Below are 110,267 nucleotides of genomic sequence, written 5' to 3'. Positions count from 1 at the left end.
TATTTAAGGCGGTTTACATAGGCAGGCTAATTTAAATCCCCGTAGGGATTTTTACAATTGAAAGAAGGCTCTATCTTTCAAGAGCTACAACAATTCAGATGTTTCTTTCTGATCTGGCCTCCATTCTCCCACGCTCAGAGCAGATGGAATAACTCGGCTCAGCTTGTCAGCTGCTTCAAGGTTGCAAGGTGCTGGTGGCCTCGAACTGGTGACCTTCGGATGTTATCTTCAGGCAAACGGAGGCTCAACCCTCTAGACCAGACCTCCTGCCCACTACATATCACTACATATCACTACAATGCTATCAGTTTCCAAATGAATATGAATGATAGGAAAATAAATATGGTCTCGCATTTCAAAATGCAGTTTTATGGTGCAATCCTAACCTGCGCTGAAACAGAAAGGCCAACTGGCCTGCACTGTATCCAGCACAGGTTTGGTGCAGGCTGGGTTGTATCTTGAAGTAAGAGGAATCATTTCCCCTTACCCCGAGCAACTTCCCAGGCAGCCCTCTGGGGCTACTTGGATCTGCTCTACCCAAATAGGTGGTGCAGATTTGAGCAAGCTGTGTAATGCCAGGCTGCTCAGGAGTGGGTTTAGGATCAGGCCCAAGTGCCTGTTAGTGGTCCCAACCCCTTGCCTGGGCTTAGTGTGCCCACCAACCCTCCCATCACCTGCCCACCCCCTTCCATGGAACGCCCCCCCCCAAACTCCTGTGCCGGCAGTATGCCACCGGCACAAACTTACCCCATCCTGGAGTGGCTCTGGCACAGCCAGGTCAGCACATGTCTGTGTGCCAGCCCTGCCTATTCCTCAGTCGGCACAAATTGCTTTACGGTACATTTGCAACAGCTGGAGGGACTTTTGCCAGCTCCGGAAGGGAGGTTAGGATTGTGCTGACCATGAACAAAGAGACATGAATTGAGACATACATAGTGTACGACATACATAGTGTATCAGAGAACTCTAAGCACATACAATGAAGTCTAGCTATTCTCAGAATTGCTGTTCTGGAATCCAGTATAGAAGCCAATGGAAGGACTTCTCCTGATTAAAGTAAGGGGTGCAGGATTCAACCCAAATTGAAACTGCAGTGGGGCAACATCCTCCTACCCACACTGTGATCTCATCCTGTTTCCACCTCCTGGTGTACCATTTACACACACACACACACACACACACACACACACACACACACACAAACCAGGGTCATAACATAATGTCTAGTTCAATCCTAACAGAAGCACGATCAATCAAAAGAATCAATTTCATCTGAGTTCCTTAGTGGAAAGGCATGATACAAATATTATAAAAATCTTTGTTTGGCATTTCTGTTACAGAATCTTCCCTGAACAAAACCTTGGGCAGCTACGAATGAGGTGGCAAATATCTAGTTTTATAGATATGATTACAGTAGGACAAAAAAGACAATGAAAACACAAGGACTCAAAACGATGTCTGTAGCACTCTGGTTCAAAAGTGTTGTGTTGTTGTTCTTCTTCTCCCTTGGATTATTTCTGGCAGAATCCTTATCTTGCAAGATATCCATTCCTTTGTTAAAGGCAGCCTTCTTTTGCAACAAGGATTGGCCTGGGACTCAGCTATATTCTGCTGCTAATTTTAAAGGCAAGACTGTTCAGTGGAACAGCTGCCCACCACTGAGAATATGCAGACAGAATCGTACTGGAAGACTTCACTTTGTTCATAGTGTTGTTTGGCTGATTTTCAGAATTTCCCATCCTATGCTGTTCTGTGAAGAGTCCAGCTATGCATTCCTCCACCCAACCAATTTCTCCACACTCTGAGATTATAAAAAATCCTTTCAGACCATCCTGCATCTTTTGTTGTTGTTGTTGTTGAGCTGATGGGCACCTTTACCTTCAACCTCCTTCATTTACAACAGAAATATAATTTTATGTTCCACATAGTTTCTTGCCTATTTATGAAGTCCACTTGTCTACAGTATGTATATATGTCATGAGTTAGCTACAATGATGACTATGGTAGAGAAATCCAACATGATGGATTCCATGCTTATAACTCTCAGCCACATTTTCCCACTAAAGACATTTTTGTTGAGATTGTGAATATTTAGTCAGATATAGAGTAAATTAATGTTAAGCTATGAAACATTGTATACTAAAAAGCATAGTCACTGTCCAAAACATATTCGTTGGTTTGGGCATCTGGCAATTCTAAATATTATATTCTATATTACATTACAATAAGATATTACAATTCTAAATATTACCATTCTAAATATATTTCATGGGCTCTTTGTTTTTGGGGGGATTTAATTATAAAATAGAGAGGATGGTAAATTAGACAGAAATGTACCAAATTACGTGTGATACTGTTCTGCTTGGAACAAAAATCATATTCTGCAACACTATGCTAAATCTGCTGGCTTTCTTCAGAAAGAAAAGTGGAACAAAAATACTGCAATAAATAAATAAATAAATAAATAAATAAATAAATAAATAAAGAGAAATATCACTAGGAGAACTCATTTTCCTGCTGCTCTTTCATTCCCTAGAGGGATAAACTAAGCTACAATATGTAGTTATTGTTTTTTTTTAATTAAAAGCTTACATTTGGTGGAGTTCTATGTTAATTTCCCTGTTTCTCTGAGGGAAGTGGGGTGAGCTTATAAGAATGGTCAGCTATGAAAGCACTACGAGAAATTCTATAAATTTTGTTGACATGTCCTTATAATAGAAACCAGGTGCCAATGAACGGAATGGGGTTTGAAGTGCAAGTAAAGATGTCTTATTCTGTGGTCCTTTGAAGCGCTCAGGGCCATCCATGTGGTACACCTGTTTCCCCTGTATTCCATAAGGTAGATTCAACTGAGAGACAAAGTGTCTGCTCAAGAACATCCAATGAGCTGCTGGATGGAGCAAAAAATTAAACCCAGTTCAGATCCAACCTCCTAGCCACGACATTGGTGTTTAGTTAAGATATTGCCAGATATTTTCTAGGACAAAGGATCTCTCTTTTTTGAGCAAGTTTGTTCCTGTTCCAGAATAAACTCATTTGCATAACCAGCTGTTCTTTTTAAATAGAATCAGAAATTGGGATGCAAATGTAAGAGTTTGAGCATATATTGTACAAGGTGTTTTTTTCCTATCATCTTCAGATTCATCAGTTGAAGTTCCAATGTCTGTCTTGAGCTTCACCCAGAAGTCATTATCTTTCATAGTTAAAATCGTGTTCAAGGTCTTGATCTTTTGTTTTGGTTTTATAGGAGAACTATGAGAACATCACTGTATAGTTTCACCTCCTTATGTTAGCTCATAAGGGAATGACAGCCTCATTCTTTTCGGCTGTTACAGAGGAAGAACATCACAACACATGTAAGAGGTTTCAGTACTCGGATATTAATTTCAGACGACGTGTGCTACTAACATATGTATCTCAAGGCTCAGTCTTGATGTTGTCTTAATCAGAGTTCTCACAGCAAACATGGAAATATAGAGAAGTTGCTAGAAAGGACTGTGGCATTTCAAGCTTGCCTTCAGCACCCAACACTCAGATACACTGGATCATTTCTGTAAAAGCTGTTTGCAGAATCTCCATGTTACCTGAACTATAACAAAATAAAAACCATTTGTGCACAATGAAGAAGCTATTGGAGTCGACTGATCTGTCTAACTGTTGCCCTTTCGTTATTGCTTATGTAAAATTGCATATTGCTTCAGTTAGGATTGCCAGGTTTCAAACCTGGAAGATACTGAAACATTTTTATGCCCACTGTGCAATTGGACAGAGGGCAGCTATGGCTTCCCCTGCTTATTCTCTCACTTCCGTGCTTTGGTGAGCAGGACTTCAGCTTGACTTCAGTCTTGCCTGAGGCTATTGGCTACTGAGAACAGCCCCAACTCTCTTTGGGGAAGAGCACATGCTGCATTTCTAGGAAAACTATACCATGCATGTGCAGCCCAGACATAGATTTACACTTCTGGCTGCCAGTTTGACAGATACGATCCAGTTTCTCCAGGCTTCGTCTTCTTTTTCTTAAACTGACAAGATTAACCCATTTTTGCCCGACCTGCAGGTGTACACATTTGGTCCCTGTTGCCTATATTCAATGTCTGGCAGAAATGGCTTAGGGCCCATCCTATCCAACTTTCCAGCACCAGTGCAGCAGCAGTGCAGCACTGACATAAGGGAACAAAAGTTCCCATACCTTGAGGAGGCCTCTGTGACTGCCTCCCCACTACAGGATGCAGTGTGCGCCCTATTGGGACAGCTGCACTGGCACTGGAAAATTGGCCCTTAATCTCAGGCCATTTGGGAGCTGCTGCTATTCTCTACCCAGTACTAGATCCCCCTCCAGGGTTGGCAGTCTTGTGACAAAAAGAGGTTCAGCCTCAGAAATCATGAGTTTTTGGATGCATCTGATGCAGCAACCCTACCATTGGTAAAGGCAAGGCCTTGTTAAGCATTTGAGAATGAATGCATTACTCATCCTTTCTTGTTTCATCACAGATGTCCAATTTATTTTATCAGATATCTGGAATTCCAATCCTAGCTCAAGGAGATTTTGCAAATCCCTCATCTCCTCAGTTCTGTGTCCTATGAAGTAGTTTCATTGTAGCTTATTGGATAGAAACTTGAAGTACATAAAGTACTCCCATCTGAGGGCATTCACTAGTTTCCACCACCTCCTTTGCTTGGGAAGGAAGATTCTTTGTTCATGTAACTGAGACTAGCCATACCAATAGAGCCTTTGCTTATACATTTTCTGCCTAACCATTAAGCAGGCAGCTTGGTTTAGGCAAATGCACCTCCCGTCTGTCCAGCATGCTTCTGCTGCGTCAGAAATCCTGGTACACCCAGGAGATCTCCCACAACTATGTTGTGGACATTTGCATTACTTCTCGGTATTTCTGAAACACTGTCGCCTCCTCCAGCCCAGGTCTGGTTTGAACATCCACTGAAGTTGCTGAAAAGGCTGTTTAGATCGGGCACCTCCATCAAAGGGACTTTCTGGTGTGCAACAAGTAGGATGAAATGTGGCGGAAACAGAGTTGCCGCTAGCATCTGCTCATTTGAGATTGAAATGTCAGCAATTCTGCTGCCTGGCAATCTCCGTGTCTTGAAATCTACTTAATTGATTAAACATCATTTTAATTTAACTGTTACATCCCTCAACTCTTTCAAATCCTGATTGGCTAGTAGTGAGGAAGCAGCAGCAGCAGCTGTGGCTTTAATTGCAAGTGCACATCAAAGCTTTTTTGTTTCCTTCACCCAAAAAGTTTTGTCAGCTGCTGCTGCTTCAGCCACCCAGATACCTTTTGAATTGGCTCCTGCCCAAGTGTTACACTCTGCCAATGTCATAATTATTACTTGGAGAGTCTTATTTGTTTCAGTTGCTCAGTAATGTGCTGGTGTGGGCTGGTGCATTTGCTGGGTGTGCGACTTTGTGAATGCACTGGGGTACTTCTGAGAACCTGCAGCTGTCATCCAGAATTGCTCCTTGGAGCTTACTGGTGCCCTTCTTGCGCTTGGCAGCTACTTGAGGAGTTAAATCAGGAGAATGACAAAGACAGAAATAGAATGGAAAGCAGCTGTGCATTTGGCTGGGTTTGGGTTTTGGATGTAAATCAAGACGTTGTTTATTCATTCCCCTTTCACAAACTCTTTCTCAGAGAGAGAGAGAGAGAGAGAGAGAGAGAGAGAGAGAGAGAGAGAGAGAGAGAGAGAGAGAGAGAGAGAGATCTAGCATATAATAATTCTAATTAATACAACGTTCCCTACCTGTATTGCTACCTGTATTACAAAAGCTGGGGGAAAACTTCAACCGTTTGTCACTTTAACTCCAGAAATTGAGGGAAAAGGAAGAAAGAAAAGTGATGAGAAATGCCATGAAAGAATGAAGTAGAGAAATGAGGTTAAGAGACTGAAGGCCTGTCAGTTTTTCATCATCTTGGGGTCGTTCTTAACACACCTCTTGCTCCTCCCCCTTATATTCAGACCTTGATCAAATTATTGTCATTGTACATTATTTGAAAAAGTGCCTAGTCTCCCACTTGGGGGCAATGTAATCAAGCATGATCAAGAAGGAGCAGAAGGAACCAGGAAGCCAGTGGGTCTTTTTTTTTTTTGACAAAAGTAATGCACTCTAAGTGAAGATGCCTGTATGTATGACCCCCCCCCCATTTTTTGTGCATATTTTTCCTTACTATTGGACACTTCTAATCCCCAGAAGCGACTGTGTTGGTTCAGCCACTTAAAAGCCGTTCAGTCAGCTTCCTACAGTAGCCTTTACCCTTTGTTTAAAATACCATTCTCAGACAGCCATGTGCTTGTGTGGTTTGGGAGTACTTCTTCATGTCTGGGGTACCTAAGCCTCCTATTATGACACTGAGAGCAGTTGTGTCGGGCCAGTGCAGGCTTCAGCAAGTCTCCGAAGGGCCAGAGGCTCATTGCAGACTGGGAGCTATCTGCGGGCCAGATTGGGAGCCACTGAGGGCCGCAAATGGCCCCCGGGCCGGGGTTTGGGCACCCCTGGTCTAGATAAAGGGGTGGGATGGAGTGGCTAGGTGGATTCCACTCCTCCAATCAGGCAATTCTATGACATTGTCAAGCCTAGTTTAGTTAAGTTCAAGCAGAGGGATACTCATGTGTGATTCTGCCAGATCTGTATACCTGTATACAGGTATTATACAGGTAATAATATTATTATTATACAGGTAATTATACCTGTAATATAATTATACAGGTAATAATACCTGTATTAAATACCTGTATCTGTTGGCTCTCAGGAGGCACACCTCTTTACTCTCCAATAAGTGCAAGGACTTAAGTGGGATTCATGAGATAATGTAAAAAGCTAGCAATAGAGACTGTATTTCTAGCTAGATGCATCTAGAGAGATGATTTTGTTTTATTTTCTTTTTCCACTCCAAGCCAGCTACAGGCTTCTCAGGTTCCACTACATTGGGAGAGTTGTGTGCTTTGCTCTTGAACAGTTTCCTGGCTTTCTCTTGCTGGGGTTAGTGGTTATTATATCCATTTGATCTCTGTGTCTATCCAGCTGGCATTTTCCAGAGTCCAGCAGCAGCCCTCCCCAGCCCTGCGCCTGGGGCAAAGGTCCCTGCCAGTGCCCCCCGTGGGCTTCCACCGCTCCCCCCCCCATGCACAGAAATCCAACAACCCTACTCACCTGAGGCTCACGGAGCCTCATGCGACCTCCACCTGCATCAGAAAAACCTCTGTGAGGTTCCCCAATGCTTTAAACTGTGCTTCTGGAAAACCGGAAGGATAGTTTCTGCCCCCGTCCGGAGCCTCAGAGAGGTTTCCACAGGGTCCTGGTGCCTTGCCCACAGTGATTGCTGGTGTGGCATCATCTATATTCATCTCTCTCTCTCTCTCTCTCTCTCTCTCTCTGCTTTGACTATTGCCTAGGGCTTCTGTGAAGATAGATAAAGGAGATGAGGACTCAAGTCCTGTATGCTGCCCTTCTTGGAAGAAGTGCCCATTTTGTGACGCATGAAACGAACTGTTCATGCCAACTAAAGAAATGATATTTCCAGAGTAGCCCCAATTGCTGGTATGACATCATCTATGTCCACTATCCCTTTCTATATTGTGTCTGGCAATCAACAATACAAAAATTCACCTTTGCAGGGTGCTACACCTTGTCGTCTCAGGAGACTACAAACTCTCTGCTGCTTTGTGGGCATTCTGGTCCTTCGTTAAAGTATGTGCGATGGAAGAAAGCTGCAGTGGGAAACTATTTACCCACACTTGTTTTGTTTTACATAAGTGTTTGTTCTTAGTTGTGTTGGTGCCAGCTTCTGTCAGTTCCACGATACCGCGGCTTCTGCAGATCTCACTGAGTGGAAAAAGCTAGTCGGTGCCAAGGTACTCATCAGAGCCTCGATAACAGGATGGCATTGTGCAATAACGGTTAAAGGATCAGAGACCCAAAGGCATGAGAAGCCAAAAAGGCATTTCAGGCAACTCTCAGGTCACCATCTGTCCTAGCGCCTTTCTAGTGATTATTTGGTGCAATACATCATACTGCATTTTCCCGATCCGCTACTAAAAGTAATTTTGCCCTCAAAAGCCACTGCATTTTCTCTCCCATCTCGGTATCCTTTGCGTGCTCAGTGTTTTGGAAATATTGAGAACAATGTGGGATTTTCTCACATAACTCTAATCAGTGTTCAACGTCTGGACAGCTAGTATCCATCTCAGACTCCCTCTTGCAACATGAGAGCTGCCTTCAAGAGCCAGTGGACGAAAGGGATGAGCAAGTGAGCAGACATGTTTCCTTTCCTGACCAGTGGCAGCCAATCCATGTGTGCTGCTACAGTGTCATTCTGTCCCTTCTTTCCTTCCAGGTCCGTTGGAAGAAGAGGAAGGGCAGAGAGTGCATTGGGAGCTGAATGACTTTACAAAGGAGACTGTATTGGAAGGTATTGATCCAAGACTTATTGGTGCTTGTGGCAATGTGCAAATGCTGCCTCCCCACCTCATGATGTAACAGACCCCTTTTCTCCCAGCCCCTGTATTAGACCATCTCCTGATGCTCTAATCCAGGGGTGTCCAAACATTTTGGCAGGAGGGCCACATCATCTCTCTGACACCGTGTCAGTGGCCAGGAAAAAAAAATTAATTTACAATTTAAAATTTGAATAAATTTACAACTTATATGAATAAATGAAGGTTGCAGTAGCTCAAGGCCTATAAAAGGCCTTGCAGAAAGCCAGGCCAGCCTTTCCTTCGCTGCCACTGCTGCATCACAGATGTGAAACAGCAAGTAGTGGAGAGAGCCCTTGTCCCATAGCTCAGGTGAGAAGTCAAACAGTCGATCTCTTGCTGACAGCAGTTACGTCATGCCAGCAGGGCTCCGACAAATCTCTGGAGGGTCAGAGGCTCATTGGAGACTGGGGCTCCCCGAGGGCCTGATTGAGAGCCCCCGAGGGCCACAAGTGGCCCCCAGGCCGGGGTTTGGGCACCCCTTCTCTAGTCCATTACTCTCTTCCACACTTCCTCTTCTGCTCTATTCCCTCTTCTTTTTCCAGTACAGGGACTGTGGAGGAGGAGGCGCACTGAAGATGAGTGGGTGGATGGAAGTGATGCCAGCCAGTCAATCTGCTGCCTGAGGTGGCAGCCTCAATTGGTCTCATGGATGAGCTGACCCTGAATGTTCAGCCTGTAAAATAGAGCCTTCAGTATATATGTCCTGGTCCAATTGATTCCATCTCCTGTGCACCTTTCCACTCTAAGGTTGCAATCTTTTTTCTGGCCTTTATCTTGTTTAAATAGCTGCATGACAAGGCAGATACTCAATAGGCACAGTTCCCTCTAGGCCCACATCTCCAAGTGGGCCTAGAGGGAAACATTGCACATGTTTAATTTCTGCTTCTCCTGCAAACACTTAAAATACGAGAACCCTGCCAGATAAAGATGGAACCCTGGTCATACAAACTGGTGGTAGTCTTGCCCCAACAGATAAGCTGTGCTCCAGGAACTAAATTCTTGGACCCAGCTTTTCCACCTGTTTCTTATCTAGCTAAGCCTCATCTCAGCAATATGATCTCAGACAGTTCCTTGCAAGTAGAGTAGGCAAAATTTTCTCTTCTTCCCATCAGGTTCTATCCAAAGTAAATTGCTCATGACAAACAGTGAAGGCCTATGCATGTTTACTTAGAAGTAAGCTCAGTTAAATTCAACAGGATTTACTCCTAGGTAAGTATGTATAGAATTGCAGAATTAATCCCATTGAATTAAGCAAGTCACGACTTCAATTAAATATGACTTGTGTCATGGATGTAAGTAGTGTTTCTTTGGACTTTCTCTGAACTTTCTTTCTCTCTAACTTTCTTTAGAAATACCCATAATATATCATTTAGGTCTTTGTTTTGGTTTGATGAATCATATTATAATAGGTCCAAATTGCAACTAAATCCTCTTGGTAATATAACAATGATTTATCTGAACACTGGTCCATTAATCTTAGGGTAAGCTTTTCATGAGCTGGAGTAACCCTTTTTGGTCAAGGAATGGGCATTTAGAATACTTTCCTGTTGGCTAAACTTCAGATCTGTCCAACAAGGAGCTGTTCCAGGGTTGACTTCAATTTAATGCTGTCGTTTTAGGAATTCCTAAATTACTATTTGGGAGGTGTGTCTGTCAGAATTGTCATGAAATGGTTATTCAAAATAGGACAGCTCCCCCCCCCCCCCGTGTGTTCACATCTTGGTTGTTATCTTGCTGTGCTATTACTGGAAGTATATAGTACCAATTAGCATTGGATCATCCACTATTGGCCCCATTTTGGGAATATGTTGGTGTGTTGACAGATCAGTATTCTTAGCTCAAGGGTTGGTATCAGAATTAATCAGATCAGGCATTGGGTGATGGCACACATTATCCAACTCAGTCAGGTCAACCCCTGAACACTCAGTACTGGTAACAGTGGTAGCACAACTAAAGAGTGGGAAAGGGCACCATGGCTTTGCCCCAAGGCCTGAAGAAATCTGGTACCAGAACTGCTTGACCCCATAAAATTCCTCCTACTTTGGACTTTATATCATATGGCTTTGTCATCTTTTTTCAGGAGATGAATAAAGGAAATGTGTGATCACATATAAGCTATTCTGATGTTTACATAATAGAGACCTTGTATTCTCAGTATTATTATAAATGAAAGGAATGCCCCTGGCTTCAGATGAGCAGTCCATCCAAAGGTTAGTCCAACATTTAAGGAAGAAGCTTTTTCCCTTAAGTGTCCAAGTTAGCTAGTCCTTTCGGTTATGTTTCTTTTCTATAATCTTTTCCCATTTTTCTGTGTAACTATGGTATTTTTATTACACTCGACCAATTGGAAATCCATCATTTGTACAAGCAAGTTAGAAGGCTAAAACTCCCTAATGTTGCACACTTTAACAGACAAAGGATAAGTGCATTTGTCACTTTCTTGTTTCCCTCAAATTTATATTTGGAAAAATACTGATAAATGACTATCTAGCAAACTGGTTAAAACTTGAACATATGGAGCTATGCTGCACTGAATCAGACCAGTGGTCTATCTAGTGTTGATCAGAGAATTAGCAGGTCAGTGTTATCTACGTGAGCCAGCAGTAGCTTTCCAGGGCCTTAGGCCTGGGTGTTTCCCAGCCCTACCTGAAGATGCCAGGAACTGAATGTGGCACGTTTTACATGCAAAAGTGATATACTCTTATCACCAAACTACAGTCTTTCCCCAATGAATGGCTACCATGCCCTGTTAATCTCTTCTTCACATGTTGCACATTCAGCTGGAGTTGTAAGATATGGAGTTTTTAGATACAGTTCTAATCTTCCAGCAAATGTGAGGGCAGAAACAGTCCGTGATTGCTAATTTGGTTTTGTCAATTAATCAGGAAGAGGAAAATGTAAAATGGTGCATTGCAGCACTAGGAAAGTAATCCAAAGGCCCAGCCCAAGACAAGCAGGCATCTAAAATGGCTCCAAATTCTTACACACACACACACACACACACACACCTCCTCTACAGCCACTAGTTCTGCCAAACTCATCAGGTGAGGAGCATAGCCTCTCCAAGAAGAGGATGGCACAGTAGCTGAGTGAATTGTCCTGGGACAGTGGCAGGCTAGAAGAGCTGATGAGCAGATGGGGAAGGCACCTCCCTCCCTCCCTCCCTCGCTCCCCCAGTCCACTGCTTGAAGCAGCCACTTCACCCGGCCTCAAAGGTGGGCCATCCCTGCTCCCCTTTGCCTTTGATTGAATTCTATAATTAAAGACAGCTGTTTCCATCTGACTAGAGGTTTTTATACTTGGATCAGAAAAATTATGTGTTGAATTCTTACTGCTTCATGATTTATTTTTCATCTGCTTTTTGTCAAAAACCTACAGCTAAAATATATTCTTTTTTTAGACCTGAAATGAGACGCCAAATGGCAGAATGACATGTTTCTTATGCAAGCCAAGTAAACACCATGCGTACCCAATAGATAAATATTTGGCTGACAGGTAACTTCACTGACAGCCTCAAAGGCTGACGTGCCTGAAAACTCAGTGGATCCAGCTGATGGCTTTTAGAATCACAGATTATTAATCATAGATTTGAGTCAAAGATAGGCATTAGAAATGTCCAGATAATGGACTACAGAGAGATTAGTGCAGATGCTTTTGTCCCACTGTTGTGGTTTCAAAGTGATATAAAGAATGTGCATCGTTATTCCTTGGCAACAAGTATGACCTTGATTAATACTTCTGAGACAGGTTTGCAAACATTCTCAGAAATCTCAGGGCTTTTTATTATTCTGATCAGACCAGCCATTTACGACTCTGATTTGGTGGATGTGAAAAAAATCAATATATCCACAAGGTGATCCTTGAAAATTGCTTCCACTCTGCTGAATCTTAAATGAAAGAACTGCAAATGAGTTCCCAATCTGCTTTGGATTTCACAGCCTACCTTCTTAAAATGAAATCTGACATATATTCACATTAAAATGGCACTTTCTTAGCCAAACTTGTACACTGAAAGTCACATTTGCTGCCAGCAGTGGCAGGAATGTAAATACGTAGGCAGCCTGATCCTCCGCTATCCTAGTGACAGTGCTGTGTGTCACAAATATGCATTTATGGATGGATGGAGGGCGGAAAGAGGACAAAACAGGGGGTGGGACAGGCCTGGGAGGAGGCCACTTCCACTGAATCCTATCCCCCACGTCAGGCTCAGAAGCCCAACGTGGTGCTTCTCCAGTCTACACCAGCAAAATAGACTTGAGAAGCCCCATTGAACAGGCTAGGAGTGGTTCTTAAACTTTTAGCACTGGGACCCACTTTTTAAAGTGTGAATCTGTCAGGACCGACCAGAAGTGATGTCATGACCAGAAGTGAGATCATCAAGCAGGAAAATTTTTAACAATCCTAGGCTACAAGTCTACCCACACTTATCCAGGAGTAAGTCCCATTTGCTATCATTGTTAAAAGCATATATATAGTAGGCTGTTCAAAGTACAGATCTGTAATATTTTTCCAAATGCAGTCACATACTATGGTAGCATCAAGTCAAACATATAAAAATAAAATATTGAAATGAATGGAGACCCACCTGAAATTGGCTCGCAACCCACCTAGTGGGTCCAGACCCACAGTTTGAGAAACACTGGGCTACAGCTTTACTCAGGTTAAGGAGCCCTCTAGCCTGCTCAAATCCAGCACAGGATATAGTAGCAACCATTTAGCACTGCTGTGCTGCATAGGATTCAGCCCTAAGTCACTACAGCTATGAAGATGGGTCATTCCCAGTGACAGAGCAGAATATCCTAGCTTCAATCCTTACCATCTCCAGATAAGGCAAAGAAAGACTTCTGAAACCTAAGAGAGCTACTGCCCATCAATGTGTAGACCAGGGGTGGCCAACCTTTCAACCCTATAGCTCCTGGACCTCTAACAATTGATGCAGGAAGAGGGAATTTCAGCAGGTGCAGCTTGTTATCTGAGAAAGCCCTGAAGTTGGAAGGTTGGCCACTCCTGCTGTAGACAAACTGAATTAGATGATCTAATGGTCTGACTCCTAGAAGGCAGCACCAGTTCTGAGGTGTATATCATAATTAATCCCTCTGTGGCTAAGGGCTAAGCTAGGAATGTCAAACTCATTTCATACAGTGGGCCATATAGCATTTATGACACCTTCTGATGGCTGGAAGTGATGTCATTAGACAGGAAGTGATGTCATTAAACAGGTCATAACCAGAAATAATCACTTTTTCACTTAGGAACAGATGAACTGCAAATGCTTGAAGAGAAAATATGCAAATCTTGATCATATTTAAAGATATAGTAGAGCCCAATTATCATGTGGGCCGTCCTATCAGCAGTAACAGCTCAGCGCTGCTCAGCAGCCGAGAGCCCGAGGACTAGATAAAAAGCTTCCACAGGCTGCATCTGGCCCCCAGGCCTTACGTTTGACACCCCTGGGCTAGTCTATACAAACAGCTCATATGATCAATTTGTTCCAGGACTGTACTTTACATGGCAGGGATGTTGTGTTACATACCTGAATGTTTTCTTGTACAAGAAATTCCTGCACATAGAAAACTAGTGTGCCAAGGAAATTAGGCTAGAGGTTGCCCCCCTGCTGACTTGCTAGTCTTCTATGCACATGTAGCTTGTGTGTTTAAGGGAGCATTAAATCATGTAATTGCCAACCTCTGAAGGATTATCATTCAAGAGCAGCATTACAGTGTGATCTGCTGTTTATACAGACTGACTTGAAGCCAAGCTGTTCCCATAAATGCAGAAGAATAAAAATGTGCCCCTTTTGTAAACTGAGAGTTACCCATTAAAGGAGGCTGAGACGGAAAAATAAAATTCTTCTGCTTTGTATATTCCTAATTGCAGGACGTTATTGACAAAGTCACTAGAGTAACTAGATTTAAAAAAAATAAAATTTATAAACAATAAATGTATCACTGTTAGGATAAGTGATAACATTTTTGCTTTCTGACAATACAAGCATCATTTGACAGTATTGATTTCCAGATAGTTCAACGTTACTTTGCTATAGTTGCAACCTTACCTGGGAGAAAGTCCCATTGAAGTCAATGAGATTTATGCCTCAGGTGGCAGGTATAGGGTTGCCAATCTTTGACTCTTTAGTATATTACAACATAATGATACACTGATTTCAAAGAATAGAAGATCAAAAACACATAAACAACATCATTCCTTTTTTGTGCTGTTAAAATAATTTCTAAGAGTAAAATGCCTACTTCCTATACAAATGCATTGTTTGTTGTGAAGCCTCATTTGTGCGAAAGGCATTTCCTGATAATTTTATTCCTGTTGGGCATTTTGCTTGTTTTTCTGTGATCAGGAAACTGCACTGGACAAAGCATCTACATAACACAATAGCAAAAGTAGGACCCTCTTATGAATACTCTAAGTGGTTTTCCATGTCTGCTTTGCAGAGGCAGTTCAGCAATCTAAGCAACCATTTCCACAATCCCATAAATCACTTTGCTTTTGAGGTTCCAGTTTTATAAACATAAATAATGTCATCCTGAGTTTAGGATCATAACAGCATTTTTTCCACCAGAATGTTGCCAAGTTAAAGAAATGCTATTAACCATGAAAACTGTATAAGATGAAAAGCTGCAGTCAGCACACAAGAAAGAGTGGCAGGAATGCAAGTGTAGGATAGGAACCAGCATACACGGGCTCTGTTCTTGCAGAATGCAATGCCTAAACCTAAATTTGATCCAATATCTAATGACAAGGAGGGAACCCTAATTATAAACTACATCTCACTTTTGGAGGATAGATATTCTCTATTGTCACCTGGCTCTAATCAAGACAGAATTAACTGGCTAAAATTACACATGTATGATGCAAGTTCCTGCCACTCATTACAAGAGCTTTCCAAGATTCTTGTGTGTCTAGACAACTCTTTTTCTGGGTAGCATCTCTCACCTGAAACTCAAAAAGGAGCACCACTAATTCAGGGTTCTTTTATCATCCAGTAAAGTAAGAAAAAAGTATACCTCCTATTCAAGTTTTCAATCCAAATAGATGAAGACCCAGTGCCTGTTACTGAGGCTGGCAAATTGTCACTTTCAACAGTGTGATATTTATCAATTTACATAGTGTGATTGGTGCACAAAATATTTTACAAAGAGTGAAAAGACAGGTCCATGCACCCTGAAGGCTTATCATCTAGATACTTACTCAAGGAAGAAAACAAAGGGAGGGAAAGACTACAGGCACAGCAGGAAATGTACAGATTGTACATGTACATGTACTTAAGCTTAGCATCCCCATTATGAGTTGAGATGGCATAAAGATGATCAGAGATTAAGGCAGATGTCCCCAAACTTATTGTGGCCATGGCACCCTTCTTTTGTTGTAGCCTCTTTTTCTTGGCTCTCCTGGGTGCCACCACAATGCAGGATGGTGGCACCCAGGAGAGCTGGGAAGATGGGCACTGCTATCCTGGATTGTGCAAGATCTTGCACGATTCTCCTGTGATCCAAGATGGCAATGCCTGGAAGAGCTAGGAAGGCCACTGGGGACATCCCATGGTGCCCCTTTGAGGCGCCCCTAAGGGTGCTGTGGCACACAATTTGGGAACCACTGGATTAAGGCCTTGAACTAAGTAATTAATGTAAAAATTAAATAACAGTCAACAAAACCTTTATTAGGCATAAACATTTGATAGGTGAGAAATCATTTAATTAAAAAAAAAAAGTTGCCAGGTCCCCATGGCATATGCCTGAGATTCCTTAAAATTCTCAAATGTTCAAATGCTGCATGCCACTAACAAAAATATGTAAGGTTACTAAGGCCCAAATCCTAACCAACTTTCCAGCACAGGCACAGCTGTGCCAATGGGACATGTGCTGCATCCTGCAGTTGAGTGGCATGCTCAGAGGCCTCCTCAAAGTAAGGGAATGCTTGTTCCCTTACCTCGGAGCTGCACTGCCCTCATGTCAGTGCTGGAAAGTGGGTTAGGATTGCGCCCTAAGCCTTCTTACCAGAAGATTGGAACAATGGCCACAAAAACATCATTTTTAAAAAAGTAATCTGGAGAGCTATGAAAGTACAGATCTGTTAGCCCAGTGGTTCCCAAACTGCGGATCAGGACCCAGCTGTGAATCTCAACCTGATTTTTAGTGGGTCAAAAAAAGGGTGATGCGAAGATAACTAATTGCGTCAAGCCCTGAAGATATTCAGAAATCAGAAACTGTAGCTGCTAACTGCCCTACAAGGAGCTGAGCTCCTGCAGTTTGCAAACATGTATAACCATAGGGAGATAAATGTTTGAATGTCTTTCTTTCTGGCTATTATTACTTATAAATAAAATATTTCTTTCTAGATCTCCTTTTTGAAAAGTCTGGTAAACCTATGCTGGTTCTGTTAGAGTGCCTTTTTAAAAAGTGTGTCCTGGTACTAACAAGTTTGGGGAAACACTGTGTTAGCCTAATGCTTTCATAAGAAAATCCCTGAATTAAAATAAACTTGTCATTGGTACATAGCTTAAAAGGATTATTAAATCCTTTAAATAAGGTTTTAAGCATTAAACAAATAACAGTGTTGCTGGGGAAGAATCAGCATGACACCAATAAAAGTAAGTCTTGTCTCATCAACCTTTCAGATTTTTTTTGGAAGTGTCAACAAACATTCCGATAAAGTTGATCCAGTCGACATTATATACTTGGTCTTCCAAAAAGTCCCTCACCAATGTCTTTTGAGTAAACTTAGTAGTTATGGGATACAAGATCCTCTTATGGATAAGTAAATTGAGGAGGGCAACATCACAAATCAAAACAGCAACAGAATCCAGTGGATGGAGTCAAATTAATTAAGAGGAATCAAATAACAATGTGTTTCAAACATGCACTCTTTGTCAGGACACAGAAAATATTAACTACAAGTGGAGTCTATTATGTGTGTGAGTTCCGTTCCATAACCCGCCACAATTAAGAAAAAACACATTGTGCTAAATTGCATAGAGTTACACAAATACGCCTGACACTTCTGGATGGAAGGAAACTAAGGCAGCTGTTCTCAATCGACTCCCCCTCCGCCTCTGCCACTTTGTACTCAGCCCTCGCTGTTGCCAGCTGTCCCTGCTTCTTTCACAGGTGGGATGCTGCGCTTTTAAGAGTCCAGTCCTATGCATTTCTACTTAGAAGTAAGCCCCATTGTAGTCAATGGGGCTTACTCCCAGGAAAGTGTGGATCGGATTGCAGCCTAAATCTCCTGCTTTCGCTTGCTGGGAAGACTTGCTTGCTGGGCTGTTTTGTTTCCATAGGCTGGAGCAAGGAGAGCCTGCACCATCTCAGTCTGAAGGGGGGGGAATTGGGAAACACTTCCTGGGTTTTTTAAAGCAACCCCTCTGTTACTACCACACCTGCCCCTGTGAGTGAGTGAGTGAGTGAGTGAGTGAGAGTGTGAGTGAGTGAGCTCCACCTTGCTGCACATGTTCTGGCTACAGAGATTTTCCGCCCCCCCCCTTCCCCTCCTCAACCTCTGCTGCCTCAGGGACTCCAAGAGTGTTACTGTTCCTTCAAAAGGGGAACCTCTTCCATGGCTCCAGGGCTATTTCCCTGCCTGTTTGAGGTGGAGCCTTTTTGCATTGTTTTGGGCTGCCTTGAAATGGAGTGCAGGGCAAAGGTGTGTTCGACTTTGAATTCCCCCCACCCGATTCGCATTGAGACAAATAGGCAGATAAAAAATCCGTGGATATCACCTGTAGTGATAACTTTTCCAAAACGGAGCCAAGCTTGCTCTTGTCCAAGAGCAAGCTAAGTCACTGGTCAGTGATGGGCTGGGGCCCTTGGAAGACCATGAGCCCCTGGTACATGCTCAAACAAGTCTGTCCTCACAAGCTGACCCTGATCCTCATGCTCAGTGACGGTCTTACTTCAAACAGCATCAACTGTCTGTATGGTGTTTTACATAGAATGAGAAAGGCATCTCTTCCTTGTGCAGAAATTTGCTTTAAAGAAATAAAATAAAGCTTTGCTTTATTGATGGGCAGCATGACCATGTTAATATAAAATGAAGACCATATCGGAATACAGTTAAATTCATGAAAAGTACAATTGGGTCCTCTGAGCTACTCATATACTTTTTGTTAGGTAGAGACTCACCAGTGTATGATCAGAGCTCAGAGTTGAAACAAAACTGTAGCATCCCTTCAAGAATAAAGGGCAGAAAGAAGCTGATACAGCAGCTTTGGGATGTATTTAGTGCATCTTTATTAATTATTACAGATCCTTCGTGCAAAATTTAAATGTAAATGCTTTTAGATAGTTTATTCAAAATATATATCTTTCTTTTATAAAAGCAAGATAAAAAGATTTTCAATATGTATTGTTTTAAATAGGCTTCTGGAGGCCCTACTTATGTAGACTCTGTATTTTAGTTAAGTTAGCATTCAGGTGTCACCATGATCTGATCACTCTGGTCGTGGCACCACAATGTGGTACAATATAGGGTCATGCAGCGCATTTAGGAATCTTTTGGGAGGCTGTACCCTAGACAGTATTGCCCTACAGTCATATGAAATTGCTCATGAAAAACATTTCAGGAAAATTGCCCATACAAATTAATACAAATTAATTCTTTTCTGTTTAGGCATTCTTCCAGGTTGCTGGATAACAAGGACGGTGTCCCTGACTTCAAATTCAACGTCATATATTTGGATGCTGGGTAACCAGCATTGGGAAAACCACAAAATCTACAGCATGAAACACACCCACTAAGACCTTAATGCCGTTCTTCAGCTGAAGAGACCCAAACAGATCTTGCAGTATACTAGAGTTTGGTCACAACTCATAGATCTCTAGGAGGGAGGTTACTTGCTGTAATTTGGCAATCCACTACAAATTCCTAATGAAGAAATCTTAATGTTTTTTCTTGGCATTTTATGAGACTTACACTTTAGGAGAATCTTCTACCAATTTCAATGGCACTGGAACATTTCTTAAAATAATTCTATAAATGACTTTTGCAATTAGAACATTTGGAACACCCATAAGGCACCACTACTTCTTCATGAAAAGATGGCTCCTTGATACTGTATAGGATAGAAAAATTCAAATAGAAAATAGGTATACAGTTGTTGTAGAACAACGTCCACTACTCTCCCTACTTCCAGCCTGCAGCTTCCATCTTCCAATCTCTGAAATGCCTCTCCATTTCATTTCTGGATTTCCAGTTACCTATGTTTACAGTAGGGATAATTTTCTGAGGCTTCAGCCACTGGACAAATCGTTTCATTTCAAGGAAGCTGCTGTGCTCACTGTAAGGGATTCCTGCAAATGAAACAACACAGAAGGAATTAGCCAATGTACTTTGTTGGCAACTTGTGAAAAATACTGTTGGAAGCAACAAAGATGACTTGAAATTAACATTTTAATTAGTGATTTGATCTTCATGCTTGGCATCACACTAAAATCCTGAGATAATTATGTAGCCCTGATCTTCACTGTCACTCATCAGTTCATCTCTGAAGATGTGAAATGCTCTAAGAAACCAAGCCAGAGGAGTATTTTCTCCAATAAGAAGTTTAACCCTATCAGTAGAAGTCTAGGAAAAGAATACAGTGGTACCTGGCTTCTTTTAATGTTTTTCTAACATTCTGCAGGTGATTTGGGACTCCCAAATCACTCTCAAATTGGGAGTGATGCACGCAACAAACTACAGGTGCAGCCTATTTATCCACAGATTTTTTTATCTGCAGATTTGTCTCAAAGAGAATGGGGTGGGGGAACAGAAAGTCACACACACCTTTGCCTCCTTTGCCCTGCACTGGCATCTGGCTCCATTTCCAGGCAGCCCAAACACTGCAAAAAGGCTCTGCCTCAAACAGGCAGGGAAATAGCCCTGGAGCCCTGGAAGAGGTTCCCCTTGCAAAGGAACAGTAACACTCCTGGAGCCCCTGAGCCAGCAAAGAGGCTGAAGAGGGGAAGGGGGAGCTGAAAATCTCTGTAGCCAAAACACATGCAGCAAGGTGGAGCACTCACTCACTCACTGGCAGGTGTGGTAGCAACAGAGAGGACTGCTTTAAAAAACCCAGGGAGTGTTTGCCAAATTCCCCTCCCCCAATGAGATGGTGCAGGCAATCACCGACACATGCGACACCCCCCCCCCATGGTGCAGGCAATCACAAGCAAGCCTTCCCACCAAGCAAAGCTTGAGATATAGCCTACAATCCTCGCCACACTTTCCTGGGAGTAAGCCCCATTGACTGGAATGGGGCTAACTTCTGAGTAGAAATGCATAGGGTTGGACTCTTAAAAGATCAGCATCCCATGTGAAAGAAGCTGGGCAGCTGGCAACAGTACACTGCTGAGTACAGAGGGGAGGGGATTGATAACAGCTTCCTTAGTTTCCTTCCATCCGGAAGTGTCAGACTGCAGTGTATTTGCATAACTCTATGGAATTTAGCACAGCACATTTTTTGTTAATCGTGCCAAGTCACGGAACTAACGAGGATAAATAAGCTCCACCTGTATGTTGTGAAGGTTTTCAGGGAACTATCAACCAAGATTTCAATATCGCAAGCAAATGCAAAACCAGAAGAAATAAAATACTTATGACTTAAAGCTGCCTAGCTGCTTTGCATGATATATAGTTTACTCGTAGTCTGGAGATGTAAAAGGCATCATGAAACATTTCAGTAGATTTGAAATGCAAAATTCACCTTTCAAATCATGTTGTGCTGTTCCTGTTGGGTCATATTTAGTTGTACATCTAACAATCTGTTCTTTAAAAAAAACTATTACAGCAGCAGTTTTCAAATTCTTGTGTAGAGTTTGAGCCACTCTAAGGGGGATGGTGGCAACATGAGCAAAACGATCACGCCGTTAGCGTGGACTCAGGGGCTTGGTTTTTACTTACCCGTTTGCTGTGGCGATCAGAGAATCCCATGGAACCCTCTGCAGGGCTCTCTGCACTTCAAAACACTGAAGAAATGCTATTGTGACGCACTTCTGGTTTTGCAATCGCAACCCAGAAGTGAGTTGTGATTGCATTTCTTCAATGTTTTGAGACATCTGCAGGGTAGCCCTGCAGAGGGCTCTGTGGAGCTCCCCACACCCCTTGGATGCCGCAGCAAATGGGGATAAATAAAAACCAAGCCCCTGCGTCCCCACTGGCACTGTGAATGTCCTGATTACATCACCGTCACCCCCCCCGCCCCTTAAAATGAGCAAAGGCAGGGCTTCTCAGGCTGGGGCATTTGCGATACCCCAAACTCTGTATGACAGGTATCTTTTCCTTAAAAACACACAAAACAAAAAGTGCTATTTCATAAATGCTACTGAATGCACTGTTACAGGGCTGGTATGCGATTCTATTATTATATTATACTTAATATTATAAATTCCATGGGAAAACCATCTGGTCCTAGATAGTGCGCAAGCAGTGTTTGATTTATATGGGGGCTGAGTTCCCAGAAATCTGCAGGTATATTGAAAGCGCCTTAATTAAAACATTTTTCCCCATAGGAAACAATGGGATTACATGGGTGAGGTTAGGGGAAAGGGCATTTATCAGTCACGCTGACAAAAGGTGACTTCTGCCTGCCCAAGATGGCATGGGGGAGAGTTGAGGAGGGAGGTGAGTGGGGGTGGCTAGGGATGTTTATGGCTGAGAAAGCAAGGAGAAAAACAAAGATGCAAGCCAGGCTCCCACAGACAAGCAATGGAGGCTTTCTGACCCACCCAGTAGAAAAATCCTCTTCCTGAAAAAACCCTCACTTGCTGCTTCCTACTGTTCCTGTTGCAAGAGGCAACCACATTGCTGAGGGTGATTGTTTCTTCCCTTGGACCAGGTGACAGACCTGCTTAGAAGTCTCCCTTTGCTGTCTTCCCTGGCACTTACCTCTAAGCACTGGCATGCACTCCAGCCCTTGCCACCAAGCAGAAAGAATTTTAGAAGACAAGCACCTTTTGCAAACACGTTTTCTTTGTCTATTATCCTCAGACTTTAGAGGAGACTCCTCCTCCACCCCCACCCCCCAGCTGCCAGGATAAACAGCTTTGCTTGTTACAATTAATTAGCAGCTAATTCACTACATTATTCTAAACACTGCCAGTGTAAATTAGACTTATGGTCTTAATTTGCCATTCACACTTTTTTGAAAACATACAAATTAAGACTGTATAAATTGAGAGCTACTATTATATTAACTAGCAAAAAGTTTTGTACCCAGCTGTTTTAGCCGGCAAGCAGGCATCAATACAGTCAGAAAACGAGGTGCAAAAAAGATATCCAAAGAGAATTAAACATATTGAGCAGCTCGAAACTGCATGTACCATATATGGTGAGCTTTCCTTTCGTCTGAGGTTGGATATCACTCAATGAGAGACATCTATCTGAATAAGTCCACCCAGTGGGTTTAAAAGCCAAAATTTGATCAAAATTGTCAGAGAATTTGTTCAAGTGGTTCTGCAAACCCTGTTGATAGGAAATAACAGGTGGTTATTAAAAATTTCTCTCACTCACACACACATCTGACAAACAGCTAATAGACCTTCAATAAAAGTGACACATGCTAAATGATGGCAAAGTGCTCTGTGGATTCAAGTGATCATTTTTTTTTCTGAGAAAAATGGCAGCTGTCACAGTATTTTTATAAGCTCCCCCAGCTGTCAACACAGAAGCTGGTAGCTTAGCTAGCAAGTATAGCCAGTATTCCTCTTAATTGAGAATATTTGCTTTATTCCCTTAATTTGCATACTGAATGACAGAACTGGGGATTTCCAAGTGCAGGATTCAGAATTATGTTTTCTGGTGGCAGAGCAGAGGGAGAAAATCCAACTATGCACAGCCAGAGTAACAATGGATGCTTTCCACTAGTGCTACTTTTAACCACTAAATGGACTGCAATGGTACTGATTGTATCGCTTCAATTATTATATGGTTAGCTGCCTTGTGCATGGTAAATATAAGGAGAAAGGCAGGATATAAATGTTTTAAAAATAAATAAAAAGGATGACAGTCTCTAAAGGAGTTTTGGCAGACTTTCTTTTTCTCTGTGACACCCAGCGGAACAGCAGTGCCAAAATGATGAGGCCTGTATCCTGTGGGCACAGGGACGCTGCCAGAAGTCTCTTCAGAGAAAGGGGACTTTCATCCCCTTCGTCTGAGTAAGGGTGCAGGCCCTGCAATGGGATCTCTCAAGACTGTTTGCCGGCACACACTCAAGAACCTCCAGCTCTTTTGCGGGTGCAGACTCAAGAATCTCCATGTCGGGCTTTGCAGTCCGACACAGAGGATAAGATTGGGTGGAGGAGGTCCCTGAGAGGCTGGTTCCTCCCTCACCCTGCCCCGCTTCAGAATGCCTCTTCCCACCCCGAAAGTCCACACTGCCACTCAACATTCTCACTCACCTCTGGGCAGCCAACTCCTCTACCCAACTCTGGGCCCAGCACTAACTGGCACTGGTCCAGTGCGGGTGCTCCCTCCTCTCATGGTGCCGTAAATGTGCTTTATTTAGGTTCATAAAGCACATTTATGGCACCTGGCGCTCGTGCTCAGCACCAACACAATGATCCTTTAGGACTGGGTCCTAAGAAGCCTAGTGAGGAATTGTCCTTCCTGAACAATAAAATGTTCAGGAAACATTAATAAAATGTTTAGGTTCTAGGGAGTCAGCCATCCCCAGTTCTAAACCCTTCAGCAGTTTATAGCACAGTTCAAACTGTGCTATATTCCCCAGTATTTTCCATGGTGGAAATAACATGCAACATTTTGTTGCAAGCCCCATGTGTATTTATATAAATTTATAGAGACTATGTAGTTAAAGGCTGATATCTTTCTCATGATAGGTTCTCCACGTAATCCTGGTTGTTCTAGGCTTAAAATTCAATTGAAAAGCAAACAAAAATGAATTAGTATCACAACATCTTGGCTAACAGGAGAGATAATACAAGTTGTGTTTTTTTTTGAAGTGACTTCAAAAAAGATCCACAAGGCTTTGAAGAAATGCTATCTTGTCTTGTTCTATGAAGTTGCATTAAAGAGAGATTACACACCCTGGGAATTATATTGCAGGCTACTAATTTTTAATTTTGTCTTGTGCTGAAAAGATTGGTAGTTATTTAAAAAGCATTAGCTAACTGTGATGTTAGAAGGAATAGTTAAAGGAATTATGATGTCAGTGATGTCATAAAGGAATTATGAAGTCAAAATTATTGGGAAGAGTCAATGTAAGAATAGCTAGATAAATCCAGGCATCAACGGTTAATGTACCTTAAAATTAATTTGCATCATGGGCAGAAGGTGAATCAAAGTATGATTCCAGTCCAAGGTGATGAGTGAATTTACAGTTGCTGATTCCAAGCACTGCAGTGTTTTGTATTTGTCTTGGGACATGCTTACTTTGGAACCTAAAACTTCAGCAATAGCTGCAAAATTAATAGGAAAAAGGATTAAGACATGACAAAGATGGAAATAGGCAAAGAAAATAAAACATCATTTTTATCTGTTTAAGTGCTTATTGTCCTAGAGACATTTCTAATATCTTGCCTCAAGTCACTTTCACTCTACCTGTGACCAGCTAAAATCTGGATAAACATCAACGAATCTGTGCTTTAGGTAAAATCTGATTTCTCAAAACTGCTATACGGGAAGCATCAAAATTGCTTCATTACCTTTAAAGGTTTCTCTAAGTAAGAAAATAACTAGAATGGTAATAAGTTCCTATTCAAGAAAAAGAAATGAATATTACATTTAGAAGCTGGCAGCTTGTACATTTTTCTTTTAGATGGAGAACAACCTTTTCATTATGACTATGAAAGAGACAAGCAGTAGCATAAGAACATAAGAACAGCCCCACTGGATCAGGCCATAGGCCCATCTAGTCCAGCTTCCTGTATCTCAAAGCGTTAGAATGAGTACACTTACCTCCTCCTCCTGCTCCTCCTCCTCTCCTTCTCCAAAACTCAGAGGTCTCCTTGCCTTGTTTAATAGCACTAACTATTCCTTTTTTTAAAACCCACATCTATGCGCCCGATTAAAAACATTCTACTAATACAAATGGAGAATTCAGTAACACAGTATTTTAAGGAAAGGTTTCAATTGAGGCAGAAAGCTGCTGAAAAATTCACTTAGGTACATTAAATAATTTTCAAGAGTTGATGTGCATGCTTCAACCATTTCCAACTTGGCATAAAAATAAATTACATTGCATTCAGAAACCTAATGACATACCAAGAAGCTGAGGTTAGGAGTTTAAGAAATGCATTACATTTACAAGACTATTAATACCACTAGAGTGTTTTAAAATTGAAGCATTACTAAAAAGGGGCAACTATCAGCAATGACTTCATGTCACATGCTGGGTCATCTCTATGCGCTATGCCAAGATGGATAATGTACTTTGGTTTTATACTTTTACAGAAATACTGTAATCCTAAAATTTAAAAAGCAACTTTTTAAAAGTAGAAATTTCAGTACTAATTATTTTGAACACGATCCTCCAAGACATGCAAAATGAAAATGCTATTAAATCAAGCATTCATGGTTCTTGCCAAAAGGATCTCCAAACATACCTAGAAATACTTTTTCTTTTCCAATAGAATATGTGCCACAAACCACCAAAGTTCGTGGGTTTAAAGTCACCATCTCAAAAGCAGTATTGACAGCAAACTGAATAACTTCTTGCTGGGGAGGAAAAGTGTATTCAGGACTGCAATATCTAAGGAATGGAAGACATATTAAGGTATCAGTTCTGACAGAAAAGAGGAGATCTACTGCTTTATCCAACAGCCTATACTATATTTCCATACAACAACAGAAGAAAAAGTAGGGATCTAATAATACAAAGCTTTGTGATAAACATACACAATTGTGCAACAAAGCATCAGTTTAGATCAGTGGCGTCACTAGGGTTCACGTCACCTGGTGTGGGATGCTAGCGTGTCGCCCCCGCCCCCCATGCAGTGGGCGGGGCAACACCCCAGGAGGTGGGCATGGTGATGTACCATCACTCCACCTCCACTGGTTTTTTGGCTGCACTTTTTGATAGAACAAAGATAGAAAACATTCTGCATGAAATTACATTGATTGATATATAACATGATGGTATTATTCACCCAAACTGTGATTTTGGTCACTAGTGGTGTCACCCCCTCCCCAGGGTGTCAACTTACTAACACCTTATTGCAGCAGTTCTCAAACTTTTAGCACTGGGACCCACTTTTTAGAATGACAATCTGTCCAAGACTCACCAGTAGTGATGTCATGGTGGAAGTGACATCATCAGGCAAATTAAAATAAATAAGTATAAATAATTAAAGTAAAACAAATAATTAAATAAGCAGAAGCCAGACCTGGTCCACCAAGTGAATTTCCTCTGTAGCCTGTCTGTAATAACACCCCCCCCCCTTCCAAAATCAGTAAGGTTTTCAGCCCTACCCAGTGCCCAGTTCAATTTAAGAACTTCTGTTTAAACCAGATCACTGTCAGGATCCACCTGGCTTTGCAAGTCTCAGACCTTATCAGCTGAAGCCTCTGTTTTGATCCTTTTTAGTAGGGTGGGGAGAGGTGCATAGGATCAGGACCATTCTGGTAGCCTTGCACTCTCCGTCACCTGATCTTCCACACCAGTTAAGGCACATTTGCTTATTCGCGAGTAAATGCGACCACGAGGCTTAGTTTTGCTTTCCATTGGGCTCAATACATTCATCTGCTTGGAGGGAGGGACTTCCTTCTCATGGGGGCTGCATTCATTGGATCAGGACCATTCTGGTGTCATTGGATTCCTCTCATCCTGCCCTTTCCGAGGGACTAAGGCATGTTCACCCACTCGCGAGTAAATGCACAATACGGCTCACTTTCACTTTCCATAGGGATCCATGCATTGTTAGTTGTCCAGTTTTTTGACCATAACTTTTGATAGGAAACTCTGGCTTTTTGCGTTGCATTCAGCTCAAAATCCATATCCGACGGTATATAATATGACGGGGTTACTCCTAACCACCGCGAATTTAGCATGTCACCCCCCCAGTGTGCGTCACCCAGTGCGGCCCGCACCCCCCCCCCAGCGACGCCACTGGTTTAGATATAACTAGTAATGGCATAAAGTGCAACTGGTGTATTTGCATCAGTTGCTAGCATGTGACTCCTAAATTCAATCTCCTGATTTTAGAAATGGGCTATGTCAGAATGCCAATGCAAGGGAGGGCACCAGGATGAGGTCTCTTGTTATCTGGTGTGCTCCCTGGGGCATTTGGTGGGCCGCTGTGAGATACAGGAAGCTGGACTAGATGGGCCTATGGCCTGATCCAGTAGGGCTGTTCTTATGTTGGGCTTTCCCCTTAATAATTGTACTTTCTAATGGCTTTTGATAAGTGACATACTAGTCAAAAAGGCAGAGAGCATACATGTTTACCTTCATTATGAGTTTCATACACTGAATATACAGCTTTTTATGCAATTTCAATTTTTTAAAATTATCTCTTTACATAAATTACTTTTGTTGAATACATTTATTTTGTGTGTTTCACTTCTGATAGGGAAGCAGCCAAGATGTCTTACAATAAGTTATAGGCAGCTTACAATAACAGAAAAGCAGCCCAACAAAACACAACCCAGGGCCAAGGAGCGCCCACCCATTTTCCCCAACAAGGGTGGAGATGAGAGAGGGCAGCAGGGCAGTGGAGCCAGCAGCACATTCCAGGCACGCAAAGTGACAAGGTTCCTCATGTGACTCCCCCCCCCAAGTGTTATTTTACACACACATGGCCATAACTGGAGGGGGGAACCACACCGGTGGCATTTCCCCAGGTCCTAAACCCTTCTAGAGGTGGCCCCAAGTAGAAATGCAGATTGACTGGTTGCCTCTGGCAGGGAAAAAAGAAAAAAAATGGGACAACAGCAGACCAGCTATTCACTTGACCAATTCTCTCACTGTTATCTAGCTGGTCAGCTCCGCTCCATTTGCCAATGCATTCACATGGGTCACATGCTGCAGGATGGGACTCAACATGGTCCCAGCTCTTGACAAGTTAAAGACCACTGGTCTAAACTAAGCACATAATTTTTCAGACCACGGATATGATAATTTTAATAAACGAAAACAACTTACGTTGTATCCAGGTAGAGCGTATGAATTTTCTGACCAGTTAGAAATGGGTAGCGCTCCATAGAAGGATCTGCCCTGAAATCTCCTGTGTGTAATACAACAGTTCCATTTGGAAGGAAGAAAAGGATCATTGCAGCACCAGGACAACTGCCAGAAGTAAAGGGAAAAGAGCAGATGATATTTTGATTTGGGATCCACTCCATTTCAAATTTGAACCTTGGGTTTTTTGGCAACAAGTCTTCAAATAACTACATTATTAACTATTAAAAATTGACCTTAGCTCTGTAAAGAATACGTACTGATTAGCACCGAGCAACACCACTTTGATGCCATTTACTGTGCATTCTGTATCCATTGGCAGGACATGGATGTACTGTTCTTGCACCCGAAGTTTGCTCTTTACCAGGTTTCCAGTTATCTGAACAACAAAAATTTTTTAGCATCAATATACTCCTGTTTTCTGTTACTTGTAACTCATTTGTAGCAGATGCCAATGCAGCTAGACAAAGGAACTACCTATAGTTTGATGAAAAAATATGTTTCTCCTGTGAGCTCACAACAGATTTTCTATATCACATATCTATTAGTAATTAGTATTTTTAAAAAATCTGTTCACATCACAGTATGGATTATATTAACAGCGAATGTTTCAGAAACACTATTTTCAGAATTCAGTTGGAGCAGAAAACCACAAGTCGATTACAGTTTTCTTACAGAAATAATGTAAGACCAATGCAATCCTATTATGCAACTGTTGTGTGTCTTTCACAATGCAGCGGCCAACCACCAGACAATTATAAACTTTTATGTTCTTTCCTATACCAGATTTCAATCCAATGAACTAGTTATATGGTCATCTCTTTGTAGTCCTGAAGTAACTCTGAGCATTGCCATCTAACAGTCTACCCATCTATAAATGGAAACCTGTTCTAGTTGGTTAGGCTGGTTACATTACTCAGTCACAGCAAAACTGATACGCTTTAATCAAGCCAGCATGATGGAAGAAGTTACTTGTGATGGGATCACTGTAATAATTTTTTTGTGGTAGTATCTTCCAGTTTAATGATATGCACAGTCCAACACAATATAGCCCACAATATTGCATTATCAGTAAGTAAGTTTGCTGTTATTACTCATTTAAACCTCCAGCTTGTTCAAACTGTAGGACAAGAAAGCCATGTCAAGCCACTGTAGCTTCTACTTTCAGGTCAGCTTTGTGAAAGTGTAAGCATCCTGGGTTAATTTAAAATCTCCCAATATAGCAATCCACGGGTAGCTAAGGAAATGGACATAGAAGAGCAAAAGAGCTCTGGAGTTACCACTCCTAAGTCTTCATTCACTCTGTTCAATTACTAATGACTTATAGCACCCTCAGAGTTGAGGAAGACCTTTGCAGAGAAAGAAGGGCTCAAGTTTGCTGAACACCAATAAATAGCAAGCACCTTACTACACTAAGGTACTAACCACTGTTTCCTCTAAGTTTTCGAGTGACCACAAACCTCTGCACAACATGGAGCTTGGCAACCTGGAAGTTCAGCATTGACATGATGACATAATGATCAAACGTCCAGAGGCAGTGTCGTGAGTCGCAATGCTGTACAAGCACAGACTCCTTATGGTATTTGTCACCAGTACTAACAGCACAATCCTATCCATGCCTGTTCAGAATTAAATGCCATTGAGTTCAGGGGGCTTGCGCCCTGCTGCTCATAGGATGGCTGAAGTATGCATCTCTATTTCCTGTGGCTCATCTGGCTTAAGTGAATATCCCTTTTCAGTTAGGCACATTATTAGCTTGCTACACTAAAGTCTTTTTTCTGCCTAAGGAATTAGAATTGGACCCTCACTATATTATACGTTATACTTTGTATAATAGGCTTCAACCTATTATACACAGCAGACCGATAACATTGACCCATTAATTACATTTCAAGTAAAATCACAAAAGACATACCTTATTGCAGTATAATGGGAATGTAAATTTTTTTGTTAGGCCACCGTAGTGATCCGAATGGAAATGTGTAAGGAAATAAGCGGTGCATCCTTCAATTTCTCCATATTGGAATGCATCCACCACAAATCCTGTTCCTGTAACAAAGTTTTACAAAAGGAGCAAGTCAGCTAGCGTGCATGGAAATTGTCAAGGTTAACTGCTACCGCTAGCAAGCTGTTAAATAGATGCAAATTAAGGAAAGGTTAATCGATATGGCTTTACGCTATATTTTTGAAAACTAGGCCAAACTAAACAACATGCCATGTTAAACTGCGGTAGCAAGTATAATCTGTACCATCTCAACAACAGCAACATTTGTGCATGTTCTCTTGCTGTTACCATTCTGTTCTTATTTTTCACACTTTCCAATGAGCCTTCGTCTTTTTTCTTGCCAGTATCTCACAAAATAACATAATTCCATAGTTTGAAAAAGCTTGAAGTGTTTTATGCAAATGAAACATTTATTCAAATGACATAAATTAACTCATAAGAACATAACAACAGCCCCACTGGATCAGGCCATAGGCCCATCTAGTCCAGCTTCCTGTATCTCACAGCAGCCCACCAAATGCCCCAGGGAGCACACCAGATAATAAGAGACCTAATCCTGGTGCCCTCCCTTGCATTTGGCTAGGGATGCAACTCAATGGGATTTTATGCACAGAAGCTTAAATTCTTAGAGCACAGGGTTAAATTCTATGGAAGCTCTTGATAGCAGATAGAAGCAGAAGAAACTGTGCAAAGACAAGGGCACAGCGTTAAAGATTCTTGACAGACAAGTTTCCAATTCTGCATCAAGACATGTTTATATATCTCAGTATGAAATACAGTGAAGAGTTTCAAGTATATGATTTTGTAAGCATGATTTTCTACATTAGTTGTACGTTTTGCACTAGCATAATACAGTATTTTAAAAGCACAATCACATGATGTCTACTCAGAAGTAAGCCCCACTGCATTCAGTTGGACATGCTCCTAGGTAAGCGTGTATAAGACTGCAACCTAAGAGCCCAATCCTGAGCTTGGTGCTCCGGCTTTCTGCCGGAGCGCACTGTCGCAAACGTGCTGTAAGGCACATCTGCTAAGCTTACCGCCAGGCCAGCACCCATGCTAGCCCAGCGCTGGCCGGTGCTGGGCGGGCGCCTGTCCTCTGCTGCTCGGCACTCTCACAGACTGCCGAGCTGCAGCACAGTAAGCAGGGGTGGGGAGAGGGCGGGGAGGAGGTGTTCCGGGGAGGGGGGAGGCAGGCGGAGGGGGGAAAGGGGGTGGGGAGGAAGCGTGACGGGGCTGTGGGGGCAGAGAAAGGGTGGGTAGATGTGCTGAGGGAGGGAGGGATGCAGGTCCTGTGGAGCTCCACTCCACCAGATCCAAGGCATTCATGTGGGGCTTGGTAAAGTGAATAGCCCCATTGCGAGGCTGCTTCCCTTACCTGGGAGAAGCAGACAAAAGTTCCCTTCTCCCAAGGTGCTGCCTGTGGTGGGAGCCATTCTTGGTGCCCCTGCAGCCACGTGCCCCAGGTAGCTCAGGATTGGGCTGTAAGACCCTTAAGGCTTCAACCTTAAGTACATTTATTTAGGACTAAGAACCACTGAATCAGTAAAGGAGCAGAGGCTGAACTGGAGTTTCACAAATTCGTAAGAAAATGTATTCCAAATGAAGTACATTGAATGTTCAGTTTCATATGTAGAAACTGTGCAGCTACTTGAAAAAGTGCAGTGTGGCTCTTTAAATATTGCAGAGCTTATAGCACCATTCTAAGCATACTTATTAAGTAACCACCTCTCACTGAATATAATGGGATTACTCCCGAGCACACCTGTTTAGGCTTGCAGTCTTAACAGGTTTCAGATATAGGAGCATAGTGCTAATACTAATCTTTAATAGTATTCATCTTCTTAAAACCTTTTAAGAGTTTTTTTTTCTTTTCAGAAGAATCTTACCCTTTCAGAAAATGAAAAACATTATTCCATTACTATAGTATAGTTTTATTGTTCTGCATAAAACTAGATTTATATTGGGTCCTCACAACCATTTTCCCCCCTCAAATGCTCTTATGTCTATATATATTCTAAACAGCAATTTTCATCCTTTTTCACCTCATGGCACACTGTTAAGGAGCTAAAATTGTCAAGGCACACCACCAGTTTTTTGACCATTGACAAGGCACACCACACTGCTGGCCAGGGGTTCACATCCCCAATAGCCCTACTATTAAATAGCCTTCCCCCAAACTCCTGCAGCACACCTGTGAACTATTCATGGGACACCAATGGGGCACAGTACAGTGGTTGAAAATAGCTGTTTTAGTGGATGCAAAAGGCTTTCATCCTGCAACTAATTAAGCCACAGATTAGGTGGAAAGAAAGACTTCCAATAATATAAAAAGTGAAATGTCATTGCTATACTCAAGGACAAAAACTTAGCAAGGTAACAGATGCAGTACTACCTATCCTCAATAGTTCTAGGGTAAAATAATTCAAGTACACTACCTGGTATCTTCTTATAGAAAGGACACTGTTTTTTTCTTGTTTCTTCCTCAGCAGTTGATAACTTCCTAAATTTCTTCACCCATCTTCTCTGTCCACCAGATGTTGGATTTGCAGGAATGTCATTTTTGCTTGAACTTTCTGTGACCACATTCAACTCTCCCACTGATTCTTCAGTTTTCCTCTTTTGAGACCTGGGCCTCTTCCCTGCAGCAGCCAGTGGGCTCAAAGTTTGTGTTTTCTCACAAAAATTTTTCTTTTGGTCATTCTCCATTTTTGCTTTCGGATGTAGCCCAAAGAAAACACCAATATCCATTTGTTTTAGTTCTTTGGCAGGAGTGGTTTGGACCTTAACTTTTGCAGGAGAAACACATGGCAATGTTTTTGAGACTGGGTTAGGAAAAACAGGCATAGCTGTGGTATGACAAAGCTCTCCTTTTTCTATTTCTGAATACAAATTATCATCAGCTGACCTATTTTCACATATGCTAGAGATAGTTCCAGGTTCACTATTTAAGATTGGAGGGGCCTCCTTTACAGCATCACTTTGGGTAGCCAGAAAAGGCTTAATACCTTCTTCCTCAAATTCTGAAGGAAATAACATGTTCTGAAGAGCAAAATCTCCAGAGAACCAATTATAATCCTCAGATTTGCCCCACCCACATTCACCTACATTAATGGCAGCAGAACTCAGTTTAAATGACTCAAGTACCTCCTTGGTTCTTCTATAATCAACAGGCAGAGAAAGAGCACCTGCAGAATGTTTCAGCTGAGGACTGTTTGCTGAGGTGGGAACTCTGCTGAGCATGCCTCCCTGGGAAAAAGTTTTAGAAACTCCGTTTGCACTTTGTATCATATTTAATTTTTCATTGTTTGCGATACAACGTTGTCCCTCAATGCTAGTCTTGTCAGATTCTTTCAGGTGAGAGCCACCAACCAGTTTATTAATCATACTGCATCTAACACTTCCTCCTTTGTCTTCCAGATTTATTACATCAAACAGTCTTTTTCTAAAATGTTCTATTTTTGCTGGTCCTGGTTTTTCTTCTTCTTTTTCTTCTTCTTCTGTAGTTTCCTCCTCTTCTGTGCTAAGGGGAGAATAAGAAATGTCACAGTCTTTAAAGTCAGCTTCTGAGATGGGCCTCTTTAGTGAATGTGCCCCATGCTGATTATCTAGATTCTCATCACTTTTGGTTTCTTGAGGCAGAGGAATGAGATGCTCAATTTGCTTTGTACCTTCTATAGATTGTATTCCATGTTGCTGAAACTCTTGAATGTTTTCCAAGGAAGAAGCCTTTATATTGGTTACAGCCAAAGGAATTGTAGCCATGGGGTACTGTTCTGCTAATGGAAGATGATACTTGGAAGGTTTTCCCATACTCTGGGAGTTGTTCAAATCCTGTAGTGTGCATTCTTTGAACTTAGTGTAGCTGATAGATGTAGTAGCATCGGGACCAAAGACACTGTTCTTCTCACTAGATGATGAGAAATCGGTGAGATATTCCCCTGCTCTGCTTGCAGCAAGCAGGAAATGACTGTAACGTTTGTAATGAGATGGAATTGATGAAGTACACAGAAGACCATCAGGGCATTCTAACAAAAGAAACAAAAGTGTTAGTAACAGAGAAAAACAAATTTCAAATGTGTACAAAAGGTTTACCAAAAAGTTTACTTACAGCCCAATCCTACGCATGTCTGCCCAGAAGTAAGTCCCATTATAGTCAACAGGGCTTACTCCCAGGCAAGTGTGGATAGAACTGCAGCCTTAAACAATCCCCATCATCTCCCTGCACTTATAATGTAATCAAATGTTTTCAGGATTGAAGCTTCTGTCTGATCACTGGTTCAGAGATTGCACAGAACTATTCTAGAAAATTTGACACAGTTTTACTTTATGAAGTAATCTCACCTCTCCAGGTGCAATTCCAGTGTTAATCAGACCTAGGTTTAGAGACTGTGTATTTGAACAGCTATTTGTATGTAGGTTCGCTTCTTTTATTTTTATTACTTTTTATTAAAACAATACTGAAAAAGATAACAAATACAATAGATAACAAAGAAAAGTATCTACAGATCCCTACAAAACACAAACAAAAAATATAAAAATGAAAGAGTGGAGCAGTATATCCTAAATACAAAACATTCCTTTCATATGCTTCATAACATCAAATATCAGACAAGAATCTTCAACTGTTCTTTCCAGCATATTAAATGACAGCTTAAACTTTCTATTCATATCATTTCTCTTAATCCCTTCTCAATATTTTAAGTTAAATTCACTTATCTTCTCAAATCCACAAATCATTACATCACTTTTTTCTTTCATATGCAGAAAGTCAATGCTTCTAATTCTTCATAAAAGTATTAACTGGCTTCTCTTTAACGAAAATGGTAAGTTTATCCATTTCTGCTAAGTCCAGAATCTTTATCCACCATTCTTCCACCAAAGGAATTTCTGTGGTCTTCCAAGACTGTGTGTACAATAATCTAACCACACAAGTCATGTACAAAAATAAAGTTTCCAAATCTTTTTCCATATAGTCATTGATAAAAAAAAACCCCAGCAAAAACACTTCAGGTTTCATTTGAAAATTACCTTCAGAATCAACTCTATTTGTGCATGTATCTGTATCAATACTTTTTTGCCTTAGCATATGTCTACTGCATGGTTAAAAGAACCCCCCCCCCTTTTTTTTTTTACATTTCCAGCATCTATTTGACATGTTTTCATACATTTTTGCTAACTTACTCGAGGTTTTATACTGTACAATGTATATCTCATTTTATAAAAGTTTTCTTTAAGATTCACATTCAATTTAAATTTCAGTCTTTAAGTACATATTTTTTCCAGTGTTCCATTAGAACAGGGGTCTCCAAACCCGGCCCAGGCACCAGATGCGGCCCGCAGCAAGCCTCTTTCCAGCCCGCGGCCAACCTCTTGTCCCCTGAAAGCCTCTGGCCCACTCAACTGAACATGACCAGAACTATGCTCTGATTGTGTCTAGAGAGTGTTCTGAGAGCCAGAGAGGTTGAATGAATTAGCCCATTCATTCATTTATTGACTCATCTAAGTTCTATCTCTAATTTATTTATTTAAATTTCATATTTAAATTATTTTCCGGCCCTCCACACCACACCAGATATTTGATGCGGCCCTCTAGCCAAAAAGTTTGGAGACCCCTGCATTAGAATATCATGCCCCAGTTATATTTTTTTTAACACATTCTCTCCCCTCTACACTTTTTAACAGCAGACTCACATAAATTTTGGAAGTCAATGTTTTCCTAGCATAGAGATAAATGATGGGAAAAGCTCTCTCTGTATGCTGTTAAAAGCACAGGAGCACAAGCAATAAACAAAGAAGAAGAAGCTGGTAACCACTTAATAAACCTTCCCCCCCACCCTGATGATTGTACCTTTTTCAGCAGGCTTGGAACCATCCAAACATTCAGTAACATGCCATCGAGGTGTCTCAACCAGCAGCAAAGAGAACGGCATTTGACAACTTGGGCAGTAGCCTTCATAAAGTGGCCGTGCATTTTGAGGACATAGCTTCTTGTTGTTTTTCTTTTGTTCTGTTAAAGTTGATGATATGCTTTCTTGGAACTGTGCAACATGGTTTTCATCAACAGAAACACTGCAGTGCGGATTTGGTGTTTTGGTACCTTTTTGCCTTGGCTTCTGCTTCTTAGGTGTCTTTTTTTCTTCAGATGTTTTTCTATTATTCCTGTTGCCAAGACTTTGTGACCTGCCATTTCTATCATTTGTCTTCTGTAGCTTTGCAGAGATCACTTCTGAATTTTGGCTCACTGATTGTGTCTTCTTAATACCTTTGTACTCCCAAACGTCGTCCTCCTCTTCAGACATGGCAACCCAACAGTACACCTTCACTGTCTTTAGATTTAACAGGATTTCACTGTTCTAAGATGTATGTACTGTTTTCTTCTAATACATTGGCTTTTATTTCCTTGATCTATATGAGAAAACCAAGCAAATGCCATTGCCAAATGAGGCTGGGGCATAAACAAATTTTCTAAGCACAAGTATAACCTTAATAGTCAAATATTTGTTTCATAAAAAGCTCTGCTTTTTTTTTTTTTTAGTACTATGAATTACATTTAAAAACCAACTTAAATTCACTTAGAATATAGACACTTTCTGAATCTTCTGCTTTGTCCACGAACTCCATTTTCAAAGTTTTAGCTTCTGGAACTTTGGTTAGAAGGAGTCACAACTGCTGTACTGGCATCCTTGTTTGCCTCATAAATCCTGAAACAGACAACAGAAAAGTAGTAGTAGTAGTAGTAGTAGTAGTAGTAGTAGTAGTAACTTTATTGTCATTGTGCTACAGCACAACAAAATTTATGCACCTTTGAGATACAAGCATAAATATGTACTACAATTCCAACAATCACACTCTACACACTCACCCACACATTCTATACAACATGCATCATAATATAAAACAGTATAACAGACCATAATGCCCAGGAGCATAGTAACAACTATATCGCCTTATTCAACGTAATTATGGCTGTGGAATAAAAACTGTTCAGGAATCGTGTAGTGCTGCTCTAATAGTTCTGTATCTTCTACCGGAAGGCAACAGTTCAACAAACTTATGAGCCGGATGGAAGGGGTCTCTCAGAATACTATGTGACTTCTGCAGACAGCGAGATGTATAGATGTCTCCCAAAGCTGGTAGATGAAGGTTGATGATGTGCTGTGCGATCTTAATTCTTTGCAGAGCTTTTTTGTCCCCTGCAGAGCAATTTCCGTACCACACCAAGATATCATAAGTTAGGACACTCTCAATGGTGCAAGGATAGTAAGACACAAGCAGCTGCTGTGACAAATTTAACCTCCCAAGCTTCCTCAGAAAATATAACTGCTTTTGTGCCTTTTTAATCAACATGCTGGTGTTAATAGTCCATGAGAAGTCCTCTGTGATGTAAATACCTAGGAATTTGTACATCCCTCTTTTTCCAGAAGTCAATTATAAGTTCTTTAGTTTTTTGAGGTTAAGTGAGAGATTATTTTCTTTGCACCACAATAATAACTCCTGTACCTCCTTCCTATAAGCAGACTTATCATTCCCGCTAACAAGCCCCACTACTGTAGTATCGTCTGCAAATTTTATAATTTCATTGGTGTTATGTGATGGGGTACAATCATGTGTATACAGGGAATAGAGGAAGGGGCTCAGCACACACCCTTGGGGAGCTCCTGTATTTAATATCAGAGTGGAAGAATGATAAGAGCCCATTCTAACTGACTGTGGCCTATTTGTCAAAAAGTCCATTATCCACAGACAAATGTCTTGCTGTATGCCCAAACTAGTCATTTTAAAAAACAGCCTGCTAGGTAAAATGGTGTTAAAAGCAGAACTATAATCCACAAATAACAGCCGTACATATGTACCCCGTTGTTCCAAATGACGCAGGACTGTATGTAAAACAATAGAGATGGCATCATCAGTCGACCTATTACTCCTGCATGCAAATTGACACAGATCCAAGGTGGGTGGAAGACCAGACTTAATATGTTTCAACACCAGCCTCTCAAAACACTTCATAATTACCGAAGTTAGAGCCACAGGTCGATAATCATTGAGAGAAGCAACTACTGTCTGCTTGGGAACTGGCACTATAACAGATGTCTTCAAGCAAGTAGGGACAGAGCACTCTGACAGAGATAAATTGAAAATATATGTAAAAACTTCAGTCAGCTCTGCAGCGCAGTCTTTAAGGACCCGTCCTGGAATTCCATCTGGGCCAGCTGCTTTCTGGATGTTAATATTCTGTAAAACCCGTCTCACATCATCAGGCTGCAGGACAAGTGACTGACCATCAGTGGTTGCAGCTGGAATGTTGGTGGCTGCTATCTCCTCCTCAAACCGGCCAAAAAACTGATTAAGCTGCTCTGCCATGGAATCACTACTGCTGGGCAGACTATTTTTATAATTCTGCCCAGTAAGTTGTCGCAGTACAACTTACTATTGAGTACAAACTATTGAGGAGATAGTAACATGAATTGCAAACATTATCTGTAGCGGGGTGGTAGTATACAGTACATACTTTTCATGCAGAAGGACTTGGGTTCAATCCCTGGTATCACCAGGTTGGGTAGAGAAAAATTCCTGTCTTAAACTTTGGAGAGCGACTGCCAGTCAATGCAGACAATGTTGAGCAGGCATGTCAATGGTCTGACAGTATAAGGCAGCTTCCAACATTTAAACACAACAAAAACAAATGCCCAATGTAGACATAATGCTAAACTATGGTTTAACATTACAAAAATTAGAAGGAAGATTAAAAAATTTAGTGTGCATGTTGAAACAACTCGCAGGTGTAATGCTACAATCCTTACAGACAATCCTAAACCGTTAGCTGGGATTAAACCCCAGTTTATTTTTGAGTAAACACACATTGGATTCCACTGTAAAAATACTATGTTTTGGCATCAATATTAATTAGTACTAATTGCAAGTATCTCCTATTCAGGTGGGCTTCCTTCCAAATAAGCATGTTTAAGATTGGGGATATAAATTTCCCTGAATTTTGAATAATCCCACAGTGTGTAAATTCCATTTTGACAGTGTCCATTGTGACACTACAAAGCACTGAAGTAAACTAGTTTATGAAGAATATATAGGGCACAACCCTAACCCCTTATGTCAGTGCTTTCCAGCACTAACATAAGGACAATGCAGCTCCGAGGTAAGGGAACAAACATTCCCTTACTTTGAGGAGGCCTCTGTGAGTGACACCTAACTGCAGGTTGCAGCACATTCCCATTGGCACTGCTATGCCAGTCCTGGAAAGCATTGACATTAGGAGTTAGGATTGCACCCATATTTATACAATGTGCATCAGCCAGAGATCCCTTTTAAAAAAACAAACGCTCAAAGCAAAATGCTTCCATTTTATACATTTTATTAAGCATCAATGTGTTTAAATTCTGTAAGATTCCAGTATGTCCTTTTTGTATGTCCATCGTCATGTCCATTTTCATCCTTAAGAACATCTCTGCAGATTCTGCATAAAACAAGAAATATGACAATTCTATGCATACTTCTTCAGAAATAAATACCACTGTGTTTAAAGGGGCTTACTCCTGATGAAGAATGCATAGGATTGCAGCCCAAATGTGCCTTCCAGAGTAGACTGGTGAAAGCCAATTTTATGCACTTACAGTACTAGGCATTAAGTCATAGAATCATAGAAGGGGACTAATAGGTCATCTGTAGCAGGAAATCCTCCTAGAGTAGTGGTTCCCAGTCTGGGGTACATGTACCGTTGGGGGTACTTACCAGGACCTTTAGAGGTACTTGAAAAAGAATTGAATAATGGCAGATAAAGGCAGGTCTGTATTAGAGTATCTTGTGGGGCTGGCATTAGAATGCCTTGAGGGGCTAATATGAGGGGTACAATTTATAAAAATGGGCTGCCAAGGGGTACACAAGTAAAAAAATGTGGGGAACCACCGTCTTAGAGCATCTACAACAGGTCTTCGTTGAGCTTCTGCTTGAAGATCTCCAGTGAAGGGGAGTCCACCACCTCCCTTGGCACTGCCAAACCACCCTTCCCACCAGGATTTTTTTCCTGATGTCCAATGGGAATCCCTTTATTGCAGTTTGTATCTGTTGGATCTACTTTCAACGGCACTTGAGAACAAATCTGTCCCTTCTTCCATATTTATTTTTCATATTTTTATACCGCCTTCCTCCAAAGAGCTCAGGGCAGTGTGCACAGCTGCTCCCCTCCTTTTGTCCTCATAACAACCCTGTGAAGTAGGTGAGGTTGAGAGAAAGTCAGCCTTCCACATATCCCTTCTCAGCCTTCTTTTCTCCAGGCTGAACATAGCAAGTTCCCTCAACCTTTCTTTGTAGGGCTTGTCAGGGCCTAGGAGAGGGGGGTAAAGGGGGTAATTTGTACCTGGCCCCAGGGTCAGAAAGGGGGCCCAGGAGCCAAAGGAGGAGGCCTAGAAAGTTCCTGGGGTCTGACATTTTCCGATCTCACCTGAACTCGCTGCCAGCGCATAATGCTGGGGCACAACCAGGTGCATGCACAGTTAACTGCTGCTGCAAGCCATATACACCAGGCCCAGGAAAGCATCCATGATCCTCCTTAACACAGTGTCAAATTTGGGAGGAAACTGGCCTGCTACAGTGGCTCTTTGGCTTGTGGATTCCATAACCATGAAGGACTGTATACAAGCTCAGGGACCCAGCTGTGGAGCTACAGCTGCTGCAGAAGCTCATTTTGATCCATTCTAGTGTGAGCCTAAATATGATGATGCTAATTTTCTGCAATTTATTTTCTATATTTCAAAAATTTTAGAGACACTTAGGAGTGTGTTTGGTTCTTCATATTACTTTATCTAGCTTCCAATGCCACACGGTCGGGCAGATCTGGGCTCTGCATCAAGAAGCCTAGTAGACCTGAGCTCCAGAGACTATTGTGGCTGTCAGCACCCCCTGCCCTACTTTTCCCACAATTTTGCCTGCCCCACTGCCCCCCTTGCCCTTTGGGAAGGGGCCCAGAAGAAACTTTCTGCCCCCTGCTAAAATTCTCATAGGCTTTGGGGCTTGTCCTCCAGCCCTCTAAAGATCCTTGTGGCTCTCCTCTGAACCTGCTCCAAAGTCCATTTGTGTTGAGTGAGACTTACCCCTGGGTAAGTGGGTTGCAGCCCCCTGGGTAAGTCAGAGGTGCAAGCCTGAATGGTCAATTACTCCTGTGTTTCCAGAAGGGAAGGGAAGCTTGCACAGCAAAGGTCAAGCTCTGTTGTTCATCAAACCATCCTCAGAAAGCAGCAGACTCCCCCTTGGCATCTGCACTACATAATAAGGAAGTTGCATGGCAATGAATAGCCTCTCAGTTCAGAACAGGAGACAGCAGCCCTCAGTGCACTGCCTCTCAGTGCAATGCAATGAGAAGACAGCCCAGAGCCCCTTCTCCCCCTTCCCACTCACATGACTTGACAGCAGCAGCAGCAGCAGCAGCAGCAGCCCTTTCAAAGCATCCATTCCCTCCTTCCCAGCTTCCACCTTCCCCACCTATCACTCCAGTGGCTATGGCACTTTCGCCACTCCGTGCTTCAGCCTCTAAAAAAAATTAGAGACACCATCATCACGTTCTGGGCGATGATCAACGCAGCGTTCTGCCTCCCTCCATTCGTTTTACCCAGTATAATAATTTCATTGTCATCGATCGAATCTGCGGAATCGAAATCACAGGCTATTTTTTTGAAATATTTGTCGAATGTGCTGTTCCGAAAAAACACACACAAGAAAACACACAGGAAAAAAATAAAAACTGTTCCGTTTTGGAACCCCGGAACTGTGTCATGAAGCGAACTGAATTCGTTTTGCACGGAGGAGGAGTGTGTGAATTTAAACTCCGGCGGGCGTTTGGTCGTGTCGAATGTGCCGAAGGCGAAACGGCGTTCGGTTAAACGGAAAGAGCGCGCGCTGGCGCCCCCCCCCGAGGAGGCAGGCAAGATGGCGGCGGGCGGCGGCTTAGCCGGCCTACTGCCCGCCCAGACCCAGCTGGAGGACGCGCTGGAGGACGCGCTGACGCCGCAGCAGAAGGAGAACCTGGTCTACCAGTACCTGCGGAAGGTGGACGCCTGGGGGCGGGCCCTGCAGGTCCCCGAGTTCGGAGCGGGTGAGCTGAGCTCTCCAGGCGCTTCCTCCCCTCTGGCTGTTGAGGAGGCTGCAGTGCCCCCCAGAAGGAGGCTCATTGGACTCAGTGGCACTACTTCTGAGTAGGCAGGCAGAGGCTGGCCCTGTGGCCTGCCCTCTTCAAAGGGCGCTGCACCCTTGGCAGTGGAGGGCAAGAGTCAGTTTCTTGCCTAGAGCAGTGTTTCACATACTGTGGGTCGGGACCCATCTAGTGGGTCCCGACCCACTGTTGGAGAAATGCTGCTCTAGGCAACAAACTGGCTCTTTCCCTCCACTGACAAGGATACTACTATGTATATGCTTTCAACAATGACAGTCAATGGGACTTACTCCTGGGTAGGATTGCAGCCTAGGATTGTTAAACATTTTCCTGCTTGATGACATCACTTCCAGTCATGACATCACTTCCAATGGGTCCTGACAGATTCTCATTATAAAAACTGAGGCCAGCAGCTTTCCTCGTTTTTCATATCTAGAAAGAACTTTTGCCTTGGCTTTCAGATAGTATAAAGCAGTGCTTCAGAAGCTAAGAAAAGCCCCACTGGATCAGGCCAAAGGCCCATCTCGTCCAGCTTCCTGCATCTCGCACTGGCTCATCAGATGTCTCAGGAATCACCAGAGACCTGGATCCTGGTGCCCTCCCTTGCATCTGGCCTTCTGAGGTAGCCTGCTTCTAACACCAGGAGGTTGCACATACACATCACAGCTTGTAACCTATAATTGACTTTTCTTCTAAAAACCTGTTCAATCCACATTAAAGGCATCTAGGCTGTATGCCACTACCACATTTACTCAATTTACTGCACAATCTTATGCATATTTACTCAGAAGTAGGTCCCACTGTATTCAATAGAACTTACTCCCAGGAACATGTGTATAAGAACATAAGAACTTTGCTGGATCAGGCCAAAAGGCCATAAAATCCAGCTTCCTGCATCTCACAGAGGCCCACCAGATACCTCAGGGAGCACACAAAACACTCCTTTGCAACTGGCACTCTGAAGTAGCCTACCTCTAAAAGCAGGAGCTTGCACATAGTTATCATAACTTTTAGGCCATGATAGACTTTTCCTCCAGAAATTTGTCCAATCCCCTCTTAAAGGCATCTAGGCAAGATACCACTTCCTGTGGCAAGGAGTTCCACAGACTAATTACATACTGGGTAAAAAAATATTTTCTTTTGTTTGTCCTAACACTCCCAGCACTCAATTCTGAGGTAGCCTACTTCTAAAATTAGGAGGTTGCACTCACATCATGGCTTGTAACCCGTGATGGACTTTTCCTCCAGAAAACTGTCCAATCCCCTTTTAAAGGCAACCAGGTCAGATGCCATCGCCACATCCTGTGGCAAGGAGTTCTACAGACTGATTACATGCTGGGTTAAGAAATATTTTATTTTGTCTGTCTTAACTCTCCCAACACTCAATTTTAGTGGATGTCCCCTGGTTCTGGTGTGTGTGAGAGGGAAAAAAAAATCCCCCTATCCCAGGGCTTTTCAAACTGGGGCATCGGGATGCCCCAGCCTGTGGGCCCTGGCCTCTGCCCCCTTAAGGGGCAGGGCAGCCTGGAGGCAGGGAAGAGGCAGTGGTGTGATCCCCAGTATCACTCTGCCCAGGGGAGCTGCAGGGGGTTGGATGCACTTACCCAAGCCTCCTGCAGCCTCCCAGGGATGCGGATAGCCTGGCGCAACTTTCTGCAGGGCTCCCCGCAGCAGTGAAAGTAAAAGCGGAGCAATCGCCCTCTGCTAAAGCGGAAGTGGAGCACAATTGCTCTGCTTTCACTGCTGCAGGGAGCCCTGCAGAAGGTCACACCGGGCTCCCCGCACTCTCGGAAGGCTGCAGGAGGCTTGGGTAAGTGTGCCCAAGCTCCTGTAGCCCCCTGAGCGGTGCGATCCTGGGGATTGTGCTGCTGTCTTCCCCCCCTCCACCACCCCTGCAAGCACTTACAGTGGCTCAAACTCCCCACAAGAGTTTGAAAACCACTACCCTATCCTCTTTATCTCCTGCAAAATTTCCCAAACTTTTTAGCACTGGGACCCACTTTTTAAAACAATCTATTGCAACCCACTAAACACAAAAAAGAGGGATATTTTAGTTAATAATAAATAATTGGGGTCCTATGCTCCCAAGGCCAATAGAGATCTTACATAGTGTGTGCGTGTGAGCACTTGCTAGACCAGCCATTTTCAACCACTGTACCATGGCACACTGGTGTGCCGTGAGTGGTTCACAGGTGTGCCACAGGAGTTTGAGGGAAGGTCATTTATTAATATGGCCAATGGGAGATGTGAGCCCCTACTGGCAGCATGGTGTGCCTTGTCAATTGTCAAAAACCTGGTGGTGTGCCTTGACCATTTTAGTGCCTTGTCAGTGTGCTGTGAGATAAAAATGACTGAAAATCACTGTGCTAGACACTCCTAGAAATGGAGTTCAAGGGCTGTTCCCCCAGACCTTCACAGTCATTCCAGGGTACCCAGAAACCTGAGAGCAAGATATGCAGTTAGGACTTCCAGGCTAGACAAAAGGCTGAAACTGGATTCACTTTTCACAACCCACCGAAACTCAGCTCATGACCCACTGGTGGGTCCTGACCCACAGTTTGGGAAACACTGTTATAGAGGGTAGTATTTGTTTCAGTAATAGGATTGAGCTGTAAGCTGCAGTTAGAAGCTCGTGTGCCTGAACATGAAATACAGTATGTTGGATTTCTAGACTTACCTTAGGTTGTCTACAGTGTTCCTTACACCTCGGTTTCTTGAAGGTAATTTACTTATTACTCATATTTCAGATCTACAGTGGCTTAATACTGAAAGTCCTCTCTCTCTGTACAAAGACCTTTGTGGAAAAGTGGTGGTGCTGGATTTCTTCACGTACTGCTGCATCAATTGTATCCACCTGCTCCCTGATCTCCATGAATTAGAAGAAAAATACTTGGCTAAAGGTATCAACCAGTCCATTCATTTGCTCAGGACACAATTTTCTGAAGTTATCACAGATAGAATGACTGGGTCACTGAATCATAAAAAATTTGGAAAACATCTCTGAGTGTTTCAGAAATATGTATATACTCCTGGAAAGGATTGTGCGTCAATGCCAGTGACTTTCTATATTTAGGAAAGGTATTAAGGGTCCAGAATCTGCAGTAATTCAAGAGCTCACTTGGAGTATTTGTGCATGTATTGTATGTAGATATGATAGGAAGATACAAAGATCAGTCTATGCTTTAGACTTAAACTGGCCATGTGTAATACATGCCCTTGAAGCCTGTCAGCACCTTGAGGATTTGTGGTAATGAGAATTTCAGATTTTATTTTATAAAGAAGAAACAAGATAAATTCCAAACCTTCCTGACAGTAGGTGCTAAAGGATAACATTTATTCTTTACAAAAATCTGAAATGCAGTATATTTATTTGTTTTCCTATATGGCAAATGAAGCATTTGACCTGGAAAAAAATCATAGTTGGCAACCTTCAGTCTCGAAAGACTATGGTATCGCGCTCTGAAAGGTGGTTCTGGAACAGTGTCTAGTGTGGCTGAAAAGGCCGATTCGGGAGTGACAATCCCTTCCACACTGGGAGCAAGTGCAGTCTGTCCCTGGCCTGTCTCCCTGGCTATGGGCCTTCCTTCTTTGCCTCTTAGCCTCAGACTGTTGGCCAAGTGTCTCTTCAAACTGGGAAAGGCCATGTTGCACAGCCTGCCTCCAAGCAGGCCGCTCAGAGGCCAGGGTTTTCCACTTGTTGCAGTGCACTCCTAAGGCCTTCAGATCCCTCTTGCAGATGTCCTTGTATCGCAGCTGTGGTCTACCTGTAGGGCGCTTTCCTTGCACGAGTTCTCCATGGAGGAGATCCTTTGGGATCCGGCCATCATCCATTCTCACGACATGACCGAGCCAACGCAGGCGTCTCTGTTTCAGTAGTGCATACATGCTAGGGATTCCAGCACGTTCCAGGACTGTGTTGTTTGGAACTTTGTCCTGCCAGGTGATGCCGAGAATACGTCGGAGGCAGCGCATGTGGAAAGCATTCAGTTTCCTCTCCTGTTGTGAGTGAAGAGTCCATGACTTGCTGCAGTACAGAAGTGTACTCAGGACGCAAGCTCTGTAGACCTGGATCTTGGTATGTTCCGTCAGCTTCTTGTTGGACCAGACTCTCTTTGTGAGTCTGGAAAACATGGTAGCTGCTTTACCGATGCTTTACCGACGAAAAAAATCATAAGTATGGGCAATTACAGGGCAACAAGAGAATAGGGAAGAGCCAGCAATCAGCAGTCCACACCCAGTTTAGGGTGAATAGGAGGGTGACACCTCTCTGTGTTGTAGTTGTAAACTGCTTGCATTGGCAGGGACTTGGGCTGTTGATCTTGTTAGGTCTTTTCCATCTCTATGATTCTATGTGTGTCGTCCTTTACCCCTCCCCGGCCATGATACCATTAAAAATTTTACAATATAATTAAAGTAAATAAAAATAAATCTTTTAAAAACTCGCAAAGTGATGTGACTGAAGGAGAAAGGAGTAGTAAATAGTAGAAATAGTAAGATTAGCACTGGTGATATTAGTATAGTAGGGACCCATGATACTCTTGTAGTCTCATTCCATCACAGCCATGATACGTGCGCTAGGTAATATATATACTGAATGTACCACAACAAAATACTTTGAAAGAAGGAAAATATGGCAGTCCTGCCTTGAGAAAGAACATTTAGTTTTCTTACAGCAAATAACTGCACGTTATTGGCCAATATTTCAGCATTTTAAAAAATGCTTTGAAAGAACTTTCAGAGCACTGTGTTAGTGCAGTTTGAAGCATCATATATATTTAGTAGGCATCCACTGAAAATTTTAGAAATACGGATTTGTCGTCGTCATCTCCCATATCCACAGAGGATCTGTTCCAGGCTCCCGCCCCTGCAGATATGGAAATGGCAGATATGGGGAAACGCTTTAATTCTAATACTTTGTTTCCTTCGTTAAGAACATAAGAACAGCCCCACTGGATCAGGCCATAGGCCCATCTAGTCCAGCTTCCTGTATCTCACAGCAACCCACCAAATGCCCCAGGGAGCACACCAGATAGCAAGAGACCTGCATCCTGCTACCCTCCCTTGCATCTGGCATTCTGACATAGCCCATTTCTAAAATCAGGAGGTTGCACATACACATCATGGCTTGTAACCCATAATGGATTTTTCCTCCAGAAATTGGTCCAATCCCCTTTTAAAGGCATCTAGGCCAGATGCCATCACCACATCCTGTGGCAAGGAGTTCCACAAACCAACCACACGCTGAGTAAAGAAATATTTTGTCTGTCCCAACTCTCCCAACTCTCAATTTGAGTGGATGTCCCCTGGTTCTGGTGTTATGTGAGAGTGTAAAGAGCATCTCTCTAACCACTCTATCCTTCCCATGCATAATTTTGTGTGTCTCAATCATGTCCCCCCTCTGGCACCTCTTTTTTAGGCTGTAGAGGCCCAAACGCTATAGCCTTTCCTCATAAGGAAGGTGCCCCAGCCCAGTAATCATTTTAGGATGCAATCCTAACCCTTTATGTCAGTGCTGGAAAGCACTGGCATAGCAATTACAATGGGATGCGTGCTGCATCCTGCAGTTGGGTGTCACTCACGAAGCCCTCCTCAAAGTGAGGGAATGTTTGTTCCCTTACCTCAGAGCTGCATTGCCCTTATGTCAGTGCTGGAAAGCACTGACATAAGGGGTTAGGATTGCGCCCTTAGTCGCTCTCTTTTGCACCTTTTCCATTTCCACTATGTCCTTTTTGAGATGTGGTGACCAGAACTGGACGCAGTACACCAGGTGTGGCCTTACCATTAATTTGTACAACGGCATTATAATATTAGCTGTTTTGTTCTCAATACCTTTTCTAATGATCCCAAGCATAGAATTAACAAGCAGTCATGTTTCTTGCTTTTACAGACGCTTTAAAGAGGAATGTGACAAGCAGGCAGGTGTTCTCTTTCTTTGAATATTTTTGAATCCTAGTGTTTGAAGTTTGTTTTGTGTTTCCCTGCTTTTTTGAAGAGATCTCTCATCAACTTAATGGTTTGCCTTAAGTCTCCAGCCAAACTCCATAGAACTCAGCTCGGGAGATAGGAAAAGATCCACTTGGCATTAAGCCTTCTCTCTCTTTCTGTTTCTGTTTCCACATGCAATCCATTAGTAATGCAGGTTGATATTTGTCCCTCTCTCACTATTTATCCACCTTGCCAGTATATGTACAAAACTCTGTTTTAAACATATATACTTCCAGCTTAAATCTGTCTTTCAACCAGTTTAGATGGGAGTGTTTCCTCATGGCCCCCTTTCGTATACTGACCCTAACCAATCCATCAAGCCCTTAAAAAAAAAATAGAAGCTACCGAACCCTTTGATTTTATTTTTAGGTCAACTCCAATTTAGCAGTATTGACGCATTGCTTAGAAATGTTGTATGGTGGGAGAAGGTAAGTCCACTGCAGACAAAGAAATGCTGGTTGTCTTATTAGAATGTTTATCCCACGTTTCAAAAATCCCTTCTTTATTATTTCAAGTCCAGCTGTGTCTAAATCTGGAGACCCTACTTTGTCTTCAAAGTCAATGTCACTGAATTCCTCTCTCTATTTGAATGTTGCCTGTGAGATCTTTATTTTATACAGTTCAGTCACCCTTTCTTTAAAAGTTACAATGCTATTTATATAGTGTTCCTACCTAAACATATTTTACTTTATTTGGTAAGTAAATACTACTTAAATTAGAAGGTATTAAATTTTCAGATTGGTTAGGAGTGAGGGGTGCTATAGTGCAAATTTCTGCGTATTTACTTAGGAGTAAGTCCCACAGACTTCAGTGGGACTTACTCCCAGGTAAATATGCACAGGTTTGCAACCATAGTGTATGTTTGTGACTACAGTAGCATGTGGAAATGAGAAATACAGGGTGACCCCCAAAAAAACAGAACCCATAAAAATTTTATTAAATCCTACAAAGGTTCAGATTCTTTAATATACAACAATCCTTGGTTGACCAAGACATATTGGGGAAGATTATTGTTCCAATATTTCATGCACAAAGTTGACTTGTATAACCTGAAAGAAAAAAGAAGAAAAAAAATTAACAGTTTTATTCAAAGATTTGTGGGTTCTGTTTTTTTTTGGGTCACCCTGTACAACTGAAAACTCATGGCTCAAGAACATCTAGAAACTGCAGTTGACCACAGCTGCTCCTTGCACCTAGTTACTAGGTGTCTTCAGACATGGATGTTCTCTCCATGTGCTGCAGTATTCATACTGTGTGTGCAAGTGGCAGCTTATTGAAAAACTCAAGGCAGTTTAAAAACCTGTGTGTGGGAAGGGCTATTGAAATTATATATCTATCATCTTCTGCAGTTTCTTGGATCCAGAATTGTTCCTGTTAACTGAATAGAATGCTAGAATCTTATTTATGGTAATGTTCTGTTCACAGTGCACAACAGAAGGGTAGGGAAAATTCCTATGATATATGCCTGAGGTACTGGAATTATGATAAAATAATTTTTTAAAAAGTTATCGGAAAACTAAATTTTTATTTATTTATTTACAAGAGCAAATCAATTTAATCCATGATACTTCTGGTTATTTAGAAGGACCATTTTCATTACACCATTTATTCACTGAACCATTCGCACCATTATTTACTGAACTGATTGTAAGGCAAGTTTACTACAATGTTTGTGGTTTTCACAATGATACTGATGTTGGCTATGCAATTTTCCCTCTGCAGTAAACCAATCTGGCTAAAAACAGTCTGTGTTTTTGTGTGATAGAAACAAAATTTTAGTTTTGGGGGGGACGGGGTTGGGGGGACCTGATAGTCTAGAACAGGAATGTCAAACTGATTTCATACAGCGAGCCAGAGTTAGCATTCATGGCACCTCCGAGAACTGGAAGTGATATCATTAAGCAAGATGTTATGTCATTAAGCAGGTGGTGATCAGAAAAGGCATTTTTTCACACTTAGGAACTCATTAGCTGCAAATGACAGAAGAGAAAATATGCAAAAATTGATAATATTTTCAAGATACAAGAGACCCAGTTACCATGCGGGGTGTTCTTTCAGTAGTATTGCTTCTGCTGACCAGTGTTGCTTCTAATTTTTCCTTAGCAAGCAGAGCAGTTAACAACCAGAGCATTCATAACACTGCCGGCTTGAAATGGGCAATAGACAGTCTGACTTAACTATAATGGTCAAGTCATTCACATCCTCACTTGACCAGCACTCACCCTCTAAGGCTGCCTCCTTCAGTCATTATACCCTGGCTCTAACTTACTGACTGACTTAGAGGCATCACTTCTATCGGTGATCTGCATTAATGTCTGGCTACTAGGCATCACTTCTGTCAGTTGATCCTATCAGTTGACCCTGTCAGTTCCTTTTACAACTGCATGCTGCCTAGGAGTCACTTTGCAGTTCAGTTATCACAAACCCAATTATCATGTGAGCCGGATAAGGAACTTCTGCAGACCTGGTCAGGTGTGTGAACCTTATGTTTGACACCTCTGGTCTAGAGGCAGTGTTCGAACCAGGGCATTCATGGATCTGTTCTAGAACCTGGCTTTAATGTCAGAGCTCATTTAACCTGTAAAAAAATAAGGCATTAGGTTACATCCAGAATAATGCTTTCATGAATGCTAGTACACTGAGAATGGCAGGCATGTTCTGAATACTTTTCCCTCACCACAACCAAGTAACCACAACCAAGCCACAACCACAACCAAGCATTTGGAATTAAGAGTAGCGAATAAATCTTCCTGAAAGCTTGAATTGTAGCGCTCCTCTTTTTCTTTTCAATTGAGCAGCGTGCGTAGCAAGATGAAAAAGAAGGAAGTGTGAGTTGGACATGCTGCTTAAATCTCCATCCTCATCTTTTCCAAATACCTTCAGTTAATCCTTCTAGTTAAGTCTCCTCCTTGTTTATGTTTGTGTTGCTCTTATCACAGTCCTATGAATGTTTCCTCAGTAGTTAGTCCCATTGTGTTCATTGAGGCTTCCTTGCAAGAAAGTATTCATAGGATTTTGGCCTAAATGTGTCACTAGAATGTTGCATGGGTTAACTATAGGGATTATCTAAATACACTTGGAGCAAGTATGCACCCTTAAGAGTCATTCAGGATTTGAAATGACTGGAAAAATTCCATAGACTGGAATATCTATGGACATATTTGATAATTATCTGGTTAACAATATTTTCAATGGAGAAAGAGAGAAGTTATTCTCCCCCTCTCATAATATTAGAACCTGAGGAGCAGCCAATTAAACTGATTGGCAGAAAATTTAGGATAGACAAAAGGAAGTACTTCAATAATTTAAAGGATTTGCTGCCAGAAGTTATGATGAGTTGTGGTCACTAGTCTAGATGGCTTCAAAAGGAGATTAGACAACTTCATAGTAGATTGGTCTATCAAATGTTATATTAGAAATGCTATGTTTGAAAATATATCATTTTAAAGAAAACCATAGGTGATTTTTTCTTCCATTTTAAGGCCTGATCCTGCAATTGTCAACCAAATACAATGCAACTTTATGTCAGTCAGATAGTTTTCCACGGAAAACTATCATGTAGCAGCATTTTTTTTAAGTTTGAGAGGTTAACTTTTAATCAGAGGTAAGGGGGTCAATGCCATTCTGTAGATGCAAATCCTTATTGATTTCATAACCATTAAGCAATTATTGCTTAATGCAACCTCTATATAGTTGGCTATTTGACTGTATAATTATTTTCCATTAGTTTTTCCTAGGGCTTCCTGTAATGTTGCTATAAAAGTACCAATCTTAGTGGCTAATAATGCAATACTGTACTGGAAACAAATCTACCTCTGAATCTTTTGGCCTTTACTTATGGAAAATAGATCTGAAAATGTGGGTATGCCAATGGAAAAAACCCAAGTCATCGTCCATATTAATATGTGTTTATTTTGGGGCACCATGGATTTTGAGGTTTTTAATAATAAATCATTTGCATTTTGAAGTTAGGAATTGTAGATACTAACAGTCTTGTAACCATAAATAGTAATTGCCTAAAGAAATGAGTAGTGCTTTCCATTAAGAATAAAGAAGCACTATTTTTTATCACACATCTACCATATATGGGTATTGTTACTTTTATTACTTTCAAGAAAAAAACTGGCCCTCAAGAGCTACAGGCCATTTGCAAAATCGTCACAACTGAGGGAGAATCTTTGTATAAGGGCAACACTTCTTTATGTATGGAAGGACAACAGGGTAGATGTCTTACAGTGGAATCCTAGTTATGTCTACTCAGAAGTAAGTCCTGCTGAATTTAATGAAACTTACAGGTAAATGTGTACTGGAATGTAGCCTTAGTGGTTGAAAATCCAAGAAAAAAAGACCAATTAAATCAAATTTCCCGTAGTGTAATTCATATATTACCTCAACAAACATTCTTGCTAACTATTTGTTGGAATAATATGCAAAATCCATGTACTTTTTACACTATAGTGTTATAGCTGCTTAGAAACAATGGAGCTACTGCAAAATTAATGGGTTTCTGTTTAGCTCCCTCTGTACACAGGCAAGGATACTAAGCAAGCAATTCATGTGGCAACCATGTTCCGAAGAACCATGTTAACTCTCCAGAGCTCACAGAGGTTTTTGATTTCTTCCCCCATGCCTTCCCAAGTAGTAGCCTCCTACGCCACCTAGCAAATGTCTTTTGAAAGTGAGGATAATTTTTAAAACTGTTTTGTATATTTCTGGATTTATATCCTGACTTTTAGAATTCTAGTCTTAAAAGTCAGCTAATAATTTTACTGTATTATTATTTTAATTATCATAAAAGTAGAAGCTGCAGTAACATAAGCACAAAAAGTCGCTAAAATAACCCAAATCCCTCATAGACATCAATCAATTATTAAAAGAGATATAAAGGTCTTTAAAGACTAATTCAAAGCAGAAATGGTGGGGGGAGGCATCTTAGGGATGCTTTAGGGACAGAGCTTTGCAACTGCAGTGCTGTCACTGATAAGGCTTTGTCTCTAGTATCAATCAGTTTTTTGTCATGGGAATCAAATGTTTATAAAAATAAAAAATCCCCCTGAACCACACATAAGCACATGTCAGCCTCAACAGGTCTTTGGATCTTGACTTAAAGGTGACACTGCATATTATGATTTGTTTAATCAGTTTTTTCTTTGTATTTTTAAACCAAACAAACCTGATGATGTTTTTTAAATATTCAGAGAGGTTCAGCTGGGGTTCCATTCCCAGAGCCCCCATGGATAACCGAACACTTGAGTCAGGACTCCAGATGTGACCAGAAGCATCCTACGGTTGTGTCTAGGACAGTGGTTCCCAACTTTTAGGAGCCCAAGGACCACTGAGACAAAAATTGGAATTGGCGTGAACCACATGTTACCAGAGCCTCAGAAGAATGTTATCAGAACATACAACATTTCTTTTGGGCTCCTTCTCAAAGGGGGAGTGGTGGGCAGAAAAGGGTTTGAGAGGGGGCAAAACAGGGCAAGGGGAGGGTGGCAACAGCAGGAAAAAGTCTTTGGAGCCCAGGTCTACCTTGCTTCCCAATGTGGAGCCCAGGTCTACCTGCCCACACAGCATCAGCAGCTAGATACAGTAATACAGAAAACCAAACACTCCTAAATCTTTTTTAAATATAGAAAATCATTGCAGAAAATTAGATCATCATATTTAGGCTGACACTGGAATGGAAACTGTCCTGGGTATACCCAAATATACTTCTGCAGCAGCTGTAGTCCCTCAGCTGTGTTGTTGATACATGCTTTCATGGTAAGCACCTCTGCAAGCCAACGAGCTACTGTAGCAGGCCAGTTTCCTCCCAGATTTGACAGTGTTCAGGAGTGTCAGGTATGCATTCCTTGACCCAGCACGTACGGCTTGCAGCAGCCATATCCGCTGTACACACAGCATCCCATGTGGGCAGCAGGTCTGAGTGATATTGAAAAATGTAAGATCCCAGGAAATTTCTGGGGGCCCTCCTTTGGTTCCCTTTTTGACCCTGGGATCTTACAAATTACTTCCTGTACCCCCTTCTCGTGTACCCTGCTTGCAACCATCACTCTTGACACAGAAAATATAATTGAATTTGTAATAATTGGAGAAGATTCATTAGAGATTTATTATTTATAGTGAAGATTTGTGGTTTACTGCTTCTGTTGTTTTGTTTAGCTCAGAATGCCAGATGCAAGGGATGGCACCGGGATGTGGGTCTCTTGTTGTCTTGTGTGCTCCCCATCATGCAAATGACTTATCTGTGTCTGATTGCAGCCCTTCTGTTACTATCTCCTTTGTATCTGTGGTATCTACAAATGATAACGGGAAGCAGGAAGGGCTAACATTAAGCGGGTTAGAGGACTGAAAATAATGCAATTCTAGCGGAATTTGTGAATCATGGATAAGTGAAACCATGGATATGGGATGATGGATACAGGGGGATGCATTTAGTTTAGGGGAGTTCTTCCTTTTTGTCTCCCTGAAGGAATACACAAGACAGCTCATAGCAAATTAAAATAAATCAGAACAAAATTAAATAAATAATTTAAAATTTAAAAAAACAGGCAAATAAGACAAACTCAGGATACAACTTATTTATTTATGTGTGTACCCTACACAGCATAGCTCAGGACAGTCCAACTTTGCTCAACTGGGGGGGGGCACACGACCCCCTAGTTCCCCCACAAACTGTTTATTCATCTCCTTCCTTACTGCTGCCCTCTTGTCTCACCCTGCCCTCTCTCTTCCCCATTTCCTCTACCTTGTTCAGTCCTCTTTGGGTTAGTAGCCCAGCCTCCTCCCAGCTGAGCACTTATCAGCTCTGATCCCTGCTACAGCTGTGGTGCTGTTAGGGTCCTTAGAGTCAGTGGTGTCCAGTGATGATGTCATTGCTGGGCATTAATGTGCTTGGCCGGCAGCTGATGCATTGCCCTCAAATTCCTGTAGCAGAGCCAGCCTTTGTGGTTGACACATGGCTAAGGAAGTAATCAATGAATGCAGACTGAATTGAGTGTGGCAAAGCAGCACAGGTCCTGTTCCCATAGAGATGGAAGATCTACAGAAAATTGCATGCATTACTGGTTAATTTTATGCAATATTTATTCATATTTTAAACATTCCAGTATAGAATGTTAGTTTGGTCTTATTTCTATGCTGTATTTTATTGGTAAGGTTTCAGTGGAATATTAATATTCATGCATTTTATTTAAAAGTAATTAAATCAAAGAAGTTTAGAACTGCAAGCTTGACTCCCAGGTTACCTGGAAAGTTATGTTCTCTGTTTAGGCAGTGACATGCCCACAATCAAACTGGGGACAATTTTGTGATGTTCTTCTATAGATTTATAGATTTGTATCCCACCCTTCAGTGTAAATATTTCCAGGGCAGTTTAAACTATTAATACTTCCTTTGTTCGCAGGGGCCAAAAGAAAAACCTATATAATAGGTTTTCAGGTACCTGATGTTAGCAGTACTATCGATTAAGATAGGTCCTCCATCCTGAGTGTATTAAACTATGACATATCTTCATCCTCAAAAGGTTGTATCTTTGTGCAGCAAACTCCCGTACAGGACACAAAAAATAACAGTAGAAACTCTTTCTTTAGAGGAGCAGGGTGACTTATCAGGGTGAAGACTTATTTACGCCTTCCCAACAACACTAAAGCTGAATTTTGTAAACAGTGAAGAAAAGGCAAAGTAATATAAAGCATTATATTTCATGTTAAGGTAGAAGAAAATTTTGGTTACAAAGGAAAAATAATGTGGCTGTAGCCTACAATTTTGATTCTCTTCTTAATTTTAACACTTTACTGGCTTGCTAAATCAGACAAAGTTTCAGGATCTACAACTCTCGACTTCTGCCCTGAACTTTCAACTGTTGTGTTGCAATTCCTTTTACCTGTTCGATCAAATAGTATGTACCCTTTCCTTCTTCTCTCCCATAGAGATACATGTGTTGCATAACTGCCCCCTTTTCTCAATCCATCACAATACACCCCATAGGATTTTTAAAATTGTATTTTCCATAACTGATAGTAGCGTAATACTTTGTCTAGCACTTTTGAATTATTTTGAAGCACGTTGCATAAATTACCTTGTTTTCATCTTTACAATAACTCAGTAAAAGCAAGTACTATTATCCTCATATTGTAGTTAGGGAGCTAAAACTGTGAGGGGCTGGCTTACCTAAGACCATTAAGTGAGCTCATTGGCAGAGATGCAGTTTGAACTGGGGAAAGCCTGTTTTTTTATCCAGTCACTACACAAGCTCTCTACATTGCAATGTAAAGGATAAGTATAGATAAGTACTGTAATAATCAGTGCATTTACATAAAGCTTCAAAATATCCCTTAGGATAAGGGGAAGAGTTGCAGCTCACTTGTTTTGCATGTAGGAGGTCTCTGGTTCAATCCATGGCATCTCCAGTTAAGACAGAGAAACATAACTGTTTGAAACCCAGAGAGCTGCTGTCAGTCTGTGTGACTCAGTATAAGGCAGCCTTCTGTGTTCTTTATTTTCAGTTGTTCCTCTCTTGGACTCATTACATGGTCAAAAACTCTTCTAGAATGTGTCAGTATGATCAGATGAAATCCAAATTGCTTATCATTCTAAGACAGGGGTGTCCAAACATTTTGGCAGGAGGGCCACATCATCTCTCTGACACTGTGTCAGGGGCCGGGAAAGAAAGAATTAATTTACAATTTAAAATTTGAATAAATTTACATAAATGAATATATTAGAGATGGAACTTATATGAATGAATGAAAGTCTTGGAATAGCTCAAGGTCTATAAAAGACCTTGCACAAAGCAAGGCCATCCTTTCCTTCACTAGCACTGCTGCATCACAGACATGAAACAGCAAGTAGTGGAGGGAGCCCTCATCCCACAGCTCAGATGAGAGGTCGAGCAGTTATCCTCATGCTGAGAGCAGTTGCCAATATTGGGCCAGCGCAGGCTCTAGCAAGTCTCTGGAGGACCAGAGACTCATTGAAGACTGGGGCTCCCCAAGGGCCTGATTGGGAGCCTCCGAGGGCCGCAAATGGGCCCCGGGCCAGGGTTTGGGCACTCCTGTTCTAAGAAGCAAAGAAAGATCCCATCCTTAGATCACCAAGCCTGTATCATATTTTGTATCACTCTTAACAATCCTGTTACTCCACAAAATATAGCATCTTCCAGATTTCCCAGCAACAACGGAAAGACTTCAGTCGAGGTGAAGCACATTAACACCAACTTAGCAATTCCTTGTACAAAGTGAGATCACCCCTAGTGGTCTGAGGAGCTCTCATTCACCCATCATTACCTTTATTAATTAGTATCTGTTCCCAAGGCCTATAAAAAACATGAAGTGAACCTCATCTGCATTTTATGCAAGCCTCTTTTTTGCCTACAGTTAGTGATCAGTGTTTCTATTTTTAATCTCTGCTTTTCAGATGGTCTTCTTGTTGTGGGTGTCCACTCAGCAAAATTTCCAAACGAAAAGGTTCTGGATAACATCAAAAGTGCTGTTCTAAGATACAACATCACCCATCCTGTGGTAAACGATGCTGACGCAACTCTCTGGCATGAGCTAGAAGTGTCATGCTGGCCAACATTGGTCATTGTTGGACCCCGTGGGAATATGCTGTTTTCTCTGGTTGGCGAAGGACACAAGGATAAATTATTTCTTTTGACATCCATAGCTCTAAAGTATTACAGGGAACAAGGACAGATCAACACTAATAACATTAGAACTCAGCTTTATAGAGATTCCTTGTTCCCTTCTCCTTTGTTGTTTCCTGGCAAAGTCACAGTGGACAGTTCTGGGGACAGATTGGTAATTGCAGACACTGGACATCACAGAATATTGGTTGTCAAGAAAAATGGTCAGATCCTACACACTATTGGAGGTAAGTATAACCACAGTGCGTTTTAGTGTGAGGCTCTTGTGGAAGAGTTTAAATTCTGATTTAAGTTTGCAGTTTCTGGTATTCTGACATGTGCAGTGCTAGAAACTAATTTGTGTACTTGGAGAATGCTCACTTTGCTTATTTTTTAAGTTCATATCATAGGTGTATTTCATCATATCATAGATATATTTCATAGCCAGTGAGTATGAACAGGCCATGGAAAGGAAAGTATGACGACCTGCAGATTCAGTAATGAAGATAAAGAGGTTTCTTCTAAATCTAGTATTGCCTAAACTACCTATCTTTAATGTCAAGATATCTTTTACACAATTAGGTATCCAATAATCATTGATTCAGAAATGCACTATGTTAAACACTATTTCTTTTTGCAATCTGTGACTAATGACATGCTAGAAAATTTGGTTTTGTGATTTGTACTAAAAACTTATAATATTTCAATAGAAGAAGGCCATTTGGCAAAAATGTGTATAGATTTTGAATATTCTTAGGAACGAAAACCATTTAAATTCTTCTAAAGAGAATTTTTTTTTAAAGAAATCGAAAATATATTGAAAACAAAACAATGTTAAAAATCGCGAAGGATCACCTGCTACTGAATGAAAGTACCTATCCATTAAGATCTATGGAGGCTTTGTGTACTGCCACCCAAGAAGGCAAAACAGGTGTGCTCATGGGAAAAGGCCTTCTCTGTGGAGCGATCCTGTGCTTGGATCACTGTATTGCAAGAGGTGCAGGAATCTTCCACTCTCTCCATCTTTTGAAGGCTGTTAGAAACCTACTTGTTCCTCCAGATTTTTGAATTATGATTATTATTAATAACTGCTTCTCTTGGTTACTGTATGAATTGACTACACCATATTATGTTATTTCAATATTATATAAATTAAATGGTAAGCTTATTTCTATTTAAAATCTGTAGCCCACACAAGTTGTTCCTTTGCTTGAGCTCTTATAAAAGGGTCAAAGATTACTGATCAACTCTTTTAAAGCATTATGTCTATTGATATAAACTCTTATTCCTCTAATTGTTTTGTTTTATGTCTGTTAAGGACCAAACTGTGGAAGAAAAGATGGAACATTTTCAGAAGCTTCATTTAATTCTCCACAGGGGGTGGCTATAAAGAATAATATTATTTATGTAGCAGATACTGAAAACCATCTGATCAGGAAGGTAAACTTTCCTAATTAAAAACATTAAAGGGTAATGATCAAATTCTTCTTCCAGTTACGCTAGAAACAGAACTATCTGTTTCTAACAGAACTGTGAAAACAGTCATCAAGGACTATGTAGTGTAACTGAAAGAAGAAAATTGCCTAATATTTATAACTATATTTTTTAAGTATTTGGAACAGTCTTCTTTTTCTCCTCATATATGCTTTTAAGGCAAGCAGTTTGATTCAACAGTTTAACGCTTTCCTAAAGAGAAAGGAATGTAATAATAATGTTGTGTGCTGATTTCCTTGTTCCATTTTTAAATCTAAAATAATGATATTTTGGCTCTAGAGAGCCATGTGTTTTGTCTTCCTCCCCTTCCCCCAAAACATCTAAGAATATAAGCTAGATTACGTCCCTAACGGAGATCGCTGTAGGATCAACACAGAATCCAATGTTTGTCCAGAGATTTTTCTGTTAGTAGAAGTCATAGCTAATCGGTCTAAGCATAGAATCATATGGCTAGAATGGAACTAATGAACAATAAACTTCTTGAATGACAAATCCAGCATTTATTCAATATAGGCACCTCTCATTTTGTGTGGGGTTACATTTTTGAAAAGCATACATTAAAACTGCATACATTAAAAATATTTTTACCATAAGAAAGTATGTAAATGGTGCAAGTTAGGGGGAAAAAATCATATAACACTTATGTTGATGACTAGCAACTTCTGCTTGTCCAAGATGGCATGTCAGTGACTGAGAAAGCAAAGATGAAATTGAAGATATAGCGTAAGGAAACTGAGAAAGCGTTACTTCTGTGAACATCATCGGACATGTGGCATGCAACTAAGCTGTGGGGGCATTCAGGAAGTCTGACTGAGAGCCCAATCCTGTGGTCGGCGGCACGGAGTCACAAACATGCCATAAGGCACATTTGCGGGGCTCACCGCCAGGCTCCCACCAGTGCTAACCCAGTGCCGGCCGGTGCTGGGCTAGCGCGGGACAGTCACCCAGGTTCTGCGTCTCAGCAGTCTCCCAGACCATCGAGCTGTGGAACAGCAGGCGGGGGTGGGGACAGGGGCGTGGAGGAGGCGTTCCGGGAAGGGGGGTAGGCCGGCGGGGGTGGGGGGACGCGTGCCCAGGGGCGGGTGGAAGGAGGATCCACGGAGCTGTACTCTTGCAGGATCCAAGGCACTTGTGGAGGGCTGCACGCCCTACACGAGCACCTTTACCAGCAACCTTTTGGTCGGTGGTAAAGTGAGTAGCCCCATTGTGGGGCTGCTTACCTTACTTGGGGGAAGGGGACGAATGTCCCCTTTTCCTAAGGAGCTTCCTGCAGTAGCCCAGGATTGGGCTGCCCATTATTTCAAAAATGTACTGGTGTAATTTGGGTTTTAAAATTTAACAAACAGGTTATTCCAAAGACATCTAACTCCAACTCATGTAAAATGAGAGGTGCCGATATATACAACACATCAAACCTGTACCCCCCTCTTCCCCAAATGACCCACATCATCTGGATTTATTGCATGCCATGAAGAAGAGCAGCTAAGGGCACAATCCTAACCAGGTCTACTCAGAGCTTAGTCCTATTTTGTTCAGTGGGGCTTACTCTCAGAAAAGTGTGCTTAGGATTGTAGCCTTAGATGTTCACACCAAAACTTGCTGCCTCATTTAAAGAATAACTAGAAAAGATTACCTTACTTCCTCACTACTCAGATCTCTTACAACTTGTCTGGTTCAAGAAATACTTCAGTAAATTGAAGATTTTAACTAAAAGCCACAGTTGTTCTAGGTTGTTGTGTGACATGAGTAAGTAAAGTTTTCTATGAATCATAATTTCACAACATAGTTTAGCCCTGTAAGTACTGAATGACCTGTAAAACATCTATTCAGTGGCATAATATTGTTTTTTATTACTAATAAATGCCATTAACATTTTTGTAAGAATCAATTGCTTTGTCCTTTACATTCCTGCTTGAATCAAAAATGATTGCCTTGATCATGAAAACCAAATGAACTCATTCAAAAATTAAAAATAGACTTTGCTCCACTGGCAGCTTTATTATTATTTTTTTCTCACATGTGAAGATTTGTAGTAGAGAAAAACCTTTCTTAGCAGTGTAGAAGACATTTTGCCAGGTAATGTAAAAAGGCACCACAGCTATCTATCTGGAATGCATCCTTGAAGAAAAAATGCATTTCACAGTTTAGGTCACTCATATTTTCCCTAGATTGACCTGCAGATGGAAGTAGTGAGCACAGTAGCAGGAGTTGGAATACAAGGCATGGATAAGGAAGGAGGAGCCAGAGGAGAGGACCAACCCATTAGTTCACCATGGGATGTAGCCTTTGGAACCTCAGGTATTTTTACAAATTGTAAACTTCATGATAGTGTTTCTTTGCTAACTTTACATCCTGCTTCATAGTCCCATAATATTGACTTTTGTTGTTTCAAAACAACCATTGTTCCCTACTTTCCATTGTTTCAGACCACATATGTTGATGTCTCTAATAGTTTCCAGATTCTATGCATTCTAAATTTCTATTGTTATAAATCAGTGGTTCCCAACTTTTAGGAGCCCGAGAACCACTGAGACAAAAATTGGAACCGGCATGGACCACATTCAACTAGGCCCTCCAAGAGGAAATTTATCAGGGGGTACAATGTATCTTTTTGGCCCCTTCCCAAAGAGAGAGGGGAAAGAGTGAAACAGAGTGGGGGTGGGGACAGGGTGTCTTTGGGAGTGGGGGTGGCGACAGCAGGAAGAGTCTTTGGAACCCAGGTCTGCTAGGCTTCCCAATGTGGAACTCAGGCCTACCTGTCCACACAGTGTCAGCAGCTAGATACAGTAATACAGAAAACCAAACACACTCCTAAGTCTCTAAAAAATTTTAAATATAGATAATTATTGCAGAAAATTAGATCATCATAGTTAAGCTCACGCTAGAATGGAAAGTGTTCTATGTGTACCAAAACATACTTCTGCAGCAGCTGTAGTCCTGCAGCCTTGATACACTCCCTCATGGTAAGCAGATCCACAAGCAAAGAGCTATTGTAGCAGGCCAGTTTCCTCCCAGATTTGACTGTTCAGGTATGTCATGTATTCATTCCATGGCCCAGCACATATGGCTTGCTGCAGGCACCATGACCTAGCATCCCACATGGGCAGCAAGTCCGGGTGAAATCAGAAAATATAAGATCTAAGGAAATTTCTGGAGGCCGTACTTTGGTTCCTGGGCCCTCTTTTTGACCCTAGGCCCAAGTACAAATTACCCCTGTACACCTTCTCATGGGTCCTACATGCAACCACCACCCCTTCACACAAAAAATACAATTATATTTGTAATAATTAGAGAAGATTTATTAGAGATTTATTAGATTTTTTTATTTATAAGGAAGATATGTGGGTTGCTGCTTTTGTTACTGGCTGCGTGCAGTTCATTTTCTGCCCCATCTGGTGGTCCTTGGGGGAGCACACTGGAAGGGATCATTTTTTTCCTAAGACTTTGCCTGACTTTGACCTGACTTTGTCAGGGTCTCGCAGACCACCTGTGGTCCCAAGACCACAGGTTGGAAACCAGTGTTATAAATTAACTGGCCACAAATCCTTTGCTTATCTTAAAAGAAAGGGAGGAATCTTTTTGGCCAGAGGTTCCCAAACTGGGGCATTGCGACACCTCAGCCAGCAGAAACCTGTTGCTACCCCCTTAAGGGGCATCGCAATGTCATGGTGGTGACAACAGTGCTTCTGGGATCATGCCACCACAGCTAAAAGGGGGTTTGTACACATACCCTGGGGGTAGTGCAGGCCCTCGGAACATGTGGGAGGCCTTCGGCTCTCTCTGTAGGCCTCCCCATGCCCCATAACAGCTTTGAAATGGAATGAAAACCCACTTCCAGTTTTCATCATGAAACCAGAAGTGGGTTGTGGTTGCATTTTGGAGCCGTTATGAGGTATGGGGAGGCCTGCCCTGCGCCGGGTCTGTGCTACTCCCAGGTATGCGTACAAACCCCTTTATCCACTGTGGTGGTGCAATCCTGGGAGCATCATTGACCCCTTCCCTGCAAAGACAGTGGTCCCAACTCTACAGGAGCTTTTGGCTTATGCTGATAACATTGCTATATTAATTATAAAATATGTCACAAGAAATGTTTTTTTAAAAAACAATGGTTTTTACTGTAGAAGCTTGATTATATCTTAGAACATATATCCATATATGTTTCAGAGCAGGTCATCTGTCTCAGATGGATTGCAGCAATAAAATTTGCAGTTAAGATAAGCCAATTGGCTATTTTCATATGATTTTGTTTCTTGTATATTAATGCCAAAACCTTGGATATTCAAGCTTGAAAGTAAGGACTAAAGAGGCTTAAATGCTTAATCTTTATATGTACTGTACAAATCATTAGGAGTATTAAATGAATTTAGTTTTCTGAATTGTATTTAAAACATGAAAGAATGGAATCTTCATTGTAGATGATAGTCTTCAAGATTTCTGTTTTTCCTATAGTCATTCACATTTTATGAGCATAAACCTTTTATGCTAAAATTTGTATCACTATTTTGAAAAAGCCTATAGTGACTTCTTAACAATTGACTACATAAGTATTGTCAAGTATGAAAAATATTTTCATACGTTAAAAAATAGTAAAGTTGAAACTGGTTCATTTAGTTCTTTTTAGAAAATTGTTACTTTATTTGTGAAAAAGTTTTTTTGTTTTGTTTTTCCTTTTTAAATTGCATTTTACAGCGGGGTATTTTTTAGATATCACCTGGGCAACCAAATGTGCTGGCACAACCAGGTTGCATGGCCTGCATGTATCCAACACAGGTTAGAAGGTGGCTGGAAGTCTACTTGCAGTAAAGGGATATTTTTCACCTTATGCTAGGTAAGCTGGGGTCAGGGTTAGGATATGGCAGAAGAATCCTCTGCTAATCGTGTGTCGTCCCCCCCAAGCCTGAGTCATACACACTCCCGTTCCGCCCTCCCTCGCCTCTGAAATGCCTTCTTGCCACTCTCTCCCAGCCCCTGCACCACTCAGCTGCATACTTACCTCCACTGGTGGCCAGATACAGGGTGGTGTGGTGGTGCAGGCCTCCCTGTTCAGATGATTTTGTATGATTAGCTTAGAAAATGTGAGGACTTTGAATTTCTGTTGTCAGGAAAGCAAGCGACAGGTAACTACACTGATATTTACTGTTCCAAAAATCCAGAAATTGCTTTTGATTAAAATTGTTGTATAGATTGTGAGGACTTCCATGTAGTGGGAAAGTGAGAAAACTTTCTGTACTTTATGTAGCAATTTTGTTTGTTGACCATACCCCATTGTTTCCCTATAGCAGTTTGTAAAGTGTGGTAGTGAACATGTCACCTCAAACACCATTGTATGCCCCAGTTGGATTGGATTGAGAATGCGTTTAGTACTGTTTGTTCTCAACTACCATGAATAGAAATGGAAGGTGATAGAAGGAAAAGTAAAAACATCATGTTCGTTGATGAATGGCTAATACAGAGTTGTATAACACTGCTGTTCTCACAGCCAATACAATTGCAACTGCTCAGAGTATCAAGACAGAAGTTGTTCTTGACAACAGTACAGTTTGTATCTTCTAGTGTGTTCTGTATGAATACATACAAAAACATTCCAGAAAGTGGATGGTAGCATGTCTTTGATCAATTTTAGGATCAATAAATTCCTTTCTTAAACCCTACTTTATTACTTTAAAGTTTTTGGCTCAGATTTATATACGTACATAGTGTTGAGTTGTAATGCCTTCCTAATGGCCATGCACTTTTCAACTTTCTGTACCATCATCTTCTATTTTTGTTCAGTGCTGTTGAAAGCAAGCAGTGCTAAATGCACTTTTGATTGAAGTGTGAAATGTTCTTGATAACTGCATTCTCTCTGAAAGGAACAGAGCTATGACCCGGCTTTGTGATACAAATGTATGCCTCGCATTCCAAAATACATACTTTTGGGGGCAGTTAATGTCTATTTATAAAAGCATCAGCTAGCACATATGGTTTTAAGTAGATAATATTGAAACTTGTAATCTATTGGTGACTGCAGCCTAATGCAGAAGGTACTTAAGTGATATTGGTAATCTGCAGAATCAATTTTTAGAGACAAAGCCATCAAGAGTGGCTTTTTTTCTTTTTTGAAGGGGGAGGAAAAAGAGAAAGGTGAGGATCCTTGGTTAATCTGGCACAGAACCCAAGCCTATGTAGGTCTACTCAGAAGTAAGCCCCATTTGAGTCAATGGGGCTTACTCCCAGGAAAGTGTGGAAAGGATTGCAACCACATACAGCAAGATTACAACTCACCCCAAAGTAGATGGGGGCTGCTCACACACACACACCCAACATGCAGATGCCACCCCTGTTCCCCCCAGGCAAGAGGGAGGGATGCAGGCTGGGGCATTTGGACACCCCCCCACTAGGAGGCAGCATGTGCAGCTGAGCAGAGCAGAGCACCTGCCAGCCACCTCTCTCCCTGAGATGCAGCACCTCCGCACTCTTCTCTCCTCCAGCCTTGACCAATCCCAGGATGCCCAGGGTGAGAGGCACACTGGGAAATGTAGTCCTTGGGGCAAGGTTGCACATGGAGAGAGCTCCAAGATGAGATGTGGCATCTCTGCCTGCCCAGCCAGTCTTCTCTCCCACCTCACCCCACCATGTTTTCACATGCCTTCCCAGCCTCACACTGCCCCACCCACCTCATTCACAGCTGCAGAAAAGCAGCAAGTCAGGAGGCAGCACATGCAGCAGAGCAGAGCTCAGCAGCAGAGCAGCTGCCAGCCACCTCTCTCCCCGAGATGCCTGGCGACGCCCCTGGAAGCTAGCCACGCCTCACTAGAGAGGCGGGACGTACAGATTGAATACCTCAGCCATATCAGAACTGAAAATGTGGTAGTAAAAACTCACAGCCAAGGGTCAACTTCTAAGCAACTGGAGCAGCCAGGAATTTTTTGCTGTTATGGAAAGAACCTTGCAATCTATTATTCCTCATGACCATTTTGCCTTCAAGTGGGTGACAGCAATCTTGAATTTTGTGTATTTTTTAAAAAAGTTGCAAAGCCAGTTTGAATAAACTTTAAAGTCACTTTTGCTTGACTGATTTTCCAAAGTACCTTACTATTTCTTTCTTGAGAAGTGCTACTGTAATTCCTAAAATGGTTTTTCCCCCAACTACTTCTATATCCTAAAAAGTAAATCTTTACATAGTAAAGAACAACTTTTTTAATGGCAGGTTGTCTACATGACCAGAAATGATTGGAAGTATTAGTTTCTTACTAGTGCCTGCATATGTCAGAATGACTATGAAAAGCAAAAAAAAGTCACTTCTGGTTTTTTGTTAAAACTGGAAGTGACCTTTTTTGCTTTTAGTCATTCTGAGACCGCAGGCCAATATGCCCAGCCTATTCAGGGCTCAGCCTTTTGGAGGGCAGGGGCATCCCCCGTATCCGCAGATTCAGGTATTTGTGGGGACTTCCAGAATAGAACTCCTGTGGAAGCGGAAGCACACCTGTACACAGAATGATTTCTACATACAGATTGCTAGGATGTCAGGCAGATCAAAAGTCTAGAACCATTCTCCCTGACAGTGGTACACTAGTAACACAGCAGGCATCCTGGGGCTTTTGTCCACCCTAAATCTTGTGCAAATCAATTTTATTGTATGATTCCTGGTTGTAGTATTATATAAAAAAGAGAGGAAAAACTCTCTCCACTTTCATGTGCACCAGACATAATTTTATGTGCATTCTTAAAGAAATTATATACCTTGGAATTCTTAAGTGTGATGAAAAAGATATTGCTTTTAGGCAAAGTATAAAGAAAGCAATTATAAAGATTGAAAAACATCAAGTGCTATAGTATGTTGTTGACATATGTTTATACCGCAACTATCAGCACAAGGCAAACATTTTGCTTTGATATTGCAAGTAGCAATGCCAGTGAGAATGTACATACCCTAATAAGGATAAGCTGCATTGGTTTGAAACCACTCCCCTGTTGGAATGTAGAGCTTAATTACATAAAAGTAAAGGAATTACTTTGTTCTTTTTTTATTAGGATAGCTGTTTTTATAATGAAAGTACTTTAGGTAAATCCTTCCCATGGAAGGATAATAAAACGTATCTGGGTTTTCTGACAGGACAGTGAGAAGCAAGTATAAATGCAATCTTTTGGTTTCCTGTGCTTTCTTCAGTAAGACCCATCTGCCATATGTGTATTTTGTGTATGTATGATATATATATATATATATACACACACACACACAATTTTCATTCTATACAGTATGTCCACTTTAGATCAAAAGTAACATTCTTTGTTCTTGGTAAAGGTAAAACTTTTGTAATAAGCCATTGTTTAAGTAAGAGAGACTGTGTTATAAAATAGTTCTGTGGTCATTTTCATTCCAGTTTGTGTTCTGCAGACATGAGAAAAGCCAATTATTTTCAGGATCCTAGGGCTATTGTTCCTTACTCATTCTTTTCCACAACTTTGCATGTGATTATAAATTCATTGAGGATCTCATGCATAAGTGTGCTCAGAACTGTAAAATACATTGAATTTTTTTAATGTCTCAGAAGATGCAGCTATATATGGTAATTATTACAGCTTTTAATATAGCTTAGCTTAAAAAGTCTTTTTTATTCAGTACACAATTTGTCTGTTCAGCAGCCATAATAACTTCATTCTCTTTTGAGAGAGAGTTGGTAAGGTGACCTCTTCTAATGTAATACGTATTTTGAGCCCCATAAACCTACTGTTATTTCTCTCATATTCTCTGAAACGAGAGCTGCAGCAGTTTTAATATCTTCATTCTAGGATCTTGGACCGAAGTAATCTTTTTACAGGAAGTTTGACAACTTTTTACTATTATATAATCCTTTTGTGTGGGAAGAGACTAAAACACTTCATAAAATTTAAACTACTAATTCGTAGTTTATGTTTATCTGCAATAATAGTTAATATAGGTGGAGCCTCTTTATTTGCAAAATTGTTATTTGTGAATCTGACTCATGGGTCCCCAGGACCTGCGTGGAGCCAGGCTTGGCCCCACCTGAGTCCTTTGGAGGTGACTGGAGCTATGCTCCTGTAGCCTCTGGAGGCCCTTCCGAGGCCCATGGAGGCTGCATGCAGCCTCCACAAGCCTCAGAAAAGCCTCCAGAGGTCCTAGAGAGGCACTTCTGGTTTTTGGTCAGAAACCGGAAGTGCCTCTCTAGGACCTCTGGAGGCCACTCCACGGGCCTCAGAACAGGTCCGGACGCAGCCGAAGCCTTGCTCCGATCATGTTCGGAGCTTGGTGGAACCTGAATTTCACATGATTTAGTTTCACTTGAAATTTTTTATTCGCGTGGGTTCCAGGAATGGAACCCTCGCAAATAACAAGGTTCCACCTGTAATTTGTTCAGGAAGGTAATCAAATCTGGCCTTTAACCCAATTTGATCCTTGGGCTTACATCACTGATATACATCTTTATTACCATTTGTGTTTTCATAGACATCATTATTGCTGTACAAGCTGATATACAGCCCAACCTTGTTATACACGGATTTTTTATACACAAATTTGACTCAACACAAATGGCCACTGCAAATGAGAAGGAATGTGCTGATCCCTGGAGAAGGGGAAAAATACATCTCTTTAAAATCACAGTTTTAAAAACTACTTTTTACTGTTGTAGTGAAACAGTCATGCAAGCGATTACAGGCATTTTTCACCTGTGGAAAAATGCGTGGATTTGCATTTTTCTATCTCAACACAATGAGAAAGGCTCTTTAAATTAAAGGAAAACAGTTCTTTAACAATAGCCTCATTAATGTGAGAAAGGGCAGCTGGCTGACAATCCATCAATCATTCTTTCTCCCTTCCCTCTAAGCACGTGAAAGAAGGCTAAATGGCAGAGGGATTATCACCTTCATTCTTTCTCTCTTGCTGGGGCTCCTGGTGAAGGGATTGCTTCCTCCTAGTGAAGCCTAAGCGCCTGGAGAGAGACTGATTGCCTGTGTGTGCATTTCAAAAGGTCAGCAAGGCTGTTTTTAAGTCCCCAGAGCAAAGGGACCTTGTTCTTTAAATTGATTTGCTTTAGTGTACTTTTTGCCAACCAGGTGAGTTTTTGGAACAGAACCCTCACAAATAATGAGACTCAACCTGTGTTATTATTCTTTGACAGTGCTGAGTTAAAGTAGATTTAGAGTTGTATCCTAAATTTACAGCCCTATCCTAATGCCAGGCAGTGGCCTGTGGGGGGGGGGGTGATTTAGACCTGGGGGGGCAGTTTAGGCCCAGGAGGGCGACAGGGACAGCAGCCTCGGTTGCCACCAAATCCTATTCCTTCCCAGTCTTCAGAGCCTGATATGGGTCTCCTTGGTTCTGCTCCCACTAAATAGCTGGCATAGCTCCGATTAGACCCAATTAGATTAGGGCTCCAAGGAGCCCTCCAGCTTTTCTCTGGCCTTCAGGATACAACAGCAGCCATTCTGGTGACGCTGTACTGTGGGGCAACAGCGCTGATAGTCTTGGGCTGTCATTTAGTCATGATTGAAGCCCATTGCTTTTAGGTGTAGTAATTACAAAAAAAGGTGCAAAAAAGATTGCAATTTTGGTGCAATCCAACATGTCTTCCTGGTGCCACATAGACTATCCTAGGAATATAGTTTGCAGTGCCTCCTAAAGTACATTCCTGAAATCACATGACATTTTCGTTGGTAGTGGAAAGAGCTCCAATATGAAAACTGGCAGATGAGAACTATTGGCATTTTTCTGTGGTTTTTTCCCCTTTAAGACAGTGGTTCCCAAAGTGTGAGCCATGGCTCACCGGGATCTGTTCACTCCCGGCCTCTGGACCCAAAAAGTACCATCTCCCTGAAAGTATAGAAATTGACCATTGCTCTGAAGGGAGAGCAACTCAGTCAGTATACTCCCCAGTTAATATTTGTTAGTGGGCATTTTTGCCCAGCAAAAACTGCAATGTAATTTTAGGAAGTGGAGTTGTGTTAGCTTTATCAGCTAACACATTCAGCTTAGCCTGATTAACTGAAAGTTGAGGATGGGGGGGGGGGAAGTTGTCATTCTGCTCATGATCAGAGAATAAAAGCATTTACAGTGCAATCCTATGCATGACAACTCAAAAGTCCCAATGAGTCCAGTGGGATGTCCCATGTCAGCCTTGGATGCTTTCTTGCTTTATATTTCTTGAATTTTAAGCAAGTTACTTTACATAAAATATCTCTTCTGTACTTTCATACAAGTTACATTTCAGTGTTAGCAGAGCTTTGATGGGAATGTTTGCGTGCAAAAGTGTTACTGGGGATATGAAGAGAAATAAAATACATTGGCTGCCCAATTCTTTCCCTCCCTCACCATGTGTGCATAATATGTATGTGAAAGTAAATCCTGCTTACTTCAGTGGGATGTACTACCAAGTAAGTGCCTAAGATTGCAGTTCTCAGCTTATTTAAATTATCAGGTTTAAGTGTTAGTTACTAACAGTGTCCACCAGAATGCACTCTGTTTTCAAACAATGAAATATTCAGTTATTTTCAATAAAATGTGTACTTTTCTGTGGAAAAATAAACATTTATTAATGTTTATTTTTCAGTAAATGGAGGCTCCTTTGAAGAACATTGCGTATGTATCGGCTTTTCAAAGCTATTTTTCAGCTCTGTTTATACTTATTCATTTAGAATACTATAGAGAGCTGCTTTAGCCCTACAAGATTTTGGAGCCATATAATAATAGGACTGACTATCCCATCAGCACTGATTATCTTTCTTTCCTTATATTACACCTTTGACTCTAGAATTGCTTTCACTGGCAAGTACAGATGCAGAGGTGTGGGCCACTTCCCCCAAGGAAATTATAATGATTTTCTCTCCCTTTTCCTGTACTCACTGCAGGAAAAAAGGAAATTATGCTTCCGTAAACTGCAATTTCTTGTTAGTTCTGTTTTGAATGACACATTTTATCATGGTTGAAAAACAACAAATTTAACACAGCTTATGTGATGTAACTTCACTGACCAGAGGGTTTTTGTTTTTTTTTAATGTTTGCTTTCAGAGTTTTTGAATCTGTACAACCAAATTTATCTGGAATGTTCAGGCAAGTTTGCAAGGATTTCTGATGAAAATGAATAGTGTTTAGAACATTTTACAAAAGTAATAGTGAATAGTGACAGTGTTTCAATATTTAGGTCCCAATCCTATCCATATTTCCAGTGCCAGTGCAGCCGTACCAATGGGGTACAACTCCATCCTGTGATGGAGCGACAGTCACAGAGGCCTCCTCAAGGTATGGGAACTTTTGCGGCTGCATTGCAGCTGCACCAGTTCTGGAAAGTTGGATAGGATTGGACCCTTAGTTACCAAAGTGACCACACAAGTTTCCAAATTCATTTTGCTGGAGTATAAAGTATTGGACGTGTTGAAGGGGGGGCACCTACCACTTATACCAAATACTGATGAAGTTAAGGGATAGATTGAGGGCCCAATCCTATCAAATTTTTCAGTGCTGGTGCAACTGTGCCAATGGGGTGTGCACTGAATCCTGTGGTGCAGAGGTAGTCACAGAGAACTCATTAAGGCAGCCATTTTCAACCACTGTGACATGGCATATTGGTGTGCTGTGAATGTTCCCCAGGTGTGCTGCAGGAATTTGGGTTAAAGTCATTTATTAGTAGGGCCATTGGGGGAATGTGAGCCCCCCATTGGCAGCACAATGTGCTTTGTCAATTGTCAAAAAATTGATGGAATGCCTTGACCATCTTAGTGCCTTGCCAGTGTGCCATGAGATGGAAAAGGTTGAAAATCACTATCTTAAGGTATGAGAACATTTGTTCTCTTACCTTGGGGCTGCATTTTGGCTGTACCGCTTCTAGAAAGTGGGATAGAATTGAACCCCGAGTCCCCACCACACCTTTAGTCTCCCAAAAGAAGTAAAAGTCTTCACTTGAGTGACTAAGGCTGCAATCCTAACCCACACTTTCCAGAGAGTAAGCCCCATTGAACAAAATAGGACTGACTTCTGAGTAGACCTGGTTCGGATTGCGCCCTAAATTGTCTGTTGTCAGCGAATCTTGATCACAGGCCTACAATATTGAGGGTCAGAAGAGTTTTTCCCAAACTTTATGGTGGTTTGATATGAATTTGGGGTGCCAATTCCAAAAATGGCATCCGTTTTGCCCTATCGCGTCTAGTTTTGGAGACACAGTATAGCCTCATTAGTGAGTGGTTCAAGCAGCTTCCTCATGAGGAAGCCATGGTGAGCTTCCTCGTGAGGAAGCTGCTTGAACCATTCAAAGAGGCTATGCCGTGTCTCCAAAACTAGACGTGATAGGGCAAAACGGATGCCATTTTTGGAATTGGCACCCCAAATATACCCAGGAATTGGTGTAATGTTTAAGGAAGCAAAATGTGTGTTGGCCTGTGTTATGGATTAGGGAATGTGTCAGATGAGTTGGGAGACGGACAGTGTTTCTCTAGAACTTCAGTATATTGCCCTCTCCCAAGTTCACAAGAAGTGACACTAGTTCACAAGAAGTCAGGCATGGTAAAAGATGTGGTTGCTTTTATGGAGATCATGCCACATTCCTTTCAGTTGAGACACTTACTGTTTTGCAGGTTGAGAAGGGGGCTGGCTTCTCCACTTGGGTTGCTGGGCAGGGAAACAAGTTGGAGGGTTGGAATGGGGAGTGCAGTTGGAGAAAAGGGCTGGGAGCACTCCTTACCTCCCACTAACATAAACCTTGACAGCATTAAAGAAGTGCTCTGTTATTACCAGGAAAGTGGCTGTACGTTGTCCTTCCTACCAATGGGAATAAAAGAGGAACGAATATACCAAAAGTAGTTGTTGCAATTTTCATGAATTACAGCTTGAAGGCTACTGCATTATGCTTCATTTTGGCATTTCAATTTTAAAAGATATTTTTCTCAGTCTTAAAAGCAGTGAAGCATTCAGTTTTACTTGCTCATGATGGTTGTGATTATCATATTACTTAGTGACAGCAGTACCACTATAGGTCATTGCAGAGAATTGTCTATGTATAAGTATGTGCATTTGATACATACATACATATAGCTATATAGGTTTTAGTATATTACTATAATTTTCAGTTTTTATATGTTCTCCTGATGTTAAGGGCTACTAATGCTCAAATTAAATTTCTACTCAATGACCTTCTTACCTGCCTTCATCCATATTTACTTACTTTGAGGAAATGCCATTGTACAAGGCAAGATGTAATAGTTTCACTGTAGCTCTTAGGGTATGTTCAGATTTTTGTTTTCCACTTTTGGAATAGGTAACTTTGCCTTTCAGTCTTTTTCCTTTGAATAAAACAGAACTGGGAACAAAATCTTATGCTTATCTACTCAAAAGGTGTGGCAGAGGAGGGAGGGGGTGAGACAACACAAGATATCCTTACTCTGCACCGGCTAAATAGCCCCATTGCAGGGCTGCTTCCCTTACTCAGGGGAACAAATGTCCCCTTCTCCTGAGGAGCCGCTACCTGATGCTCTTAGGATGCTGCTGCAGCCGTTTTGATGCCATGGAAGTCCTGTGTGCCAGGCAGCTCAGGATTGGGTTGTAAGTGAATCATAAAGACCCTTTGTCCCTGACTATGCAAAATAGGAGATGTTTTCTTGTCCAGAGGTTTTTATCTTGCAACGTAGAGGAGATTCCGTATTGTACAAATACAGATTTATTCATACTACCCATGATAAAATGGATAGGCAAAGATGCACAAAAACTGTAGTCCTGCTCCTGATCTTTTCAACAGGTAGAATCTCAGGATAAAGTAGTATATCAACAGACCCCTTGTTTCTCATCCCTACTCATGTTTTTCAAAAATGAACTAACATTCATTAACATTCATTTCAAAAATATTTTCCCCACCATTCAAATAAAAAATTCCTGAAAGTTTTATTGTTCACTAAATTGTTGCTCCTGTGATGGTTAGAACATTTTTTTAGTTGTGAATGTTTACATTTCTCTGTTTCTAGTTTTAATATAACTCTATTTTAAATAACAGAATGTTTTTAAGACTGACTTTGAATGAGGAGAGATTAGTAAGGTGTTCTTTTTTTTAAACCTATTTTAGATTAAGTTGTAAGTTTTCAGGCACAATTTGCAGGGATATACAGCATAATATAAACTGTTAAACACAATATGAAGTAGATTCAATAAAGTTCTAGTTGGGTTTTTATTGCTGAACTATTACTAATTTAAATTGTTGTTTTAATGGCAGAAGTAGATCTTCTAATAAGGGCTCATCCATTGCTACTTTTACTGATGTTATGTGCTCTGTAGTTTCAGCAATTCATGAAGATGATGTTCTGTGGATTGCTATGGCAGGTACACATCAAATTTGGGCACTTATGTTGGAATGTGGAAAACTACCCAAAGGAAGGTAAGCTATAATGTCAAAACTCATCATAAACATCAGGTTAATAATGAATAAGAATACATAATCCCATTAAATGCCACTTTTTGTTATATATTTTTGTATATTCATTTTTCATGTGTTTGCTTATGAAAGGGTAACATCCTGAGTAGCTTCTGTTGTTGGGGCTCCCTCTGTGAAGGGAAAGAACATTTTGCTGTCACAAGATGTCCTTCCAGGAGTGAAACAGTCCTTCAAACCTTGGAGGGAGCTCCTGATGGCAGGATTGCTAATTGGAGTGTTATTCAATTTGTTTCAGAAGAAGCCAAAACTGTTCTGATCAATGAATATCTGGTTCATGGAAGCACTTGCTTCTATCAAAGCAAGTTTCGTTCTTGATGAGCAACTTTTGCTTACTATAATTTGAAAAGCAGGATGGAGAGAAAAAGAAGCACTGTTCATATTCTTAATGTAGCATTGGTCAGTAATTAAGCTCTTTTACACTTCCAAATTGCGTCAACAGAAAAAAAGAGAACCTTCTGTTTTTCGTTCTATGCATCCCAATTGTGTTGTTACCAAGGTCGCTGCTTGGAGCTATTGTTTTTAATAAAAAGCTGCCTAAGGATGGAACCAGAGTCTACCCTTACCTGCACTTAGAAGAAAAGGGACTAAATATCAAACACAACATTGATAGGAAGTGGTCTAGGTACAAATTAGCATTCTGCAGAAAACCCAGTCCCTTCAAAAAGAAGAAATTAGGAGAGTGACAACTTCCAATCTGAGAAGTAAAGATTTATTACAAAATAATCAGAATAATGTACACAAAGTACCCTTTCACTAAATGACAATAAAATTGCCACAGATGTGTAGATGTGCCTACTTTTTGGTTGTTGTGTGCTTTATGGTATGAATTTGGTGCACCAAAAAGTAAAGGGACAACGTTCAGAGAAGGGCTGAAAAGAAACCTTAGTCTTATACTCCAGTCTCAAAGCTAAGAGGGCTGAGACAAAATAGAGGGAGTGATTAATAAGACAAGCAAAAGAGTTTCAAAGTTCAATTATAGTTACCATTCTTGGAAACATCCTGTCAAACCCAGTGTACTGGGGTTTCCATGCAGTGAAGCCGAGATCCAAAAATGACACGAGCATGCGAGCAGTCTTTGCACCATATTTGAATCACAAAAATATTTAGGCAAGCTGCCAGTACTTAAGGTATTTGGGAATTTGTCCTAACTGATATACAGAGGATACTTGCCTTACAGCCCAATCTTGTCTAATACCTCCTGCTGATGCATTTGTGCCACTGGACACATGCTGCATGTGCAAGTAAGATGGTATAAAAGCAACAGCTGGGAGGTTCGCAGTCCAATCCTGAGCTGTCCAGGGTGCGCAGCTGCAGTGGTGCCAAAAATGACTGCCACTGCATCCTGCACACTTTGGGCAGCTGCCGCTGGCTCCTCGGTAGAAGGGGACTTTTGTCCCCTTCCCCTGGGTAAAGAGAGTAGCCTCACAATGGGGCTGCTCAATTCACCGCCAATGAAAAATGATGAATCAAAAGCCTCTGTGTCGGACAGTGAGTCCAACATGGAGACTCAGGATCCAGTGAAGCATCGCTCCACTGGTCCCGCCTCCCCACTCCCTCCCCCGTCACGCCTCCCCCCACACCCCTGCTTACCTCTCCACTGCTTGGCGGTCCATGCGAGTGACGGAGGTTGGGCACCCACCTGGCAGAAGCCTGGTGCTAGCCAGCGCTGGGCTACCACTGACGCTCAGTGGTAGGGATCGAGCCTACAGTGTGAACCAGTGGTGAGCCAGTGCACTGAGCCCAGGATTGGGCTCTCAGTTAACTAAGTACAATCTGTGAGGATGCAGGAGCTTTTCTTCCACATTATCATTATTACTTTATTTTGTGTAGTGCTTAATTGAACAGCTGAAATGAAATTTTTGAATTTAATTATATTTCCCACATATAATTGACTAGCCCTTTTCCTCCTCAGTGACTTAAAGAAAGGAACTTGCCTTCGCTTTGCTGGAAGTGGGAATGAAGAGAACCGAAACAACTCATATCCCCAGAAAGCAGCCTTTGCCCAGCCTTCTGGTTTGTCTGTTGCTGCTGAAGAGCCCTGGAGCTATCTTTTTGTAGCAGACAGTGAGAGTAGCACAGTGCGAACCATCTCATTGAAAGATGGTGCTGTGAAACACCTTGTAGGAGGAGAGAGAGACCCAATGGTCAGTTCAATTTTAATTAGTTTTTCTTGTTGTTTTCTTGACAGTCTTACTAAAACCTTGTTTAGTTAGGCTTCTAGAGCAAGGGTGTCAAACTCACACAGTGGGCTGCATAGCTTTCATGGCACCTGCTGAGGTCTGAAACCGATGCCATTAAGCAGGAAGTGACATCATTAAGCAGGTGATGACAAGCACTTTTTCTCACTTAGTTACTCATTAGCTGCAAATGACAGAAGAGAAAATATGCAAATCTTGATCATATCTTCAAGATATGGGAGAACCCAATTATCACACGGTCCGCTGTTTCATCAGTGACACCTCAGCAGAAGTGGCACTGCTGAAAGGGTGGCTCACGTGATAATTTGGCTCTCCCCGTGCTGCCCACTCAGCAATTCTAATTCTGCTGATGCATCACTTCTCAGCTCAGCAGCTGAGAGCAGCTGATGGTGGTTCTGGGAAAGCTCAGTATCAAGAGGGACAGATAAAGATCTTCCCCAGGCCATAGCCAGTTGATGGAGCCTAGCTTTGACACCCCTGTCCTAGAGGGTATGGTATGACATAGTCGCTTACGGCCCAATCTTACTGGTCCATTATGCTAATGGAACTCCAGGAACTCCATTCCAGCAATGCAGCATACTTTATGGCCATCACAAATGACAGCATATCACAGAGCACAACCTGGCGTTCACTACAAGAGGAGGGGCAGAACAGAGACCGGGCCAGGGTGGAAAACAGATTCAATGAAGGAGGCAGTGGTGCTACCAATATCCTATCCCCCTTCCTAGCTTTGATCCACCTTCTTGGGTTCACTCAGAAAATCACTAGTGCTTGTCTGAGTAGACCCAGTAGGGTAGCAAAATATTACCCCAGGGCATAGGCACACATGTTCCCTTCCTCAAGGAGGATTTCACGGCTCAGAACTTTCCTGCAGGGTGTAGTATGCACCATGTTGGTTTGACTATATCAGTGCTGGTGGAGTTAGGTAGGATTGGGCTGTTAGTTTGTGACCAGTGTGTTTTTAATATATTTCAGACTTATTGTTATATAGATCTAATAGGATTTCAGTAGTAGAAACCTCAGCCACAGTGTTACACTGCTCCTTGCCGTTCAGGTGCTTTGCCTTTCTGTACTGCCATGTTGGCCTAGTTATGGTTACAAAATCCTCTCCTATGGCTATTCTAGGGCTACAGTTAGGAGGAGAGCACAAAATTTATTCTACCAAATATGAGGATTCTGCTTATTTATCTTCTGTTCTGTTCCCCACTCTTAGTTGCACACACATTAGGAAAAGTATTTGGTTGGCTAATGCATTAACTGATAAGAACTCTGTGGTTTGCATAGTAGCAAACTGTACAAAATAATTGTTGTCATTATTACATTTTATAGCTCTGTTTGTAGATTGCTTTGAATACTTATTAAACAGAAAGGCATGCATTATACATACGTCCAGTTCAGAGCAAACAGTCAAGGCAGGTGGATGAAGAATGTGAAAAATACACCACTGATATCTAACTCAAATGGCGCAGGGCTAGGGTGACCGTATAATGGGAAACACACAAAGGTGTGCTTCACTCCTACCTCCCTGCCTTTGACACACCCCTTCCCACCTGGTGCTCATATCAAACAAGGAAGCCCAATTGAGGCAAAAGCTTTGGAACACTGATTAACAGTTGGCAGGCCCCATCTCCAAACCTCCTGCACCAATCCAGTCCCTGGAATTTCTCTCTTCTTATCAGCACTAAGGAGGGGGCTGAGCAAGCCTGCTCAGCATGCAGCTGCACCCAAACTGTAATTATAGCAGCTTCAAACTGCTGTGGCATGACAGCCAAGCTTCTCACAGTGACTTTGCTTGGCTTCCGTGACAAATGTGAAACTAGAGGGGACACCAGGATAATAGGGGAATCCAGGACCATTGTGGGCAAACTGGGAAGTATGGTCATCTTACATATGGCATGTGTTCTTGCAGCACTATATTCATTGTATGTATGAATGATCCTTCACATGGAAATCTGGCACTTCAGGTTTAAAAGCTAGGCTATAACTTTCTGATTTTCCAAGTGCAAAGAAATATGCTTGTGAACATTTCCAAAGTTGTCCTTCCTCCCATCCTCTACACACCTGCATCTTCTAACTCAACTATTTTCAACCTGTGTGTGGTGGCACATTGGTGTGCTGCAAATCGTGTACTAGTGTGCCATGGGAGTTTGAGAATCATTTATTAATATAGCCATTGGGATATGTGAGCATCTTACCAGCAGCATGGTGTGTGCCTTGTCAATTGTAAAAAAAAAACTAATGGTGTACCTTGACAATTTTAACACCTTGTCAGTGTGTTGTGAGATTTTAAAAAGTTGAAAATCACTGTTCTGTTTGAACTATTACTGGGAGAAGGATATGGGACAAATTTCCTTAATAATGGATGTAACCCAGTGATTACTGCTAGAAATAGAATTGAGAAATTCTTCACATAATTCTCCAAATAAGCATTTGTTGGCAACAAGATTTGGCTTTTCTAACTCTGATTTTGTTGGTGACTCAGTGGTGAGGTAGTCTTCTACTTCACCGTGTTTTATTGAGGCTTAAGAGCTGATAGCTTCAACATCCATGTCCCACAAGAAACCTAGTTGATCTTCACTGAAGTACATTTTAAAAGATTTACAGTGCAATTCTAAGCCTTTTTACTCAGAAATAAGTTTCACTTTATTCAGTGAGGCTTACTTCCATGTAAGTGCGTCTAGCATTGCAGACTTGTTATATAACTCTAACTACAGCTTTTTCCCCCCCCCCTTGAAAAAAGAATTTATTTGCCTTTGGTGATATTGATGGAGCTGGGATAAACGCAAAGCTACAACATCCTTTAGGAGTAGCATGGGACAAAAGAAGAAACCTTCTTTATATTGCAGATTCTTATAATCATAAGGTGAGCCTGTATAAATGCTTTATTTTTCCAGGCTATTCAAGTTTTTTTTCTCTCTACCACTAAGTCAGGCTGCAGATATTCAGTAGTATAAAACTTGATGTGTCAAGAGTTGAACAAATGATATATATTAAGCAGTTAATATATCAATTATTATAGTTGCTTTTACATTTTTTACCAAATTGTGTCATGTCTTTTGATAGTGTATGTATTACTAGTAGATTTGATAGTTCCATATTGTGCTATGTGCCCCCAAGATTAGCACATCTGGACACCAAGGCTAGATTTGTGATGATAAATGTAGTTAATGTGGAGACTAAAGTAGTAAAAAGGTGATAGGTAGCTGGCTATCCAAAGAGGATAGGGTGGTGTCATAAGTGACCAAAATAGAGCATTCCTGGGTCAATCTGACAATGTAACCACCAATGAGTAATAACTTTCAGAAGCAGCTACTGACTCATTGTAAACATGACTTACTTGTGGATATAAGTGGTGTGTTGATCCAAATCTGTGATGATGATAGCTGCCAGAGACCTATAGTACATGCCAGATACAGGAGGTACATTCATATTCACTAAGGGCACAGCCCTAACCAAATTTCCAGCACCAAGGTAAGGGCAATACACCTCCAAGCTAAGGGAACAAACATTCCCTTGAGGAGGGCTCAGTGACTGCCTCCCAACTGCAGGATACAGCACATGCCCTATTGGCACAGCTATGTCAGTGCTGGAAAGTTGGTTAGGATTTGAGCCTTAGACTCTAAGACTACAATCCTGTACACCTGCATGTAAGTCTCATTGAACACAGTGGGACTTATTTCTGAGTAGTCATGGATATGCTTGTGCAGCTGCTGAAACTCATCTTCAAGGAGCATGAAAGCTCTTTCTGTTAATTCCTTTTTGTCTTCCATGACTTCTGCAGCAATGTCAGATGACATTATACCTTTTGCATAAATCCTCAAGCAAGTGACTTTCTCTTTTTTTGGTAACATAAGAATTACTAACTGTAGAAATAGTTCTCATACTACTAATAATACTTGAATGACTGTAAATTGTCTCCATTAAAACTTCATAGGAACCATTGAGAACAAAACTTTTCTACACAGCCTTACAGGTTTGTGTAACCAAACCCTTGATTGCATGTCTTTTTCTTGTCAGTGTGACAAGGAGGCAGAACCCAAGGCCTGTTTTTAATTGATTTGACCTCTAAATATAAATAGTAGTTTAATGAGAAGCTACCTTTTTATGTTCTTATAATTTTGGAATTTGGTATTTTCTTTAAGCATGGGCAAAAAGGTTGCTTACCACTAGCCATCTATACAGCAGAGTGCAACAGTTGGTGATCCAACTGCTTTGTGGTGATTATTCAACTTGGGTTCTCAAACTGTGACTCATTGCTTCACAAAACACAAGTAATGCAGTAAATCTGGATGTATTTTCATTTTTTTTATTAGATTAAATTTGTAGATCCCAAAATGAAGAATTGTGCAACATTGGCAGGTTCAGGAGAAGCAAGCAATGTCATTGGTTCCAGCTTCACCACATCAACATTTAATGAACCAGGAGGACTATGTGTTGAAGAGAATGGAAGTTTGCTCTATATAGCAGACACAAACAATCATCAGATCAAAGTGCTAGATTTAGAAACCAAAATTGTTTCACTGGTAAGTCATTTTTACAAAACTTATCTAGCATTTTCTACTCAAGATAAATGATTATAATTTATTATAAATTATTATAGTTGGTCATCTTTCAACATATCTCTTAATGCTACTATCTGAATGGAATGAAACATAGCTGTTAAATAGATTCTTATTGTGTTTTATAACAATCTGGCAAACAGCACAGCTTTTGTGTTAAGGATATCCTGTCAAGTTAGGCTTAAAATAAATGTTCCATCTCTTTTAAGAGGTTGAAAAGGACACTGATGTAATTAGAGTAAGCAGAGATGCAGAATTTCAACTTTCAAAAGTTTGGCTATGGAAGATCTTGTTCAAGTTCCAGGTTATTCACTCTTAATGGCACCCTTTCAGTTTTGTAACATAGAAATAATTGGCCCCAGCATGGGGTCTTCTGAAGACAAATGTGATAAATACTGTAAAGCAATTTGCATGTGTTTAAAAACGTTATATTAAATAGCTCCTCCAATCTTAGTCCTTTCTGAGCTAACAATCGCTAGCAGCAGAAGCAGAACATCAGGAGAAGGGTGCTTTTTCATCCCATTTGCCTTAAGAACATAAGAACAGCCCCACTGGATCAGGCCATAGGCCCATCTAGTCCAGCTTCCTGTTTCTCACAGCGGCCCCACCAAACGCCCCAGGGAGCACACCAGATAACAAGAGACCTCATCCTGGTGCTCTCCCTTGCATCTGACCTAGCCCATTTCTAAAATCAAGAGGTTGCACATACACATCATGGCTCGTAACCCGTAATGGAATTTTCCTCCAGAAATTTGTCCAATCCCCTTTTAAAGGCATCCAGGCCAGATGCCATCACCACATCCTGTGGCAAGGAGTTCCACAGACCAACCACACACTGAGTAAAGAAATATTTTCTTTTGTCTGTCCTTACTCTCCCAACACTCAATTTGAGTGGATGTCCCCTGGTTCTGGTGTTATGTGAGAATGTAAAGAGCATATCTCTGTCCACTTTATCCTTCCCATGCATAATCTTGTATGTCTCAATCATGTCACCTCTCAGGCGTCTCTTTTCTAGGCTGAAGAGGCCCAAATGCTGTAGCCTTTCCTCATAAGGAGGGTGCCCCAACCCAGCAATCATCTTAATTGCCTTCTTTTGCACCTTTTCCATTTCCACTATGTCTTTTTTGAGATGCAACAACCAGAACTGGACACAGTACTCCAGGTGTGGCCTTACCATAGATTTGTACAACAGCATTATAATATTAGCTGTTTTATTCTCAATACCTTTTCTAATGATCCCAAGCATAGAATTGGCCTTCTTTACTGCCGCCGCACATTGGGTCGACACTTTCATCGACTTGTCCACCCCACCCCAAGATCTCCTGATCTGTCACAGACAGCTCAGAACCTATTAGCCTATATGTGAAGTTTTGATTTTTTTGCCCCAATGTGCATGACTTTACACTTATTGACATTGAAACGCATCTGCCATTTTGCTGCCCATTCTGCCAGTCTGGAGAGATCCTTCTGGAGCTCCTCACAATCACTTCTGGTCTTCACCACTCAGAAAAGTTTGGTGTCGTCTGCAAACTTAGCCACCTTACTGCTCAACCCTCTCTCCAGGTCATTTATGAAGAGGTTGAAGAGCACTGGTCCCAGGACAGATCCTTGGGGCAGACCGCTTTTCACCTCTCTCCATTGTGAAAATTGCCCATTGACACCCACTCTCTGTTTCCTGGTCTTCAACCAGGTCTCAGTCCAGGAGAGGACCTGCCCTCTAATTCCCTGAGTGCGGAGTTTTTTCAGTAGCCTTTGGTGAGGGACCGTGTTGAACACCTTAAAGTCCAGATATATAATGTCTACGTGTTGTCCCGCATCCACATGCCTGTTGACCTTTTCAAAGAATTCTAGAAGGTTTATGAGGTAAGACTTACCCTTACAGAAGCCTTGCTGATTCTCCCTCAGCAAGGCCTGTTCATCTATGTGTTTTGAGATTCTATCTTTGATGAGGCATTCCACCATCTTACCCAGTATAGATGTTAGGCTGACCGGCCTATAGTTTCCCGGGTCCCCCCTCTTTCCCTTTTTAAAGATCAGTGTGACATTTGCTATCCTCCAATCCTCTGGCGCTGTGGCCGTTTTGAGGGACAAGTTGCATATTTTAGTCAAGAGATCAGCAACTTCATTCTTCAGTTCCTTAATAACTAGGGTGGATGCCATCAGGGCTCGGTGACTTACTGATTTTTAATTTATCAATGAGATCTGAAACATCTTCTCTTTTAACCTCTGTCTGACTTAATTCCGTGGTCAGGAGGGGCCGTTAGGGCAGCGGTATCTGCCTGAGGTCTTCTGCCGTGAAGGCAGATGCAAAGAACTCATTCAATTTCTCTGCCATCTCTAAGTCTCCTTTTGTTTCCCCTTTCCCTCCCTCACCATCCAGAGGGCCAATCACTTCTCTGGCGGGTTTCCTGCATCTAACATATTTGAAGAAGCTTTTATTATTCCCCTTAATGCTGCTGGCCAAGTGTTCCTAACAGTCTCTCTTGGCCTCCCGTATCACCTTCTTACATTTCTTTTGCTACAGTTTATGTTCCTTTTTATTCTGGTTTCAGTTTATTCGGTTTATGTTCCTTTTTATTCCACAGTTTCTGGTCTGGAGGACGATAGTATGCCCCTAGTATTACATCACTCCTCAGGCCTGGTAATTTAACCCATAGAGATTCTATGGAGTCAGACCCATCTTCAATCTCTACTTTGCTGGGTTCTATCCCTTCCTTAACATAAATGGCCACCCCATCTTCAACACGCCCCTCCCTGTCCCTCCTGTAGAGTTTATAGCCCAGGATTGTGGTATCCCACTGATTCTCCTCATTCCACCAGGTTTCCATTATGCCCACTATGTCATATTGTTTTCCCTTGTCACCAGACATTCCAGTTCTCCCATCTTTGCTCAGAGACTTTGGGCATTTGCATAAAAGCATTTGTACATGGAATGTCCCAGGATGGGCTGCTTATTAGCTCCTTTGTCCCCGCATCCTCTCACTGTGCCAAACCGTTTATCACATTCCATCACACTACCATTCCCAATTTCTTCTCCTACTCTGTCTTTGCCTTGTTGTTCTCTAACCTCCCCATCCTCGTCCCATAGGGATGAGGAGTCCCAAATCGGATGCCCCTCGGCTCCTGTTGGCCTTCCCCCAAGGATCAGTTTAAAAGCTGCTCTGCCACCTTTTTAAATGTTATGCGCCAGCAGTCTGGTTCCATTCAAGTGAAGCCCGTCCCTCTTGTACAGGCCCCGCTTGTCCCAAAACGTTCCCCAGTGCCTAACGAATCTAAACCCCTCCTCCCTACACCACCGTCTCATCCACACATTGAGACCCCTGAAATCCGCCTGCCAAGCTGGCCCTGCGTGTGGAACAGGTAGGACTTCAGAGAACGCTACCTTTGAGGTCCTGGCTTTCAGCTTCCTACCTAATAGCCTAAATTTGGCCTCCAGGACCTCCCGGCTACACTTGCCCACGTCGTTGGTGCCGACATGCACCACAACCGCTACCTCCTCTCCAGCACTATCTACCAGCCTGTCTAGACGAGAAGTGATATCCACAACCTTCGCACCAGGCAGGCGAGTCGCTATGCAGTCCTCACATCCGTTGCAAACCCTCCTCTCTATGTTTCTAATAATCAAATCCCCCACTACAAGAAACCCCCAACCCCCCTCCCACCAAGGAGTATCCTGAGTGCATTTGGATATGGGCCTGTCCCCTGGAGAAGGGGTCCCCCCAGGGAATTGTTTCCCTCCTCTCCAGGATGGTGTCCTGGAGACTTCCCACCCAAGCAACTGAGGAGCTGCACGTCTGAGGTTGGGACGAAGTCTGATCAGTCTTCCCACGGTCCTTCTCTGCCTGCCTCTGCTTCTCCAGGTCGGCCACCAAGGCTTCAAGGTAGCGAACGCATTCCCTGAGTCCCTGGAGCTCCTTGCACTGAGGACACACCCATGATTTATGCTCCAGAGACATATAGTCATACATGTGGTACTCGATACAAAACACTGGATAGCCCCCATCCTGCTGCTGGCTGTCTGACTGCATAGCTTTTTAAAATTTTGTTTGTTTTTGTTTAGGGGTACTTAAAAACCCTACACTGGCTAACAGCCCTCTTAAGGGAAGAGAAAGGGCGGTATCTGGGGCCCTGGCTTCCTCGCCCTGCTGCTGAACTTACACAGATGCTAAACTCACAGTGCCTTACCTGGCACTTTGTTCCCGAGGCACTGGGTTTCCCAGAGGCCACGCGCGCTTCTGCAGAGAGGCTTACGCGGTGGCAGGCACTAGCTTTATACTCCTAGCTAGTTCCTCCTCCCTCCCTCCTTGCTGACTGAAACGGGGCTGGTCTTCTCAGGTGAGATTTCCCTGAATGGGGTGCTTGGATTTGCCTAATGGGGCTCTTATCAACTCCTAAAGGTCAATTGCTAAAGGTCAATTGTCCTAAAGGACACTGACTATGCTAAATTGCCCTGACTGGGTGGGAACTGGCCCTTGTTGGTTCTTACCCTCCTACTTTAGTTCTCTGAGGCTGGACTGTTTTTTGACCTCAAGCTGGTTTTTTATTTGAGTTTAAACTGCACTGGTTTAAGAGTTTTTTTCAGCTTGGCAGAATTTACACACTAAGGTTTAAATCCTGTTTAGCCTTGCTAAAATCCTGCTTTTGTTAAGTGTGCAACTTTATTTTATTTATTTATTTATTGCTCTCACCTAGATCCTGTGTCCTAATTTACTGAACCTTTAGATTATGTTCTAACTTAGATTAAGTTTAATTTGGGTTAAGTATAGGGTTAATTTAAACAAGTAGAAAAACTTGCTTTCCACTTTATCCTCCTCTGTTTTATTTATTTTTCCAAGCGCCTGTACCTTGGGCTCTTACTCACAAGCAAGACTCTGCTGCTGCTCAGAGTAGACCTCTGTACACACTTATGTATTTATTTTTATTGCCCTCACCTAGCTCCTGTGCCCCAACTTGCTGGACCTTAGAATCCCTCCCTGAGGTTAGATTAGGTGCTAACTTAGGTAAAGCTAAGCTAAAGGTAAAGCTAAATTTCAGTGTTGATCTAAGGTTGATTTAAGGTTAGAAGACAAAGAGTTAGAAAGAGTACACTTACCTTCTCCTTCTCTTCCTCCTCTCCTCTTCACAATTCAGGGAGTATTCCCTCTCCTTCTCCAAAACTCAGAGGTCCACTTTCCTTCCCCTTCTCCTCGCACAGACGCTAAACTCGCGGTGCCTTACCTGGCGCTTTGTTCCTGAGGTACTTGGTGTCCCAGAGGCCACGTGCGCCATCTAGCAGAAGGTCTGCTTTGATTCACATCGGGTTCATGGGGGGTAACTGCTCTCCCACTTCTGCAGCCTGAATGTGGAGGAGATGCTAAATTGTTCTAATTTGTTTCACTGTATGTGGCTTTAGATGAACATGCTGAATTCAGAAACAATTGAGAAACACTGCCTGCCCCAAAGGGGATCCCAGCCATCTTAGTCTTCCATAAACCCACAAGAGAGATTAGTTATCCTTTCCTTAATACTTCATGAAGTGTCATCCACTCATCTCCCATGGCACTTTCATCTATGCCCTGTTCCCCACCCTTCCCAAGAGAATCTAGTCTCTCACATACACCCACACAATATCTATCCCATGGTGCATTTCTTACAGAGCTGCTTCTCTGGCGAACAATGTAGGAGCCATCTGCCAGAGCTCTCAATAGGAAGTCACAATGTTACATTGCCACATATATTATTCTGTGAATTACAGTCTGAAATCAGCTCAGAACTATGGAGCAAGAAAATGCTGACATGTTCTCCCACTTTCTGAGGCCCACCTGAAACATTCTTGAAAATTTCCACCTATAAGGTAAACGTTTTTGTGAAATTAGTGCATTTCAGCGTGCATTAATTAAAACAGGACTGGGAAACAGTTATAAATCTATTTAAAAGTACAATAAAATCACAGCAAAATACCTTCGGGGGGGGGGAACCAACAAAAAGCCATGAAATCGGAGACTTAAAGATGAGAGGGGGGAAACCCAATACAGGTCTAGCCTTGTTATACATGGATTTTTTATACACAGATTTGACTCAACACGAATGGCCACTGCGAATGAGAAGGATTGTGCTGATCCCTGGAGAAGGGAAAAAAATGCACCCCTTTAAAATCACAGTTTAAAAAACTGCTTTTTTATTATTGCAAAGAGGCAATTGCAAGTCATTACAGGTATAACCTAAGTATCCACAGATTTTTCTATCTCAAAGCTGATGAGAAGTTCCTTTAAATTAAAGGAAAACAGTCTAATAATGCCAGAGAGAGCAGCTGACTGACAATCCATCAATCATTCTCTCTGCAGACTTCACTCCTTCCTTCCCCCTGAGCACATGAAAGAAGGCTAAATGGCAGCAATTATCACCTTCTCCATTCTTTCCCCCTTGCTGGGGCTCCTGGTGAAGGGAGGGACTGCTGCCCCCTAGTGAAACCTAAGCTCCTGGAGAGAGACTGATTGACTCTATGTGCATTACAAAAGTCATTATTGTTTTTAAATCACCAGAGCAGAGACTTTGTTCTTTAAATTGTTTTGCTTTAGTGCATTTTTTGCCATCCACGTGAGTTCTTGGAACGGAACCCTCGCGAATGATGAGACTCTACCTGTAATATCTGTTTGAGTTACATAAAGTCATGAGTTAGCATATATGTCTGGCAAGGATGTTTTACTTTTGCAACACTTCTGCTGCAAAGGTCCTCATTTAGATATTGGATTTATCTTGAATATAAGAAACTAGATCATGGTTTGGAGCTCCTTCTGCTGTAGAAGTTTCATCCAGGAAATTTAGCAGTTAGTGTTAAGAATTCAAAATTTTATTTTAAGGTTTATATGTGAGTATGAACAAATGACCCTCTGTTCCACTGAATTAATATGTAGAGGTACAGCAAACATAATCAGATTTTTGCACTGCTTTTAACTTCACATATGAGGAAAGACTGTTCAAAGGAGTGTTCAACATGGTGAAAATGCTAATACAGGTGTGCCTCGGTATCCGCAGGAGTTAACTGAAACCATGGATTCTGGTGAACGCCTCTGGAGGGTCCTCTGAGCCTAGTAGTAAAAAAAAAAAAGTACTTCCAGTTTCTCAGTGAAACTGGAAATGACTTTTTAATGCCTTATAAGACATTTAAAACATCACTTCCAGTTTCATGGAGAAAACAGAGGTAGAGTGTTTTTTACTGCTGGGCTCAGAGGACCCACCAGAGGCGAGGGAAGCAGAGCTCCCCTTGCCTTCAGAGGGTGTACTGTGGGGAGGCTGCATGGGTGAGGGCTGCAGACCCAATCCGCAGATAAGTGAATCTACAGAATATTCCTTAGGTTCGTTTAACCTGAATGTCTTTAAGATTAGTGTGAAATACCCCAAGTTTAGGACTGCTAGTACAGAAGGAGGAATTATAAATTTAGTTGTCTTGCAACACTAGTATTAGTAATGTTTTCAATGTGTAGAACAAATAGTAGATCCTTATCCTAAACAATTTGATTTAAGAGCTATTGGAGCTGAGTATCTATTTAGACTACAGAGCATGTGCATCTAAACAAGTTAAAACTGCCAGAAGAAGTAAAGTTTATCTATCCTTTGTTTGGCATGCCAGCTGGCAAATCACTAGAAAAGTGTAAACTATGCCAGATTCTAGAAAATCTGAACTCCTTAATAATAACTTGCAGCAAACATCTTTTGTTTAAAACCATGATTCATGTCATTTTGAAATATTAAAAAAATGAGTGATTGACTAGAACTCACAGCCTCACAAGTTGTTTTGCTTTTCTCTGTATGTGTTTCCAAATGTTATTCAACCACTTTTGAACTTGAACTTGCAAAAGTTGATGGACTGATAGTGGTGTTTACTGCTCAGTCAAACTTTCCAATTACAGAAAGTTCCTTTTGGACATGGAAGTATTACATGTGGAGCCACCTGTATGTATAAGATCCTCTCCGTTCTCTTTAATGTTAGGGGCATAGCTGTGCACATTCACCCTCATTGTGTGAGGAACGCTTCCATTGGTACAGTGAACAGGGGAGCTTGCCAGGGATTATGTGACTTCAAATAGAGTGCAAAAGTGTTGTGATTTGTTCTTGTGCTGAGTGTTTGTATGCATAATACATTTATTCAAGCTTTTATATGTCAGAGATAACAATTTCTTTTATTTTCTATAAAAGGCAGTAGCCCTAACCACTTGGAAGAGGCTAGGAATAGATCATTCAAGTAAAGGAAACCAAATGTGTTTGAGGGCCCAATCCCTATCCAGCTTTCCAGCAGCAATGCAACCCTCAAAGTAACATTCTCTTATCCTGAGGAGGCCTCTGTGAGTGCCCACCACCGCCACAATGCACTGCACACCCCTTTGGTAAGACTGCATCAGCACTGGATAAGTGCTGGTAAGTTGGATAAGATTGGACCCTAAGTAACACATTTTACCTTCCTCTTTCACTCTTCTGAATAGTGTGAAACAATTCAGTTTTCAGATTGAAAAGGTAGAATTTCTATACAGTAACAATATCAAATTGGTGACTACAGTTTACTTTTCAAGATCTTACAGTAAGAAACAGTACTTCAGTGCAAATGAACATTCCTTTCTGATTCTTCAACAGCTACCTCTTGTAAATGATGAAACATTAGACACTGTAGATGCTCCAAGTGTGCAAAAGACTGATATGGCAAAACTACCAAAGCTGCCTAAATCTGCTCCAAATCTTCAGCTGCCATCACTGACTGTAAACCCTGGGCAGGCACTTCAATTCATGTTAAAACTCAGCCTTCCTCCAAATTCCAAGCTCACCGAAGAAGCACCTAGCGCATGGTTTCTTACCACAGAAGGTAAAGAATCCCTCTTGTGAATAAAAGCCATTGTAGCTCAACATTGCAGATACGCAACAGGGATCAAAAGTGTACACCTGTGGGCTGGGTAGAAATGGATTATCGAGCATATGCTGAGTCTGGCAAAGTTTTGTTTTTGTTTTTTTAATCCAAGATGACTATAACAGTACAGTAACAGTTGTAGTCAGCTATGCCCAAAAATGTAAATCAGTGTTATATACACTGAGGATCTACTTACTTCAGATCATTTGCATTTAAATGTAGTTTTCACTTTCCATCTCACAGTTGGACATGAAAGGTTGTGTACCTATTGTAGATAATGGTTTGTCACCTGGACTTGATGACAGAGCTCTTAAATGTCATCTCCATTCAGATTCTCATCAGGCCTACATGTTTATATTCAAGTTGAAATCCCCATCCTTGCATCATCAGAATTTGTGTGTGTCATAAACATATATTTTAGTGCTTCAAATAAATTGGTCATAAAATATTTACCAAACTGTTGTTGTATGTTTGATTTTTCAAAGGAATACAATATAGTATGCTGATATAATAAAACCCTGAAACACTCATACAATATCCTTTACTTTTTAGGCAGCGAATGGCTCCTCTATGAACAGAACATGTCTGGAGAAATTGAGGAAATTTCCAAGCAACCTGTAATTCCATTGCAGATACCCACGAACTGCCTATCAGCTGAAGTTGTACTGTCAATCAAAGTGTGCCTCTATTACTGTAGCAAGGACAACAGTGCCTGTATGATGAAAGGAATCTCATTCAACCAGCCTTTACATATAGCTAATGTAAAGCAAGGCAGCATAGCACCAATTGAGCTTATATATGCATTTTAGCTAAACCAAAGCAAAGGAAGGAGCGTTTAAATGCTAATTTCTACTGCCTAATTTTTTTTTTTTAACACAAGAAGAAATGCTTGTAGATTTTGGGGGTTTTTTTCTGCACTTTTGGTCTTCCAGAAGAGCACAACAATTCTGTTAGTAATTCTGTTCTGCAGTTCACCTTGAAAGCAGAAATATCTCCAATATATCTGATCAGATGAATTAGACATACCTTGTGCTGAATCATGAAAAATGCAACAACATTCTAGCTCTTTTGTTTTTCATAGTAGAAGCAATAAGTGCTACTAGGTCTGGGTCACTGAGTGGTAATTTTGATTAAGGTTCAACAATTTGTAGAATTCATCTTTGAACATGCAGTTGACTCTGTGTGTTCAGACTTAGCATGGACTAAAAAGAGCTTTTTTTGTCTTTTCTTTGAATATATTATTGAAGCACTGAGCTTTTTTTGTAATAAACACTGTTTTCTCTCATTTTAATTTGAAATATTTAAGGAACTGACATGATTGGAAATCCTAAAATACCTAGGTTTATTTTTATGCAAATAAATGTCTGTAGTATAAAACTAATGCCTTATATAAAGATTGGATTTCTGTGGGAGATCCAATAATAATGACAACAAAGCTGGCTGCATTATGGAAAAATAGAAAAGATATCTACATATCAGTAGTATGGTATGGGTTTTCTTTCCTCCTCAAGATTATTTTCCAGCACAATGGAGAGTTAAAAGGTCACTCCAATACCTAAAATAACAGTATTTCAGCACTGTCTGGATTTGAATATTTCAGCAGCCTTCTTGGCCTAACTGATCTTTTTTAATTACGCTCAGGTGTATGACAGAAATAAGAAAATATCATGTGTTTTTTTTAAGTGTTTTGAAAAATGAGTACATCTTTCATATGATCAAAGGAAAACCTGTATTTCAGTGAAACAAAATGTGATCAATCCTCTTCTTTGGATAATGTAATTGTCGTTGTCCTTTACAATATTTGTTTAAATGTCATCTTGGCAAAAATCCTGGAAGTTAACTGTCTTTTCAGCGAGTTCATCCATTTTTTAAAGTCTAAGGTCACTAGACTTTAAAAGATTGCTGGTTTTGCATATAACTCAAGCAGCACTGTCTCTTAACTCAGGAAATTAAAGGATTTTGTCATTTCCCACTGGACAGAATAGTCAAAATGTTGATTTAACCAAATGTTGTTCAATGTGTGTTCAGAAAACTTTCATTGGTTCTTAAGAAGACCTAGATTTATTGAAAAGCAATATATGCTACAATGCTAGCATTTAAAAACTACTTACTTGCCTTTCACTTCTTTGTATATAGAATACAGGAATAAATGTTCCTATATTTGTAGACTACAGCTATGGAGCCTTTGAGGTGTTTAACCTTTTTATCTTGCAAACTTTATCTGAAGGAGAGGCAACAATAAGATAACCAGGTTTATGACTAGGAACTTAAAGAATGTGTAATCACAAGCTTATTAGTCTATTCTAAATTAAAATATATTATTTAATAGAGTATAAAAACAACCCATAAAAAATAAATGGGCTTTTTGTGAGCCCATTTTCAGCCTGCCCTGTGTTTCTTGAGTAAAGTTGTACAGATTGCTTTAGTTGCTACAGAGGCTCGTAAAGATAAGTGATAATATGCAAGAGCATTTGCTTTCCACAAAAATTGGCAAAAGTTGCATCAGCCTCTTGAGTTGCCTTATTTCCATTTTAATTTGTGGGTTGGAAGCATTTTTCAAAGTAGTAATACAGAATGGGTTGACGGTACAAACGGAACACTTGTTCCATCAAGAGGTGGCAATGCAATCCTCCACGTTGTTGCTGCCTTGTGGCATTTATCCAAAGATGTTACCATGGGTCTCATTTTACTATTGATGTCTCCTTGATCTCATCTGCAATTAATATTTAGAAGAAACTTCATGGATCCTTAGAATGCAAAGAACAAGTGGGGGGGGCCTTTTGCAGGAGGGTGCTTTTCAACAAATTGGTGCTTCTAAATATCTAAAGCAGAAAAGGATCACTCAGTAGACACTATGGAACTTTACATCCAACTCCACTAGTGATTGTAGGGTATTCCAGATAATAAGGCAAGGTAAGTGGGCACATGGTTTCCACAGGCACATGCATAGTTTTGTTTCATTTGTCACATTTTTTTAAAAAACATGGAATGGGTGAAATGTTTAGGGTGCTTCATGTTTATGCAGCAGTTACACTTTTGGAAAAAAAATGCAATTTAACTAGATGGGCAGCCCAGTCCTGAGCTGCCTAGCGCCCAGGGGAGCAGCAGCACCAAAATTGCTGCCACTGCATCCTGTGGCCGCTGGGCAACTGCTGCCAGCTCCTCGGGGAAAGGGGACATTTGTCCCCTTCCCTGGGTAAGGTAAGAGGCCCCATAATGGGGTTACTCGACTGGCTGTTTAGCCAGAGCAGAATAAAGCAGCTCTGTGTGGGGTCAGAAAGCCTGACGTGGGGCTCTGGATCTGGCAGAGCAGAGTTCTACCAGTCCCACCCTACTCCCATCCCAGAACACCTCTCCCCGCCATGACTTACCGCTCCACTACCTAGCACTTGTCCAGAGCTCCGGGCAGCTGCAACCAGCCTCCACCTGGTGCTGGCTCAGCACAGGCTCACACTGAGCCGGCCCAGTGTGCTTTATGACGCATTTGCAACACTCAACGCTGGTGCTGGCGCATAAGGATTGGGAGCTTAGTACCATTCACTCACATAATAAGACCAGGTATATTTTCCTCCTCTTTTCAGTGAGAGCATGAGAGCATGGCTTCCAAACAGTGACTTTAGGTTCTTAAGAAACCAAATTTGTCACATCTTAATGTTCAGGTTGTAGTGTCAACTCTTGATACCAGGAACACTTCAGATATTGTTCTATTTTTAACTACTTCTCCCCCCCTTTTATAACTCATAATTGTTTTGTTTAAACATTGTCAAAAAGCTGGCACTCATGTCAAATCTTAACAGTTAAGAAGTCAGGCTTTGAACTGAAGAATGTTTGTGCAGTTACGGTTAGTGATTATTTGGTATACCTCTTCTTTGTTGGCAACATCACTTGGAAAATACCAACATTGGCATGCCCTATTCAAAATCCAAGTACGGATGAAAAAAGTGCAAAAAAAAAACACGCATTTTTTTCAGATTGTAGCTACATACCATTGTGGTATACTAGAAGTCAAGTAGGATTGACAGTGCAATTGTTTTGAAAAAAAAAATCTCTCAACTTCAGGGTGGTTCAGTGAGGCAAATATATCATTGTTGAAAGAATGTGTGTGTTGCTGTGCTGTAAATTAGCTGCTATCTCAGGCCCAGTCCTATCCAACTTTCCAGCACTGGAGCAGCCACAATGCAGCCCTGAGATAAGGGAACAAATGTTCCCGTACCTTGAGAAAACCTCTGTGACTGCCTCCCCAACATAGGAAGCAGTGCATACTCCATTGACACAGCAGCATCAGCACAGGAAAATTGGATAGGATTGGATCCTCAGTGCTTAATAATAAGCACTGGTGACTAAAAATCAAATGGTTGTATATATTAGAGTATTTTTTTCTTGCAAATTTTCTATTATATCCAGTTTATAATTTGAGTGTGTAATATGGTTGACTTTAGGTATAGTTTGAAAGGTCTTCTCCCAAGTAAGTTATGCTCCACTTCTTTGATCCTGATGATATTAAGGGTTCTTCAAAGTAACATATTATAACTCTTTCAGGGCACTTGGATTTTGTGAGATAAGTGACTTATAGATTAAAATATCATTTTGGTGTTACAGTGCCCAAAGCAAAATTGCAAGCTTGCCTTTAATCTTTCTAGCTTTCCATTAAACTAACCTGAATCAATATATTGGCTGACCTCAATCAAGATGGCTTTTGTTATGATTCTAAAGTGTTGCTTTTTATGCTTATATAAGTAAAGTATTACCTGGAAAGCTCAAATTGAAAACGATGTTTCAGAAGGCAGCAAATTATGTAAGCTTAAAGAAAGCAGAATTGACAGCTCAGTCCTATGCATGCCTACTCATAACTACCACTGTGTTCAGTGGGGCTTACTCCCGGGAAAGTAGAATTGCAGCCTGAACCTCAAAATGAACTCCATAAACTATGGGGTGTTTGGGGGGGCGTTATTACTATTGTAATTGATTTGTTTGCTTATAATGTCCTTTTGTTTGTGTTTTTTCATCTTTCTGATGCATAAGATGCTCTTTGTCATTTGTAAATGAGGAAGAAATTATAGAGTTGAAGTCTTTGTATAATATCTTGCATTAAACACCATCACTCTACCAAATTGTCCACTTTGGTGCTAAGAGTACTCTAAGATATCCCTTATTTGTAGGGGTCTTACCTGAAGAATGGAGATGTTCCGATTCTAAGCTTACATGGCATTGCTGGTTCATCTCTGAGTTATGGATGCCTCTTGCCTTAGTTTCAGTTGCTAAGACTCCAGCGTGGGTTATCTGGATCAAGCTTTTTGCAGATGGTCTGTTGGGAGACATTGAGACCATACTATCCTATTTTTCTAGGTCTTATTTCTCTCACTTCAAGATGTTTTATTACTTCTTCCTACAAGTACCTGTGACAATCAGTTCAGGATTCACTCAGGTTCCCTCAGAGTCAAATATAGCATAAATTCTGATAGGAAAAAACCACCACAGATAATCCAGTTGCCATTGAGCACTCCCAAACTTATATTTTCACATATATTTTTAAGTGAAAACTTTAAAGTACCCTGTGTCAGTTTAATCTTTGCAACAGCCTGTGAATTTTGGGGGGCGGAATGCAGGAAACAGGTTCAGAGAAAGTAATGGACAACAAATGCACTAAAATACAGTGGGCCCAGTGCAACAGAAAGTGTAAACAGCACTATGATATTCAAGCACTACTGATTGCATCTATCCATCATTGATGGGGCAATGTTAAAGGTTGGCTAGGCGGGGCATAAGCCAAGGGCCCATGGTTGTCAAGAGGGACCATCTGGCAAGGCTGAACCCTTGAAACCTCACTGGTGGCAGTGTCCAATATGTCTAACATGCAATTATTTTGATGTCAAGGTTATCTGTACTGTAAACATAACACATATGGTTAGGCAATAATCAGCCAACTAAACCATTTTTGATTCCAATGAGAATTTCAGATTGTGCTCCAGGAGAAAATTGGAGTTCTGCCCAGGGGAATTAATATCTCTCTTTTCATCTCCTAGTTCCTATGGCATTACCAAAAAGATTTCACGGTCTTGCACTTACGCATGGATAAGATTTGCAAAAATATTTTTTTTGATAGTGCTATAACCATATATTACATGCTAAAAATGTTACTGTATTTTAAAACAAGTATTCAATGCAAGTTCAGTAGAGGCACATGCTGCAAGTCCCAGTTGGCCAAAGATTCCTGTAGTGTTGAGCCTTGTAAAGGAAGGCTTCACCATTCTGCATTGAACAACCCTTAGAATAGGCAAGACTGGGGTTTACTCTAAACCAGTGGTTCTCAGACCTTTAGCACTGGGACCCACTTTTTAAAATAGGAATCTGTCAGGACCCACCAGAAGTGATGTCATGTCCAGAAGTGACATCATTAAGTAGGAAAATTTTTAACAATCCCCAAGTGCAGTCACATACCATGGTAGCATCGTCTAATGCAGGGGTCTCTAAACTTTTCGGCTGAAGGGCCACATCAAATATCTGGCACTGTGTTGAGGGCCAGAAAAAAATATATAAAATTTAATACATTCGAGATGAAATTTAGATGAATGAATGAGCTCAAGTGTCCAGGATTTCTCCAAGCACCAACACAGCCCAACATATAAAGCACACACTTAAATGGACCCTGGGAAGGCCAGCCCCCTTTCAATCAGGAAGGAAGGAGGGGGGAGGAGCCAGCCAGGAGTATAAAGCTAGGCGGGCCATCGCGTGAGGCTCTCTGCAGACGCGTGTGGCCTCTGGGAACCAAGTGCCTCTGGGAACTAAGTGCCAGGTAAGGCACAAGAGTTTAGCATCTGGGCGAGTTCAGCAGCAGGGCGAGGAGGCCAGGGCCCCAGACACTGCCCTTCCTCTTCCCTTGAGAAGAGGGCTGCTATCCAGTGTACGGTTTTTAAAAGGACCCATAAATAAAACAACAACAACAAAAAAGCTATGCAGTCAGACAGCCAGCAGCAGGGTGGGGGCTATCCAGTGTTCTGCATCGAGTGCCACATGTATGATTATATGCCTCTGGGGCATAAGTCATGGGTGTGTCCTCGGTGCAAGGAGCTCCAGGCTCTCAGGGAACGCGTCCGCTCCCTTGAAGCCTTGGTGGCCGACCTGGAGAAGCGCAGGCAGCCAGAGGAGGACCGTGGGGAGACTTCTGGGGACGATCAGGCTTCGTCCCAACCTCAGGCGTGCAGCTCCTCGGCTGCCCGGATGGGAAGTCTCGGGACTGGAGGACGTCATCCTGGAGAGGAGGGAAACAATCCCCTAGGGGGGATCCCTTCTCCAGGGGATGGGCCCATATCCGAGCGCACTCGGGATACTCCTCGGTGGGAGGGGGGTCAGGGGCTTCTTGTAGTGGGGGGTTCGATTATTAGAAACATAGAGAGGGGGGTTTGCGACGGATGTGAGGACCGCATGGTGACTTGCCTGCCTGGTGCGAAGGTTGCGGACATCACTTCTCGTCTAGACAGGCTAGTAGACAGTGCTGGGGGAGAGGTAGCGGCTGTGGTGCATGTCGGCACCAACGACGTGGGCAAGTGTAGCTGGGAGGTCCTGGAGGCCAAATTTAGGCTTTTAGGCAGGAAGCTGAAAGCCAGGACCTCAAAGGTAGCGTTCTCTGAAGTGCTACCTGTTCCACGCGCAGGGCCAGCTAGGCAGGCGGAGATCAGGGGTCTCAATGCGTGGATGAGACGGTGGTGTAGGGAGGAGGGGTTTAGATTCGTTAGGCACTGGGGAACGTTTTGGGACAAGCGGGGCCTGTACAAGAGGGACGGGCTCCATTTGAACCAGAATGGAACCAGACTGCTGGCGCATAACATTAAAAAGGTGGCAGAGCAGCTTTTAAACTGATCCCTGGGGGAAGGCCGACAGGAGCCGAGGGGCATCCGGTTCGGGACTCCTCATCCCTATGGGATGAGGATGGGGAGGTTAGAGAACAACAAGACAAAGGCAGGGTAGGAGAAGAAATTGGGAAAGGTAGGGTGATGGGATGTGATAGACGGTTTGGCACAATGAGAGGATGCGGGGACAAAGGAGCGAATAAGCAGCCCATCCTGGGGCATTTCGTGTATAAATGCTTTTATGCGAATGCCCGAAGTCTACGAGCAAAGGTGGGAGAACTGGAATGTCTGGTGACAAGGGAAAATATTGACATAGTGGGCATAACAGAAACCTGGTGGAATGCGGAGAATCAGTGGGATACCGCAATCCCGGGCTATAAACTCTACAGGAGGGACAGGCAGGGGCGTGTTGGAGGTGGGGTGGCCCTTTATGTTAAGGAAGGGATAGAATCCAGCAAAGTAGAGATTGAAGGTGGGTCTGACTCCACCGTAGAATCTCTGTGGGTTAAATTACCAGGCTTGTGCAGCAATGTAATACTGGGGGCGTGCTATCGTCCTCCAGACCAGAAATCTGATGGGGACCTTGAAATGAGGAAACAGATCAGGGAGGTGACAAGGAAGGACAGGGTTGTAATCATGGGGGACTTCAATTATCCTCATATTGACTGGGTCAATTTGTGTTCTGGTCACGATAAGGAAACCGGATTTCTTGACGTGCTGAATGACTGTGGCTTAGATCAGCTAGTCACGGAGCCCACCAGAGGACAGGTGTCTCTGGATTTAATTTTGTGCGGTACGCAGGACCTGGTTAGAGATGTAAACGTTACTGAGCCATTGGGGAACAGTGATCATGCTGCGATCTGTTTTGACATGCACGTTGGGGGAAGAATACCAGGCAAATCTCTAACAAAAACCCTTGACTTCCGACGGGCGGACTTCCCTCAAATGAGGAGGCTGGTTAGAAGGAGGTTGAAAGGGAGGGTAAAAAGAGTCCAATCTCTCCAGAGTGCATGGAGGCTGCTTAAAACAACAGTAATAGAGGCCCAGCAGAGGTGTATACCGCAAAGAAAGAAGGGTTCCACTAAATCCAGGAGAGTGCCCACATGGCTAACCAGCCAAGTTAGAGAGGCTGTGAAGGGCAAGGAAGCTTCCTTCCGTAAATGGAAGTCTTGCCCTAATGAAGAGAATAAAAAGGAACATAAACTGTGGCAAAAGAAATGTAAGAAGGTGATAGGGGAGGCCAAGCGAGACTATGAGGAACGCATGGCCAGCAACATTAAGGGGAATAATAAAAGCTTCTTCAAATATGTTAGAAGCAGGAAACCTGCCAGAGAAGCGGTTGGCCCTCTGGATGGTGAGGGAGGGAAAGGGGAGATAAAAGGAGACTTAGAGATGGCAGAGAAATTAAATGAGTTCTTTGCATCTGTCTTCACGGCAGAAGACCTCGGGCAGATACCGCTGCCCGAACGGCCCCTCCTAACCGAGGAGTTAAGTCAGATAGAGGTTAAAAGAGAAGATGTTTCAGACCTCATTGATAAGTTAAAGATCAATAAGTCACCGGGCCCTGATGGCATACACCCAAGGGTTATTAAGGAATTGAAGAATGAAGTTGCAGATCTCTTGACTAAGGTATGCAACTTGTCCCTCAAAACGGCCACGGTGCCAGAAGATTGGAGGATAGCAAATGTCACGCCTATTTTTAAAAAGGGAAAGAGGGGGGACCCGGGAAACTATAGGCCGGTCAGCCTAACATCCATACCGGGTAAGATGGTGGAATGCCTCATCAAAGATAGGATCTCAAAACACATAGACGAACAGGCCTTGCTGAGGGAGAGTCAGCATGGCTTCTGTAAGGGTAAGTCTTGCCTCACAAACCTTATAGAATTCTTTGAAAAGGTCAACAGGCATGTGGATGCGGGAGAACCCGTGGACATTATATATCTGGACTTTCAGAAGGCATTTGACACGGTCCCTCACCAAAGGCTACTGAAAAAACTCCACAGTCAGGGAATTAGAGGACAGGTCCTCTCGTGGATTGAGAACTGGTTGGAGGCCAGGAAGCAGAGAGTGGGTGTCAATGGGCAATTTTCACAATGGAGAGAGGTGAAAAGCGGTGTGCCCCAAGGATCTGTCCTGGGACCGGTGCTTTTCAACCTCTTCATAAATGACCTGGAGACAGGGTTGAGCAGTGAAGTGGCTAAGTTTGCAGACGACACCAAACTTTTCCGAGTGGTAAAGACCAGAAGTGATTGTGAGGAGCTCCAGAAGGATCTCTCCAGACTGGCAGAATGGGCAGCAAAATGGCAGATGCGCTTCAATGTCAGTAAGTGTAAAGTCATGCACATTGGGGCAAAAAATCAAAACTTCACATATAGGCTGATGGGTTCTGAGCTGTCTGTGACAGATCAGGAGAGAGATCTTGGGGTGGTGGTGGACAGGTCGATGAAAGTGTCGACCCAATGTGCGGCGGCAGTGAAGAAGGCCAATTCTATGCTTGGGATCATTAGGAAGGGTATTGAGAACAAAACGGCTAATATTATAATGCCGTTGTACAAATCGATGGTAAGGCCACACCTGGAGTATTGTGTCCAGTTCTGGTCGCCGCATCTCAAAAAAGACATAGTGGAAATGGAAAAGGTGCAAAAGAGAGCGACTAAGCTGATTACGGGGCTGGGGCACCTTCCTTATGAGGAAAGGCTACGGCGTTTGGGCCTCTTCAGCCTAGAAAAGAGACGCTTGAGGGGGGACATGATTGAGACATACAAAATTATGCAGGGGATGGACAGAGTGGATAGGGAGATGCTCTTTACACTCTCACATAATACCAGAACCAGGGGACATCCACTAAAATTGAGTGTTGGGCGGGTTAGGACAGACAAAAGAAAATATTTCTTTACTCAGCGCGTGGTCAGTCTGTGGAACTCCTTGCCACAGGATGTGGTGCTGGTGTCTAGCCTAGACGCCTTTAAAAGGGGATTGGACGAGTTTCTGGAGGAAAAATCCATTATGGGGTACAAGCCATGATGTGTATGCGCAACCTCCTGATTTTAGGAATGGGTTAAGTCAGAATGCCAGATGTAGGGGAGAGCACCAGGACGAGGTCTCTTGTTATCTGGTGTGCTCCCTGGGGCATTTGGTGGGCCGCTGTGAGATACAGGAAGCTGGACTAGATGGGCCTATGGCCTGATCCAGTGGGGCTGTTCTTATGTTCTTATGTTCTTATGACCCCCACCCCACAAGCACAACTCTGGTTGTGTTTGGTCAGCAAGAGGAGAGGTTCTCAGGGGATCAGAGGCTGCCTGCGGGCTGGATAGAGGCTCTCCACGGGCCGCATCTGGCCCCTGGGCCAGGGTATGGAGACCCCTGGTCTAATGTATTAAAAATAAAATATTGAGATGAATGGGGACCCACCTGGAATTGGCTTGCGACCTATCTAGTGGGTCCTGACCCACAGTTGAGAAACACTGCTCTAAACTGCTTACATAGTAAAATTGTGGAATATCTTTGGTCTTACAGTGTGGACAAGAATCACCTTCTTATCCAGCTCTTGAAAGATTCCCTGTACCTTTTCAGCAGGATCTGCTCTGTCCAGTTTCAAGCAGCAGTCAGTTCTGATGCTTCAGGGCTAGTGGGGAACTTTTCCTCTTTATCTTTAGCAGGTAAATATTGAATCAACAGATTAAGAGCTCACTTTGTCATCCTTCCTTAACCATTTGTAATTCTAGACAAACCAATTAAGGGAATTAAGAGTCCCAAATGAGAAGAGCGGGGGAACGTCTGCCGTTTCTGTCTTTCTGTACAGTGCTTAAATGTGGACAGTACTGACAAATAAACAAGATGATGTATTCTGAAGTGGTGGGATTAAGTCTTTAGCTCAGGAATTTCAGAAGCAGTGTGGAATTCAGTGAGTAAATATCTTTCTGAGTTTAGCTTCCATAGGATCTGTTTATCTCTGCTGCAAAAATTTTAATCAGCTGTTTAATCTTACCCTGGAAAAATGTTGAGATTATTCAGGAATGCAGCACTGCCCGTAGTATCTGGTTTGGGAGGGAAAAGGCACATTTGGTAGCTTAGGGGCATGCTGGAAGCAATGCAGACATGGCCTGGTTTGCTACACTGGCTGTTTGGTCACACATTACTGCTCCTGTATGAAGTAATACAAACATCAGATGCCACATGAGGAACTATTCCCTTATGTATGTATATTCCCTTATTATTTCATGAGATGTGTATTGAGCAAGGCTCCAGGAATGCAACAACAATCGAAACCCAAGGGATCACAGTCAACACCATCATTCAAGTCCAGGCCCTGCTTCATTCTTGGCTTCTGCCAACTCACCTTAGCTCTCCAGATTCAGGATTTTACCTTGCTCAGTTAATATATTCATATATCTCTTTTCAACAAAGAGTTCTCAAAGCAGTTTACAGTGTTACAGCTACAATCTAGAATGCCTTTTATTAGGACTAACCAAAAGGATGTAGAACCTTGAACAAGGTTTAGAGTTCTCCTGGACATGCCATCATGCTGAATATTAAAGCAAAAGCAGAGGGGGAAAGTCTGCAATTTAGAAGTGTCTAAGCTAGAGTATGAAAAAACCTAAGCAGGCTCGTGTTTACAAGCTGCCGGACGTGATCTCAGGTGACACCAAGGGATTCTGGAGTGAACCAGAGACACTAGTGGCTGTTCCCCATTTTTCAAAATATCAAAAAATGTTTATGATGAGAGTTAAGTCCCACACAATTTTCCCTTGTCCTATAAGCATGAGAAAGTAAGTTAAGGCACTTCTTTACCTAGCAGGTAATTAATCTGTTGGAACTCCTTGCCACAGAATATGGTGATGGTGTGTGGCCTAGTTGTCTTTAAAAGGGGATTGGACAGATTTCTGGAAGAAAAGACCATCATGTGTTACAAGCCATGATGGGTATGTGCAACCTTCTGGTTTTAGAAGTAGGCTATCTGAATGCCAGACGCAAGGGAATGGCAGCAGGATGCAGGTTTCTTGTTGTCTTTGGTGGGCCACTGCAATTTAGGAAGCTGGACTAGATGTACTTCTGATCCAGTGGAGCTGTGCTTATGTTCTTAAGGTGCCTGGCTTCACTTCCATGGAACGGTTTTGTACACAGTCTCCTATATTGTGCTTGCTTGACAAATTAGGCTTCATGCAGCCACACTTTGCTTTGGTCTTCAAGCTCCATATTTGGTAGAGGAAGGTTGTGTTCAGGCAGATATTCAACAGATTAAGTTTATGAAGGTAAAGGCCAATGGCTTGCAAGAGGAACAACTAATGAATGTCTGCCTGATTAGTAGTTGGCTAACAAATAAAAGATTATGGCTAATGAATGAAAGTGAGAGAGATGACAAGAGGCCATTTGGGAGAAATAGGTTCATTGCCTCAATCTTTAATTTGTTGCATATCTTAAAACTAGCTAACAGGTGTATCTGATGTTGGAAGCAAGTAACAAACCTGTGAAATGAGAAAGCTTTTGAAGAGCTCTTATCCTTCTTTACCCTTGCTCTTTCAGAACTGTGTTTTTCAAAGTTACTTTCCAACAGAGCTCTATCAATGGTAATAGATGATATTTTGTGAATGTGCTTCTGCTATCTTCAATACCCCATCCCAAGATAATTATCTTTAGATCCTACAGTTCTCTCTGAGGACATCCAAGAACAATGGGGGGAAGGATCTTGTTTTGTACAACATGTTTTGCCTTACCTGAGAATGCTCTCTTCTGATAATAGCAAGGGGGTATCTGTTCCTTTACCTACAGTGTTTATACACATCAGAAATCAGCATCTTCTGATCAAGGCTATAAGGTGTTCCAATTTTGTCATTGGGATAATTTGAAAACACTGAGAAACACACATGCTTTTCTGAAAATGTTTGTTATTTTTCCACAATAATGCCCTCTGCAGAAATAAGAAACTTGGTAACAACACGAAATGAGTTTGAACATGCTAAAAGCAGAGGAGATACAGTTGGTGGAACAAATCCTTTCATGTGGTCCCTACAATTTGAAGTTCTGGATTTAGTTTAAAAAAAATTGACTGCACTCTTTGGCACTCAACTAGTCTGGTGGCTAGTACAATGCAAATTTTTAGGAGTACATGATCCAGAAGTCCTTAGTGAATGAGAGCTTTGCTACTGTAAGATAATTTTCCTGGACTGGTTTGATGTATAATTACTTCTAATCCTGAAGAATTTGGCTATGATAGCTTTTCATTTTAGTGGATGCAACTTGCAAAACTTCATTCCAGGGTGGGATCCACATGGAAATAGCTTCCAAATGTTTAGAAAAAGATCTCACTGAATGAGAAACAGTCACACTTTGCAAGTTTACTCAGAGTTAAGTCTCACTGTATTCAATGCGACTTACTCCCAAGCACGTGTGCAATAGTATTGTAGTGTACCTGCCACCTTATGCATAATTACAAAGGAGAATATCCCATTGCAAAGTGGGACTTCCTTCCAAATAAATGTACCTAAGATCAGGCTGTAAATAATAGACAATCCAATGCCTCTGTGAAATGCTGAGGTCTTTCAACACTCGGCAATGGCTCCAGTGCTTGGTTTCCTGCATATTGAATTCATGACCTATGAGTGGAACAGCCAATAATTTCAAAGGTGATGGAAGCAATTTGGAAAGGGTAATGTATTGCGCTGTACTAGAGATGCAAGTGAGAGTGAAGAAGCTGACCTAAAAGCTGGTTTGCAGACATGTTGCATTTCATTTTTATTCCAATGCTTATTGCGGATAGCTACTTATGTGAGATTATCAACCGGCCCATCAGGGAAGTGGGACTAGCAGAGCCCTGCTCTGCCAGACCCTATCCTCCATGTTGGGCTGAAACGCCTGACATGGAGGTTCTCCAGTCTGTGCCAGCAAAATAGCCAGCATAGACTCCAGTATCCCCATTTCAGGGATAGGATTGGGCTGCCCACTGGATGGAGAACTGAAGGTATGGGTAAAGAGACGTTCATAAGACATCTTGATAAAGTAATTCTTGGCTTTCATAACATGTTGCTTTTCTTTATAAGCAGTGTATTCACTGATCAATGTGACCAGAGGAAACCAAAGCAATCCGGAGGTGGTTGTGGGTCTTCTTTTGGTGTCCTAATTTTGCAACACTGCAGTCCATCAACGGGCTTGGACTCTTAACTGTAATCGTTAAAAAATACTGAAAGAAATAATGTCAAATGGGTTCTTGCTTGCATATGTGCCTATTATCTATTTAAGTATTTTCTATTTAAAGCTATTGCTACAGAAAGCGACTTGGCTACAGACCACCACTCCTCCAAAAGATCTGAGAGCTCATTATGAGCAGTCAAATTTGCTGACAGATATATGATTACATTTAAAGAGCCTTGTCAAAGGATCTCTGTCACCAAAAGTATGGGAAAAGAATAAAACTACAGTACTCAAGATTTATTCTTCGGCTGTTGTCCCCAAAACTACCACTGTGTACATACCCAAAACTGAACCAGTTTTCCCTGTGAAGAAAAGTTAGGTGAGGGGAGAGGCTGGTAAGGCAGGATAATATAGAACAGGGGTCTCCAACCTTTACAGCCAGAGGGCCACGTCAAATATCTGGCACAGTGTCGAAGGCCAGAAAAAAGAATTGAATGAATGAATGAATGAATGAGCAGGCTCAAATGTCCAGGATTTCTCCAAGCACCAACACAGCCCAAGATATAAAGTATACACTTAAATGGACCCCCCCATTCCCCCACCCCACAAGCACAACTCTGGTTGTGTTTGGTCAGCTAGGCCAGAGGCTCTCAGGGGATCAGAGACTGGCCACAGGCCAGGTGGAGGCTCTCAGTGGGCTGCATCTGGTCCTTGGGCTGGGGTTTGGAGACCCCTGATATAGAGTATTCTCCAAAACCTTTTGTAGCTTTGGCCATTGTTATTCTAACCCGGTTAGCTTTAGGACTGCTAAGAAAAAAAGTTTCATAGTTAATGGTAGTATAAATTCATGCATCAACTTTTCCTGGCAGTCATTTTCAGTGTGACAAGAGTAAACTTGCTTGATTTAAGTCTGCTTCTCACTTCCAGTGCTGATGTGGTACTGATGCCCTTTTCTATGGTAGCATTGCTGTTTTGTGCAATAATTGACCTGCTGCCTAAAATACCCCTTTAGGTATGAGTGTTTGCACAAGAACTCTGGGATATCCCCACTTTTCTCCTCTTGTAGCAGCAGCTCTTCCTGCTTTAACCAACTATAAAAATTCCAAGTTGAGAGGACTTCTTGTCCAGTGAAATCCATGGCTATGAATGTACAGAAAGCACCACTTCGTGGACATAACTCTTTGCATTGGGGCTGATTTTCTGAAAGAATTCTTCCGGCCTTTTGAACTGTGCTAACCAAATTAGTGATGACTGGAGGAGAGAGAGGGAGGGACAGTCTAATTGTTTCCCTCTGTTGACAAATACTAAAACCTAACCCATTAGAAAATGTGAGCAAAACAATTAAGTGTGAGAATAAACTTCTGATCTAGACTTGTAGAAATAAAAAACCATACTAGTGTTGGTTGGACCAATTGGTGGACAATGGTTCAATTGTCAAGCCCATTCCTTGGCATGCATATGGTCTGAGATTCAATCCCTAGCAATCCTAGGAAAAGGAGTTGGAGAAAGACTTCTTCAGTGATGAGAAATTGGAGAAAAAGATCTCTTCAGTGAGAAGACCACACTAAGCTACTAGATTAAAGGGAGCTTAATATGTTCATTTTGATCATTTATATTGGCAGAGATAAGTTCCAACAACACCATTGCTGAATACGTGAGTCTTCCTACAGCACTGCCCATGCTCTCTGTTCAGCACTATAATATACCACTAAAAACATGACAAATGTTCTTGGAGAAGTCCAATGCTCTTACCCCAGCTATGGATGCTGCAGAGCCCACAAAGGCTAGTGAATGGCTAGTACAGCCATTTTTAAGCACTGTGCCGTGGCACACTGGTGTGCCGCGAATGGTCTGCAAGTGTGCCTCAGGAGTTTGGAGGAGGATCATTTATTAGTGGGCCACTGGGAGATGTGAGGCCTCTACCAACAGCATGGTGTGCCTTGTCAATTGTCAAAAAACTGATGGTGTGTCTTGACAATTTTAGTACCTTGTCAGTGTGCCGTGAGACGAAAAAGGTTGTAAATCACTTGGCTAGTAGATAATGTGCTAAAACATCCAGGTATGTTTGACATATACTTCTTTCCAAAAATAGATGTCCTGTAATGCCATACTTAAAATTTCTAAAAAAGAGTTATTTGGGGAAGGTGAAAAGAGTTAAATGCAGTAAGAGATTTATTTATCTTTGCTTTGGGGTTGGGGTAATCACGCAATAGTTAATTGTATTGCATGTACTTTTCCACATCCACACCAGCCTACACCTGAACCTTATAGAATACAGCATCATAGCACTCAATAATGATGATAGGATTCCTTGTAGAGCACAGATTAGGCTGCTGTGCCACCAGTAACATGTGCTTTTGGTAAGTTGCCATCAAGAAGCAGCTGAATAGTTTCGGATTTTACAGGTCTTCCTAGAAACAGTTTAGTGTGAAGCATGGCTTTCTAAAAAGCAGGCCATATGTTGCTTAATATACAAAGGGCTTGTGCTTTCTCTTCCATGAGCACATGCTCCTCTTCTGAAGACCCTTCTTTTTCCATTCATGTTAGCACACCTGTGTACAGTGAGGCCGACCCAGAAAACCCTCTATCACATTCTCCATTCTATCCAGAGCTCTGTGTTAAATTTTGCAAGTAGCATTCCCCCCCTTATAAGTATACTAGATTCCCATGACTCCACAATTGGGCATTGGTCAGGTCAGCCCACCTGATTTGGAAAGGTCCATTAATTGGAGGGTCCATTAATTTCAAACCAGTCTATCAGAAAGGGGGAGGGGCAGCTGAAGTAAGTTGCATGATCCTTGCCAGGTAAGAAAGAATGTGGATACTATCCAGCAAGCATGGGGTTAATTCCCAAGCTGTCATTTTCTCTCCAGTCAAAGAAACAAGGATGATACAGAAGGTGGAATTTGCAAGTGACAAGGAAGTTTTAGTTAGCATCTCCTTTAAATTTCTTTTGAACTTTGTCTCTTAATCTCATGTATACAATCTGCCCTATTTTTCCCTTGTCTCATCTTTACTTCTAATAAACATTTTGTTTTGTTTTTTGATAAAACAAAACCTGCCTATTTCTTTCCTAAAAAGCAATTAGCCTCCCCACCTCCCAGGCCTTATTCAAACAAAAAGCTACCCTAAAAAAGACTTCAGTGTGTGTGACCCCATGGGGATATGTGTGAGAGAGGTAGAGAAGCTAAGCAGGACTGTCAGTCAGAATGCTGCTCCCTCCTCCTCCATCCTCGGGCAACCCAACGTGAGAGCTGACAGGTGACAGACAGACTCACAGCCGGTCTGAAGGCATGCAACGTGTCCTCAACTCACGTTGGCTGGTGGCAGCAAAAAGAATAAAAAGTACAGATGTGTGTATGACAGAGCATGCTGCGTGTGTGTTGATCTGAGGGTACAAAGAAGGGCAGATTCAAAGAAGGGCATTTGCAAAGTAGGAACTTGTGTGTCTCCCCGATGAGATGCATGCATTCCAGGTGCATGCGCAGGTCTCATTCACACTCCTGTCCCCAGACGTCTGTATAATTTCCCAAGCTACCCAAGTCAACAGCTTCTCTGTGCTTCAGCAGTGTGAGGTTGGTAACGTTTATTTTCTTGGCTTTGGGGGATGTAGGCCATTCAAACGAATTCATGCTTCCATTGTTTTTGTTTTTCATTCTGGAAGATATATATAACAAAGATTTAATATAATAGATTATATAAAAGATTTTACATCAAATCTTTTTATCTAAGCACTTATGTGTTTGATGGGCCAATGATCTTACATATAATATGGTAGCTTCCTATACTCACACTTGCAAAGGTTTCGTTGTATTTTGTAGAGGACAGAGGAGTGAGAAGTGTGTATAAATTCTTAGTAGTCAACATCAAATATTAGTAGGCATTCCTGAATGAAGAAAAGTATTTAGATGTCTAGGAATCCCCCAGTCTCAATTTTACCATAACAGGAGTATGGAAATCTTTCAGCATCTGGTAAAAGAAATACAGGACACATTAAAAAAAAAAAAAGCAATTATTAATCATGTTCATGATTAATCATGTTCTTAGCCTAGTTCAGACAAACACCATCTTGGACAGTTCCCATCAATGATCAACAGCTGCACCATATGCTGTTCAGGCCCAGTCTATCTTCTGAGCTCAGTGCCAAGTGTGCCATATTGCGGCAAGATGTTTGGACTGGTGTCTACTAAGGTGTACTGTGTGGCTCCAAAATTAAATTGTTCTGAAGTCTGCTCAGCTATGAAGTACAATAGGTAATAGGAAGGCAGTTTTGGTCTGGATGAGAGCAAACATATAAATCCAGACAATCCAGTAATATAGGTCACAAATGCCTGGTAGAGAAGTTTGACCTGTTTTGGAGGGGTTACCC

The 110,267-nt window shown here is 41.8% G+C and overlaps 2 protein-coding genes and 1 long non-coding RNA gene across 3 annotated transcripts; 2 read left to right on the top strand and 1 right to left on the bottom strand.

The window, feature by feature from the left end:
* Window positions 1–7,988: 7,988 nt before the first annotated feature.
* On the top strand, window positions 7,989–21,066 carry LOC136645800 (uncharacterized). Its single transcript, XR_010794163.1, has 3 exons — window positions 7,989–8,267; window positions 8,355–8,429; window positions 19,114–21,066. It is a non-coding gene; the product is annotated as an uncharacterized lncRNA (long non-coding RNA).
* DCLRE1A (DNA cross-link repair 1A) lies at window positions 18,718–42,087 on the bottom strand. The gene is made up of 10 exons (XM_066622210.1): window positions 42,027–42,087; window positions 36,469–37,321; window positions 33,056–34,645; window positions 30,528–30,661; window positions 28,873–28,991; window positions 28,577–28,720; window positions 26,040–26,185; window positions 24,739–24,893; window positions 22,800–22,941; window positions 18,718–19,793 (listed from the first exon to the last, which is right to left on the bottom strand). The coding sequence occupies exons 2-10, from the start codon at window positions 36,917–36,919 to the stop codon at window positions 19,627–19,629; spliced, it is 3,048 nt and encodes a 1,015-aa protein (XP_066478307.1). The 5' UTR covers window positions 36,920–37,321; window positions 42,027–42,087; the 3' UTR covers window positions 18,718–19,626.
* Window positions 42,088–42,545: 458 nt separating this feature from the next.
* NHLRC2 (NHL repeat containing 2) lies at window positions 42,546–95,922 on the top strand. Its single transcript, XM_066620990.1, has 11 exons — window positions 42,546–42,720; window positions 45,525–45,677; window positions 58,180–58,635; window positions 59,706–59,827; window positions 62,050–62,179; window positions 75,135–75,234; window positions 77,204–77,435; window positions 80,230–80,352; window positions 81,803–82,012; window positions 90,656–90,881; window positions 91,476–95,922. The coding sequence occupies exons 1-11, from the start codon at window positions 42,555–42,557 to the stop codon at window positions 91,730–91,732; spliced, it is 2,175 nt and encodes a 724-aa protein (XP_066477087.1). The 5' UTR covers window positions 42,546–42,554; the 3' UTR covers window positions 91,733–95,922.
* The last annotated feature ends 14,345 nt before the right edge of the window (window positions 95,923–110,267 follow it).

Source organism: Tiliqua scincoides, chromosome 3 (genome assembly GCF_035046505.1).
Source record: "Tiliqua scincoides isolate rTilSci1 chromosome 3, rTilSci1.hap2, whole genome shotgun sequence".
In the NCBI taxonomy this organism is placed as follows: Eukaryota; Metazoa; Chordata; class Lepidosauria; order Squamata; family Scincidae; genus Tiliqua; species Tiliqua scincoides.
The sequence above is the reverse complement of the archived record's forward strand: the minus strand, read 5'-3'. Positions and strand labels throughout refer to the sequence as shown.

What these genes read in the sequence shown, in the direction of transcription:
- DCLRE1A (XM_066622210.1), bottom strand. Translation starts at nt 36,919, where the DNA reads ATGTCTGAAGAGGAGGACGACGTTTGGGAGTACAAAGGTATTAAGAAG. An exon ending in TTTCTATAAGAAGATACCAG is followed by an intron (nt 30,662 to 33,055) that starts GTAGTGTACTTG and finishes ACTTTGTTACAG; the next exon opens with GAACAGGATTTGTGGTGGAT. An exon ending in ACGCTCTACCTGGATACAAC is followed by an intron (nt 26,186 to 28,576) that starts GTAAGTTGTTTT and finishes TCCATTCCTTAG; the next exon opens with ATATTGCAGTCCTGAATACA.
- NHLRC2 (XM_066620990.1), top strand. Translation starts at nt 42,555, where the DNA reads ATGGCGGCGGGCGGCGGCTTAGCCGGCCTACTGCCCGCCCAGACCCAG. An exon ending in GAGGAGAGAGAGACCCAATG is followed by an intron (nt 77,436 to 80,229) that starts GTCAGTTCAATT and finishes CCTTGAAAAAAG; the next exon opens with AATTTATTTGCCTTTGGTGA. An exon ending in ATGGTTTCTTACCACAGAAG is followed by an intron (nt 90,882 to 91,475) that starts GTAAAGAATCCC and finishes TTTACTTTTTAG; the next exon opens with GCAGCGAATGGCTCCTCTAT.